General features: G+C 40.8%; 1 protein-coding gene across 19 annotated transcripts; it reads right to left on the bottom strand.

Annotated features, from left to right (window-relative positions):
* Window positions 1–22,513: 22,513 nt before the first annotated feature.
* CCDC28A (coiled-coil domain containing 28A) lies at window positions 22,514–88,609 on the bottom strand. 19 transcript variants are annotated; one of them, XR_013623533.1, is made up of 7 exons: window positions 88,532–88,595; window positions 87,059–87,252; window positions 72,893–73,173; window positions 57,449–57,603; window positions 34,342–34,553; window positions 32,682–32,704; window positions 28,873–28,898 (listed from the first exon to the last, which is right to left on the bottom strand). XR_013623533.1 is itself a non-coding variant. In XM_078778514.1 (7 exons), exons 2-7 carry the CDS (start codon window positions 87,205–87,207, stop codon window positions 31,594–31,596), a joined length of 720 nt encoding a protein of 239 aa, XP_078634640.1. In that variant the 5' UTR covers window positions 87,208–87,252; window positions 88,532–88,595; the 3' UTR covers window positions 30,970–31,593. The 19 variants fall into 19 exon arrangements, 15 of the variants coding, with proteins under 15 accessions (XP_067972702.1, XP_067972709.1, XP_078634643.1 ...); XM_078778514.1 differs by lacking the exon at window positions 28,873–28,898 and adding an exon at window positions 30,970–31,658 and having other exon boundaries at window positions 34,507–34,553; XR_010984466.2 differs by lacking the exon at window positions 34,342–34,553 and having other exon boundaries at window positions 22,514–28,898; window positions 32,682–32,796; window positions 88,550–88,609.
* Window positions 88,610–144,179: the final 55,570 nt, after the last annotated feature.

Consider the following 144,179-nt stretch of genomic DNA (forward strand, 5'->3'; position numbering starts at 1 on the left):
CTTAACAATGTCTGTGACACAATTCAATACAACTTTTATCCCAAAAACTCATTTTTATCTCAAATTTAAGGCATTTGTTTGAAAAAAAAATGAAAATTTTGCTTTTTAATCATAGGATAATCATTAATCAGAGCTATAGTCAAATTAAATGTACTTTAAATTAACTTTTGTCATTGATTAAGCTTTTTTGTCTCAAATTTAAGGTCTGACATTGAACATTGATAACAAAATAAAAAACCTAGTCCCAATTGTAATCAATGGAGGCCAATGACTTCTTAGTCACAACCTCAGTGGATGTTGCCAGTCCATGCAGCTTCTCCCTGACGCCCTTCACAACCCTGTATAGAGCCTGGAGCTGCACCTCAGATTTGGGGGCCTTGTTAGTGTTCAAATCTGTGGCGAGTCCAAGTGTCCGCTCTGCTGCGTCATTGACAACTGGGAGTTTGGCCACAACTTCCTTGCCATGACGATAGCTGTCTGAGGTGGGCCACTGTGCAACGGGGAGCTTGACAAAACTGGAGTCAATACCCAAGAGTTCAAACATGCTCCAAGAGTCGGAACCAACAAAGTCTTTGAGGGCTTTACTCCCCAATTGCTGTGAGGCTGGCATCTCCTGTATCATGTTATGTGCAGTCCCATGGTACCTGAGCATAGCCCTTCTCATAGTCTGCTTGTCAGATGACGTTCTGTCCGAGAAGAGTGCCAAAGAGACCAATCTCTCTGAGAGGTACCACAAATGGTTTTGTAGCTTCTCTCGGGCCACAGTCACAAAGGACAGAAATTTGGCAGGCCACTTTGTTGGATTCTTTGCGATACTGGCCTCAGCCTTGAGGAGGTTCTTCATCAGGTACATGTCGTTAGATGGTGCATCTGCAGCACTGGTACATGTCAACCACGCTTTAGTGTAGAAGACTGACATGAATGCAGCGAGACTGGTTATGTCTTCCAGCTCTTCGGGTGTGTAGATATCTCCCAGCTGCCAACGGAAGAGTGCCACCTTTATAGTGTATAAAGTCTTGCTCATCCAACGGGCGTGGTGGAATGCCCCAGGAGCTTTGATAGTGATGGTCCTCATACCATCAGGGACAGTCCCTCCAAGAAACAGCAGTGTGAGGTGTGCCAGCTCCAGGTAGTCGTGTCGAAGAGTCTCCTTTGTGCTATTGTCCATCCACGTCTGAAGGAAGGTGATGGTGGCATGTACATGGCCAGCCAGCTCTCTCTGTTGAGCAGACACCTCGACCAATGTGTAGTTGCCCTGGTCCAATTCACTCCAAGTGTTGAGCAGTCGCTTGAACAGCTGTTCATTAGGTCCTGTGGTGGGGCCATACACTATTGAGCAAGACGCCCCTCCAACCAATTTGTGGATGTGGTGCCGACACGCCAGTTCCAGAAGACTCCTGCCAAACTCAGTCTCCAGTCTTACTACGACTCCACTCTTGACCCCAGAGTTCACTGCCGTTGTATCGAAGACAAGAGCGCCTATCCTTGATGTGTGCAAGGGCGCCTTGAACGCCCTGATGAATGGTTACAGTAACAACCGAAAGCAGGCATTAAAATTAATGATTGTAAGCTGCTTTTGTTAACTTTTTTTTATTGAAATGAAGATGGCCAAATTTAAACAACGTTATAACAGTTGTAAAAACTGGACAATACAAGGTTGTAAAAGACAATTTAAAGTAAATTTAATCTGATTAATGGTTATCCTATGATTAAAAAGCAAAATTTCCAATTTTTTTCCATAAATATGCTTGAAATTTCAGACAAAAATCAGTTTTTTTGGATAAAAGTGGTATTGAATTGTGTCACAGACATTGTTAAGCTATCCAATCATCCTTGGCTTTCAATTCTGCATCTTTTGGTACCAGAATCAACTCTGGGGGTCAAACACAGCTTGAGAAATCGTCAATTTAGGCATTTTTTGAGTCGTCTGTAACTGTTGCTATGGTAACGGGCTGTCTGACCGTAAAACGTCAATATTTTTGAATTTTTTTTTCATGATTTTGTTCCTGATACTCACTCACAACTTTTAGGTAAATTACATTGAATTAGGAAAATCACCTCCGATTTGGCCCAGCCTAATGCCCAATGAGGAGGAGGTTACCGGTACTCCACGAATTAACATTCCCAACGAGGAAGAGGTTACCGTAATCCACAAACTAACATTCCCAACGATGGGTTTACCGGTACTCCACAAATTAACATTCCCAACGAGGAGGAGGTTACCGGTATTCCACAACCTAACATTCCCAACGAGGAGGAGGTTACCGGTACTACTCAAAATTAGCTTTACCAATGAGGGGGAGGTTACCGTTACTCCACAAATTAACATTCCCAATGAGGAGGAGGTTACCGTTACTCCACAAACTAACATTCCCAACGAGGAGGAGGTTACCGTTACTAGTCAAAATTAACATTCCCAATGAGGGGGAGGTTACCATTACTCCATAAACTAACATTCCCAACGAGGAGGAGATTACAGTTACTCCATAAACTAACATTCCCAACGAGGAGGAGGTTACTGTTACTCCACAAATTAACATTTCCAATGAGGAGGAGGTTACCGTTACTCAAATTAACATTCCCAATGAGGAGGAGGTCACCGTTACTCCACAAACTAACATTCCCAATGAGGAGGAAGTTACCGGTACTCCACAAACGAACATTCCCAACGAGGAGGAGGTTACCGGTACTACTCAAATTGACATTCCCAATGAGGAGGAGGTTACCATTACTCAAATTACCATTCCCGATGAGGAAGAGGTTACCGGTACTCCACAAACTAACATTCCCAATGAGGAGGAGGTTAGCGTGACTCCACAAATTAACATTCCCAACGAGGAGGAGGTTACCGTTACTCAAATTAACATTCCCAATGAGGAGGAGGTACCCGGTACTCCATAAACTAACATTCCCAATGAGGAGGACGTTACCGTTACTTCACAAATTAACATTCCCAATGAGGAGGTTACCGGTACTACACAAACTAACATTCCCAACGAGGAGGTTACCGGTACTACACAAACTAACATTCCCAACGAGGAGGTTACCGGTTCTCCACAAATTAACATTCCCAACGAGGAGGAGGTTACCGGTACTCCACAAACTAATATTCCCAATGAGGAGGAGGTTAACGTTACTCCACAAACTAACATTCCCAACGAGGAGGTTAATGGTACTCCACAAATTAACATTCCCAACGAGGAGGAGGTTACCGGTACTCCACAAACTAACATTCCCAATGAGGAGGTTAACATTACTCCACAAATTAACATTCCCAACGAGGAGGAGGTTACTGGTACTCCACAAACTAACATTCCCTACGAAGAGGAGGTTACCGGTATGACTCAAAATTAACATTCCCAACGAGGAGGAGGTTACCAGCACTACTCAAAATTAACATTCCCAATGTGGAGGAGGTTACCAGTACTACTCAAAACTAACATTCCCAACGAAGAGGAGGTTACCGGTACTACTCAAAACGAACATTCCCAATGAGGAGGTTTCCGGTACTACTCAAAACTAACATTCCCAACGAGGAGGAGCTTACCGGTACTACTCAAAATTAACATTCCCAATGAGGAGGAGGTTACCGGTACTACTCAAAATTAACATTCCCAATGAGGAGGTTACCAGTACAACTCAAAACTAACATTCCCAACAAAGAGGAGGTTACCGGTACTACTCAAAACGAACATTCCCAATGAGGAGGAGGTTACCGGTACTACTCAAAACTAACATCGCCAACGAGGAGGAGCTTACCGGTACTACTCAAAATTAACATTCCCAATGAGGAGGAGGTTACCGGTACTACTCGAAATTAACATTCCCAATGAGGAGGAAGTTACCGGTACTACTCAAATTAACATTCCCAATGAGGAGGAGGTAACCGTTTCTCCACAAACTAACATTCCCAACGAGGAGGAGCTTACCGGTACTACTCAAAATTAACATTTCCAACGAGGAGGTTACCGTTACTCCACAAACTAACATTCCAATGAGGAGGTTACCGTTACTCCACAAACTAACATTCCAAACGAGGAGGTTACTGGTACTCCACAAACTAACATTCCCAATGAGAAGGAGGTTACCAGTATTACTCAAAATTAATATTCCCAATGAGGGGGAGGTTACCGTTACTCCACAAATTAATATTCACAAAGAGGGAGGAGGTTACCGTTACTCCACAAACTAACATTCCCAACGAGGAGGTTACCAGTACTCCACAAACTAACATTCCCAACGAGGTTACCGGTACTCCACAAATTAACATTCCCAATGAGGAGGAGGTTACCGTTACTCTACAAACTAACATGCCCAATGAGGAGGAGGTTACCGGTACTCAAATTAACATTCCCAACGAGGAGGAGGTTACCAGTACTCAAATTAACATTCCCAATGAGGAGGGGGTTACCGTTACTCAAATTAACATTCCCAATGAGGAGGAGGTTACCGGTACTCCACAAACTAACATTCCCAATGAGGAGGAGGTTATAGTTACTCCACAAATTAACATTCTCAATGAGGAGGAGGTTACCGTTACTCCCCAAACTAACATCCCCAACGAGGAGGAGGTTGCCGCTACTCCACAAACTAACATTCCCAACGAGGAGGTTGCTGCTACTCCACAAATTAACATTCCCAACGAGGTGAGGTTACCGTTACTCCACAAACTAACATCCCCAACGAGGAGGTTACCTGTACTCCACGAATTAACATTCCCAACGAGGAGGAGGTTACCAGTGCTCCACAAACTAACATTCCCAACGAGGAGGTGGTTACCGTTACTCCACAAATTAACATTCCCAACGAGGAGGTTACCGGTGCTCCACAAACTAACATTCCCAACGAGGAGGAGGTGCCCGGTACTCCACAAACTAACATTCCCAACGAGGAGGAGGTTACCGTTACTCCACAAACTAACATCCCCAACGAGGAGGAGATTACCGGTGCTCCAGAAACTAACATTCCCAACGAGGAGGAGCTTACCGTTACTCCACAAACTAACATTCCCAATGAGGAGGTAACCGTTACTCCACAAATTAACATCCCCAACGAGGAGGAGGTTGCCGCTACTCCACAAATTAACATTCCCAACGAGGAGGTTACTGTAGTGGAAATGGTTGGGGAGACTCAAGACTCCAATGACCGGACACAGGTTTTACAAATATTCATGACTTTATTAACTGGTTGTTCACTTTCATTCCAATACCAAATAACTACCGTTTAACTCAATAGACCAGGTTAACTCTATTCGCATGGTCCTTCTTGTTCGGCCGATGTTCCTCCGCCATTCCCGTCGGGCAGAGGTTCTGAGTATGAGTCCTCTCTCTCAGCGCTGTTCATAGGGTTCCGTTCCGTTCCGTAGGTCAGAGCTTCTGGTCACAAGTCTCTTGACTCATCGTTTGCTCTGGTTTTTATTGGTCTTGTCGCGCTAATCCTTTCTCCGCTAATGCCCCGAGGTCATGCATGCACCGAGTCCTGGCATCAGCTCGCTCCCCTCCTGCTGCGAGTTCCGTTTACCAAACGATAGGGGGGTGCTCCAGCCTGGGGCTGTGACCAGGTGGACAAGAGATTACCATGTTCGTGCACATTCTTGGCATCCATTTACGAAATCGTTACCAGTCTTTAATCAATGAGTTACCAGTGCCAATCAATAAGTTACACTGAGTTACACTTCCACAATTCCCTCATCTTTTTGTTTTTGTTTATATTAACCATTAATCTAAACATCAATATAAGTAAACAGTCAATCACTACAAGTAAACATCATTACAAGTATAAGTAAATAATCAATCACTGCAAGTAAACATCATTACAAGTATAAGTAAATAATCAATCACTGCAAGTAAACATCATTACAAGTATAAGTAAATAATCAATCACTGCAAGTAAACATCATTACAAGTATAAGTAAATAATCATAACTTTGGTAATCAAATTCCCTTAGGCATACACCGTCATCCTGCAAGAATCACAAAACATTTCGTTGGTCATTGACTCCTTCCATATTGTTCAATCTATTGCATTTGCATCACAAATATATTTTCAAAACAACACTTCACCATCACCAAGATACAACAATTTCACTTCATTTTCAAGTTTTGTAAGGCATCTGCACCATCTGGCAAAAAACGTTTGCCTCCACACAAATGTTGACTTTGTTTGAAAGGAAGGACTGATCACTTGTGTTTGAATCCAGGTATGAAACATTTTCTCCTAATGTCTTCATAGCTCCTGCACTACTTCGTGTAGGATTTCGCTGTTGTGGTAACATTGCGGAGTCATAGACTGACCCTGCTCTCCTTGTAGCATTCTTGCCACTTTTTGCTGTAAACCATTGTAATTCCTGAACAAGGCCTTCACCCAGTTGTAGTCGACTTGCCTCCTCCCTCATTGTGAGTGGGCAGCAAGTATTGGTGTGACGTTGATTGGCCAGCAAGATGTGGAACAGGGATGCCGGATGCATCCACAATGATGTTGGGACCATGGTGTTCAGGTCATCCATGGTCCATACCAGGAGTGGCCCGCAGAATCGCGCACAGCTGTTGTGCAAAGGCACAGCCATTGGTTTGCAGCTCCATGCTGGCTCCCCGGAAGTTGGTGAAGTAATAACATATGTCCCCGCATTTCACAGAGGTTGCGGGTAAAATGTCGTTGTCCTGCAACTTCTGATGTGATGAATGTTCGAAGCCTTCGAACAAGAGTAAGTGATCGCCTTTCTTTCATATGTTGCAGTGTGATCCAGGCAAATGGTCACATAAATTTCCTTGGTGAAGGTAAGCATTCATCTCCAAGTTACACGGGAGAATGTCTTCATCATTCTTTGAGAAAGAGGGTGTATGCCATGATTAACTTCATTTTTTAGTCACAAATTTTCTTTCTCGAACTTCTTCCCAATTCCGTTAGCACTCCCTTCAAAATGTGATCTCGTCTTATCCTTATGCTCAGTCACATCTGAATCTGCTTTCCGCACACACTGAATCAAATAGGGTACATCTTACCATGAAATCAGCATAATCATGTATATCTTCCGACAGTTTCACATTCAACAATTTGTTGTTTTTCCTTAACACATTCAAAAAGTTATATTCATTTATATGCATCACACAAATAATATTCAATCAGGTATGTATTTCACTACTAAACTAAGAATAGCATCCACAATTGCTTTCAGGTTAATATAGTTCAAAAATTAACTCATGCAGGTATTTTAGCACTACTCTAAGAAAATAAATTGTATATGATTACAATCACAAACGGGAATATCTAATTCCCAACAACAATTTTCCCAAACCAACAAATTAAGCATAATGTATTATTACCATAATTCCTCTCCACTTTTCTTTTTCCTTTTTTTTCTAACAGTGTGTCACTCGTGGTGATATGAGTTCACTGATATTGTACTTGACACAACTCATAACATTGTTGTTATGCCATTATCTTAATTCTACTGTATTCATTTGCAACATCACTTGATTTAATCTTTTAATCTCAGTATTTATGCCGCCATAAAAGTCTTCCTTTTCTGGTTCCACATTTCTTTCCTCATTTGTCACTTCATGCGTTATCATCGTGTTGTTGGTTACCTTATTCAAATACACCGTCACTAAGGCTTTCAAGCAAGCCACCACTAAAACAATTGCCAATATAACTACTAAACCAACAAACAAGTCTGCTACTCCTTGTATATATTCATACCTATGACATAATTATATGTTGATGACATTCAACATTATATACCAAACTAACAAGCTTCCTAAAAGGTAAATAAAGAAAATCCCTTAATATGTAACATAAATCAGATTATTTGTCTTACCCTGATCCCCCTATCTCCCGGGGTTGAACTCAATCCCCTGATCATGAGTGTAGTTGTGATACATTTTTCACTCATGTTGTATTAATATCAGTAGGTAATTGTATGTCATGTAGGCAAATAAATGTCACTATCCCAAGTAGGAATATCACATGTTGAAAATGTAATGTTTATCAATGCAAGGGGTGTTAAAATGTAATTCAAATGAATGTATATCACGACTATCATTTATCCGCCACTGAATGTTCTGTTGGGCTGCTAGGTGCAGCCTCATTTTCTGTGGGATCGTCCACCTTAGCCCCATGTGCTTGCTTGCAATGAGAGGCATGAATCCAACTTTCTATTTTGGGTCCATATTCGTTTCTATTCTTATCAATCTCCTATGGTTTATCATTTCGTTCCAAGATACCGCAACCAAAGGTTTTAACCAAAGCTCTACCAAACTATTTCCAATTTGAACAAAAATGCCAGTGAAACAATGATTCGAAGAATTAACTTCAAGGGGTTAATAAATTTATTCTATAGCCAGATCTAATTTTCCCATCCAATAGTTTGCCTTGCCACATGTCATATTATAACACTTTAATAAACCTTCGAAAAATGTTTCCCATCTCAACAAATTTCCTTTTTTCAAATAGCCATGTGTAACTTACGTATTTAACTACAATTTCCTCTCAATTTGTTTGGCCTAACTGGCCGCAAAAGTGGCTGCCAGCATGCAGTACCGTTTTTTATCTACCAAGCAAGTGTTCGTCCACACAAGACCTCTACCAAAATGTTGTTTGTAAAAACAAATCTGGGATTTCTGATTACATGGATGCACTCTCAGGACATTTTCAGGCTGCTGTTAACAATCCACTATGATAAATTAATTCCTTTACCCACAATCAAATAATTAGTACAAATTGAGGATATTATCCCTATCACATTCTTTTATAGATTCATTATGTTGGATCTAATTTTTTTCCCAATAATTTTCCACTGCTGTAAGGAAGAACAATAGCTCTCATAAGTCTTAGTAATATCGTACTTAATTTGCCCAGCATCGAATAATTTATTTACTATCCTTTCTCATCTGTTAACCAGTGACTTTGTTTGAACTCCAGAACTGAAAACTCACAATAGATCAAACCAGCAAAATTTTCTTTACTATTTTCCCATATCATCTATGCCTAAACCACATCCATACATACACCACAATTTATATGCTGATAAAATTCAAGTTTATATATATAAAAATCCGTGAGCAGAGTACTCTGGGAAGTCAGTGTAAGCCCTCTCCTAAATTTGGCTAATTTTGTACTCCCACATTTTTTTAATGAAGCTCATATCCATAAATAGCTTTGATTCTCATATAAATTCGATCACAATGGAATCCCAAGATTACTCCCAATTTTTACTATTAATGAATAGCTGTTCATAACTCAGCAAATCAAATCTTTATTCTCCATCTCCCTTGACAAAAGTGATAATTTTTTATAATCAAATTATATTTCTATTATTTTTTATTTATTTTACGAATTCTCTCGATATGCGATCCCATCCCCATGGAACTATCTATTTTCCTTCAGACAAGGCACACTGTCGGTGTCAACAATCTTGTAAGATTGATACACAAAAACAAAAACAACAAACACAAACATTGATACACAAAACACACACACACGCATGCATTATGCATATTTGTTTGCGTTGGAACCATTATTTACAGATCAGGTTGGGTGTCAGTTTTATTTCATTTTCATAAAATTTGTCCTTCAATTTTATAAATGCGAATACGCAAATGGACCAAAAAGTTTTTTGTTTTTTTTAGAAAACCCCTATGATGTCACATTGAAATTACCCTTTCAGTTCCCACCATAATTTATCCAAATTTGACTACACACCCATTTGCATGTCAGTCGACCACTGACCTACCTATCAATCATGCGGAACACTAGTCCGAAATTCCCACCTGATCATCATGTGACTCTTGTCACTTGGTTTCAAAAATATGCAAAGCAATTGTTCCAACTTTGTAAATTTAAAATTGTGTGCCCAACATAAAAGATCCAATTTCGGCATTTGATCAATTAATTACTAATTTGCTTACAAGCAAAAGAAAAAATGAATAATTCTTGCTCCGAAAACTTTTCAGACCCAAGAATCATCGACAGTTATTCATGTTTGTCCAGTAATCTAATTTGTTGAGGCCAATCGTCATTTGGGATTTGTCGCAATGAAGGCCTAATCATTGTCTGAGGTATCGGTCAGCACTGGTACCCTTGATCTTGGTTTACCCTATTAACTTGTCTTCCTTTTGGTATACGGACATCCTCTTTTCCAATGTCCCATCCGTCCACACTTGAAACACCGGTTTCTGTCGTTGCCTGGTCTGTGCACCTGTGCACCTGTGCACTTGTATTGCTGGGCTGCATCTCTACATCCCTGAGTTGCCACTGCAATCTCTCGTTATCTCCTGAAACACGAAAAAATTCTCTGTACCGTCCTTTTTGGGGAGACAACTGGAAATCAGATGGGACAACTGTCACTTTCATTCCTAATTTCGAGGGCAGTTGTGCATTTGTCTCCTCCACTGTATCCTGTATCCTTTTTATTTTAAGTTCTAGATCCGTTATCCGTTCTTGCTGTTCCCGTTGTCTGGATTCACCATCCCAAAGATGGAATGCAAGCCAGTCTACCGTTAGATTCTGTCTCTTCCTGGCTTTCAATCTTTGTTCCAATCTTTCCAATCGACTTCGCTCAAATGTACCATCTCTTGGAAACTCATCATGTCCCTTTGTCCACAAATACCAATTCTCGACCTGCCTTATAGCTTCGGCACCATAACGGTCGTACATATGATGTGTACAAGTACCTTTTTGTGGAATCTCTGGTTGTCCTTGTGTGTTCTTGCAGGCTCCATTTCCCATTCTGCCTTTTATCAAAGTAGCGTTGGATGTGTTGTAGTTTGTTCCTCTAAAGCTTCACTCGTACCTCCAGGAAGGATCTCTCCACCTGTTCAAACGGTGATTTCCAGAGAATCTCCCTCACCTGTGGCTTTTGCACAATCCAATCTCACAGATCAGTATTTGCAGATGAGCCAGAGGGTCAGTATGAAATGGGTGAATCCTCAGGTGTCCGCTCTGTTGACGGGGAAATCACACAATGGTAACCGCACATATATATCTGTATATAAACTCACCACCTTGCTCAATTTTCCAAGGTTGTCTTCACATTGATAATATCTCACAAAGATATCCAAGCTTCTTTCTTGAGACCGCATTTTCATCAATCAAACAATCAATATATTCAATTCAATTTATTCAGTTCAATTTATTCAGTTAAATTTATTCAATTAAATTCAATCAATTAGATTCAATCAATTAGATTCAATCAATCAACAATTCAATCAATTATTCAATTTCAATTAATTCATCAATATTCATCAATAAATCAAATTAATCATTTTGGATGACTCCTTGCATAAGCCCTTTCCCCAATGATGTCAGGACAGGTCCATCCATTGACTGAGATCGAATCTCATCGGTCGTCACCTCTGGTTCGTACCTCATGTCAATTGATGAATCACCGTCCTGTCCTAGGGTCATATCTGACATATTTCCCCATTTTGCCTGGTCTCCACAAATTTTCTTTGCAACCACTAAAGGCAACTCATCCTTCATTCGTGAGACAGCCAAAATGGATGGCAGATATATATATTGTAACGATTTTGAGAAGTGTGTAACGAATTTGAGAAGTGTAACGGTTTTTGAGAAGTGTAACAATTTTGGAGGAAGTGTAATGAATGTGAAAACGTTACAGTGAAAACGTTACAATGTGAACGTTACAAACGTACGGCACCACCCTGTAATGTAAATAATGGTCGCAGTCAGCGTCCTAGTTAATTGCATGAAATATACACGCAGGTCACGATATATCTTTTAAATAGTGTATTTCCTTATTCCATGTAGGCTAAGTATGTGTTTTCCCACTAGATTGACTTTGCATTGTATCAAACAAAATAAGCGTAGGCCCTTCCAATTTCCCCAAAACCTCCCTTCCAATTGCCTTCCGCATTTTGGCCGGTTTTCTTCAAACCACCATTGGCCACGAGGTAAGGTTGGGGAAGAAAGGCGTGTCTCCACCTCGTCGTAAGAGGGAAGGAGTGAACCAGCCCTAACAGCCAATCAACACCGCGGTGAGTGACCCGGTAGGCGTGCCCTCGGAGTCGGCGGCTTGATTTCGCTCGAGGTGATAAAAGCGACTGCAAGGGACTGCTTTACGAGATGACTGGAGATGACCCTGAAAGAGGAGCAACGAGGCTGCACCAAAGAGAGGCGGTGAGATGCGAAACGCTCCAAGCCAAAGAGGAGAGGTACTCGGCAAGGAGACCAGCTTTGGAGAGACGCGCTGAAAGGAGGGAGACGGCCCCGCCCCAAGAAGGGGAGCAGGTGTGCCGAACCAGCGCGGGACGTCTACCGCGGTGGATACACGACGGAGGGTTTCCCGCCAAAACCGCGAGGGATTGCGAACTGCGCGCTCCCGACCAAGCGATCGATCTCAAGCCTACCTGCCTGCAATTATCCCCTGTGTAAGTGTGAACGTCCTGTCCTGTTCGTTTGTCTTGGGGCTAAGTAAAAATGAATAGTGTAAGTTAACCATTCGCTGTGTTACTGCTTCTTCCATCCATTGCTGTGTGTGTATAATAAATCTGTTCTTCCTCCGTATTCTTCTTCTTCTTTTTCCTTCTCTTTCGGTCGCTTTAGAGATTTCCCGATTGAATATCTGTGGGGCGATCTGGTCAACGTCGGGTGGAATCGGGTTTTAATCGGGGAGTAACTGTTCGGACGCGGTTAAATACACCACCGCTCGGTCAATATAACATCTAAAAGCCGCGTCTAACAATATATTAAAGTTCATTGGGAAAAATATCTCATCATTTTTTTTTTTTTAATAGTACCCAAATCTCTTGGCAATATAAATTTCGTAAAACTCCTGAAATAAGACTGTAAAATTCCTTCAATCATGCTAAATTTTGAAACTCCATCGCTTGTAACACCCACTTTATCCCATAGGGCTTGAAAGTTCTTTCCCAAGTTCATGCAATCATTCTGCATTTGAACCCTATGATATCATTCATAATAATCATCATGATTTTATAGTCATGGTCCTATCATAATCATCTGTTTAAAACGAACATTTCCTTTATCACCACAGCTATGTGGTATAATCAACACTAGAATGAACATATGTCACCCACAGGGTGAACCGTATCTTGCCATTTGACCTTGACCTTAATAATTTCGTATGGTGAATAGTATGTCTTCATGACCAACGCACATGAAATATTGAAAGATTTTGATGAGAACTGAGGAAATAATTTTTTCATGAAAATTCCGTTTTTTCGTCATGACGTCATCAAATGACGTCAAAGCGTCAAACTGTTTACAGATCTGGGAAGCACTCATCAAGGGCATTCATATGAGGTATTACTCGATATGGTACCTACGATTTCAAAATTTGACCTTGGGGTCAATAATTTTCGACCTCCAGCGCTAACCATGAAGGTCAAGGCCGATCGCCACCAAAAACTAATCAGCTGAGCGCCGGACCATATACTAGATTCCCATGAAGTTTGGAGACGATCCGATCAAAGTTACTCAAAAAATTAGTGTTTCGTCGACCTCCATGATTGGCCGCAAAGTGACCTTGACCTTTGACCTTGACCTTCATAATTTTGTGTGCTAAAGGGTATCTCTAAAAGACTCTGATATGCGAACTTACAAGAGTTTCCAAAGGGAACTGTGCTCTACAGAGTGACCTAAACAATGCGAACTAAAGCAATACAATATACATGAAAAGTGCAGTTTTTTCGTCATAACGCCGTCAAATGACGTCACATTGTCAAACTAGTTATATGTTTGGAAAGCACTCAACAAGGGCTTCAATTTGAGGTACTACTCGATATGGTAACTGAAACTTGAAAATTTTACCTTTTGGTCAAAATTGAATGACCTTCAAAATGACCTTGAAGGTCAAGGCCGATCGACACCAAAAACTAATCAACTGAGCGCCATACCACACCCTATATACCCACCAAGTTTGGAGATCATAAGATCAAAGTTACTCAAAAAATAAGGGTTTCGTAATTTGACCTTGGGGTCAATAATTTTCGACCTCCAGCGCTAACCATGAAGGTCAAGGCCGATCGCCACCAAAAACTAATCAGCTGAGCGCCGGACCATATACTAGATTCCCATGAAGTTTGGAGACGATCCGATCAAAGTTACTCAAAAAATAAGGGTTTCGTTGACCTCCATGATTGACCGCAAAGTGACCTTGACCTTTGACCTTGACCTTCAAAATTTTGTGTGCTGAAGGGTATCTCTATAGGACTCTGATATGCGAAGTTACAGGAGTTTCCAATAATAACTGTGGTCTACAGAGTGATCTAAACGTGAAAAAAAAATGATTAACCACAAACAAAAAAACAAAAAAACAAAAAAACAAACAAACAAACATACAAGCTGACTGATACATCTTGCAAAAACTTCGTTTTGGCAAGATAATAAAACTGTACATAGCAACAGGCTACCTCATGGCCACTTAGTATACCTATTGACAATAAGTCATAACAATATCGAATAATCATTGAACAATTCAAAAATCGCTTCCACTGCTCCAGCCGCAGCATTCGTCATTTTGTCTGCTCATCCGCATGACCAAAACGAAATAAAGGGAGCTCAACCATTACACAGCGCTTTTAATGGCGCATGCCATAGGACCTCAACGCAATTTCGACTCGGCCAGAAAACGAGCAAATTTTGCAGGATGTTAACTGGAATTAGTCGTGAAAATATATCCAAAATACACAAAAAATACACACCCACAAAAATAAACAACAAACCCAAACAAACCCAAGGTCGACCCTCTTACACAGTAAATTACATCATTTCAGCATCATATTGATTGCTGAAATATTCCAGGGTTTATACACACCTTAAAAGAGGTATGCGTGGTGTTGCCCCCTCCCACGTTTATTCCAGGGTTTATACACACCTTAAAAGAGGTATGCGTGGTGTTGCCCCCTCCCACTTTTAATTCCTCATTAAATTCCTCATTAAATTACTTATTAAATTACTTATTAAATTACTCATTAAATTACTCATTAAATTACTCATTAAATTACTTATTAAATTACTCATTAAGTTACTCATTAACTTAACTTACATAGTTTCAGCATTGTATTGATTGCTGAAATATTCCAGGGTTTATACACACCTTAAAAGAGGTATGCGTGGTGTTGCCCCCTCCCACGTTTATTCCAGGGTTTATACACACCTTAAAAGAGGTATGCGTGGTGTTGCCCCCTCCCACTTTTAATTACTCATTACATCGTTTCCATTAAAAAACATCACTTCTACTGCTCCAGCCGCAGCATTTGTCACTTTGTTTGCTCATCCGCATGACCAAAACGAAATAAAGGGAGCTCAACCATTACACAGCGCTTTTAATGGCGCATGCCATAGAAACTCAACGCAATTTCGACTCGGCCAGCAAACGAGCAAATTTTGCAGGATGTTAACTGGAATTAGTCGTGAAAATATATCCAAAATACACAAGAAATACACACCCACACAAATAAACAACATTTATTCCGTTCAACAGAACAAACATTTCCTCTATCATGACATGCATGTCTTCAAAATTATATGACCAAGAGAAAAAGTAAAACTAATTAACACTGCGGGCAGTGATGATCCGGGGACCATACCGCTCCATCCTGATTGGACGAGTGCGTGCTAAAGTCGTTAACAACGACAGTCCAGATCCGATTGTTCAAAATTTCAACTCAATCGATCGAAAAAATGAACGCAGGGATGCATTTTAAAGGTGCAGTGGCACTAACTGAGTTGCCACGAATATGGCCACGAAATTGCCAATATGGCCATCACAAAATATTTTCCTTAATCAATTGGCTCATAGCATAACCAATCTGCAAGTATTTCATCCGAAGATGTATTTCTGAGGACTTTTAATTAAATAAGTCATTTATAAATCAACGAGTTAATTTATTAAATGATTAATCAATAAATCAAAATTTTCCTTGACAGCCACATCACTTGGTCAGTGTCATGTCCAAATATCAGCTTCCTTACTCAAAAGGTGCCTGAGTTAATGTAATGTAATTACTGTAATAAGATTACTGCAATTACTGTAATGATTACTGTAATTACTGTAATTACCGGAACTGTAATTACTGTAATTACCTCAGGTAATTACTGTAATGTAATTACTGTAATTTAATAAGAAATGTAATTAATTAAATAAGTACTTCTATAATCGCTCATAATTAAATAACTCGTGAATTCTTATCCGGTTTATTTAACATTTGAGTGTCCCCAAAACGTTGGAGCAAAACGTTGCAACAACGAAAGTGAAACGTTGTAGCGACGTTGTGGAAACGTCAGCAAAACACAACATTTGAATGTTCCCAAAACGTTGGAGCAAAACGTTGCAACAACGAAAGTGAAACGTTGTAGCGACGTTGTGGAAACGTTAGCAAAACCCAACATTTGAATGTTCCCAAAACGTTGCAACAACAAATGATCACAAGTAATTATCACATTGCAATGACCTCTTAACATTCCTAAACCAATAAGCTAGTCTGGCGATGCCAAATACCCCACACCCCTGTCATCCCAGAAGTCACTGTTTGCCACAACCATTATTTGGAAGTCTTTTGCTGTCAAAACTCAATTTCTCTGCTGTCAAAGGCCCAAAACCCGGCCTCTGTGACTTCTCCGCCAATTGTCACTTTCTCTTGACAAAAACAAACATCTTCTATATTTATCCCATTAAAATCCCATTAAAATCCCATTAAAATCCCATATCTTGTCACCCTTTGCATTGTTGAAAGCAATTAATTCCATAACTCAATATTACCTCAATTTATATATACTAGGGCATTGCCCGTACTATATCTATATCTAAAATTATATCCCCCCCCTCTATTTACATGAAATGGTTTGGTCCAAAGCGAACGGCTTGCGAGTACGGTGACAATCCCCCCCCTCTATTTACATGCAATGGTTTGGTCCAAAGCGAACGGCTTCCGGAGTTTGGTAAAGAAATCGCCATCGCGTGCACAAACGCGCAGGAAAGCGAATGAATCGCAAATTCGGTTTTATTAGTTTTAAAACATAGTTTAACGCCAACATAGTTTGCAAACGTGAAATAAATGAATACGCTGTCAAATGTGCCATCCGAGGCAGAGTGTGTCCTCCACGTTCGGCACACGCGATCGTTCGCTGCTCTCTGATTGGTTGAATCGTTTTTTGGACATAGCTCGGTAAGTAATTGTCCGATTAATATGAAACCTTGAAAAGGCACATCCTCGGGTCCCCAGCAATATACCTGGCAAGTTAAAAGTATATCGGACCCGTGGTTGTCGAGAAACAGCGGTCACAGACAAACAAACGTACAGACGTACAAACGTACAGACGTACAGAGATTACTGGAATTATAGATAGATAAAAATCCGATCCCATTAAAATCCCATATCTTGTCACCCTTTGCATTGTTGAAAGCAATTAATTCCATAACTCAATATTACCTCAATATATATATATAAAAATCCGATCCCATTAAAATCCCATATCTTGTCACCCTTTGCATTGTTGAAAGCAATTGATTCCATAACTCAATATTACCTCAATATATATATATAAAAATCCGATCCCATTAAAATCCCATTAAAATCCCATATCTTGTCACCCTTTGCATTGTTGAAAGCAATTAATTCCATAACTCAATATTACCTCAATATATATATATAAAAATCCGATCCCATTAAAATCCCATATCTTGTCACCCTTTGCATTGTTGAAAGCAATTAATTCCATAACTCAATATTACCTCAATTTATATATATAAAAATCCGATCCCATTAAAATCCCATTAAAATCCCATATCTTGTCACCCTTTGCATTGTTGAAAGCAATTAATTCCATAACTCAATATTACCTCAATATATATATATAAAAATCCGATCCCATTAAAATCCCATATCTTGTCACCCTTTGCATTGTTGAAAGCAATTAATTCCATAACTTAATATTACCTCAATATATATATATAAAAATCCGATCCCATTAAAATCCCATTAAAATCCCATATCTTGTCACCCTTTGCATTGTTGAAAGCAATTAATTCCATAACTCAATATTACCTCAATATATATATATAAAAATCCGATCCCATTAAAATCCCATATCTTGTCACCCTTTGCATTGTTGAAAGCAATTAATTCCATAACTCAATATTACCTCAATTTATATATATATAAATCCGATCCCATTAAAATCCCATATCTTGTCACCCTTTGCATTGTTGAAAGCAATTAATTCCATAACTCAATATTACCTCAATATATATATATATAAAAATCCGATCCCATTAAAATCCCATATCTTGTCACCCTTTGCATTGTTGAAAGCAATTAATTCCATAACTCAATATTACCTCAATTTATATATATAAAAATCCGATCCCATTAAAATCCCATATCTTGTCACCCTTTGCATTGTTGAAAGCAATTAATTCCATAACTCAATATTACCTCAATATATATATATAAAAATCCGATCCCATTAAAATCCCATTAAAATCCCATATCTTGTCACCCTTTGCATTGTTGAAAGCAATTAATTCCATAACTCAATATTACCTCAATATATATATATATAATCCGATCCCATTAAAATCCCATATCTTGTCACCCTTTGCATTGTTGAAAGCAATTAATTCCATAACTCAATATTACCTCAATATATATATATAAAAATCCGATCCCATTAAAATCCCATTACAATCCCATATCTTGCTGCCTTAATCGCACACCCTGAGCGGGCAGCTCAGGGGTACGTTTACAAGTGCTAAGCAAATGTGCGTGTGCAAACAGGTGTACGCGCCCTAGTGTACGAATGTACGTGCCCTACAGACCTCGGAAAACAGATCGCCCCCATGGTGCACTTCATGGGTCGGTCCGTTCGCCGTGCTCCGTAGGGTTTTTTAATTATCATGTCAGAACTGGCACATTTTACTTAGACAGCGCAAAAATACATATTTTACAAAAATTGTTACACTCCTCGGATAATCGTTACGTACGCCTCCTTGCCAACACACGGTCCCAACTGCAGGCAAGCCTACAGACGCGCGTTTCTCAGTGACGCGTGTCAGACGAACTGGCGCATTTATTTACACAGCGAAAAAACCCGTATTTACAGATCGCTAGAGAAAAAAAAAACGAATAATAGATAAAACCGTTTGTCAATGTTCCATCCTTGGATTACCTATGGACAATCACAAGTCCCACACACCAAATCCTACCATCTTCAGAATTCATATTTCATAATGGACAGATCCCCAAGACGCCATGCTTACCTTGGCGACGTCCACTCGAAATCCCAGCGGTGCCTCCAGATTGTAGTGGAAATGGTTGGGGAGACTCACGACTCCAATGACCGGACACAGGTTTTACAAATATTCATGACTTTATTAACTGGTTGTTCACTTTCATTCCAATACCAAATAACTACCGTTTAACTCAATAGACCAGGTTAACTCTATTTGCATGGTCCTTCTTGTTCGGCCGATGTTCCTCCGCCATTCCCGTCGGGCAGAGGTTCTGAGTATGAGTCCTCTCTCTCAGCGCTGTTCATAGGGTTCCGTTCCGTTCCGTAGGTCAGAGCTTCTGGTCACAAGTCTCTTGACTCATCGTTTGCTCTGGTTTTTATTGGTCTTGTCGCGCTAATCCTTTCTCCGCTAATGCCCCGAGGTCATGCATGCACCGAGTCCTGGCATCAGCTCGCTCCCCTCCTGCTGCGAGTTCCGTTTACCAAACGATAGGGGGGTGCTCCAGCCTGGGGCTGTGACCAGGTGGACAAGAGATTACCATGTTCGTGCACATTCTTGGCATCCATTTACGAAATCGTTACCAGTCTTTAATCAATGAGTTACCAGTGCCAATCAATAAGTTACACTGAGTTACACTTCCACATTACCGTTACTCCACAAACTAACATTCCCAATGAGGAGGAGGTTACCGTTACTCCACAAACTAACATTGCCAATGAGGAGGAGGTTACCGTTACTCCACAAACTAACATTCCCAACGAGGAGGGAAACGTTAATCCACGGCTTATTGTTTCCAATGAGGAGGAGGTTACCGTTACTCCACAAACTAACATTCCCAATGAGGAGGAGGTTACCGTTACTCCACAAACTAACATTCCCAATGAGGAGGAGGTTACCGTTACTCCACAAACTAACATTCCCAATGAGGAGGTTACCGTTACTCCACAAACTAACATTCCCAATGAGGAGGAGGGAAACGTTAATCCACAAACTAACATTCCCAATGAGGAGGAGGTTACCGTTACTCCACAAACTAACATTCCCAATGAGGAGGTTACCGTTACTCCACAAACTAACATTCCCAACGAGGAGGGAAACGTTAATCCACGGCTTATTGTTTCCAATGAGGAGGAGGTTACCGTTACTCCACAAACTAACATTCCCAATGAGGAGGAGGTTACCGTTACTCCACAAACTAACATTCCCAATGAGGAGGAGGTTACCGTTACTCCACAAACTAACATTCCCAATGAGGAGGTTACCGTTACTCCACAAACTAACATTCCCAATGAGGAGGAGGGAAACGTTAATCCACGGCTTATTGTTCCCAATGAGGGTGAAACCAGCAGCTCAATCGCCAATATTTGGCCCCATACAAAAGCACCACCTCATCACCCCATCACCCAATCGCCAATATTTGGCCCCATACAAAAGCACCACCTCATCACCCCATCACCAATATTTGGCCCCATACAAAAGCACCACCTCATCACCCCATCACCAATATTTGGCCCCATACAAAAGCACCATCTCATCACCCCATCCCTCATCTATCTCATCACCCCATCCCTGATCCCTGTCTCGGCTGGAGAAGTGATGACTGATGAGGGAGGGAGGTTTTTTTTGTTTGTTTTTTACCCAAAGCCAAATATCACCCGGTGTTGTTTGCTGGCGCGTTGACGGTCAAGGTCGAATACATAACATTAATTAACATAAAAACCAGTCGCCCGCGGAACTACGTAACTTCCGGTTAGCGCACCCTTCGCGACAACAGTCACGTGATTAGATACGTTTAAAACAAACCACAAAAGGGCACGTGTTACAGCTTACTTCCGGTAGTCTCGCCCTCACCTATTGGAGAAAAAAATGAAAACTATCGATCCGATGACTTCCGGAGCGCGAAAGAAATCGAAAAAGACCGAAAAAACGATTGAAAAAAAAAAAAGTCGGAATTCTACCAAAAGTGATGCGCGTGAGGGTGATGAGATAATATTTTTTTGGGGCCTTGTTCCTCCTTGGCGAAGCGTTGCTATGGATACTGAGTCTAAATTGGTGACGAGTAAACGAAGAGCACCTGATGAGTCGTTAACACCAGGTGCTGTTAAAAAGGGTGTGCTCGATGTGCAGACCTTCGGTGCAGAAACTCTTCAGGATACTCCTGAAATCTCAGTGCAAAACGTGGACCAAATAAATGCAACGGAACACCTGGAGAAGTGTAACGGGAATCAAATTGTACAAGGTGCTTCCTTTACCCGCACGGACGAGGGTGAGGAGGTAAATATGGCTGATAGCGAGTCGGTGAATGATACATCATCGATCCGACCACATGAAGGTGATCAAACTATGGTCCAACATCATTATGCGCTTTTAACAAATGAGGGTGAAATCACAAATCCACAGGAGTGTGGAAACAAAGATTTGACTCCATTTGAGGAAAGTCGTAGTCAGTCTGCCGATGTTTCCCAAACCGAACACTCTGGGGACCCCCAGACGCTGCCATGCTTGTTCATAAAACAGGAATGGCTGAGGGTATTGGAAACAAAGATTTGACTCCATTTGAGGAGTCATAGTCAGTCTGCCGATGTTTCCCAAACCGAACACTCTGGGGACCCCCAGACCCTGGCAGACATGTTCATAAAACAGGAATGGCTGAGGGTATTGGAAACAAAGATTTGACTCCATTTGAGGAAAGTCGTAGTCAGTCTGCCGATGTTTGCCAAACCGAACACTCTGGGGACCCCCCAGACCCTGGCAGACTTGTTCATAAAACAGGAATGGCTGAGGGTATTGGAAACAAAGATTTGACTCCATTTGAGGAAAGTCATAGTCAGGCTGCCGATGTTTCCCAAACCGAACACTCTGGGGACCCCCAGACCCTGGCAGACTTGTTCATAAAACAGGAATGGCTGAGGGTATTGACCCAGACCCCTTTGGGGCAATGTCTGACTTATCGGAATCAGACGAGGAGGTGGATGTGACGGTTGTAGCACAATCAATGGTAGATCAGCCCCAAGTCCCTCCTCATCTTGTTCTCTCGTTTCTCAATAAAACGAACAGACAACGGAATGTTGTCATTTTTGATCATTTCCCCGACTTGGCTTCCTTTATTGAGGCTGCAAAACTGGTCCTAAAAAAATCTGAGGAACTAAACCAAACAAAATCACAGTTTCATCGACTAAAGAAAATAACAAAGGCAAAGTTTGAGTTTTCTCAGCGTGTCAAAATTCATTAACAAATGTGAAAACACTCACTCTGGCAACTCTTAATATAAATGGTGGTGGGGCGAATAACATCCGCCAGATCCAAGTAAATAGTTTATTCAAACAGAAACAAGTTGATGCGATCTTACTGCAGGAAACTCATATCATTGAGAAGGTTGAACATGACTGGAGCAGCATTTTAAAGGTAAATGCTTCTTCAGTAACATGTCGTCTGTATCTGCTGGAGTTGGGTTCTTGTTAAAACCAGGACTTGTACCTGACTCTTGCCTCTTTCAGGGGTGATAAAGGGCCGGTTTGCTTCCCTGGAACTAGTGATCAATAACCTAAAATTTATTGTTTTTAACGTAGATGCACCAAGTGAAAGTACTGACCGTAAAACTTTCTTTACTGGAGTGGTAAACCAATTAAAATTGTTTAACCTCAATCAGTGCATATGCATGGGGGGTGATTTTAATTGCACGTTTGAGCCCAAATTGGACAGGAACTCACCAGAACCACATCCCGAAGCCCATGGTGACCTCTCCCATTTCCTTTCCGTCGTGGGTTTTCTTGATGTATGGCGCTTAAAAACCACCTTTAGAGGCGCTTGATACACCCAAATGACCAATAGTACACATGGTGTCGATGTTCCAATGGTCAAGTGTCCTTAGCGAGGCTTGACAGATGGTACATCACCCCACGTTATAGGAATATGATAACCTTCTCAAATATTGTCCCGTCTATCTTCTCCGACCACCACATGGTCACTATGGGCCTATCCTTTCCTCAGTTTAAGCATACAAGTGCCTATTGGAAATTTAACACTAGGGGTTTGGATGATGCCTTTTTTAAGGAAGCCTTTCGCAATCTATGGATAGCAGTACTTGAAAAAAAGCCCCGTTTTGCTTCCATTAACCTGTGGTGGGACAATATGAAAACCCATATAAGGCTGTTTTGTCAACAGTTTAATTCATACGTCACTCATGAAAGCCGAGTCACATTGGCTCGGTTAGAAACTGAAATTCTAAAACTGGAGAACAAACTGGCGAAACAAGAGAATGAAGCAAACGATAAGTTACTCCTTGAAAGAATGACCCAACTTAGAGAACTATTGCAGGAGAAAACTGCAGGATTATTAGTTAGATTAAGAATAAAAAATATTAAAGTATCAGATCGCCCTAGTTTTTCACCTCGAATCCGAAACGAAGCCAGCTCGGCTTATCCTATCAGTTACCGTATGGACCCCAGTGAAAATGAAATTGCAAATTCTGATGGGGTTAAAAATACCATTAGAAAGTACTATTCAGAACTGTTTGCAAAAAGAGATGTTTGTGAGGACAAGACGAAACTCTTTACCTCCCATCAACCCATCCCTGACTGAGACTCAACGGCTGGAGCTGGATGTGCCGTTAACCCTTCCTGAATTAGAAGGTGCTCTGGTTGAAATGGAATCTGGAAAACCTCCAGGAATTGATGGCCTACCAGCTGAGTTTTACTTGGAATTTTGGGACCTTTTAGGTCCAGAACTCTTAAATGTAATCCAGGAATCCCTGCGAACTGGTGCAATGCCATTAAGTCCAAGGAGAGCAGTGGTGAGTCTCCTCCCAAAGTCAGGAGATCTCCGGTAGATGGAGAATTGCAGACCAGTTTCGGTATTGTGCACCGACCACAAACTGTTTCCAAAAGCGATGGCAAATCGTCTGAAGAAAGTCATTGGTGACCTGGTCCTACCCGATCAGACTTTCTGCATCCCCAGTCAATCCATTTATGACATTTTTTTAGTTCGGGATTTAATGGGCACTCACCACGATCAAAATGATTTTGGAATAATGTTTCTAGACCTTCAAAAAGCCTTTGACAGTATTGATCATGTTTTTCTGTGGCGTGTTCTGGAAACATGTGGCTGTGGGTTAATTTCAGAGCCTTCATATCTCTATTGTACACTGACATCTCTAGTGTAACTAAGGTAAACAATGAACTCGTTTCCCCCATACAGGTTCAGAGAGGGGTACGGCTGGGTTGCCCAGTCTCAGGATTGCTTTTGCATTCGCAATGGAACCATTACTTTGTACGCTCAGGGAGAATATCTTTGGCCTGACGTGTTTCCCAAGGAGTCCACCATTGACTATATCAGCGTATGCAGATGATGTGTGCATCATAATCAGAAACAACCAAGATATTGATGCTCTTGTTAAAGCCTTGAGAACCTTTGCTAGAACCTCTGACTGGAAGAGACTTTTATGAGCTGGAAGAGACTACTCCCTGCAGGGCCCCCCCACTGAACCTGTATGGGAATCGATGTATTGTAAACAAATCGCCAAAAGAAGAGGGGATCTCCAGTGGCGCATTGCCCACTGGATCATCCCATGCAATGCATATGTGAGGAATTTTGCCCTAATATCTGCATGCTGCCCCTTTTTCTCTGTAAATGAGTATGTATTTCATTTTTTCATTGGCTGTGAAAGACTTTTTGCATTATTTAACTGGTTGAACTTCGTGTCACACAAAATGAATTTCAGATTTACTTTTGGGTTCAAAATGAAATGTACACAAAACAAAAAATATGAACTGTTGTGTTTTTTGTAGCAACAGCAAAACCTGCTACATACTTGTCGAGAAAGGAGAAGCGTAACGGTAAAACGCTTCACCAATGCAACGTCATGACGTTTTTCACTGCACTTGTTTCTGCAAGGGTAAAACTTGAATTTAATTTTTCCAAGACCATGGCTGAACTTGATGTGTTTGTGGAAAAATGGTGTTTGGAAAATGTGTGTGAAGTTCACCAAAATTAGTTGGTAATATATTTTTCTGACATAATCAAGTCTTTATATATTTTCGTAGTACAGGTATTGCTTTAATTTATGTTTTTGTAAATATGAACTGATTGTTATACTCTCATTGTTTCCTCACTTTCATATTCTCACCTGTGTTGTTGGGATTTTTGTTTTGTAAATTGTACATACACACTTTCATAATTTTGTAATGAAAGGACCTGAAAAGTCTGTCTTTCTGTCTCTGTCTCTCTCTCTCACCCCTTCCCTGCCCCCTCCCCCACCTCCTCTCTCTGCCTTCAGAAAGTATTCACTCCCTTTAACTTTTTCACATTTTGTTGTTACAGCCTGAATTTAAAATGGATTCAATCGAGATTTTTGTCGCTGATCTACACATAATACCCCATAATGTCAAAGTGGAATTTTTTGAAAAACTAAACTTTTACAAATTAATTAAAAATGAACCACATAAATATTGTTATGTCGGTAGGGTAGAGCAATATCTAGTCAGGTAGATCTGAATAGGTAACATGCTTCGTCTGTCACGATAGGGAATCTACCTTGTAATACGTTCTATATTAGTCCGGTTTGTCGGGTTAAGATGTATACCTGTGAACATACCAGGATGTTCGAGTGTTAGATAGTGTAGGGATTAAAATAAACCCCTGTGTGTCACATCTGGTAATCAAACCTTTGTCCCTTATGGCAATACATACCCATATAGACACTTAGACAGGCCCTTAGTACAACATTAAATAATTCCCTTCCCTGACAAGGACTTCGGAAGAGAACATGCTGAACTTTCCAGGCCAGTTCGGGGCACCGCCGCATAGGCCGCAGCCAGCTACACCTCCGGCAGGCCTAGCCAGATCGAGTAGCATGAGCTATGACCACGCCACAGGGAACGTGTGATGCGGTGGAGGGCAATGATTGGGTGGCGCGCCAAGATTGACATCACCGGGGAGGTTAAAAAAGGGACGCGCTGGACATTTCAGCAGTTCGCTCGAGATCGAGTGCTAGTTTTTGGGGTCTTGCACATCGAGTTCTCTCTTGCGCAGCACGTCCCTCTGGCCCTCTTGCACATCCAGTTCTCTCTTGCGCAGCACGTTCCTCTCGCCCTCTTGCACATCGGGTTCTCTCTTGCGCAGCACGTCCCTCTGGCCATCTTACACGTCCAACTCTCTGGCTCGAGTTCTAGCTTTTGGGTTCTTCGCTGCCTCTTGCGCACGTCCCTCCCTGGCTGTCTTATGCTCTCTGCGCTTTTCTTCTTGGTATTGAGAGGTCCTGGTGATCTTGGCTCGCAATCTGCGTGGTGCTTGGAGCGGTGCTTTTGGTGCTTAGAGTGGTGCACGGACCTCATGGGCGGTCGACGAGGAGCCTGGAGTGGGCGTTGGCTCGGGCCTTCGTGGTGCTGGAGCGAGGGACCTCGTGGGTGCAGCGGAGCTTGGAGACGCAAGACGACAGGACAGATAAGGACGCACCACCTTCACAATTACATAACGAACGTTTTTCTTTTGGTAATTCATTCCTGTGTCCTGTTGTTGAGTCTGGTGTGTGGGATCCCAATTTCGGCCCATTATTTGACTACCTACGGACAGTACCTTGTACTTCCTGGTAGAGTTTCTGCTCTGACATGCACTGTCCACTGTGTGACCTTATATAGAAAGGTGTGTTTCTTTGTAAATCAGGTCCAATCAATTGAATTGGACACAGGTGGACTCCAATCAATTTGTAGAGATATCTCATGGATGATCAAAGGAAATTGGATGCACCTGAGCTCAATTTGGAGTGTCATAGCAAAAGTGTTGAATACTTTTTAAATCAAGATATTTCAGCTTTTCATTTTTAATTATTTTGTAAACGTTTCTTTTTTTTAAAGAATTCTACTTTGACATTATGGGTATTTATTATGTGTGGATCAGTGACAAAAATCTCAATTGAATCCATTTTAAATTCAGGTTGAAGCAACAAAATGTGAAAAAGTCAAGGGATGTGAATACTTTCTTAAGGTCGTGTATGAGTCGCAACAATGTGTGTAGTAGGGAAATGTAAGTTTTAGAATAAAATGTCGGCAGGGAGCGAACGTGAGTGAGCAACAGTGAGCAACAGCGAGTGTTTGTCGAGTGATTGGTCCTAGAACCAACATTTCCCAACTACTCACGAAGTTGAAAACAAACTCAATCACCATGTTCATCGCAAGCATGTGCTCAGCAAGTGCAAGGGGGGACCCTGAGGTTGGACACACAGCACTCCCACATTTGGATGGATACCAGGAAGGCTGGGGTTATGGTGGGGTTAGGGATGGAGTAGGTTAGACATAAATGAATGGTTCAATTAGGTTGGTGCCTTAAGCTTTGGATCCTGCAAATTGTGCGACATTTTAAAAAAAATCCACATTTATGCTTTTCTTTAAATTATGTGTATTTATTATATAGTAATGAAGAAAGTGCAAATGGAGGTTAATGCTGGTTGTCATGTGCTTCAGTTGGGATGACAGGATATCTTAAAATTGTGTCGATCTTATTCCCAACCACCAGTCATCCTGGTGCTTTGCAGGCATGGTGTTGCATCAAGGAGTATGCAGTCCGTCAGATGGCACGTTAAGGTGGGAGGGATCCGTATACTAGAATTAGCTGGTGGATGTTAAAGATCCCCATGGTGTCTTTCCATCGCCACCACCCTAAATAAATTACAAGTTGCTGGACTAACTTACAGGGGGCACTGCATCAGCAGCACATCCACAATCCCAGAAATGATGCAACCAAACAGCTACATACTGCACACGAATAAATGAGTGGATGTGGTCAGCATGTGGGCAAGCACAAGTTCACAGCACAATCATTACAAAACGATTGCAGTTTCCACTCGAAGGCCCCAAAGAATGTGAGTTTTAAACAACAATTAAATACAAGCACCGACTAACGTTCGATTAAGGGATGCAGCGCGGCCTGGTCAGGCCTAAGGATGTGTTACACTTTCGTGTTTGGCTGGGGATGCAGCGTGGCCTAGTCAGGCCTAAGGATGTGTTACACTTTCGTGTTTGGCTGGAGATGCAGCATGGCCTAGTCAGGCCTAAGGATGTGTTACACTTTCATGTTTGGCTGGAGATGCAGCATGGCCTAGTCAGGCCTAAGGATGTGTTACACTTTCGTGTTTGGCTGGGGATGCAGCACGGCCTGGTCAGGCCTAAGGATGTGTAACACTTTCGTGTTTGGCTGGAGATGCAGCACGGCCTGGTTAGGCCGAAGGATGTTACACTTTCGTGTTTGGCTGGGGATGCAGCGTGGCCTAGTCAGGCCTAAGGATGTGTTACACTTTCGTGTTTGGCTGGGGATGCAGCGTGGCCTGGTCTAATTTCCTTTTCCTGGATTTCCTTGTATTGTATACCGTAGTTCTACTTTCCCTCGAGTCTATAGTGATGAAATGGTGTTAGCTTTGCTGTGCAACGTGTGGTGCAAACTGGTCTGTTCTTTCAACTCCACTTCCACGACTCAATAAGTAGTCACAAAATTATTACCCAGCCTGTGCACCACTCATGTAACGTTGATGATATTAATCCATTTCAACAACAAAAATCAGCACAACAGACTAATACTGCCAAGAAAGAGAAACGGACGTTGACGTCACAATGATGTAGTATCAGCTCGATTTCCCCTTGGTCATTGTTTATCTGCTTGAGGAAAGGTCTGTCCATCTGAGATATGCAGCTTCTGTCTGGTGAGGTGCAAGGTTAAGAAATTATGATTCATTGTCAACAACAAAATAAGCGATTCACAACCACAGTCGAAAGGCATATGCAGTGCCCTTAGAAAGTCTACACCCCCTTTCAATTTTTCACCTTTTGTTACCTTTTACCCTGGAATTAAATTCCATTAAATCAGACTTTTTCCACCTTTATTTACACATCTTAACCCACAACTTCCACGTGAGAAACAAATTCTATAAACTTCAGAAAATTAATTAAAAATACAAAACTAGAATATATTGGTTGGATAAGTGTCAACCCCGCCTTATAATAGCAATTGTAAATTAGCTCAGGTGTAACCAATGACATTCAAAATCATACACCAAGTTAAATGGCCTCCACCTGTGTTAAATTGTAGCGATTCTGATTATTTCAGAATAAAATCAGCTCTTCCTGTAGGTTTCCTCTGCTGGGGAGTGCATTTCACAACAAAGACTCAACCATGAGCACCAAGGATCTTTCAAAAGATCTCCAGGATAAAGTTGTGGAAAGGCACAGATCAGGGGATGGGTATAAAAATATTTCAAAGGCTTTGAATATCGCTGGGAGCACAGTCAAGATAATCATTAAGTGTTGGATGGTGCATGGTACCACCAAGACCCTGCCTAGATCAGGCCGCCCTCCAAACTGGATGACCAAGCAAGGAGACCGATCACAGAGACCATCAAGAGGCCAATGGCAACTTTGAAAGAGCTACAGGCATTTATGGCAAAGACTGGTCACTGTGTGCATGTGACAACAATATCCCAACCACACCACAAGTCTGGCCTGTATGGTAGGGTGGCAAGAGAAACATTACTCAAAAAATCCCACCTTGAGTCCCGTTTGAGGTATGAAAAAAAACCACTGCGGAGATTCTGAAGCCATGTGGCAAAAAGTTTTATGGTCTGACAAAACCAAGATGGAACTTTTTGGCCTAAATGCAAAACGTTACATTTGGCGCAAACCCACCACAGCACATCACCCAAAGAATACCATCCCTACTGTGAAGCATGGTGATGGCAGCATCATGTTATGGGGATGGTTCTCATCAGCAGGGACTGGGGCACTTGTCAGGATAGAAGTGAAAAGGGATGGAGCAAAATACAGAAAAATGGTAGAGGGAAAACTTGCTGCCCTTTGCAAGAAAGCTCAAATTGGGACGGAAGTTCACCTTTCAGCATTGCAACGACCCGAAGTACACAGCCAAAGCTACACTGGGGTGGTTAAGGAACAAAAAGATAAATGTTCTTGAGTGTCCCAGTCAGAGCCCCGACCTAAATCCAATCGGGAATCTGCGGCATGACTTGAAGATTGCTGTCAATCAACGCTCCCCACGCAACTTGACTGAGCTTGAACAGTTTTGTGCAGAAGAATAGGCTAATATTGCCCAATCAAGGTGTGCATAGTTGGTAGAGACCTATCCCATCACACTCACAGCTGTAATTGCTGTCAAATGTGCTTCCACCAGGTATTAACTTTGTGGGGTGGACACTTATCCAACCAAGATATTCTAGTTTTGGATTTTTAAATAATTTTCTGAAATTTGTAGAATTTGTTTTTCACTTGGAAGTTGTGGGTTTCGATGTGTAAATAAAGGTGGGAAAAAAATCAGATTTCATGCATTATATTTCCAGGTTACAAAGTAACAAAAGGTGGAAATTTTGAAAGGGGTGCAGACTTTCTATAGACATGTCCGCTGTGCCGAACAGTGTCAGCGGCCTCTATTCAAAATTGCCTCAAACTTTGTGGACTTGTTCAACGATAACAAAATGTACATCCGACTCCGATTATTGTTTCAAATGCCTTCATCTGATGTTCACATGTTTATGATGGACCTTTAAATAACGGGCTATCTGCATTAAACCCTTACATATTAAAAGTGGTAAAAATGTAACCCCTCCTCCCAAATCCTATGTACATCCCTCGTCCCCTTTACTCCATCCCTTCTCACAACCCCGTTTCATATGAAAAATGTAAACTTTTTTTTGCTCCACAAGAGCAAGGTTAAACTGACATTGAGGAAGCGGGACAACAATTGTGCACTGCCGGTAAGGATATCTTCTTGTTCTTCTTCTTTCTCTTCCGTATACAACAAGGCTGCGGGATAGCATCAATGGCTGATGGCACGGCTTGGCATCAATGGCTGATGGCACGGCTTGGCATCAATGGCTGATGGCACGGCTTGGCATCAATGGCTGATGACACGGCTTGGCATCAATGGCTGATGGCACGGCTTGTGATCAATGGCTGATGGCACGGCTTGGCATCAATGGCCGAAGGCACGGCTTGGCATCAATGGCCGATGGCACGGCTTGGCATCAATGGCTGATGGCACGGCTTGGCATCAATGGCCGATGGCACGGCTTGGGATCAATGGCCGATGGCACGGCTTGGCATCAATGGCCGATGGCACGGCTTGGGATCAATGGCCGATGGCACGGCTTGGCATCAATGGCCGATGGCACGGCTTGGCATCAATGGCCGATGGCACGGCTTGGCATCAATGGCCGATGGCACGGCTTGGGATCAATGGCTGATGGCACGGCTTGGCATCAATGGCCGATGGCACGGCTTGGGATCAATGGCTGATGGCACGGCTTGGCATCAATGGCTGATGGCACGGCTTGGCATCAATGGCTGATGGCATGGCTTGGCATCAATGGCTGATGGCATGGCTTGGCATCAATGGCTGATGGCACGGCTTGGCATCAATGGCTCCGACGGCTGTGCTGCTGATGCAATGCCATCTGCAGGTTCGGGCAGCAATTTGTAATTTGGTCAGGGTGCCAGCGATGGCTTGCCTTCTCTTCCCGAAGGACACCGTGGGATCTTTAATGTCCACCAAATAATGCTGGCAGATGGGATGCCCAGTTTAACATCCATCCGTCTATCCGAAGGACGGCAAACTTATTGAATCACCTTGCCTGTGAAACACTGGATTTACAGGTTGTAGTTGGGTCGAGATTCAAAGCCAGGCTACACAGTTTGAAGGTGAGTGTGCATACCTCTAGGCCATGCTGCCTGCCTGGCAAGGGGATAACTGAACAAGAAGAGAGCAGTGGGTGGAAGGGAGGTAAAGCCCTACCTGAATACCTGGAGGGAAATATGGGAGAGCATGTCCTCTGTTTTACTGTTCTATAGACAGGAGAAGCGAGGCATGAAGGAGTTGAGGTGTGCACACAGGTTGGAATTTGGAAGTTTAACCAGGACAGGGCTACTCTAAGGACATTCTGGAGTTGCTGGAGAGGGTCCGAGGACAGAGCAGTAGGAGATAGACTGGACGAGAGGCAGCAAAAAGAAAAACAGACTCCTGACCACTGATATTGAAGGTTCTAATCAAAGCACTTAATTATTTGAAGTCGTATTGATGAGAAGGATAAATAATAAGTGAAGGAATAATAAGCACAATGACATGGGAAATATTTCCATGTAAAATTAAATTATTTTTTCACTTTTTAAGATCGCAGAAGAGGGAGAAATACAAGATAAGAAAACCGTGAGAGGATGGCACCCAGGATAAAAAATAGATTGTGTGAGACCTGAGGCCTGGACAGACACAAGCACAAGTTTAACACGCCAGACTCGAGTATACACGGATAAGACATGGGGATGGATACAATATAGATGGACAACAAAGGGATGAAACAACAAGGGTAAATAGCACAGAGCCGGTGTTATATCATAGCCGATGGTGAAGTTTTCACGATGCACATAAAAACCACGTCCACGCCAAAGCAACTGAGCCACCACACATTCCATTTCAAGGATACATGGAGGAGCTGAGATCTTCAAGCTGTCGAGAAATGGGGAAAGGGTGAGAGGAGGAAGATTGAAGTATCGTTGAAATTATACACCACAGAATCCAGTGTAAATTGCACAATGCAACTGTAAATGGTCGACACACGAGGCAGGTATCAACCTTTATTACACTATACTGTAAATGGTTGACACACAAGGCAGGTGGACATACACATACAATCCATCCATTTTACCTTCCAGCTTGTGTGCTCACTAAGTCAGTGTTATCAGCGATAGTCCTCAATGCCTGGTTTCCGGTTGGTTTTTAATTAGTGTGGTTAATGGCCGATTTCTTACTCGGTCTGTAGTGCGGTGTCATAAGGAACACAGGAAAAGCTTAGAGGCAATTACATACGGAGGATTCATTACCCATAATCCCTCGCTAATTAACAAACCCCACCCCTCTCATGGAAACGAAGATACAAGCCCTTCCACGACATATGGGCCACACAAATTTCCTAATTATACATCGAGGTTTCTTCCTCTTCATGACAGTCGGAGCACACTAATCAATACACTCTACCTGGCTCGAAGGTAATCATTGTCTACCCCTTACAAACGTAACATTCACCTCCCCCCCCCCCCCCCCCCCCCCCAAGGAACCGTAGCTCCCGCAAGGTCATTGCAGGCGTTACCGTTCCAGTCTTAACACTTCCCGACTCACACTTAATTAGCCTATTAAATAAATCAGGAGGGCTGTAGGAAGCGAGCCGTAGCTACTTACCTATTCTCCTTAATGTTCTACGCCCTTAAACAACAATTCACATTTCAAATATTTACAAAACTTGAAGTCCTTGCTCATAACTCCTGGGGCAGGAAGAGAATGTCAACACACAAAAAAACTAACAACCACAAAACTTAACCAAAAATTCAAAATTCAAAAACGTTTGTACAACCCCAGTCTACAGACCACGTCCCCGGTGGATGCCACAATACCCAACGTTCCCTGCGGAGCCATCCCAATGCGCCCCAAATTTCCGTGGGCCCTGTCCTGGTGTTACAAGTGAGTGCCATGGCTCGGTGGATTTCTCCCCCAATCACTCCCACAAATCCCATAACCAGCCTGGTGTTGGCTTAGCGGTTAGGGTGCCGGCTTGGGATCCTAGGATCCTGGGTTCGAATCCCGGTTGATTGCTGAATTAACGCCAGGGGGGTTGACTCAGCCTGTCATCCTTCCGAGGTCGGCAAATTGAGTACCAGCTTGCTGGGATGAATGATCACGGTGTGTACCCCGATTTAGAATAGGTAAACCGTATCCCTGCGCATCCTAAGAGCATGACCAAGGGTTGGCGTCGAAGGGCATCCGGCCATAAAAACATTGCCTCAAACAGGGAACCATGATTGTCATGGGGCCCGCAAGGCTAACCCCTGCTCTAGTGGGGAAAATGGCCTTAAAACGATCATTCATTCATTCATTCATTCACACACATTTCAGTAATCATCAAAGCATGTATTTCACCTCCCCTGCCGGAACATGGCATAGATGTCATTACACATGTGTACGTTTCTACCAGGCAGCGGGGAGGTACCGTACAAGCAAGATGGTGGGGGTGCTTCAGGCTGTGCTGCCCGCAGTCCAAAAACAAGTTGCCCGACTTACGACTTCTTCACACCCCCCCCCCCCCCCCCCACCCCCGCTTTAACCCTTGGCCCCATGGCAGCCAAACAGCTCCTTAAGCTTTCGTCCCACCGGGGAGGTCTCCACACCAGGCTCCGTCGCCTCAGGCTTTCACAGAGCCTTCACGGGTCGCCGAGGTTCCCAATTTCCAGACACCACTGGCTGCCAGGGGCAATTACCGCAGAGGGGGGCCGCAGTCATCGCTCCTCCAGAGCTTGATCCGTACCTGCGGACACACACACCTTCCCCACCCACAAAATCCACGAAAACATTTCCTCCCCCGCTGCCATTCAATTCTCAACCATATATTTCCAAAGAAGATGTCACCAAAAAGATGTTTCCAAAAAGATTCTGCCATGGATTGCTTTCAAGTGAAATCCCCAATTCACATTTTAACCATTTCCAAACACATTAATCACCACTCATTCACAGTTCATTTCCATCCTTTCGACCACACAAAAACACAACACCTCCACACTTAAACAAACACCACCCACAGGACACTGTGTGGCACACATTCCAATCCCCTCACCAGCCGTGCCATCAGTCTCACCCGCCCCCTACTCCAAATTACATGTCCCCAATTTCTCAAACAAGTCCTGAAGCCTGGAATAGTACACCTCAAAGCACTAACCTCGCCTCGATGTGCAGGTACTTGCAGGTTGGTCGGGTCCAATAGTGCCATCCACCACAAAATCCCAAATTTATCCCATTGGGCCGATCAAACTCTTCCAAATTTCCCCTCAATCCCACTGTACTGGCAAGTATGTGGATCCGCCTCCAACGGTGATCTTTACTACACTACTACATTTGACTACGACAGCTCCGCACCTCTACCGTGCAAGGGTCATCGGGACAAGCTAAGCAGTCGAAACGCCAACATGGCCCATGTGTCCATAAGGGTGCGAATCACCATCCATCCTTTGCCCCCCCCCCCCCCCCCTGCGAGGAACATGGCTGCACTAGCCCCAGCTGGCCAATGTGGTGAGCTCCTGCTGCCAACACAACCATTCCCACAATACCTCGGACCTGGGGGGAACGGTCGCAGTGAGTGGCATCTTCATCACATCCCCTGCACCGCCCACATCCCCCAGTCCACACAACTGCAGCCCCCAGTGCCCACCCACACTTGACCATGCCAAGATCTAGTAGACAACCATGCTCCCCCAGGAGACTCATCCCAGAAGACATGGTCCACACACCTCGGACACCCATAGCACCACGTTGACCTCCCGACTACCCAACTACTTAGCCACAACCCTGCATCCCAAATATCGGCGCAGTCGCCCCCATAACCAGTTGAAGGCTGTGTCCTGCTAACCAATCAATTGTTATCCCAGCCTCCAACACTTTGGTCTAACACGCCTGGATCAATAATGGTGCCACTGCCGTCAGTGTCCACCATGGCATCACAAAATTCACCCTTAAATTTACATCTAACCCTCAGATTACTCATGCCAATTATTTGTCACAACTCACGAATCTCACCAAAGAAGGGTGCTTTTCTATACACATGCCAGCCGAGCATGGCCCATATGCTCGGCTCGTTACACATTCCCGATTAATCAATCCCATGGCTCTCTTCCCAAGCCGAGAGTCCACAAATCATAACGGAACATTTGTGGAAGATCACTCTCACACCATCATGTTCCACAGATGCCCAAATGGTTGTCTCATGGCCATAACATACCTGTCCATGCGGATCGACCCACGTCCATAGACCAGCACAGCATGGCAGGTCATCACATGATGGCTGCCCCCAGAATCCCAGGGAGAGGCTGTCTGGCCGCTTGCCCGGGCGGTAACCACATCAGGCTTATGTTGGCCGTCCGTGGTGCCACCACCAAAGCACGACCTACAACACCTCCCCCTAGTGGTCCTCATAATACGCCATCCTAGGTACCTGTGAGAAATCACCTCGGACCCCCTGGAGGTCTTAACCCCCACCAGGGTCCAGTGACCCTGCTGGCCCGAAACACCCGCTCGGCCCCGATGGACAAGGGACGCCACACTCCACCAGACCCCCCTTGGGGCCCAGGTCATACCATGACACCCATGGCCGGACCCCACATCCAAATCTCACCAGCACAGCCCCCCCAGCTGGCTGGCATACCCAAATTTCGAAAGGGGCACATTTTCCCCCGAGGCCATCTTCAATGACCTCTCCTGGTCTAAATTCCGCAGCCCGGGGACCAATTCCCTCCAAGGCTGCTCCAAATCAATTTCCCATTTCAATTTACATTTAATTTTGAAACTTCCGCCCTCGCGTGTCCAACCGCAGCTGCAGGTTACAACCACTTTTTCCAGATTTTTGGCCTCTCCTTGCAGCTGTTCCAAATTTACTATGGGGATTGCCTTTTCCAAGGCTCTGCTCCCCAACTCCCCCCTGTCCGAATCCAGCTTGGGGCCAAAACACTCCCCCCCCCCGCCCCCTCCCCCCTCCAGCTGGGTATCCAGTTTTGGAGCCTCTTGTACCCAACTATGGTTTGTGGTGAGGGTCCCCTCGGTTACTTTAACCTCATCAACGGGCCGACTCACCTCATCCTCCAGACCCTGTTGGACCTGAGCAACCTCTTCCTCGATGGTATTGTCACAGGTGTCCAGCCACTCCGGTCCAAATTCATTCACATTATCATCATCTATCAATTGCGGCCCCAACAGGTCTTCATTTATACACACCCGGTCCGGTTCCATGACACGGACCTCCAATATCTTTACCCCCTGTTGCTCCGCACCACTGCCCTGGTGCTGCAAAAATTCAAATTCTGCCCCCTGTTGGTGCATTGTGACATCCACTCGGCCCCGATAGCCCTCCAGGTCTTCATTCATCAAACATTCCCTATTTAAATTTGAGCTTCCCCTATTTACATTTGAACATTCCCCACTTACCTCCAAACATTCCGTAATCAAATTTTCCCCCTCCTGTGCCCAAAGCACATCAGCTTGGGTCTCACACTCTTCCACTGTCACTGTTAATTCCCCCCATTTAGATTCAAATTCTGCCACCCTCGGCTTCCCCTGTGCCCCATTTGCGTCATTCTTTTGTTCTTCCTTCAATTCATTCGTTTGTTCTCTATGGGCACTCATTCCATCCTTGTTTCCCCTCATCCCTCCATTCCATTTGATTCCACTTCCGGTTTCTCGATCGAGTTGGCGACTTTTGTTCTCTCCGGGCATCAAAAGTCAAGTTATTTTTCCATTCGTGTGTTTGTCAAATTTCCACTCGTTATTTTATCGTCTATGCGTTATTGTTTGTTTCTAGTTCGTTTTGGTTTGAATTTCCTGTAACTCGTAATAAATTAATCGTTTTCTGTTTGCTCCGCGTGCTCGGCCTTGCAGCCTGAGGCTTCCCCCGTCGAAGTTTGTTCGTCGAACAAAGTTCGTTCGTCGAACAGAAAAACTACTTACTACATTATATGATAAAGGGAATTATGTTTTACACTCAAAGGAATTCAAGACAATATTGTTGCGGATATGGGATTTGGCCTCCATATCCGCTTGTAAATATTCCCCTATTTCCCCAATACTCCCCAACTATCCCCAATCCCCCATTCCCTAGTCCCTAGTCCCATTGTCTGTAAACAACACTCTGTAGAACCGACCTTCCCTTTTTCCCCCATTAAATGTCGTGCCCAGGTCCACCGCATCTCACGTAGACAACTTTCGGACATCTTGCTAGTTATTCTTAGTCTATGTCAGTTAAGGACTCGTTTCCATTAATTCTGACTCTTCGTTGCACCAGAATGTGATTGTATGGCACCAGTAGTGAGTTTAGGACCTCCCCATACCTCCTCCCATCTTCCTCATGAAACAACAACAACAACAACAACAACAACAACAACAACAACAACTACAGCGCGCGGGGAGTGTGCGTCCTCACTCCGGCTTGGTTAGCCGCCATTGCCCAGGTGCTCCGGCGGGGTTACCACGAAGGGGCTGACTGTCGGCCCCTTGTCAAGGGCGGAGCCCGGTAACCCCCAGCACCCAATAAGAAGCGGCGGGCCGATTCCATCTGGGGCGGAGCTAACGAGCCGAGGGCGTGTCACTCCCCGCCAGATATACGCAGCCACTTACCGGACGTGACGTCAGATGCGCCCCGAGCTTGAAGTGGAGAGAACCAGTCGCCAGCTCCGAGCGCTGAGAGACCTCCCGCATCTCTGGACCGGACCGGGTCGAATCTGCCCCTGAGCCAAGGTGCACCTTGAGCCTCGACTACCTGCCCTTCCTTGCCATCAATCCCGGTGTGAGTCAGTCTTGTCCCGTTTATCTGTCGTCTGTCGGGGTTACTATAAGACCGTATTTAAGTGCCTACCTTCCTATGCTGTCTCTCTCGTCCTTGTAATCTAACGTTCCGAAATATTATAACCTCCTCCGGAGGTCTTGAGAACTGTACCCCTGGTGTCGTGTCATTTTAACCCAGCCGTTGTGTCCTTTCCTCAATTGATTTAGCGTAGCGCGACTCGGCCAACGTTCGAGTATAATCGGGTAAACTGTGCAGACGCGGTCATACCAAACCGCTCGGTAAACCAACATCCACAACCGCGTCTGTAACAATATTTATCTGCTGGTTTGAGAGTAAAGAATATTCATAGAAATTTTTTTTGTTTTTTGTATACTGAATCGAGGCTCGTGAAAGCTAACATTTACTTCACATACAAATCAACCAGACAGACAAAATATATAAAAAGAGGGAGCGGAAGACAAGATGGGGAGAGAAGGGGAAGCACACAAACAACATTTGAGAGCAGGGAGATGTGTGGAAGGGAGAGGGCTTGGGGGGAGGAGGCGTGGGAAGGGGGGGGAGGGAGAAGTATAAAACACAAGGACACCAAGGACTTCCAGGACAGAAGTTGGTATTTCAAAAAAGTGGAATTGGGGTGAAATTAGCAGGGGTAGAAAAGATCAAGGTTTTGGATGGGGGAAGATAAGAGATGGTGGTGTCATTGGTTAAAGACCTATATTGATTTCAATACAAAAAGGAGAATGGAAAGAAAAACAGAGTTTGAGAAGGACTTTTATAAATTAATGAATAATGCTGTATTTGGAAAGACTATGGAAAATGTTAGGAATAGACAAAACACAAGACTTGCTACATCTTGGAAACAAGCAACAAAATTAATTAATAAACCAAGTTTTCAAAGAGCAGAGGTGTTTTCAGAGAACTTTTGTGCTATTCACATGATTAAAGAGAGTATTGAAATGGATAAACCTATTTATATAGGAACATCAATTCTGGACTTGTCAAAATGATTAATGGATGACTACTTTTACAACAACTTAAAGAAGAAATATGTGAATAATATTAATCTACTTTATATGGATATAGTTTTATTTTGAAAATCAACACAGAAAATATTTATAAAGATATGTCTCAAATTATTGATACATTTGATACAAGCAATTATAAATCAGATAATAAACTATTCTCTACAAAAAAGAAAAAGGTTATTGGAAAGTTTAGAGATGAATTTGGTGGAAAGATAATGAGTGAATTTGTGGGATTGAGAGCAAAGGCTTATGCACATAAATATATTGATAATAATATTGCAAAGTGATAAAAAGTTAAAGGGGGTAAAGAAAAATATAACCAAAGAAACAATAAACTTTGAACATTATTACAACCGTTTAACCTTTAAGAAAGAAGAGTATAGAAAAATGAATACAATAAGAAGTTATAAACATCAACTATATACAGAGGAGGTAAATAACAAGGCATTGGGGGCTTTTGATGATGAGGTTTATTTTAGACAATGGAATTGATAGCGTCCCTATTGCATAAAAGTAATGATATAATAATATAAGTGTTAAGATATTTAAAAGATAAGTATAAGTGTTAAGATATACATTATGAATGAATGAATGAATGAATGGGGGGTTTAAGTTAAGATATACATTATAATGAATAAAAAAGGGAATGGGGAGTTTAACGAGCTACAGTCACCTTTTTTAGTGGTATATAAATGGTAGAACCAAGCAATAACCACACCAAAGAGTGGAGAAAATCACAGCCTTGGTATTTAAATGGAAAGCATAACGAATGTGAAAAATGTCAAATAAGTCTCGTTGAAGAAATAACAGGGGTAAAAGTAGATAAAACAAATAAGCGGATACATTTAAATACAAATAAGTTAGAGGGTGTAAAGAAAATAAACGTCCTTGAATGGACAGAAAACTGATGGTTATCAAAAGTTCAATGGATAAATAATTTTCTACAATCTCAAAATGATATGTGGCTCAGAAGGTGCTCAGACAAGAGCAATAAGAGAAGTTTATCATTTCATCTCTGCCCAACAAAGATACTTGAACCAAGTTCAAACATACTATTTATCAATATTCGATGGTGATGAGTTCAATAAGAAAATTAAGTTATTCCCTAAACAATAACATAGTCAGATATTCGTTGGCTCTCTATATGAGTTCGAAAAAAATATGGGAGAAAATGGAGTGGTATGGGTGTTTTAGAACCAACAAAGGGCTTGGAGGAAGTGGGATAAATAGGAGGATTTTTTGGGGGTATGGGTGTTTTGGAAATAGTGGGTGTGGTTCATCAAAAAGTGGGTGTGGTTTGTAATAGTTGGTCCATTGATTAAATATTTGATAATAGGTTTAGTTGAAAGTGGAAGAAATAGATGAATTTTTTAGGGTTTGATCAATGGAATAATGGAAAAAGTGGGCGTGGCTTGTGAGTAAATATTTGTGGGTATGCTCAGGGAAGAAGGAGAAAGAGACAGGTTTTTTTTGTTTTTTGGTGGGTGGTCCATAAGTTCCTTTGCACTTTCCCCATTCACTTATTACATGTAAAATTGGGTGTGTTTTAGAACCCCCATTTCCCTACTACGAAGGATCTCCAATGGTCGAAGGGGTCTCAGCAGTCAAAAGGGTCGTAAAGTATATTCCAACAGTACGTAATTAATAGACATCTAATCCCATGGCTTCCTGGTTTTACGGACTGTGTTTTTCGGTTTTATATCATTATATATATACATATATATATAGATATATACATATATATATATATATATATATATATATATATATATATATATATATATATATATATATATATATATATATATATATATATATATATATATATATATATATATATATATATATATATATATATATATATATATATATGAGGTGTGTTCAAAAAGTATCCGACCTTTGTTCATAAAAAATACTCGTATCCAGATACAACAAACTTATACTAATGTCCTTCAAAGTAGTCCCCTCGGGCTGCCACACACTTCTCCCAACGGTTCTGCCACTGTCGGAAGCAGCGCTGGAACGCCTCTTTTGGGATGGCGCGCAGCTGGTCCGTCGCATTCCGCATGATGTCTTCTCTGGACTGAAATCTGGTCCCTTTCAGGGGCATTTTCAGCTTGGAGAAAAGCCAGAAGTCACACGGAGCCATGTCATCATGTCACACGGCACAACCATCACTAGGGAGTATTACCAAGAGGTTCTGCGTCGCCTTCGTGACGCTGTGCGACGCAAACGGCCGGACCTGTGGGCAGCGGGCAATTGGCAGCTCCATCACGATAACGCACCCGCCCATTCTTCACATTTGATAGAGTTTCTTGGCCAAACACAACACACCTGTGCTTCGTCAGGCTCCCTACTATCCCGACATGGCTCCCTACTCTCCTGGACGGACCAGTTGGTTGTTGGTCTGGTACATACATCGGGTGGTTGCATTTGTAGTGCCTAATGGAGTCTCACTGATTGCCGTTTACCAAGCTGTTGAACGACAGGCTGAGTCTATATACTGGGTGTCGATTTAACGACATGACAGGGACTTGGATCAGGAAAGGGGAAATATATTGTTCATTGAAACTGAAATTGTGTACGTAATTAGTGGACAGAAAAGATTGTTGGTACCCTCTTGTTGGTATTGCTGGTCACCGGTCCGGGTGTGTGCCCAGGTGTATTGTGGGTTGTCATAGCTTGCCGATGGTGGGGTTGTGCACCAGGAAGAGGAGGTGCTGCATGGTGGAGCGCGCCTCTCAGGAGTGCAGGAAACCTTCCAAAAAGTTGAGAGACTCAACAGTATAAGGGGGGACTGGGAAGCGTGAGTTTCAGAAGGGAGTAGTCGGCTTAGATGATGCAGTGTGTGTGGCCACGATGGCGTGAAGCTTTCATGTGTGTGAAGAGTATGTCTGGAGAGGAGGTCAGTCAGGTAGGATGGGGCCAGGTTATGGAGGGCTTAGTAGGTCAAGAGGAGGATTTTGTACTGGATTCTCTGGGGAATGGGGAGCCAGTGAAGCTTATAAAGGACGGGGGTGATGTGGTCACCGGTCCAGGAATGGGTGAGTAGACGGGCAGCGGAGTTCTGACCGTATTAGATTATTGAGGTTTGGTGATTATTGGTGATTATTGAGGGTGAACAAGAGAGGCGGTTGCAGTAGTCCAGACGGGAGATGATGAAGGCGTGGATGAGGGTTTCTGCAACCATGGAGGAGAGGGATGGACGGAGACGGGTGATGTTTTTCAGGACGGAGACGGGCGATGTTTTTCAGGTGAAAGAAGGCCGTCTTTGTGATCTGTTTAGAGTATTTGTCGAAGGAAAGGGTTTGGTCAAAGATGATGCCAAGATTCCGGATGTGTGGAGGTGGATACTGGGAAACCGTCGATGTTGAGGGCAAAGTTATGGGTGGATTTGGTGGGCGTTTTGGGCCAATGAGGATTATTTCAGATTTATCATAGTTAAGTTTGAGGAAGTTGATTTGTAGCCAGGATTTTATTTCAGTGATGCAGTTTGTCAGGATAGAGCGGGTTGTGGTGATTGAGCTGTTGTAAATGTTGTCAATTTGAGGAGGATGAGAATGTTGAGGTTGCCGGCATCAGAGGAGAGAAGGTCATTGGTGATTTTGAGGAGAGCAGTTTCAGTGCTGTGGTTGAGGCGGAATTCGGATTGGAATGTTTCATACAGGTTATTGGCAGAGAGGTGATGTTTGAGTTGAGTGGCTACAGCGCGTTCCAAAACTTTGACAGAAAGGGTAGGTTGGAGATGGGTCTGAAATTATTTAGGGTGTTAGGGTTGAGTCTAGGTTTTTTTCCAGAATGGGGGTGAAGTTTCACGAGTTTTTGGGGAAATCGGTATGGGTAGCTGGATTACATTATTTTGAATAAGTTATTAGTGATATGAGTAATTACGTAAGTAATTATGAGTTATTATGAGTAATTAGTATTAGTAAGTATGAGTATTAGTTATGAGTAAGTGATTATTTTAGTAAGTTACATGTTTCGTTTTGTGGATCTGGGGACAAGCTAGTTTGATGGGACCCTGGGGTCTTCTGTGTGTCTATGTGTTTGTCTGTCTGTTACACTGGACTCTGGGATGTGTTTTCATGAGACGAATTTCAGAATTGATGAAAATTCAGTGAATATGGTGGACAACGTGAAGTGGCTGGTGCGAAGGAAGTGGTTGGGAAAGTTGGACCCCCCCCCTTCACGAATACCGGTAGGGTAGCTTAAAGGTAGGTAGAGGGAATAGGTAAATTGTGGTGGATATTGGCACCTGTGGTGCATGTGGTAGAATGGTGTTTGGATGGGTGCATTAGTAACGTGTGTGCACACCAACATAAAGGAGTAAAACAGGACACCTGCACTCAAACAGTGAGAATCTATTTTGAGTGAGTCACAGTGGGTGAGAAAAATTGACCAGACGGTAAGACATATGAGAACTATTGTATTATTTTTATTTTTTATTTTTCTATTTTTATTATTCTATTTTTATTTTCAATATTTATTTCCACTATTTTTTGCCACGTCGCAGACACTGGTCATAGAGTGCCCTCTGCTGTTGTTGTTGTTCTTGTTCTTCTTCTTCTTGTTCTTGCAGAGAAGACAAAACCTCAAAGCTCCACCCATTCTGGGAACCATAGCTCCACCCATTCTGGGAGAGGCTTCATATAAACAAATATCCACCATTTTATAAACTCGCATAGCTTTGAGGCCTGTTGTGTAGGCCCGTGGTGTCTTCCTCTCTCACACAGTTTTATTTCAAATCAAATTCGATATATCATTTCATTTTTCACAGTCGCTAACATGGTTTTAGACTCGGTTGAAAAAACCCGGGAAGAAAATCCGATGAAAGTTGCCCTTTATAGAACGAAATGAATTCTCAAAGGCCTGTAACTTCAAGTCCATCGAGATATAATTTTTTTAAATCGCGGCATGGTCAGTCATACACCGCCCGAAATAACAGACGGGAAAATGCCGAGATATATAAAAAATTCGTCCATTTGATGACAATCGTCACGATGAAATATTTAATTTATACGTCGTCACAATAATGTGGAGAGAGGAGCATAGCTTCGTTCACGTGTCGCCACACACGGGAAATTGCCGAGATATATATTTTTTAAATCGTGGCATGGTCAGTCATACACCGCCTGAAATAACAGACGGGAAAATGCCAAGATATATTAAAAATTCGTCGCCACACACGGGAAATTGCCGAGATATATTTTCACTTTGCACAAAAATAACATCAAGTAATCGAATCAATAGGAATGTCCTGTGCCTATAACATCGACGTTATAGGCACAGCTGCATCTAGGCATTGTGTAACATCGACGTGGCTTTTGTTTTAATTAAAACTTTTTGTACTTATTTTCAATAAATAGACCAGGTTATTTTTATTATTTGTTTATTTGCGACAATAAATAAATAACAGGGGGAGGTTAATGGTGGTTTGTTGGGGTTTGTTGGCGGTAAAACTTGGTTGAAAGGGATATTGGGATTTATATTGGGATTACAATTTATATGAGATTTATATTGGGATTTATATTGGGATATTGGGATTTATATTGGGATATTGGGATCCATTGTAGACATGCCTTTGTAGACATTGTAGACATGCCATGGACAGCCATTGGGCCAGAGGCTGAAATAACCTTGGAGGGAATTCTTATAGGGAATTTGGAAAATGCAACGTTTCCTCACATCCGCAGGTTCGGTGATAAAAAATGGCGCATTGATAAGAGGGCTACTCCAAAGCATTTTGCTTCCCCACGCTATTGCGGTGATTAAATGTCACGGTCACCAAAGGGCGGACACTGACGTTGCTCGGGCAATGCAAGGGCGGACGAGGATGGGATTAGCTGCCAACCAAAGGATAGGACGCAACATGCTATAGCACACGACGAAGTGTTGGACACGGTTGCCCATATGTGCACAATGGTTATGCAGAGGGCACCCTCAAAATTGTGATTTGTGGTGTACTAATCAAGGCTTTAGCCCTTGCGTGTGTGAGAAAATGTTTCACAGGATGGACAATGCAGAAGGCACCAGGAAAAGCCATGCTGGTGACCGTCAAGCTGACCATGGATCCAAATGAACCTCCGGCTGTCTGCGTGACTGCGGACTGCGGATCCTGGAACGACGACCCGAACGAGCCACTGGGCAGGGATGAGGAGATCTCCGCTCCGAAGATTGTTCCTCTCCGAAGATTGTTCTTCCGTGGTTGATTTGCCTGAGAAAGATTTTACTGCCAACATTGATTTTACCGATAATGATTTTGATTACACTGCAAAATTGGATTTGGATTCGGATGTGAACCTGATTTGGTCCTCACGGACCCCGCCTAATGATTCTTGTGCTACTTATGTCTCACGAGCTCACAGCAGTTCAACCATTACTGACTCGACTCTGGATGTCGACCCAACTCCGGACCCGACTGCAACACTGGGTCTGGTTGTCAAGGGATCTGACACCGATGATACTCTGGATTCCGACTCTGTATGTTCGTCCAAGGACGACGACTTCGACTTGAACAACTTCGACTTTAACTCAAAGGAAGTTTCTCTCCCTCCTTTGGATCGTAATGTTTTGTTTTATGGCAAGAAACCTATGCCGTCAGATGCTGATGATGATATGTATTCCCCAGAACATCAGCACCTACAAGGTCTTATGGACATGAACATCAATTGAGCGCCGAAGATCTGCAAGTATTGCGCCTGGGGGTGCTTGGGCGAGCTCCAGCTAGGGGGGAGTCCTGGTTGCACCTTCGTGGGCAAAGGGTGAGCCGGGAGATCCTCTCGGGTGTGGACCCCGGGCCGAACCAGACGTCCTCGTTGTGGATTCGACGCGCCATTGGATGATCATGCCTCTATGGCCAACTCACATCACACACACACACACACACACACACACACACACACACACACACACACACACACACACACACACACACACACACACACACACACACACACACACACACACACACACACACACACACACGGTCCTTCTGGGTGCGATGCGGGGTGCTTTGGGTACGGGGCATGCCCACTTGGGCCGCATTCGCGTGGTATTTTTCATTTACTGTCTTCCTACTTTGATAGAATAAAGGCCTTTGATTGGCTCGTAGGTAACGTTGTATCTTAGATCCAAAAGGGCGGTATGTGGGGCTTCAGACCCCCCCCCCCCCCCTTTGTGTTCTATTATTGTTTGATCAATTACCAAAATATAACCAATTTGTATGTGTTGCCCTGCAACTTTATCCATTATATTTCCTGTTAAAGAGTTAAGTTACTGTGCTGGCATGTTCTCTTACTGACAAAATATTCCTTTGAAACTTGCTATATCCTTATAAGGAGTTATATATTTTTATAAAGCCAGGCCCTGATGGCATAATCCTTCACTCTGTGAAGACCAACCGTATCTTTCCAGTCTCCCTTAAGACTGTGTTAGATCACTTTCATGTTTGGCATTTTTACGACTACCCACCCTCGCTGAACTCTCCCCAAAAAAACAGGATTCTGGAAAGTCGTCAACATGTTGTTTGACCCATGAGTGACCTTGGGCGAACCGAGGAGACCACTCTGTCTTTCTCTTTAGAGCTAAAACCACACCCCAATATTCCCTTTATAAAGTGAAAGCTTGACCGAATTATTTCAGAGCATCTTGTTGGAACGTTGGCCCATGTGAGCTTCAATTTCAACATTTTGCTTTCCACAAGCTTGTGTTTGACGAATTCAATAAATATATCAGTTGTTCCTTCTCAGTGTTGAGTCCTAAGTCTTCGATCCATCATACATATATATATATATATATACATACATATATATACATACATATATATACATACATATATATACATACATACATATATATACATACATACATACATATACATACATACATATACATACATATATATACATACATATATATACATACATATATATACATACGTATACATATATATACATACATATATATATATACGTATACATATATATACATACATATATATATATACGTATACATATATATATATATACATACATATATAGATATATATATATATATTGTTACGGAACCCAACGTCGGCCTCTTTTCCCCTTATCGAGGGGGGATTAATCCCCTCGTCTATGACTGACCGACGTGGTCCCGGGGGTATGACGTCATGCCCGGTCGGCGCTGGGTAGGGTATTAGGCCCAACCATCCTATGACCTAAATACCAGCGCCTCTCGGTATGCGAGGAAATACTCCCGCTCACGGCCGCAGCGTAATAGATTGGTTACGCCGAGCGAAGCGAACTGCGGCGTGAGCCGTTATTCGAAGGGGCTAAACCCGATTCCTATGCGTCGGCCGAATCGCGCCACGTATACTCAATTTGGAAACCTCTAAAGCGACCGAATGTGAAGAAGAAGACAAAGTAGGAAGAACAGGGATTTATTATTATTTACACACAACTAAAGGAAGAAAAGCAATCAAAGTAATATACAAGGAAATGGAAGAATCAGAAGGACACAGAGCAATTTCTAGCTTATCTATGCAGTCTTACTTAAACCCAGGGACAAGACACACAAAACAAACTCACGTACACGAATGGGGAATTTCAGAGTGGATTGGCTGGAGGGAGAGGAAGGTAGGACCACAAGGCTGGAAGGTTTGGCAGGGCGCACAGCAAGGAGGTCCTTTCCGGGCTGGGAGCGAGCAGGGCGGCGGCGGCACACGTATCTCGTCCTTCCTCGACACGCCTCGGGCTCTTTTGTCATCTGCTGCGGTCCTCTCCTCCCTCAAAATCGTCTGACACGTCTCTCTCCCTCAATCCCCTGGTGCGCGATTTTCACACGCATATATCATACCTCAAGCGCGGGTGTGACACGCCCTCATCCGTTTCGGTACCGCCCTCCCCCGTGCTCTGTTTCGTGACCTTATATGGCAATGCCACGGGCTTGTCTCCTTATTTGGGCATGGAGCCGAACGGCGCGCCCCTCGTGGCGAGCCACGGGCTTGTCTCCTTATTTGGGCATGGGGCCGAACAGCCCCGCCCTTCCTGTCCAAACAGAGCACGGAGCACATATTCATTATAGCAGCGAACGCCGCTTCCAAAGCCAGGCCAGTTGAGGGGCGCGCACACCACGCTTGTTAAGTTGCGTTACCCAGAGAGGGAGATTTCGGCTGGGAAAGGTAATTATTGAAAGGGAGCTATCCTTATTTGATTCGGTGCAACACAATGAATTAGTGGACCACAGAGCCTTATACTGACATTTACTAAGGACATAACGACTGAGGGGAAACTTATGATTGGCTACGTGTGTGCGATGGCCTAACTAAGGATGACCTTTGACCTTTACAATTGGAGGTATTTACAAGGAATATTTACAGCAAATTACACACAGTTCCCAAATCCTCAACAATATATATAATTATATACATACATATATATATACACATTATATACACATACACATATATATATATATATTATATACACATACATATACACATATATATATATATTATATACACATACATATACACATATATATATATATATTATATACACATACACATATATATATATATATATATTATATACACATACATATACACATATATATATATTATATACACATACATATACACAGACATATATATTATATACACATACATATACACATACATATATATATATATATATATATATATACACATACATATATATATATATATATATATACACACATACATACAGTGAAACCTTGACTTACGAGTTTAATTCGTTCTGTGACCGAGCTCGTAACTCAATTTGCTCGTTTCTCAAATTAAATTTCCCCATTAAAATGCATTGAAATGCTATTAATCCGTGCCAGCCCCCCAAAAACCACACCAATTTTTTTTTCAATATACAGTATATATAAAAATATCTCGCGCTTTATATTTCACCTGTATGCAGCATACAAGTTGGCAGGATGGCCTGGACTGGAGGTACGCACACTTGACTCTAAACTGTCCAGCCTGGGTTTGAATCCCGACCCAGCTATAACCTGTCATGGGTGAATCACAGGCAGGGTGATTCATCAATGTGTGTACCGCTAAACTGGGCGCCCCGTTTGCATCCCATTAGTTGTTGGATGTTAAGGATCTCACCGTGTCTTCCACAAAGAGAAGGCGAGCTATCACCGGCACTCTGAACAAGTGGTGGCCTGGCATGCTCTTCTCCTCTGCCGTTATATACGTCCTCCTCGGCATCTTTTTCCAGAAGAGCCCTGTCTCGTCACAGTTGAAGATTTGCTGGGGGATGTATCGTTCGGCTTCTATCAGTTCGGCAAAAGTTATAATAAAATCTTCAGCTGCCTTCACATCCGAGCTTGCTGCCTCACCATGCCTGACGACGGAGTGAATGCCGGTCCTCTTCTTAAAATTATCAAACCATCCCCGACTGGCTTTGAATGACTTCCGATGCCTCGTCCGTTGATGTTCCCGCCGTCTGCTGCACCAAATCCCCGTAAATGTCTCGTGCCTTCTCACACATGATGCTCTCGGTCACGGTATCTCCTGCGAGCTGCTTCTCCGTCAACCACACAAACAACAACTTCTCCATCTCTTCATGGACAGAGGTCCGGAGCTTTGAAATAATCATAACGCCCTTGGCTGGCGTTATAGCCTTTATCGACTCCTTCTGCTTCAAAATCGTACATATCGTAGAAGTACTACGATCGTACTGCCTCGCCAAGTCGACAACACGCACACCTCGCTCATGTTTTTCGACGATTGCGTGTTTTATATCCAAGCACATCATCCTCTTCTTCTTCTCAGTACTGCCCTTGGCACTCAATTTCTTAGGACCCATGGTTAAAACTAAGAAATTTTCCAAAATAACCAAAATGCGAAAACAAAGCAGCAGCGATATACGGCAGAGATGCTTGCACGGCAAGATAACCACGTGACCGGAACCCACCTGGTGGCGGGTGGCGTAAGCTCGTAACTCAGATCTCGGCTCGCATCTCAAAGCAAAAAACCGCCCGAGCGACGGCTCGTATCTCGGAAAACTCGTAAGTTGGTGCACTCGTAAGTCAAGGTTTCACTGTATATATATATATATACAGTGGAACCTCGACTTACGAGTGCCCCAACTTACGAGTTTTTCGAGATACGAGCCGTCACTCTGGCAGTTTATTGCTTTGAGATGCGAGCCGAGATCCGAGTTACGAGCTTTCGCCACCCGGTCACGTGGTTATCTTGCCGTTCAAGTACAGTATCTCTGTCGTATAGTGCTAATGATATATAACGCCGCCGATAATGATATGATAATTTATGATAATCTATGCAGCACGACGTGGTCCTCACGTCACACAAGGCGCCTTTGCCGGCGCAAAACGGCTCTCTCAGGGTCAAACTCGGTATCGTTTTGAGCGCACGGTTCAGACCTTCAAGAAAAGGTTTATTTTGTAAAAATCGAGCCACGCGTTCAAAAGATATGACCGGTTTTGTTCGCCGGCACGTCGGCGCTCGAATCGAATCGAGTTAAAACGAACACTGCCGTTGTCGGGTCCGTCTGAGACAACCACCGGGCCTAGAACGCTGGGACCGGTCTCGTTGGATAGGCCTGGATCAGATCTCGAAACGCTGGAAGCTGCACCTCTCTGTGATAATCTTGTGGACCATGACAAGAGATCGTGCGACACGTGGTTATCATGCCGTGCAAGTACAGTATCTCTGCCGTCAACTTGTTCAGAGTGCCGGCGATAGCTCGCCTTCTCTTTGTGGAAAACACGGTGAGATCCTTAACATCCAACAACTAATGGGACGCAAACGGGGCGCCCAGTTTAGCGGTACACACATTGATGAATCACCCTGCCTGTGATTCACCCATGACAGGTTATAGCTGGGTCGGGATTCAAACCCAGGCTGGACAGTTTAGACTTTAGAGTCAAGTGTGCGTACCTCCAGTCCAGGCCATCCTGCCAACTTGTATGCTGCATACAGGTGAAATATAAAGCGCGAGATATTTTTATATATACTGTATATTAAAAAAAAAATTGGTGTGGTTTTTGTCGGGCTGGAACGGATTAATAGCATTTCAATGCATTTCAATGGGGAAATTTGATTTGAGATACGAGCAATTTGAGTTACGAGCTCGGTCACGGAACGGATTAAACTCGTAAGTCAAGGTTCCACTGTATATATATATATATATATATATATATATATATATATATATATATATATATATATATATATATATATATAGGGCTTGAGATCCCCCTCCCCCTTTTGTGCTTGTTACTGTTTGACCAATTACCAAGTATAACCAATTATATGTTTTGTTTTGATTGATTTCTGTATCCTTTTAATACTTTATTCTTTTCATATCCTTTGGAAACTTGTTACATCCTTATAAGGAATTGTATGCTTTATGAAGCCTAGCCCTGTGATGGCATAATCCTTTACTCTGTGGAAAACCACCTGTTCCCCTCTCCATGGCCTTGGTTGCAACTGTTATCTTTCTAGCCTCTCAGAGAGGCTTCGTCAATTTCCTTCATGCTGGCACATTTATGACTGTCCACTCCCTCTGTACTTTCCCAATCAAAGACTTATGTTACATTACTTTGTCTGTTATGCCTTTTTAAAGGATCATATACCTTGTGTGACTTAATGCCTTGTAATGGCATGTTCTCTTTTACAATCGAAATCCAGCTTGTGTCCCCATACTGTGGTCCCAGCTGTAAGCTGCTACACTCCTCCAAAGTTCTCAATATTCTCCTTGTTGACAGCTTTATGGCTGTCCACTCCTTATCTCCCTTCAAGCCTCAATGATTGTCCCTTCAAGCTTCAATGATTATGTTGTCATGCTGCCTCATACTACTGGCCATAGACTTATTAGGGCATAACCCTTGCCTGGCCTCGAACTTCCTTAACTAACTGAATAAACAGGAAGGGACTATTGTGGGCCACATGTTCACCCCTTGTCTCCTATCCTGATGTTAAACCACACCTCTATATTTCATATATATAATGAAGCCCTGATCGAACCTTTTTAGAGCATTCAGTTGGAAAGTTGATCTGTGAGTCTTCTTCTTCGACTTTTGCTTTCCACAGCCTGTGTATTGACGAATCCAATAAATACATCAGTTGTTCCTCGTCTCAGTCTCAAGTCCTAAGTCTTCAACCCGTCATATATACGTATACATATATATATACATATACATATATATATATATATATACATATACATATATATACATACATATATATATACATACATATACAGACTTGGCATTTAATATGGAATATATATTTTTTCTTGACTTGGGTTTACTTTCTGAACCCGGTATATCAATCTGGTGAGTTTCTTTTACACTTTGGTGATTTATTTGTTAAAAGAACCATGTCACTGATTGTCTGTCGCAGCAAGAAGTCAACAACAGGATTATATCACAGGTGGCGTGGCAAAATGTACGGACAGGTGCATTTGATGATTGGCTTCACAGTCGGGTATACAAGGGTTGTTGCGTTCTGTATTAGTGGAAAACAACTGCTGCACGTCTCCAAAGGTTATTGCCGCTTCCTCTGGAGATGGTCCGTCAACTCGACAATACTGTTTGTCATGGAGTGGTGGCTTTACGAAATTACGGCATGAAACAGCGTGCTATTGCTCAGCAGTATGGCATCACTCAAGGTCAGGTGTCAAAGATCCTGAGACGAAATGCTCAGAGGGGTGTCCCTACTCCAATACCGAGGCCAGGACGTCCCCGCAGAACCACAAAGAGGGATGATCGCCAGCTGCACCGGTTCGTCCGCAATGGCCATACCAAGTCAGATAATCGGCTTAGGGCTGAGTGGCAGCAACTGACAAATGTGCCTGTATCCAGAAGGCTAGTCAACCAACGACTGGTTCAAGCAGGCTATCGTGCCAGGCGTCCCCTGAGAAAGCCACGCCTGACCAGAGAACACCGCCAGCGTCGATTGCAGTGGGCCAGAGAGCACCGTCAATGGCAGCCAGGACACTGGAATCACGTGATCTTCAGTGACGAGTCTAGATTTCTGGTCTATCGTCAAGATGGCCGCTTCCGAGTGCGCAGACAAGTGCATGAAGCCTACAACAAAGATTGTATAGTGCCAAGAGTCCAAGCTGGAGGTGGTGGGGTGACCGTTTGGGCTGCTTTTCATGCAGGTGGCAAAACTGACCTGGTTGTTCTGAATGGAAACCTGAACCAGTTCAAGTATAGGGCCATTCTGGAAGAAACATTGCTTCCATTTGCTTTTGCAGCCTTTCGAGGAAACTTTGTCTTCCAAGATGACAATGCACGGCCTCATCGTGCTCGCATGATCCAACACTTTCTTGCTGACCGTGGTGTAGAGCATATGGAGTGGCCTGCCATGTCCCCGGATATGAATCCGATAGAGAACTTATGGGCAGAATTAACGTGTCAAATCGACCACTTGGACCAGCAGCCGAACTCCGTGCGTGAATTGCAGCAGGCTATTGTCACTGCATGGCAAGCGATTCCTGTCCAAACCTTGGCAAATCTCGTGAACAGCATGCCTCAACGTGTACGTGCTCTCCTGAATGCTCGTGGGGGTTACACGAAGTACTGAACTGTAATTTTACTGTCTGTAATCCCAGTCGTAATTTAACTTTTGTTTTTGTTAAAAAAAAAAATTGGCTAATGTGCAAAATAAAGAGATACTTCTGGAAAACGTACAGAAGTTTAACACAGTACTGTCCCTGAATTGAGTTCGATATCAGTTAACATCACTTTCAAGGATCAATTTATTTGTTTCGAAATGTCAAATGTGGTTTTTGTTTCTTTTAAAGGTCACATTAACAAAATCTAGAGTAATTTCAACATAATTCCAATGAACTTTTGGTTCTAGAACATCTCGAAAAGTAAGTTCACCCCCACAAAAAAAATATTCCATATTAAATGCCAAGTCTGTATATATATATAGATACATACATATACATATATATATATATATACATACATACATACATATATACATACATACATACATACATACATACATATATATATATATATATATATATATATATATATATATATATATATATATATATATATATATATATATATATATATATATATACAGTGAAACCTTGACTTACGAGTGCACCAACTTACGAGTTTTCCGAGATACGAGCCGTCGCTCGGGCGTTTTTTTTGCTTTGAGATGCGAGCCGAGATCTGAGTTACGAGCTTACGCCACCCGCCACTAGGTGGCCCAACGAGCGTTCCGGTCACGTGGTTATCTTGCCGTGCAAGCATCTCTGCCGTATATCGCTGTTGCTTTGTTTTCGCATGTTGGTTATTTTGGAACATTTCTTAGTTTTAACCATGGGTCCTAAGAAATTGAGAGCCAAGGGCAGTACTGAGGAGAAGAAGAAGAGGATGATGTGCTTGGATATAAAACACGCAATCGTCGAAAAACATGAGCGAGGTGTGCGTGTTGTCGACTTGGCGAGGCAGTACGATCGTAGCAGTACGATCGAAACATTTTGAAAGGGAGGAAGAAACAAACCTCGTTGGACAGGTTTTTATTGAAACGCCCTGCAAGTGAAAGCGAGGAAAGTGTGGTGAAAAAGGCAAAAGTCATCTCCTCCACCTCCGCCAGCATCTTCGTCTGATCTTCAAGGTAAATACACTTAATAAAACCAGTTTATTTCTTTACATTGTGGCGGACACGGAAGCTCACTGGCGTGGTGACATCATTCCGCGCACCAAGTGGGCGGCGGCCACGCCGAGAGGTAGGCGTGGCCTCGGGATATACACCGGGCGCGCAGCCCGGAGCGCGCCAGTGTTACAGTGAGCTCTTGAATAAAGACTCTTACAAATTACCGCGTTGTCCGCTTCCTCCTTATTTACAAGCAGCGCGCGTAACGCCGCTTATTATGTACAGTATATACGAGGTCGTGCTTGTTTATACATTATTTGTTATTTATAAAGTACATTTTTCTTATTTAAAAACACGTAACAAAAAAAATTGGTGTGGTTTTTTGGGGGCTGGAACGGATTAATAGCATTTCAATGCATTTTAATGGGGAAATTTAATTTGAGAAACGAGCAAATTGAGTTACGAGCTCGGTCACAGAACGAATTAAACTCGTAAGTCAAGGTTTCACTGTATATATATATTGTTATGAATTTTGGGGTAGGGAAATATCTAGATTTAGGTAGATCTGCATAGGTAGGTGTCCGGCTGTCATGATAGGGAACCTCACCTGGAATAAGTTCTGTATAGGCAGCTTGTTCGGATTAAGGTGTGTCTTCGTTCCCCATTACGAGGAATGGGCATGATAAATAGTTATAGGGAATAAGGATAAGACTCCATTGTATGTCGTTCCCTCTGTGATCATACCTATGTCCCGTATGGCAACGCACTATGACACATTAGATTGGCCCATTAGTGCACCACATTAATTAATTCCCCCCTCCGCCACAAGACGATAAGACTGACCGGAGAGACCAACAGGCAACGGCCGCGCAGTACGCCAACATGGCGATGGAACATCGTGCAAGGCAGGCTGAGAACCACGCCCAGGAGAACTCGTGGTTGGCCAGGGGAGGGGCAAGCAACAAGCAGGGCACCGATTGGCAGAGTAGGGGAGGACGTGCGATGGGTCAGACGAAGGGCAAAAAGCGCTCAGCCAATGAGGACACCAACGTGGCGAGAAGATTCGAGAAGTCGAGGGGCACCACACTGGTTGGGGGAGAGGAGGGCTGACGTCACGTGACGGCGAGTAAAACCTCTCGCTCGCCGGCATTTTCCCCTCTTCCTTTAGCCTTCTTGATCTCGACTGTCCGATTGAGCGCTCCCCTCTGTCCTTCTCCTGTTGGCTTCCTTCCTGTTTGGACCTCCCTTCTGCCCTTGCTTTTCGTTCCTGTTTTGGAGTTTTGCTTCGAAAGACGTTGGAGCGCCGACGATTCTCTTCCCCGGCGTTCACATGCAAACGGCGAGCGTACGAGCTGCAGCTGCCGGGAGAACATTACACGCTCGTTTGCTTGGTGTGAGAGGCTTGGTGAACGGGGAAGCCGGCGTCGGACGACGGTGCTCAAGCCCGACAATTCCTGATGGACGCTACACACCACAGATAAGCCAGCGCAAACACGACGATTCTTTTATCTACTTATTTCCCTTGTCTTGTATGTGAAGTGAGGTGTGCGGGATCCGGATTTAGGATATTTAGTTACCGGCGCATTCTTTTCCTGTCCCGATATTTATTAAATAAACCCTTGTATTATTTTCCCAACCAACTTTAATTCCGTTTCGTGTGAGCTTAATAATTTGCAGGGAGAAGACATCGTCGGGGCCGAAAAGGTAAGAGCGGCATCCTCCCCCAATCCCTCGGCTCATGTATCGATCCGCCATCGAATTGGAAATGCCTCCAAGTAAGCTCAAATCCATCCGTGGTGACGCTCGGTCTTAACTGAGCAAACCACATGACAATATATATGTATAATACAAGTCCAACAACACAAGTCAAGTCCCCGACTCTGCAACCTCTAATTGGAGCGCTGAACACTGTACAGTCTCCTCCAACTGAGAGTATTGGGGGGGGGGGGGGGGAGGGGAGAGGGGGGTTGATGATGTCAACAGAGTCTGTAGCTCCAGTAAATCAAATGTTGGTAAGTAACAAGTGTTGGAGCCGATTTTGTGGGAATCAAAACATAGGCATAAGGAAGAAACACCTAAATTGCAACATGTAGTATGTAGATTAACTTAAGGGACACAAACATCAACAAGGAAGAAATGCAAGACGTATGATTAATAGAGAAGATGGGAAGAATGTCATGGTTGTTGTGACGGATGTCGCACGATGATGACACTCACTCGCTTGCTCGATAACTTACATGCGAAAGGAGGTTTTCCAGATTCTGGTTGGCAGCATTGCGACGCTGTTCCTCTTCCAGTCCTTCCGTTTGTCCATCCAAGTCAAAGTGCAAATGTGCAAGTCGCTCCTGCATCTCACGTACTCGCTCCATAGACTCAAATGAGCACTCACTCCCTGGAAAACAAACAGACAAGAAATATGTCATGCATAGCACGATACTTGCGAAATCCCTAAAATAAGTTGTTGGCCTATGATGACCTCAAAAATAGTTGGTGGTTGAATTCAGTGACCAGATATGCAAATCCTCTTCAAATTTCAAGTTGATCAGATGAAAATTGAGGATTTTAGAAAACTGGTGATGAACCTGCTGAGACCACTGGTGATGAACCCGATGAGACCACTGGTGATGAATCTGCTGAGACCACTGGTGGTGAACCTGCTGAGACCACTGGTGGTGAACCTGCTGAGACCACTGCTGATGAACCCGCTGAGACCACTGGTGATGAACCTGCTCGTGATGAACCTGCTGAGACCACTGGTGATGAACCTGCTGAGACCACTGGTGATGAACCTGCTGTCACTTTGGAAAATGTTAATCCTGAACACGATGATGCTGAATCCTTGTCAGCAGAAAATAGCAAAACTGGCCCAGTTACTGCTCTCAGTCCATCACCTGGTGAAGCTGAAATCGCAGAAATCAATGTTTTACAAGAGACTCCCATTGTGCTAGATACCGCCACACCATCGGAGGTGGATAACACTGTTGCAGTCGAAGGAAGCAACATCGCTGCATCTGCTGATGCTGGTTCTGTTTCACCAAATTTACAGATTGTTGCTGTTATTCCACAAATCAATGTTCCCACGGTGGGAGAGCACACAGATGTTATAACTAGTGCAGATCCGTGTGTCGATATTGATGACAGTATCGATATGCAGGACTATACAAGCTTGTGTGACTCGGAAATTAAAACTGACTGATGAATCTGACCTGGAGGAAGCAAAGACCCAGGTGGAGGCAGTGGAGATGCTTACCATTCGAGGTCCTACTTCCCCTGAACAAATAAGACTTTTCTTGCAAAATACGTACAGGAAACGCAATTTAAACCTAACGGAATACTTTCCAGATTTACCGCCCTTCCTCGAGTGTGCTCAGGCTATTGTACGCAAGCCTGACTCATTCAACTTGTCAGACACATTTTTTTTTTTTTTTTTTTTGGATACTGAATCGAGGCTCGTGAAAGAGCTAACATTTACTTCACAAACAAATCAACCAGACAAACAAAATATATAAAAATAGGGAGCGGAAAAACAAGATGGGGAGAGAAGGGGAAGCACACAAACACAACATTTGAGAGCAGGGAGATGTGTGGAAGGGAGAGGGCTTGGGGGGGGGGGGGGGGGGAGGGAGAAGTATAAAACACAAGGACACCAAGGACTTCCAGGACAGAAGTTGGTATTTCAAAAAAGTGGAATTGGGGTGAAATTAGCGGGGGTAGAAAAGATCAAGGTTTTGGATGGGGGAAGATAAGAGATGGTGGTGAACAGCTGTTTTAAAGACCTGGAGGGTGGAGTGGAATTGAAGAGAGTGAGGGAGTTTGTTCCAGAGGCGGGAGAAAAGAGGAATGAAGGAGTTAGGCTATGAGCCAGACCCCCCAAATTGACCGGTCGGTACCATACAGATGGAGTAAGGCTCATTGTGATTTTTAGCAAGATATATGTCCCTAGATATGAAAAAAAAGTGATAGCAGTGTATAACTCTCGGCCATCTCTGTGTTATCACCCGAAATATTATTATACGCCTGCTTTGCTTCGCCAAAAAATGTGATATTTGCTAAAATTGGAATAAATATGTTTTTAAGGACCACAGAGTGCCGAGATCGAGATCGAGATCGTATTTGTTCGAGAGATCATGATAAACCTAGAGTGTGGAGCAAGTTTGCATGCATTGTGAAATATAATGTAGCTGATGTTACAAACCTACTTTAGGATACTAGCTAATACCAAAAATTACACTGAGATACCAAAAGTAGTAGACGAATAAACCTAAAATGTTCAAAAGCTATGTTTCGTTCCAAAATATCAAAATTAGGGGGTATGGTTGAACATATTTTGAACTTTGCCAAAATATGTGCCCCAAACAACCACCATATTACAAAGTAATGATATATTCCAATGCAGTGGTTCCTTGCGAAGATTTTGAGGGGTCAAATGTTACTCTGGGAGTTTTCATTTTTGAAATATTGACAAAAATGTACAATGTGAATTCTGAACTCGAAGCGATTTCGACCACTTTTTCACTAAATTTAACACATTTTTTGTCATTATATAAATATTTTGATAAATAACCCCCACAAATGTTCTATATTTCTATTACTATATTAGTTGGCATCCAGTATGCAAATTATTGGCACTCTGTGGTCCTTAAAAACACATTTATTCCAATTTTACCAAATATCACATTTTTTGGCGAAGCGAAGCAGGCGTATAATAATATTTCGGGTGATAACACAAAGATGGCCGAGAGTTATACACTGCTATCACTTTTTTTTCATATCTAGGGACATATATCTTGCTAAAAATCACAATGAGCCTTACTCCATCTGTATGGTACCGACCAACCCCCTTGGCTCATAGCCTAAGTGAAGGTGAGCAGAGAGTCTTGATTTTGGCAGTTTGACCATAAGAGGGTTGCAGGAAGATCTTGTGCGACCTGTAGGAATATTTGTGGGACAGAGCCCAGAGAGAGCTGGGGGGGCAAGGCCAGAGATTGTCACCGTTTAAAAAAAAAAAGATCGCCAAGGCGAAAAAGACTGGGTTAGCAACTCCCTTTTGATGATGTAGCTTTTTGAAGCTTTTATTTTCCTCATGGTAAGTTTCAAGATTGGAACAGTAAATGTCAATGGTGGTGGAAGTTCACTCCGCCAGATCCAGACCAAGCAGCTGATAGACGCCAACGGTCTCGACATAGCTTTGTTGCAGGAGACCCATGCCGTCAGATCTGTTCAGGCCCAGTGGCGACTTCATTATGGATAAGGAGTGTTTCTTTAGTAACAGCGCCTCGTCTAAGACAGGAATCATGTTCGTCTTAGGAAAACATTTCCAACCGCCCTCCCTTCAATTTACGAATACTAGCAACGGTACCCGTCCTACGGGTGGGGCTTCAATTGTGAAGCCGAAATGAAAAGGCAAAATATCAGAAATTTAAGGCAGAAATTTTTTATTTTAAACGATTCATATCACACGTAAATCATCAAAATCAAAACAGTATCTTTAGAATTTCAATAAAAGCCACATCACTGTTCATATCGGTAAATATTATTCCATCGTGTTTCAAATCGTGATATCAACTGTACGCTTTTCTTTAGGGAAAAGATTTGAATGATTTTGTACCTCTTCTTCAGCTTAGAACTTCAGGATAGACGACATTGCTGATAAAAGTTCCTTTTCTCGAATTGCACGAATATGTGAATTGTGATTGTGTTTCATTGTGATGTTTGTGCGGCGACGGGCGGTGTTTACAAAGGGCAGGGACTTAATCAACGCGAGCTGATGACTCGCGCTTACTGGGAATTCCTCGTTCGTGGGACACTGTCTCAAGCCCCAGTCCCCATCACGGATGTGGCTCAGCGGTTTACCCGAGCCTGATGGCGAAGGGCAAGGTACACACTGGCCCGTCCAGTGTAGCGCGCATGCGGCCCCGGACATCGAAGGGCATGAAATGTTCATTAAACATTAATCGTTCATTAAAGGATTACGAAACGAAAAACATTACGAAATTACGGATTGCACAAATATGTGAATTGCGATTGTGTTTCATTGTGATGTTTGTGCGGCGACGGGCAGTGTGTACAAAGGGCAGGGACTTAATCAACGCGAGCTGATGACTCGCACTTAATGGGAATTCCTCGTTCGTGGGACACTGTCTCAAGCCCCAGGCGCCATCACGGATGGGGCTCAGCGGTTTACCCGAGCATGACGGCGAAGGGCAAGGTACACGCTGGCCCGTCCAGTGTAGCGCGCGTGCGGCCCCGGACATCGAAGGGCATTAAACATTAAATGTTCATTAAAGGGTTACGAAACGAAAAACATTACGAAATTACGTTCACACAGTCACGTCAAACACTACCGTGAACACATACATCGTCACAACATCGTCACAATGAGAACATCGTCACAATGAACGTTATGCGGGAGTCCAAACCTGAGAATGCTGGAGACCAAAGCTGAAATTGCGAAAACTAAATAGCCTATTTTACTCCCAAGGGTCCCAGGATTACCCACCCAAAATATCTTTGCGATCAGTTCAGCAGTTTTTACGGTACCTTCGAACAGACAGACGGACATTTGGTGAATTATAGTAAGATCATTGAAGGCCATCTTGCCTCTGTGACCTATATCAATCAGGTCAAGTTTACAATCCTTAATGTGTACACTCCAAGCAAAAATGGTGAGCGGTTCTCCTTCTTCGCTGAACTGAGAAAGTTCCTCCAAACACTGGATTTGCAGACTTGTCTAATTATTGGTGGCGACTTTAGCTGTACTGTTAATGCCTCATGTGACCGAAACCCCAACCATGTACCGCAAAACCTTTTGCAAACATCATTGCGAAATATAATCTCCATGATGTCTGGCACTTGCAGCACCCTTTGAGTACCAGTTCACTGGTAATTCCCTGCTTGTCGTAAAAGGCGACAAAAAGGGTTGGCGGCAGGAAGGGCATCCGGCCGTAAAACATTGCTTCAAAAAAGGGGACCGAAAAACAACAACAACCACGGTCCCCGAAAAAGGCCAACCCCCGCTTGCGGGGCAAAATGGCCTCTAAAGGTGTTTTGTTTTTGTTTTTTTTAATTGCGAAATATAATCTCCATGATGTCTGGCACTTGCAGCACCCTTCTGAACAATCCTACACATGGTGTCGTTGTTCCAACAATCACATCTCACTTGCGAGGCTTGATCGCATTTATGTAAATTCTCACATATTACATGGCGTTTGCAAATCTGATATCGTGCCTTCCAGGCTCTCCGATCACTCCCTAGCTCGAGCATTCGTTCAACTCTCTAAACCGTGTCCAGGGAGTTCTCACTGGAAATTCAGCAATAGTTTAATAGAAGACTTCAATTTCATTCAGGCTTTTGAATCTTTCTGGACAGATCTCTTGGAACGGAAGTTAAGCTGTTCTGTTAACCCACTGGTGTAGTGGGATTTAGTAAAGGCCCAAATCAAAGGTTTCTGCCAACAATATCAGGACTTCTCAAAAAAGGCTGATTATGAAGTGGAAAAATTATTGAAATCGGAGATTTTACATCTCCAGAGGGTCACAGGACATAATAATAATGTGCAAAGAGCCTTAACTGAGAAACAGTCTTTATTGAAAGAAATAACTGAGAGGAATGCATGTGGTGCCTTAGTTCGGATGAGGGTGCAGCACCTTAACGAGGCAGACATACCAACTAAGTATTTATTTTCTTTAGAGAAACACCTTCCGAACAAACAGCTCTCTCAATTGCGAATGGCAGACTCATCCATTACTTTCAACCAATCAGCGATCAAACTTTTCACAAAGGAATATTTCTCTAAAATATATTCGATGGAGCAAATAAATCCTGTCAGTGTCGCCTCTATCTCTGTAGGCCTGCCAGTGTTGTGTGAAGGTGGACGTTCCCACCTGGAGGGGCCCATTACCTTGGACGAAATTGGCACCGCTCTGCACAGCCTTGCTGTTGGGAAAGCGCCTGGATTTGACGGACTTACAACTGAATTTTATAAGAAATTTTGGCATCTATTGGGTCCTGAACTCAACACCTTGAACGCAAGCTGCCAGCTTGGAGAGCTCCCTCAGAGTTGCGGACGGGCTATTCTCACCCTCATTCCAAAGAAAGGAGACTTGCTCTATATTCAAAACTGGCGCCCAATCTCTGTTATGCACAGACTATAAGTTATTCTCGAAAGCCCTGGCATCGCGACTTACTCCTCATCTCTCCTCATCGTTGAAAGAAGACCAATGCTATTGTGTACCCAAACGCTCCATCTATGACATCTCCCTTGTAAGGGACGTGATTGAACTGTGCAAAGAACACCCCACAGATTTGGGACTTCTCCTGATCAGAAGGCCTTTGATCGCGTTGATCATCGGTACCTCTTCAAAGTGCTCGAACGGTTTGGACTTTGTTCGACCTTCATTTCTTATATTAAGATGCTGTACAACAATATTTCTAGTGTGCTTAAGATGAACAATGAACTTGTTACACCCTTGCCTGTTAACAGGGGAATTCGACAAGGTTGCCCCCTCTCTGGCTTGCTCTATCCTCTCTCCATCAAACCCTTACTGGTTTATTTGCGTGCTGGACTAACCGGGGTTGGGTTTTCTCATCTTGAACGACCCTTCAAGGTGCTGGCATATGCTGATGATGTGTGTGTGCCTTTGTGCGGAACCTCAATGACATTAACGTTGTCCGTTATTGTCTATCCGTGTTTGGAAAGGCTTCTTCAACCAAAGTGAATTGGGACAAAAAGAGCTCCTTTTGGCTTGGTCCGTCATGTCACTTGGCACCAAGACTTCCTGCTCCTCTCTCATGGGCCAATGATCGCGTGAAATACCTTGGAGTGTTCTTGGGTAATGATGCCACAGTAGCAAAGAATTGGGCTGGTATGTTGGATTTTGTTGAAGGAAAACTGCAAAAATGGAAAGGTCTGATCACACAACTGTCTTATCGTGGAAGGGTCTTGGTGATCAACAGTTTGGTGGTCTCTACCCTATAGCACAGGTTCTTTGTGCTGCACCCTCCAGTAATGTTGCTTCAACAACTCCAGAAGTGCTTTGTGTCCTTCTTCTGGGATGGAAAGCACTGGTTGCGACCTGAGGTCCTCAGTTTGCCACTGACCGATGGAGGCCAAGGCCTGGTTGACAAAGAGCCGGTTAATGGCCTTTCGACTTTCGGTTGTTCTTTGCATGCTGTAAACGCACCCCTTTCCACCATGGGTTAACGTTGTTCATTGCCTTTTGCAGCAGGCGGGGAGACTAGGCTATGACCACGCTCTATTCTTGATGGATCTATCCCATCTTGATATGTCTCCCCTCTCTAGTTTCTATCAGAGTGTACTAAATGCATGGCGAGCCCTAACGACAACAAGAGCTACGCATTCGTACACAAAGCAAATGTTCCTGGGAGAGCCTTTGTTTTACAATTCCCATTTTTACGATATGCCTGCTGATAGGTGTCTCGTTCAACACTTTGTCGCGAAGAACGTAAAATCGGTCGCTGATCTTTTAAGCCCAAATGGCAGTTGGATTGGAGCTGATGCACTGGCAAGCCTGGTTGGCGTGCGATCCTCCAGAGTTGTGGCACGAATGTTACGTAGTGTGCTTCGTACCTAAGCACAGCTTGCACCTAATTGGGAGTGAGGCCAAGCAGATAATGAACACGGTGCTTCTCCTTCTACCTTTCCTGTACTCATTTGCAAGTTTTCTCTTGCTAACTCTCCTCCCTGTACCCCTTTAGCATAGGCTTCAATGGGTTTCCGAAACAAAAAGACCTCTATTCGGGTTGGGTAAGATTTCTTTTACAAGGGCAAATGACACAGCGGAGGGTTCGATGGAGAGACCGCTTTCCTTGTTCCCTCCATATTTTCCTAATTGGAAAGGTTTCTATCATCCTCCTGTACCGCCATGACATGACGACCTCCAATGGAGACTTGCACACTGGATCCTTCCTTCTAACCACTTGCTGCACCACTTTTCAAATCTCCTGGCAGATGAATGTCCTTTTTGTAAAAGGTCTGAAAATCTCTTCCATATCTATGTTGAATGTCAACGGTTGACTCCTTTATTTATTTTTCTTCAAAATTGTTTTGTTAGGATTGGTTTGGTGTTCAACACTTGTGTTTTCATTTATGGCTTGGACATTTAACATAAAAATTCGAATGATGTGTTAGCTAATTTCCTGCTTGCTCAGGCAAAAATGGCAGTATATATATCAAGAAAAAGGAAAGTCGATGTCTCGGAGCTAATGAGGAAAATGCCTTGTTCTTGTTTAAAAATCTTGACGAGCCATGTAAAGTTGGACTTTGCTTTCTTCTCAGTAACAGGAAGGCTGCCACAGTTTAAAGCCAAATGGTGCGTGAAAGAAGTTATTTGTAAAATCCTCGAGGAACGTTTGTTTTGTGAAAGTATTTGCACATAATTCACTGTATTAACCTTTTGTTTTCTGTTTTTCTCCTTGAAATGAGAATGTGACCCCTATTTGGGGGTTTTCTTTTCTATTTTTATAATAAAAAGATACAAAAGTCTCTTTGTATGTATCTGTCTGTCTGTCTGTCTCTGTCTCGTTATAACAGAAGATTGATTTGTTTAATATTTGCTCTAATATGTAGTTTTAAGTGTTTCGGTGTTAATCTTTCATACCTGTATTGAGTGGTCGAGTATATCGTGCCGCAATATGTTGCGGCCTTGTTGTTGTTCTTCAAGCTTCCTACCTGGAGGCTTTGTTTTCTCTCAGCAGTCGAATGTGGTCCTGCTACTCTCGTTCTCTCAGTTTTTTCCCAGTCTTTTCACCCCATACGTCCTTGTTTAAAATCTTAACAAAAAAAACAAAAACATTTCCTTCTTTGTTCTTTTCGTTCGTTCGTTCTTCGACCACGTGTTTCACCCCCATTTCACTGTTCACGTGACTCATGGTTCTCCCTCGAAGCCCTCTCCCCGTTGTTTTTTTTTGTGAATATTAGATTGTTCTTCACAGTTCTGTTTAAATATGTTTAAAGTTTTCCCTGCAGTTTTTCTTTTTTTTTTGTATACTGAATCGAGGCTCGTGAAAGAGCTAACATTTATTTCACAAACAAATCAACCAGACAAACAAAATATATAAAACGAGGGAGCGGAAGACAAGATGGGGAGAGAAGGGGAAGCACACAAACATAACATTTGAGAGCAGGAAGATGTGTGGGAGGGAGAGGGCTTGGGGGGAGGAGGCGTGGGAGGGGGGGGGGGGGGGAGAAGTATAAAACACAAGTACACCAAGGACTTCCAGGACAGAAGTTGGTATTTCAAAAAAGTGGATTTGGGGTGAAATTAGCAGGGGTAGAAAAGATCAAGGTTTTGGATGGGGGAAGATAAGAGATGGTGGTGAACAGCTGTTTTAAAGACCTGGAGGGTGGAGAGGGATTGAAGAGAGTGAGGGAGTTTGTTCCAGAGGTGGGAGAAAAGAGGAATGAAGGAGTGAAGGTGAGCAGAGAGTCTTGATTTTGGCAGTTTAACCATAAGAGGGTTGCAGGTAGATCTTGTGCGACCTGTAGGAATATTTGGGTGACAGAGCCCAGAGAGAGCTGAGGGGGGCAAGGCCAGAGAGGAGTCGGTAGAAGACGGAAAGACCACCCACCTGCCTGCGGTGAGTGAATGAAAGGCCCTTGGAGTTAGCTTCATCGCGGGAGATTCCAATGATTCTGAATGCTTTGGTTTCAACAGCGTGAAGACGAGCTAGGTGAGAGGCAGGAGCACCAGCCCAGAGGGGAGAGCAGTATTCCATTGAGCTGCGGATGAAAGCCTTGTATGTGGTGAGGAGCTCAGGTGTGCCAAGGAAGGACTTCGAACGACGGAGGATGCCCAGTCGGCGACTGGCTTTGGAGGCCAGATTTGAAACGTGGTTTTCCCAGGAAAGATCATGGCAGATAGCGAGACCCAAAAGCTTGAGTGACAGAACTTCTTGGAGAGGATTATTCAGAAAGTGGATGGGAGGGTTGTCCAGTCGGTCTTTTCGGAGAGACATCGTAAGAGTGCGAGATTTGTCAGGATTGAAAGACATGTTCCACTTGTTTGCCCAGTCTGTGATTTTGTCCAGGTCTGCAGAGAGTGAGGAGGCTGCAGACTGCCGATCTGAGGGATGAGGAATGGAGCGACAGAGAGTAGAGTCATCAGCAAGGAGATAGAGAGGATTTTCAAGAGAGTCAGAGAGATCATTGATGAAGACCAGAAAAAGCACAGGGCCCAGAACACTACCTTGGGGAACTCCAGCCTGAACAGGAAGAGGAGATGAGAGAAACCCATTCAGGGCCACACGTTGACTACGACTAGAGAGGAAGTCCGCCAGCCATGCGTGGAGATTTCCATGGATACCAAAGGAGGAGAGTTTGGTGAGCAGAGCAGGGTGCCAGACCGTATCGAAGGCACGTGATATGTCAAGGGAGACAGCTCTAATTTCCTGTTTGGCATTGAGGACCTCCATCCATTGTTGAGAAAGCAGAAGCAGCATGTCCAGAGTAGAGTGACCAGGTCTGAGTTTTATTCAGTGGTATGTTACAAAACGCTGTTTTTCTTCCTATTTAAAAGGCTCTTTTCAATTTCCTCTCCAACTCATTCCATTTCAAAAAAATATTCAATCTCTTATAATTCTAAATCACTACATGCTCTAAATTCACATTCAATCCACCCCTCCTCCATCGTTCTTAAAAGGATCGCCAACTTGAAAATCACAATAAACCCAAATTGTTATAAATGTTCGTCTTTCATTAATCATCCACTTTCTAAACTCCCCCCTTGCCCCTCCCCTCCAAATCTCCCCCCTTGCCCCTCACCTCCTAAACTCCCCCCTAACCCCTCCCCTTCAAAACTCCCCCCCCAACCCCTCCACTTCAAAACTCCCCCCCCCAACCCCTCCCCTTCAAATCTCCCCCCCTACCATCCCTCTCCAATTCTCCCCCCTCCCATCCCCTTCTCAAAGCTGCCTCCTCCCGACTTCATCTCCCTTCTATCTCATACCTCCACCTCCCCCAACCTTCTACTTTCCTCTGCCAACCCTCAAAGAACCCCTCACTGTGCCTCATCCCATCACCATCAAACCTTTCGTCCTCATCCTTCCCTTTCTTGAAACTCTTCTGTAATATCTAACATGCTATTAACTGCTCTTCCTACCTCCCCTGCCCATCCTTCATCTGCCCCTACCCCACCCCTCCCATCCCCTCTCCTGCACCCGATGCTCCCCCTCCCTCCTCATTAACGATATGGACCTCAAACATCCGGGGCCTTCGCTCAAACCTGATTGATCTCTCCATTCAGGTTGCTTCTGACAATCCAGACTTGATCTGCTTAACAGAAACTTTCCTCCTTCAAGATGTCTCCGATTCCTTAATATCTCTTCCTGGTTACTCCCTCCTCCGGTATGATAGACCTGAGCCTCGTCCTGGTGGTGGGGTTGCTATCTTTATCAAAAACTCTTCCTCACTCTCCTTGCACTGCCCTCTCTCCACCCCACCCCCAGGAGTACCTCTGGCTACGGCTTCCTCTCCGCTCCCACCTTTTGTTTATAAGTGTTCTGTACCGTCCTCCAAACAGTGATGACTCCATTTCCATTTTGCTGTCTGACAACATGGACCAACTTCTATCAACTCATTTCAACTCTCTCTTCCTCATATGTGGCGACTTCAACTGTGATCATGCCAGTTGGCTGGGTGTGGGTTCATCTCTCACCAGCCAAGACACCTCAGCAAAGGACTTCTGCGACTCACTGGGACTCACTGGGACTCACACAATCTGTCAATTTCCCGACCCGGATCTCAGTCAACGGAGCATCTTCTCTTCTGGACTTGGTTATGACAAACTTCCCTGCAAATGTCTGCTGCTCTTATTCTGCTCCAATCGGTTCTTCTGATTATGTGCTTGTTAAAGTGGACATCTCTCTGGCCATTCTCAGAGAGCCTCCTCAGTGTCGACGAGTCTGGCATTTCACTCAGGCCGACTGGCACGGTCTGCAAGCAGCCATCAATCATCTGGACTGGTCTCCCATCTCCACTGCCTCTGACATCAATTCTTCCTGGGATTTCTTCCAAAGCAAACTGCTCTCTCATGCACAGGTTTATCCCATCTCGTCTTCAGTCGTCTTACCCTTCCTCCCGTCCATGGTACACTTAATAATCTTGTGGTGAGGCAGTTGCCCTGAAACAACTTGCCTTTTCCTCTTGGAAGGAAAATCCAACTGAAGGTAATCTCAGTTCCTTCAACCAAGTTCAGAACAAGTGTGTGTCCCCCTCAAGAGTGCCAGGAAGCACCATCTCTCCACACTCAAGAATCAACTCTCAAACCTGTCTCCTTCCTCCAAATACTGGTGGCATCTGGTCAAATCCGTTTCTGGTGTTTGTTCCCCCTCCATCCCCTCCCTCACCTCAAATGGCCACACAGTTGACACCACATGTGACAAGGCCGAATGCCTAAACTCTGTGTTTGCCTCAAAATCTTGTGTCCCAAACCCATCTCTCTCTGTTCCCACCTTACCCAGTCGAACCCAACTGCTCCTGGACTCTGTGTCCTCTCCTGACAAGGTGGAGAAGTTTTTATCAAATCTCAACTCTGATACTACAACTGGACCAGACAGCATCAGCCCACGGGTCCTAAAATCCTGCTCTTCCGCTCCATCTCACCCTCTCTCTGTTCTTTTCACCCTCTCTTTTGCTCAAGGTCATCTGCCAGCATCTTGGAAATCAGCAAACATTACCGCTTTACACAAAAAAGGTGCAAACACAGATCCTTGCAACTGCACACCAATCAGCCTGCTCCCAATTTATTAGCAAAGTCATGGAATCAATCATTGCTTCGGATATCAAATCCTTCCTCTTCTCCAATGGCTTGATCTCCGATCATCAATTTGGATTCAGACCAGGTCATTCGACTCTGGACATGTTGCTTCTGCTGTCTCAACAATGGATGGAGGTCCTCAATGTCAAACAGGAAATCAGAGCTGTCTCCCTCGACATATCACGTGCCTTCGAAACGGTCTGGCACCCAGCTCTGCTCACCAAACTCTCCTCCTATGGTATCCATGGAAATCTCCAAGCTTGGCTTGCGGACTTCCTCTCTAGTCGTAGTCAATGTGTGGCCCTGAATGGATTTCTCTCATCGCCCCTTCCTGTTCTGGCTGGAGTTCCCCAAGGTAGTGTTCTGGGCCCTGTGCTTTTTCTCGTCTTCATCAATGATCTCTCCGACTCTCTGGAAAATCCTCTATCTATTTGCTGATGACTCCACTCTCTGCCGCTCCATTCCTCATCACTCAGATCGGCAGTCTGAAGCCTCCTCACTCTCTGCAGATCTGGACAAAATCACAGACCGATCAAACATGGGGAACATGTCTTTCAATCCTGACAAATCTCACACTCTTACGATGTCTCTCCGAAAAGACCGACTGGAAAACCTCCCATCTACTTTCTCAACAATCCTCTCCAAGAAGTTCTGTCGCTCAAGCTTCTGGGTCTCACTATCTGCCATGATCTTTCTTGGGAAAACCACATTTCCAAGCTGGCCTCCAAAGCCAGTCCCCGACTGGGCATCCTCCTCGTGCGAAGTCCTTCCTTGGCACACCTGAGCTCCTCACCACATACAAGGCTTTCACCCGCAGCTCAATGGAATACTGTTCCCCCCTCTGGGCTGGTGCACCTGCCTCACACCTAGCTCAGCTTCACACTGTTGAAGCCAAAGCTTTCAGAATCATTGGAATCTCCTGCGATGAAGCTAACTCCGAGGGCCTTTCACTCACTCACCGCAGGCAGGTTGGTGGTCTTTCTGTCTTCTACCGACTCTTCTCTGGCCTTGCTCCCCCAGCTCTCTCTGTGCTCTGTCCCCCAAATATTCCTACAGGTCACACAAGATCTGCCAGCAACCCTCTTATGGTTAAACTGCCAAAATCTAGGCTCTCTGCTCACCTTCACTCTTTCATTCCTCTTTTCTCCCGCCTCTGGAACAAACTCCCCCACTCCCTTCAATCCCACTCCTCCCTCCAGGTCTTTAAAACAGTTGTTCACCACCATCTCTTATCTTCCCCCATCCAAAACCTTGATCTTTTCTACCCCCGCTAATTCACCCCAGATACACTTTTTCGAAATTCCAACTTCTTTCCTGGAAGTCTTTGCAGTGTCCCTATGTTTTATACCTCTCCCACCTCCCCCCAAGCCCTCTCCCTCCCACAGTTCTCTCGATGTCCCTGCTCTCAAATGTTGTGTTTGTGTCCTTCCCTCTCTCTCCCAATCTTGTCAACTGCTCCCCTTATTTTGTGTCGTTTTGACTTTTTGTGTGATAAATGTTCGCTCTTTCACGAGCCTCGATCTTGTATCCAAAAAGAAAAAAGAAAAAAAAATGAGGTTCAAGTTTTATTAGGGTGACCCAAAATGTGCCCTGGGAACACATCCCCCCCATTATAACACAATGTCGTAGGGAATATCTCATCTGTTTATCTCCGTTGTGCTTAATGTCTTTTTTTTTCTTTTTTTTGTGTACAGAGTCGAGGCTCGTGAAAGAGCTAACATTTATCAAGCAAACAAATCAAACAAACAAGCAAACAAAGTATATAAAAAGGGGGGCGGTCGACAAGATGGGGAGAGAAGGGGAGGAAGCACACAAACAACATTTGAGAGCAGGGACAATGGGAGATGTGTGGGAGGGAGAGGGCCTGGGGGGAGGCAGGATAGGTATAAAACGCAAGGACACCAAGGACTTCCAGGAAAGAAGTCAAAAGTCACCTCAAAAAAGTGGATTTGGGGTGAAATTAGCAGGGGTAGAAAAGATCAAGGTTTTGGATTGGGGAAGATAAGAGATGGTGGTGAACAGCCGTTTTAAAGACCTGGAGGGAGGAGTGGGATTGAAGAGAGAGAGGGAGTTTGCTCCAGAGGTGGGAGAAAAGAGGAATGAAGGAGTGAAGGTGAGCAGAGAGTCTTGATTTTGGCAGTTTAACCATAAGAGGGTTGCAGGCAGATCTTGTGCGACCTGTAGGAATATTTGGGGGACAGAGCCCAGAGAGAGCTGGGGGAGCAAGGCCGGAGAGGAGTCGGTAGAAGACAGAAAGACCACCAACCTGCCTGCGGTGTGTAAGTGAAAGGTCATCGGAGATAGCGTCATCGCGGGAGATTCCAATGATTCTGAACGCTTTGGTTTCAACAGCGTGAAGCCGAGCTAGGTGTGAGGCAGGAGCACCAGCCCAGAGGGGAAACATCAACAACATTCTGGGAACGCATCAACATTCTGGGAACACATCAACAACACAACAACAACATGCATTTTAAGGCCATTTTCCCTGCTAGAGCAGGGGTTAGTCTTGCGGTTGGCCTTGCGAATGAACACATCAACAACGTCAAGTGGAAACTTGTGTGTTTAAATTAACAATTACGTAATTAATTTCAGAAAATATCACACTTTGCAAAAAAAATTCATTAATGCAATTCAATGCTTTAAGCCAAAGATAAGTCAATTCTGAGCACAAGTCGAGGCCCGGACTTCCAGGGGGAAAGTATCAACTTGTACACAGAAAAATAAACGCAGTAATAAATAAAAGGTTCGAACAAAGAGCAGACAAAAATAAATGCAAGTACTTGCATTCAAAATTATGCAATCACATATACATGTGTCCACGAACACACAAAAGCTTGGATAACAAAACAGAGAAAGGCTTTCAAAAATGTTACCAAGGGCTAGCATCAGTAACATTGTGGCCTCACCAAATGCCTGCAGCTTGCCAGAATGGAAATCACCGAGAAGGCCGAGAAGACCCTGCTCCATCTCTCGGACTTCACCAATATCGGTCAGGAACGTATGATGGAGAGTTCCCCCGGTTCCTGCACTCTCTCCGAGTTCCGTCCTGGTCCCAGTCTCAGCACCGGTTCCGATCCCGTTAGAAGTTCCGGTCAGATTCCTCATACCAGTCCGTAATCCATTTACAGCTGCGGTACCGGCTCTTGATCCGGTTCCGGCTCCAGTCCCAGATTGTGTTTTTGCTTTTCTACCAATGAACAAGAAAAGAAAAAAAGTTTTATCCCTTCTATTATGTTAAGTAAGTGATTAATAGTATGGTTAATAATCAATAGGAACAAGTGTTTGTGATAAGCCGAAGAGTGAATGGATTCGGATCGATTCGTTAGGGCACACAACGTCGGCTTTCTTCAGCGAGAACAGTGCAGCCTGGAACAACACAGAAGCATAGCTAAGTCTGTCGCTTAATACAGCAAGCATAATACTAATAATAATACTACATACGTACGGTAAGCATAACAATCCTACAATAATTATTAACCAAGACCATGACGATTATTAGTCCTTCCGTAATCATCATCCATCCACATGGGCCCGCGCAGCATCCATCTTGAATATCGCAATTCACTACGGGTAATCGCAAGACCCGGATACATACAGGGGCTGCAAAAGTAGGTATACAGTAAGGATTATACCAGTATTAGCAGTATTATAATAGTGGTGCTAGGATTCATTTAATACTAGAATTCATTTAATTCATTAAAATCATTATTACCATTTTTAATATTTTTATTTTCCTAATTTTTTCTATAATACATCTATTCTTTGCAGGTGAAGTGGAAATTTAACGATGGCTGGTAATTCAACGGACGAGGAGCGCAAATGGATTTTGAAACAGTACTGGAAGACTGTTCAATATACTGAGGTGGGAAATACTGAGGGGAGAGGCGGGTCAGAGAGAGGAGGAGAGGTGGGAAAGATCGAGGGGGAGAGGCAGGGCAGATTGAGGGGGAGAGGCGGGGCAGATTGAGGGGGAGAGGCGGGGCAGATTGAGGGGGAGAGGCGGGGCAGATTGAGGGGGAGAGGCAGGGCAGATTGAGGGGGAGAGGCAGGGCAGATTGAGGAGGAGAGGCGGGTCAGAGAGAGGAGAGGCGGGTCAGAGAGAGGAGGAGAGGCGGGAAAGATTGAGGGGAGAGGCAGGGCAGAGAGGAGGAGAGGTGGGAAAGATTGAGGGGGAGAGGCAGGGCAGATTGAGGAGGAGAGGCAGGGCAGATTGAGGGGGAGAGGCAGGGCAGATTGAGGGGGAGAGGCAGGGCAGATTGAGGGGGAGAGGCAGGGCAGATTGAGGGGGAGAGGCAGGGCAGATTGAGGGGGAGAGGCAGGGCAGATTGAGGGGGAGAGGCAGGGCAGATTGAGGGGGAGAGGCAGGGCAGATTGAGGGGGAGAGGCAGGGCAGATTGAGGGGAAGAGGCAGGGCAGATTGAGGAGGAGAGGCAGGGCAGATTGAGGAGGAGAGGCAGGGCAGATTGAGGAGGAGAGGCAGGGCAGATTGAGGAGGAGAGGCAGGGCAGATTGAGGAGGAGAGGCAGGGCAGATTGAGGAGGAGAGGCAGGGCAGATTGAGGAGAGGCGGGTCAGAGAGAGAGGAGGAGAGGCAGGGCAGATTGAGGGGGAGAGGCAGGGCAGATTGAGGGGGAGAGGCAGGGCAGATTGAGGGGGAGAGGCAGGGCAGATTGAGGGGGAGAGGCAGGGCAGATTGAGGGGGAGAGGCAGGGCAGATTGAGGGGGAGAGGCAGGGCAGATTGAGGGGGAGAGGCAGGGCAGATTGAGGGGGAGAGGCAGGGCAGATTGAGGGGGAGAGGCAGGGCAGATTGAGGGGGAGAGGCAGGGCAGATTGAGGAGGAGAGGCAGGGCAGATTGAGGAGGAGAGGCAGGGCAGATTGAGGAGGAGAGGCAGGGCAGATTAAGGAGGAGAGGCGGGTCAGAGAGAGGAGGAGAGGCAGGGCAGATTGAGGAGGAGAGGCGGGTCAGAGAGAGGAGGAGAGGTGGGAAAGATTGAGGGGGAGAGGCAGGGCAGATTGAGGAGGAGAGGCAGGGAAGATTGAGGAGGAGAGGCAGGGCAGATCGAGGAAGAGAGGTGGGTCAGAGAGAGGAGGAGAGGTAGGAAAGATTGAGGGGGAGAGGCAGGGCAGATTGAGGAGGAGAGGCAGGGAAGATTGAGGGGGAGATTGAGGGCAGATGCTGATAAAGACCTTTGTGCCAGAGTGTGCATGGGTGTCCACACTCGACTAGTGGAGTGTGTGAATGCCGGGGGCAAAGAGTTTGAACATTTGAGGGATTAATATGTTTATTATTGATATGTTATTATTGATATGCTTGTATAATCAATAAAATACGTTTTGTGCGCACGGTTTGTTTTTCATTACTGTATACCTACTTTTGCAGCCCCCTGTATAACCTATGATGCTGATGTTGTTGTTGTTGTTGTTGTTGTTGTTGTTGTTTAACTATGGGGGAGGATTTGGAATGACAATCTATAACGGTGTTCAAGAGAACACTGCTGTGCAGGTGAGCCTTCAAATGAGAGTGTTGGCGGAGACAGCCCCCATTAATAAATTTGAGAATGTCTTTTCAACAATTAAAATATATCGAGATAGAGATAGAATAGAAGAGATTACATCTAGGGCAAGGCAACAAGTGGCAAAAGAGATTTGAGTGAGGGGAGCTAAGTGTTCGCTTGAAGGTGAAGACAGAGATGGCAGGGATTTGGCCGAGATGTCACAAGAGGAAGTTTTGGCTGTGCAAGGAGACGGGGGACCAAACCCCGAAATAGAGCCGGACCAAAGGCGACAAAGAAAGAGTGTAGCAAAAGGAAAGAATGACGGTATCCCCCTGAAATAGGGGCAAGTAGGGTCAATCTCTGACTCTCTTGAAAATCCTCTCTATCTCTTTGCTGATGACTCCACTCTCTGCCGCTCCATTCCTCTTCCCTCAGATCGGCAGTCTGCAGCCTCCTCACTCTCTGAAGACTTGGACAAAATCACAGACTGGTCAAACAAGTGGAACATGTCTTTCAATCCTGACAAATCTCACACTCTTACTATGTCTCTCCGAAAAGATCGACTGGACAACCCTCCCATCTACTTTCTCAACAATCCTCTCCAAGAAGTTCTGTCGCTCAAGCTTTTGGGTCTCACTATCTGCCATGATCTTTCTTGGGAAAACCACATTTCCAAGCTGGCCTCCAAAGCCAGTCGCCGACTGGGAATCCTCCGTCGTGCGAAGTCCTTCCTCGGCACACCTGAGCTCCTCACCACATACAAGGCTTTCATCCGCAGCTCAATGGAATACTGTTCTCCCCTATGGGCCGGTGCTCCTGCCTCACACCTAGCTCGGCTTCACGCTGTTGAAACCAAAGCTTTCAGAATTATTGGAATCTCCGCGATGAAGCTATCTCTGAGGGCCTTTCACTCACTCACCGCAGGCAGGTAGGTGGTCTTTCTGTCTTCTACCGACTCCTCTCCGGCCTTGCACCCCCAGCTCTCTCTGTGCTCTGTCCCCCAAATATTCCTACAGGTCGCACAAGATCTGCCAGCAACCCTCTGATGGTTAAACTGCCGAAATCTCGGCTCTCTGCTCACCTTCACTCTTTCATTCCTCTTTTCTCCCGCCTCTGGAACAAACTCCCTCACTCCCTTCAATCCCACTCCTCCCTCCAGGTCTTTAAAACAGCTGTTCACCACCATCTCTTATCTTCCCCCATCCAAAACCTTGATCTTTTCTACCCCCACTAATTCACCCCAGATCCACCTTGTTTGAAATTCCAACTTCTTTCCTGGAAGTCCTGGCAGTGTCCATATGTTTTATACCTCTCCCACCACCCCCTTCCCATGCCCCCCCTCCCCAAAGCCCTCGCCCTCTCTCAGATCTCTCGATGTCTCCATGTCTCCATGTCTCCATGTCTCCATGTCTCCATGTCTCTCGGTCCCTGCTCTTAAATGTTGTGTTTGTGTCCTTCCCCCTCTCTCCCCATCTTGTCTACCGCTCCCGATGTTATATGTTTTATGTGTCGGTTTGTCTTTTTGTGTGATTAATGTTCGCTCTTTCACGAGCCTCGATCTTGTATACAAAAAAAAAAAAAAAAAAGACCGGTTCAGAAACAACGACCAGGTGACTCAGGCACAAATGAAGGGGAAAAGAATGGAAAAGGCAGATGGTGATGGACAGAAAGACAAGGGAGAGCAGCAGAATGAGGGAGAGGAGGATGGTGAAGATGATGAAGAGCAGCATAGACTGGAAGAAGAGTTAGCTAATAAAATACAAGAGATGCAATTGATAAAACTCAGAAAAAGACCAAAACTTTATCGCATAGAAAACAATAAACAGACAAAAATCTTAGTGAGATGAACAAACCATTCAATTAGAAAATAGGTTCAAAATCATCCACCTTGAAGGAAATCAATGTCGTCTGTTTCACAGCAGCACTATTCATTCAAGAAAAAGTAACGGGCAAACAACACCAGAAGAAGAAAAAACCAGGCCCCACAAATAGAAACCAAATTTCACCTTGGAGACAGAGTTTAGAGACACAAAGAGAGCAACTGCGGAAGGAAGTAGGACAAATACAACAGTTTAGGAAAGGAAACAGATGCCCAAAACTAAAAAAAAAGAAAGAGAATCCAAAGAATAAAAAACAAGCACAAAATCGAAGACAAAGACCTTGAGTGCTTGGGTGCTGAAAACAAACTCAAAATAGAAATGATAGTAAGGAAGATTTTTTTAAAAACACGATGAAGAAGGAAACAGGAGAAAACAAAACCACATGTTTCAAAGAAACCCAAACAGATTTTACCGTGAATTGGGGAAACCAAAACAGAATGTGTCAACTCCCCCTGAAAAAGAAACTGGAAAAATCCTGGAAAGGAATTTTTGAATATCGAAAAGAACATAACAAGGAAGCAGAATGGATCCCAAACTTGGAAAAGAAGAAGGAAGCAACATCTCAAAGAAATGCCACCATTGATTGATGAATCTAAAATTTGAAAACAACTTCAAAAAATGCTAAACATCCAAAGCCCAGGCCCAAAGGGAATTCCAAATTTCTGGCTAAAACAACTCGATTGCTCTTCACTTTCACTACGCCAGGATATTTAAAGAACTGATCCAAGAGGAAAAGGCAGTGGATGAGTGGCTCGTAGAAGGGAACATCTTTCTCATCCCAAAATCGGAGGAAACCCAACTTCCCCACACATACCGGCCAATAACATGTCGACCAACCACATACAAACTGCTGACAGGAATCATCACATAAATGATGGACCATCATCTAACACAGCAAGGAGGTTTAGAGGTAGAACAAAAGTGATGTAAGAGGTTGTTATGGAACAATTGACCACCTACTACTGAACAAGGACAAACTTGAAAATTACAAAATGTGAAGAACTAAATTGTCCACCACCTGGACAGACGATAAGAAAGCTTTTGACAGTGTCCCACATTCGTGGATGATAAAATACATACAAATATACAAAATCAATCCCCAAATAATCAAACTTATTAAGAAAGCAATGGAGCTCTGGAATACCACATGGATATTACAGCACTCAGAAGGGAATATCGAAATACCACATGTGAAGATACAGCATGGATTCTTCCAGGAACATAGTCTTTCTCCCCCTTTTGTTTTATCTGGTTCTGGACCCACTAAGTAACCTCATCAATGAACGAGGACACGGATACACCCGAGAACCAATAGAAGAACATGCAAAGAAATAGGAAAGGCGACACATCTACTATACATGGATGATTTAAAGCTCTTCTCGCCAAATGATGACAAATTGACAGAACAACTAAAACTAGTACAACGGTTTTCTGAAGATATTCAAATAGAATTCGGACTAGACAAGTGTGCCAAGTGCACATTTGTACAAGGAAAACCAACAAAAACAGACAACATAAAAATTCACCTTGAAACAACAACACAGCAGTTAGAAAATGAAGCATCATACAAATACCTCGAGGAGAAGAAGGCAACTAAATATGTCACAAACAAATGTGCAAAACAATCACCAAAGAATACCTACAAAGAACAAAGCTGATTCTGAAAACATACCTCACCCCAAGAAACAAAATCAAAGCCATAAACCAGCTCGCAGTACCAGTGTTCCAATATAGCTGCAGAATTAATAAACTGGGCCCAATCAGAAATCAACAAGTTAGACATCAAAACAAGAAAACTCCTTACAATCCACAAATGTTTTACAAAAACCAGTGCATCCCGAGAATGTACCTGCCGAGACGAGAGAGGAAGCGGCCTGATGTAACTCAACCAGGTGCACAGAGCGACAACTGTAGGACCAGCTGAGTATGGGAAATGCTCAACAGACTATCGGATGCAATTTGTAAACAAGAGCAATCAGATATTGCAGACCATCGCCAGGACGTGTTTATGAGGTGTATTTTGTGGGTGAGAAACAGAGAGAGAAACAGAGAGAGAAACAGAGAGAGAAACAGAGAGAGAAACAGAGAGAGAAACTGACAGAGAAACTGACAGAGAAACTGAGAGAGAAACTGACAGAGAAACTGACAGAGAAACAGAGAGAGAAACAGAGAGAGAAACAGAGAGAGAAACAGAGAGAGAAACTGAGAGAGAAACAGAGAGAGAAACTGACAGAGAAACAGAGAGAGAAACAGAGAGAGAAACAGAGAGAGAAACTGACAGAGAAACAGAGAGAGAAACTGACAGAGAAACTGACAGAGAAACTGACAGAGAAACTGACAGAGAAACTGACAGAGAAACTGACAGAGAAACTGACAGAGAAACTGACAGAGAAACTGACAGAGAAACTGACAGAGAAACTGACAGAGAAACTGACAGAGAAACTGACAGAGAAACTGACAGAGAAACTGACAGAGAAACTGACAGAGAAACTGACAGAGAAACTGACAGAGAAACTGACAGAGAAACTGACAGAGAAACTGACAGAGAAACTGACAGAGAAACTGACAGAGAAACTGACAGAGAAACTGACAGAGAAACTGACAGAGAAACTGACAGAGAAACTGACAGAGAAACTGACAGAGAAACTGACAGAGAAACTGACAGAGAAACTGACAGAGAAACTGACAGAGAAACTGACAGAGAAACTGACAGAGAAACTGACAGAGAAACTGACAGAGAAACTGACAGAGAAACTGACAGAGAAACTGACAGAGAAACTGACAGAGAAACTGACAGAGAAACTGACAGAGAAACTGACAGAGAAACTGACAGAGAAACTGACAGAGAAACTGACAGAGAAACTGACAGAGAAACTGACAGAGAAACTGACAGAGAAACTGACAGAGAAACTGACAGAGAAACTGACAGAGAAACTGACAGAGAAACTGACAGAGAAACTGACAGAGAAACTGACAGAGAAACTGACAGAGAAACTGACAGAGAAACTGACAGAGAAACTGACAGAGAAACTGACAGAGAAACTGACAGAGAAACTGACAGAGAAACTGACAGAGAAACTGACAGAGAAACTGACAGAGAAACTGACAGAGAAACTGACAGAGAAACTGACAGAGAAACTGACAGAGAAACTGACAGAGAAACTGACAGAGAAACTGACAGAGAAACTGACAGAGAAACTGACAGAGAAACTGACAGAGAAACTGACAGAGAAACTGACAGAGAAACTGACAGAGAAACTGACAGAGAAACTGACAGAGAAACTGACAGAGAAACTGACAGAGAAACTGACAGAGAAACTGACAGAGAAACTGACAGAGAAACTGACAGAGAAACTGACAGAGAAACTGACAGAGAAACTGACAGAGAAACTGACAGAGAAACTGACAGAGAAACTGACAGAGAAACTGACAGAGAAACTGACAGAGAAACTGACAGAGAAACTGACAGAGAAACTGACAGAGAAACTGACAGAGAAACTGACAGAGAAACTGACAGAGAAACTGACAGAGAAACTGACAGAGAAACTGACAGAGAAACTGACAGAGAAACTGACAGAGAAACTGACAGAGAAACTGACAGAGAAACTGACAGAGAAACTGACAGAGAAACTGACAGAGAAACTGACAGAGAAACTGACAGAGAAACTGACAGAGAAACTGACAGAGAAACTGACAGAGAAACTGACAGAGAAACTGACAGAGAAACTGACAGAGAAACTGACAGAGAAACTGACAGAGAAACTGACAGAGAAACTGACAGAGAAACTGACAGAGAAACTGACAGAGAAACTGACAGAGAAACTGACAGAGAAACTGACAGAGAAACTGACAGAGAAACTGACAGAGAAACTGACAGAGAAACTGACAGAGAAACTGACAGAGAAACTGACAGAGAAACTGACAGAGAAACTGACAGAGAAACTGACAGAGAAACTGACAGAGAAACTGACAGAGAAACTGACAGAGAAACTGACAGAGAAACTGACAGAGAAACTGACAGAGAAACTGACAGAGAAACTGACAGAGAAACTGACAGAGAAACTGACAGAGAAACTGACAGAGAAACTGACAGAGAAACTGACAGAGAAACTGACAGAGAAACTGACAGAGAAACTGACAGAGAAACTGACAGAGAAACTGACAGAGAAACTGACAGAGAAACTGACAGAGAAACTGACAGAGAAACTGACAGAGAAACTGACAGAGAAACTGACAGAGAAACTGACAGAGAAACTGACAGAGAAACTGACAGAGAAACTGACAGAGAAACTGACAGAGAAACTGACAGAGAAACTGACAGAGAAACTGACAGAGAAACTGACAGAGAAACTGACAGAGAAACTGACAGAGAAACTGACAGAGAAACTGACAGAGAAACTGACAGAGAAACTGACAGAGAAACTGACAGAGAAACTGACAGAGAAACTGACAGAGAAACTGACAGAGAAACTGACAGAGAAACTGACAGAGAAACTGACAGAGAAACTGACAGAGAAACTGACAGAGAAACTGACAGAGAAACTGACAGAGAAACTGACAGAGAAACTGACAGAGAAACTGACAGAGAAACTGACAGAGAAACTGACAGAGAAACTGACAGAGAAACTGACAGAGAAACTGACAGAGAAACTGACAGAGAAACTGACAGAGAAACTGACAGAGAAACTGACAGAGAAACTGACAGAGAAACTGACAGAGAAACTGACAGAGAAACTGACAGAGAAACTGACAGAGAAACTGACAGAGAAACTGACAGAGAAACTGACAGAGAAACTGACAGAGAAACTGACAGAGAAACTGACAGAGAAACTGACAGAGAAACTGACAGAGAAACTGACAGAGAAACTGACAGAGAAACTGACAGAGAAACTGACAGAGAAACTGACAGAGAAACTGACAGAGAAACTGACAGAGAAACTGACAGAGAAACTGACAGAGAAACTGACAGAGAAACTGACAGAGAAACTGACAGAGAAACTGACAGAGAAACTGACAGAGAAACTGACAGAGAAACTGACAGAGAAACTGACAGAGAAACTGACAGAGAAACTGACAGAGAAACTGACAGAGAAACTGACAGAGAAACTGACAGAGAAACTGACAGAGAAACTGACAGAGAAACTGACAGAGAAACTGACAGAGAAACTGACAGAGAAACTGACAGAGAAACTGACAGAGAAACTGACAGAGAAACTGACAGAGAAACTGACAGAGAAACTGACAGAGAAACTGACAGAGAAACTGACAGAGAAACTGACAGAGAAACTGACAGAGAAACTGACAGAGAAACTGACAGAGAAACTGACAGAGAAACTGACAGAGAAACTGACAGAGAAACTGACAGAGAAACTGACAGAGAAACTGACAGAGAAACTGACAGAGAAACTGACAGAGAAACTGACAGAGAAACTGACAGAGAAACTGACAGAGAAACTGACAGAGAAACTGACAGAGAAACTGACAGAGAAACTGACAGAGAAACTGACAGAGAAACTGACAGAGAAACTGACAGAGAAACTGACAGAGAAACTGACAGAGAAACTGACAGAGAAACTGACAGAGAAACTGACAGAGAAACTGACAGAGAAACTGACAGAGAAACTGACAGAGAAACTGACAGAGAAACTGACAGAGAAACTGACAGAGAAACTGACAGAGAAACTGACAGAGAAACTGACAGAGAAACTGACAGAGAAACTGACAGAGAAACTGACAGAGAAACTGACAGAGAAACTGACAGAGAAACTGACAGAGAAACTGACAGAGAAACTGACAGAGAAACTGACAGAGAAACTGACAGAGAAACTGACAGAGAAACTGACAGAGAAACTGACAGAGAAACTGACAGAGAAACTGACAGAGAAACTGACAGAGAAACTGACAGAGAAACTGACAGAGAAACTGACAGAGAAACTGACAGAGAAACTGACAGAGAAACTGACAGAGAAACTGACAGAGAAACTGACAGAGAAACTGACAGAGAAACTGACAGAGAAACTGACAGAGAAACTGACAGAGAAACTGACAGAGAAACTGACAGAGAAACTGACAGAGAAACTGACAGAGAAACTGACAGAGAAACTGACAGAGAAACTGACAGAGAAACTGACAGAGAAACTGACAGAGAAACTGACAGAGAAACTGACAGAGAAACTGACAGAGAAACTGACAGAGAAACTGACAGAGAAACTGACAGAGAAACTGACAGAGAAACTGACAGAGAAACTGACAGAGAAACTGACAGAGAAACTGACAGAGAAACTGACAGAGAAACTGACAGAGAAACTGACAGAGAAACTGACAGAGAAACTGACAGAGAAACTGACAGAGAAACTGACAGAGAAACTGACAGAGAAACTGACAGAGAAACTGACAGAGAAACTGACAGAGAAACTGACAGAGAAACTGACAGAGAAACTGACAGAGAAACTGACAGAGAAACTGACAGAGAAACTGACAGAGAAACTGACAGAGAAACTGACAGAGAAACTGACAGAGAAACTGACAGAGAAACTGACAGAGAAACTGACAGAGAAACTGACAGAGAAACTGACAGAGAAACTGACAGAGAAACTGACAGAGAAACTGACAGAGAAACTGACAGAGAAACTGACAGAGAAACTGACAGAGAAACTGACAGAGAAACTGACAGAGAAACTGACAGAGAAACTGACAGAGAAACTGACAGAGAAACTGACAGAGAAACTGACAGAGAAACTGACAGAGAAACTGACAGAGAAACTGACAGAGAAACTGACAGAGAAACTGACAGAGAAACTGACAGAGAAACTGACAGAGAAACTGACAGAGAAACTGACAGAGAAACTGACAGAGAAACTGACAGAGAAACTGACAGAGAAACTGACAGAGAAACTGACAGAGAAACTGACAGAGAAACTGACAGAGAAACTGACAGAGAAACTGACAGAGAAACTGACAGAGAAACTGACAGAGAAACTGACAGAGAAACTGACAGAGAAACTGACAGAGAAACTGACAGAGAAACTGACAGACAGAGAAACAGACAGACAGAGAAACAGACAGACAGAGAAACAGACAGACAGAGAAACAGACAGACAGAGAAACAGACAGACAGAGAAACAGACAGACAGAGAAACAGACAGACAGAGAAACAGACAGACAGAGAAACAGACAGACAGAGAAACAGACAGACAGAGAAACAGACAGACAGAGAAACAGACAGACAGAGAAACAGACAGACAGAGAAACAGACAGACAGAGAAACAGACAGACAGAGAAACAGACAGACAGAGAAACAGACAGACAGAGAAACAGACAGAGAAACAGACAGACAGAGAAACAGACAGACAGAGAAACAGACAGACAGAGAAACAGACAGACAGAGAAACAGACAGACAGAGAAACAGACAGACAGAGAAACAGACAGACAGAGAAACAGACAGACAGAGAAACAGACAGACAGAGAAACAGACAGACAGAGAAACAGACAGACAGAGAAACAGACAGACAGAGAAACAGACAGACAGAGAAACAGACAGACAGAGAAACACAGACAGAAACATAGACAGACAGAAACATAGACAGACAGACACAGACAGAGACACACACAGAGACAGAGAGAGACACACACAGAGACAGAGAGAGACACACACACAGAGACAGAGTGACTGTTTCTTTCATTTATTACCTCCACCACCAAAGGTGGATGGAGGTTATGTTTTCATCCCTGTCTGTCTTGTCTGTTTGTTTGTTTGTTTGTTTCTTTGCCTGTTTGTGAACGAAACATAAAATATAATAAAGGGAGCACAGACAGAGGACAGGAGTACAAAAGTACAAGACAAGGAGTACAAAAGGGAGAGAGAGAGGGAAGCACAACAAGCAGAACAACAACAGTCGAGAACAGGGACATTGGGAGATCTGTGGAAGGGAGAGGACTGGGGGGGGTGCGGGGGGGAGGGGGAGGGGGAGGGGTACACGGTATAAAGCAAGTGAACACAACGAGGAATTTCAGGAATTAAGTATTTGGGGTGTATTAACAGGGATAGAAAAGATCAAGGTTTTGGATTGGGGAAGATAAGAGATGGTGGTGAACAGCTGTTTTAAAGATCTGGAGGGAGGAGTGGGATTGAAGAGAGTGAGGGAGTTTGTTCCATAGGTGGGAGAAAGGGGGAATGAAAGATTGAAGGTGAGCAGAGAGCCAAGATTTTGGTAGTTTAACCATAAGAGGGTTGCTGGCAGATCTTGTGTGACCTTTTTGGAATATTTGGGGACAGAGCACAGGGAGAGCTGGGGGAGCAAGGCCGGAGAGGAGTCGGTAGAAGACAGAAAGACCACCAACCTGTCTGCGGTGAGTAAGTGCAAGACCCTCGGAGCTAGCTTCATCGCAGGAGATGCCAATGATTCTGAAAGCTTTGGTTTCACCAGCGTGAAGCCGAGCTAGGTGTGAGGCAGGTGCACCAGCCCAGAGGGGAGAACAGTATTCCATTGAGCTGTGGATGAAAGCCTTGTATGTGGTGAGGAAGCTTGGAGTCCTGCTCTCCCCTCTGGGCTGGCTCCCCTGCCTCACACCTTACTCAGCTTGGAGTGCTGCTCTTCCCACTGGGCTGACCACCTGCCTCACACCTTACTCAGCTTGGAGTGCTGCTCTCGCTCCCCTGCCGCACACCTTACTCAGCTTGGAAAGCTGCTCTCGCTTCTGGGCTGGCTCTCCTGCCTCACACCTTACTCAGCTTGGAGTGCTGCTCTCCCCTCTGGGCTGACCACCTGCCTCACACCTTACTCAGCCTGGTGCTGTGCAAATCAAGGCTTTCCAGATTATTGGAATCTCTCATGATGAAGCTGAGTCTATGGCCTATCACTTTGCCGTCGCCGACAGGTCGCTGGTTTCTGTCTTCTTCCGCCTCATTACAGGTCTTGCACCTTCTGTCCTCTCCGTGCTCTGTCCTCCCCAGGTATCTGCAGAACACACACGGTGCACCAGCAACCTAGTAAAATCCAACTTCCAACCACCCGCAACCTCTCAGAGTGAAACTACACAAATCCAGATCCACAGCTCACCTCCACTCATTTATTTCTCTTTTTTCCTGCCTGTGGAACCACCCTCAACACTCTTGAATCTCATTCTTCCCTCCAGGTCTTCAAGTCAGCTGTTCAGCACCATCTCAAGTCACCCCCATCCAATACCACAATCTTTCCTGCACCTGTTAAACTGTCACCCCACACCTCACAACTTGGCTTACGTGCATCCATATTGTTTATCGCTTGCTTTCTCCCCTACGACTCATCGTAAGCTGCATCCCCAGGTTGTCCATCTCCGCTGACTTTGTCCCACTGCCCTGCTGTTGACGTTTCCCCTTTCTCCGACAGTTCCCTTTGTTATGTTGTGTCCTTGTTCAGTCTATGACCAAACTTTTCCAAAAACCGAGACCTTGTATATAAAAATAAATAAATAAAGAAGCATTACCACGTATAGAAACACCGTTAATGAAACGTATTGTTCATGAAAGCAAACATCTGGGAAAAAATTGTGGGAAGGAATTCAATTCGAGTGTGGAGGAATAAACAGGGAAATGTATGGGTAACGTGGTGGAGGAGACAGAGGACAGGGTTCTTTTTACATTTCTGCTTATGTAATATGTAAATGGATCCTTATCAATTCATCCTGTCATGGGCTGCTTTCGTTTCTCAACTCACGGATGACTCTTGACTTTGTGTTTGGGAGACGTGGGCAATGGCGGTGGCTGTGGCAGGCCCCCACCAAGGTTAGGTGGGGAAACGACAGGTTTCCCAGACTGGGATGCACGATGTCCACCTGCTTGCTGTTTATTTTTACTTTCTTCCATGTTAATTCATCGATTCAGCAATACCTGAAAATAAAATTCCTCTGGCTATACCAGAAGGAATAATTGCAAAGGTAAGGACATTTCATATTTCCATCAAGTATCCGATAAATAAGCAAAATATTTATCAACATATGCAGGGAGCATCACGTTTATTTGGGAGAATGACAATTTGTTCTGGAGCTTCGTAAAACCATTTAACCAGACGGACTCATTACCTGCCTCTATTGAAGGAATTGTACAATATGGTACCTGGATGAAACTTAGTTACTCATCAAGTTTGCAGAGGCAAGATTCAGCTGGACAAAGCACCACTGCACACTATTTCTCTGGAACAAACTCATGACTTAACACCCCCGACATCCCTTCCCACGATCCAAGCAGTCAACAGTTTGATGACAGATACATTGTCCGAAATATATCCAAGCATCTCCATACTAATAATGACTAATGGAGCAGAGCAGGGCCGTGCCCGACGGAGGGAGCAGAGCAGGGCCGTGCCGACGGAGGGAGCAGAGCAGGGCCGTGCCCGACGGAGGGAGCAGAGCAGGGCCGTGCCCGACGGAGGGAGCAGAGCAGGGCCGTGCCCGACGGAGGGAGCAGAGCAGGGCCGTGCCCGACGGAGGGAGCAGAGCAGGGCCGTGCCCGACGGAGGGAGCAGAGCAGGGCCGTGCCCGACGGAGGGAGCAGAGCAGGGCCGTGCCCGACGGAGGGAGCAGAGCAGGGCCGTGCCCGACGGAGGGAGCAGAGCAGGACCGTGCCGACGGAGGGAGCTGAGCAGGGCCGTGCCGACGGAGGGGGCTGAGCAGGGCCGTGCCGACGGAGGGGGCTGAGCAGGGCCGTGCCCGACGGAGGGAGCAGAGCAGGGCCGTGCCCGACGGAGGGAGCAGAGCAGGGCCGTGCCCGACGGAGGGAGCAGAGCAGGGCCGTGCCCGACGGAGGGAGCAGAGCAGGGCCGTGCCCGACGGAGGGAGCAGAGCAGGGCCGTGCCCGACGGAGGGAGCAGAGCAGGGCCGTGCCCGACGGAGGGAGCAGAGCAGGGCCGTGCCCGACGGAGGGAGCAGAGCAGGGCCGTGCCCGACGGAGGGAGCAGAGAAGGGCCGTGCCCGACGGAGGGAGCAGAGCAGGGCCGTGCCGACGGAGGGAGGGAGCAGAGCAGGGCCGTGCCGACGGAGGGAGCAGAGCAGGACCGTGCCCGACGGAGGGTGCACAGAGAGAGAAACAAATCTGACAGCACAGAAAGAGACAGAGATCGCACAGCACAGACACAGACAGAGAGATTTAAAATTCTTTTACGAATTTCTCATCATTACTTGAACTCTTTAACCGAATCGTAACACGGAACCTCTAATCCTGATGAACTTCCGATTGCAATCGTGGTCCACTCTCATGACGCACTTCCGCTATTTATTTAAATCTTTATCTTTAGTAAATATAGCCCAAACATTGCTATTAAGTCATTACACTCATGTTATCCACTCAAACTATAAATAATTCGCTCGTATCAGAAAATGCAATGCACGGGTTAGCGAAGATCACACTCCACAGGTAAATCAACATAAACACCAACGCCATCTGCACCGCCACATAACAAAGGTAAACAGTGACGTCATGACGTTAAACAGTATCGCGAAGATCACGCACCACAGGTAAATAAACATAAACACCGTATTAAACCGTTCTGTACGTAGTGTTGTCCGCATTAAAATATTTTGTACGTTGTTGTCCATATTAAACCGTTCTGTACGTTGTTGTCCGCATTAAAATATTTTGTACGTTATTGGCCATATTAAACCGTTATGTACGTTGTTGTCCATATTAAACCGTTCTGTACGTTGTTGTCCATATTAAACCGTTCTGTACGTTGTTGTCCATATTAAACCGTTCTGTACGTTGTTGTCCATATTAAACTGTTCTGTACGTTGTTGTCCATATTAAACTGTTATGTACGTTGTTGTCCATATTAAACCGTTCTGTACGTTGTTGTCCATATTAAACCGTTCTGTACGTTGTTGTCCATATTAAACCGTTCTGTACGTTGTTGTCCATATTAAACCGTTCTGTACGTTGTGTCCATATTAAACCATTCTGCACGATGTTGTCCATATTAAACCGTTCTGTACGTTGTTGTCCATATTAAACCGTTCTGTACGTTGTTGTCCATATTAAACCGTTCTGTACGTTGTTGTCCATATTAAACCATTCTGCACGATGTTGTCCATATTAAACCGTTCTGTACGTTGTTGTCCATATTAAACCATTCTGCACGATGTTGTCCATATTAAACCGTTCTGTACGTTGTTGTCCATATTAAACCGTTATGTACGTTGTTGTCCATATTAAACCGTTCTGTACGTTGTTGTCCATATTAAACCGTTCTGTACGTTGTTGTCCATATTAAACCATTCTGCACGATGTTGTCCATATTAAACCGTTCTGTACGTTGTTGTCCATATTAAACCGTTCTGTACGTTGTTGTCCATATTAAACCGTTCTGCACGTTGTTGTCCATATTAAACCGTTATGTACGTTGTTGTCAATATTAAACCGTTATGTACGTTGTTGTAAATATTAAACCGTTCTGTACGTTCTTGTCCATATTAAACCGTTCTGTACGTTGTTGTCCATATTAAACCATTCTGTACGTTGTTGTCCATATTAAACCATTCTGCACGATGTTGTCCATATTAAACCGTTCTGTACGTTGTTGTCCATATTAAACCGTTCTGTACGTTGTTGTCCATATTAAACCGTTATGTACGACTGTACGTTGTTGTCACTATTAAACCGTTCTGTACGTTGTGTCCATATTAAACCGTTCTGCACATTGTTGTCCATATTAAACCATTCTGCACGTTGTGTCCATATTAAACCATTCTGCAAGTTGTGTCCATATTAAACCGTTCTGTACGTTGTGTCCATATTAAACCATTCTGTATGTTGTTGTCAATATTAAACCGTTCTGTACGTTGTTGTCCATATTAAACCATTCTGAACGTTGTGTCCATATTAAACCATTCTGCACGTTGTTGTCCATATTAAACCGTTCTGTAAGTTGTGTCCATATTAAACCGTTCTGCACGTTGTTGTCCATATTAAACCGTTCTGCACGTTGTTGTCAATATTAAACCGTTATGTACGTTGTGTCCATATTAAACCGTTCTGTACGTTGTTGTCCATATTAAACCATTATGCACGTTGTTGTCCATATTAAACCGTTCTGTATGTTGTTGTCCATATTAAACCGTTCTGTACGTTGTGTCCATATTAAACCGTTCTGTATGTTGTGTCCATATTAAACCGTTCTGTACGTTGTGTCCATATTAAACCGTTCTGTACGTTGTGTCCATATTAAACCGTTCTGCACGTTGTTGTCCATATTAAACCGTTCTGTACGTTGTGTCCATATTAAACCGTTCTGCACATTGTTGTCCATATTAAACCGTTCTGCACATTGTTGTCAATATTAAACCGTTATGTACGTTGTGTCCATATTAAACCGTTCTGTACGTTGTTGTCCATATTAAACCGTTCTGCACGTTGTTGTCCATATTAAACCGTTCTGCACGTTGTTGTCAATATTAAACCGTTATGTACGTTGTGTCCATATTAAACCGTTCTGTACGTTGTTGTCCATATTAAACCGTTCTGTACGTTGTTGTCCATATTAAACCATTATGCACATTGTGTCCATATTAAACCGTTCTGTACGTTGTTGTCAATATTAAACCGTTCTGTACGTTGTGGCCATATTAAACCGTTCTGTACGTTGTGTCCATATTAAACCGTTCTGTACGTTGTGTCCATAATAAACCGTTCTGTACGTTGTGTCCATATTAAACCGTTCTGTACGTTGTTGTCAATATTAAACCGTTCTGCACGTTGTTGTCCATATTAAACCGTTCTGCACGTTGTTGTCCATATTAAACCGTTCTGCACGTTGTTGTCAATATTAAACCGTTCTGTACGTTGTGTCCATATTAAACCGTTCTGTACATTGTTGTCAATATTAAACCGTTCTGTACATTGTTGTCAATATTAAACCGTTCTGTACGTTGTTGTCCATATTAAACCGTTCTGTACGTTGTTGTCCATATTAAACCATTCTGCATGTTGTTGTCAATATTAAACCGTTCTGTACGTTGTGTCTATATTAAACCGTTCTGTACGTTGTGTCCATATTAAACCGTTCTGTACATTGTGTCCATATTAAACCGTTCTGTACGTTGTGTCCATATTAAACCGTTCTGTACGTTGTGTCCATATTAAACCGTTCTGTACGTTGTGTCCATATTAAACCATTCTGTACGTTGTGTCCATATTAAACCGTTCTGTACGTTGTGTCCATATTAAACCGTTCTGCACGTTGTTGTCCATATTAAACCGTTCTGTACGTTGTGTCCATATTAAACCGTTCTGCACGTTGTTGTCCATATTAAACCATTCTGCACGTTGTTGTCAATATTAAACCGTTATGTACGTTGTGTCCATATTAAACCATTCTGTACGTTGTTGTCCATATTAAACCGTTCTGTACGTTGTTGTCCATATTAAACCGTTATGCACGTTGTTGTCAATACTAAACCGTTCTGTACGTTGTGTCCATATTAAACAGTTCTGTACGTTGTGTCCATATTAAACCGTTCTGTACGTTGTGTCCATATTAAACCGTTCTGTACGCTGTGTCCATATTAAACCGTTCTGTACTTTGTGTCCATATTAAACCGTTCTGTACGTTGTGTCCATATTAAACCGTTCCGCACGTTGTTGTCCATATTAAACCGTTCTGCACGTTGTTGTCAATATTAAACCGTTATGTACGTTGTGTCCATATTAAACCGTTCTGTACGTTGTTGTCCATATTAAACCATTATGCACGTTGTTGTCAATATTAAACCGTTCTGTACGTTGTGTCCATATTAAACAGTTCTGTACGTTGTGTCCATATTAAACCGTTCTGTATGTTGTGTCCATATTAAACCGTTCTGTACGCTGTGTCCATATTAAACCGTTCTGTACGTTGTGTCCATATTAAACCGTTCTGTACGTTGTGTCCATATTAAACCGTTCTGCACGTTGTTGTCCATATTAAACCGTTCTGCACGTTGTTGTCAATATTAAACCGTTATGTACGTTGTGTCCATATTAAACCGTTCTGTACGTTGTTGTCCATATTAAACCGTTCTGTACGTTGTTGTCCATATTAAACCATTATGCACGTTGTTGTCAATATTAAACCATTATGTACGTTGTGTCCATATTAAACCGTTCTGTACGTTGTTGTCCATATTAAACCGTTCTGTACGTTGTTGTCCATATTAAACCATTATGCACGTTGTTGTCAATATTAAACCGTTCTCTACGTTGTGTCCATATTAAACAGTTCTGTACGTTGTGTCCATATTAAACCGTTCTGTACGTTGTGTCCATATTAAACCGTTCTGTACGCTGTGTCCATTTTAAACCGTTCTGTACGTTGTGTCCATATTAAACCGTTCTGTACGTTGTGTCCATATTAGACCGTTCTGTACGTTGTGTCCATATTAAACCGTTCTGTACGTTGTGTCCATATTAAACCGTTCTGTACGTTGTTGTCAATATTATACCGTTCTGCACGTTGTTGTCCATATTAAACCGTTCTGCACGTTGTTGTCAATATTAAACCGTTATGTACGTTGTGTCCATATTAAACCGTTCTGTACATTGTTGTCAATATTAAACCGTTCTGTACGTTGTTGTCCATATTAAACCGTTCTGTACGTTGTTGTCCATATTAAACCATTCTGCACGTTGTTGTCAATATTAAACCGTTCTGTATGTTGTGTCCATATTAAACCGTTCTGTACGTTGTGTCCATGTTAAACCGTTCTGTACATTGTGTCCATATTAATCCGTTCTGTACGTTGTGTCCATATTAAACCGTTCTGTACGTTGTGTCCATATTAAACCATTCTGTACGTTGTGTCCATATTAAACCGTTCGGTACGTTGTGTCCATATTAAACCGTTCTGTACGTTGTGTCCATATTAAACCGTTCTGTACGTTGTTGTCCATGTTAAACCGTTCTGTACGTTGTTGTCCATATTAAACCGTTCTGTACGTTGTTGTCCATATTAAACCATTCTGCACGATGTTGTCCATATTACACCGTTCTGTACGTTGTTGTCCATATTAAACCGTACTGTACGTTGTTGTCCATATTAAACCATTCTGTACGTTGTTGTCCATGTTAAACTGTTCTGTACGTTGTTGTCCATATTAAACCGTTCTGTACGCTGTTGTCCATATTAAACCGTTCTGTACGTTGTTGTCCACATTAAACCATTCTGCACGATGTTGTCCATATGAAACCGTTCTGTACGTTGTTATCCATATTAAACCATTCTGCACGTTGTTGTCCATATTAAACCGTTCTGTACGTTGTGTCCATATTAAACCGTTCTGTACGTTGTTGTCCATGTTAAACCGTTATGTACGTTGTTGTCCATATTAAACCGTTCTGTACGTTGTGTCCATATTAAACCGTTATGTACGTTGTTGTCCATGTTAAACCGTTCTGTACGTTGTTGTCGATATTAAACCGTTCTGTACGCTGTTGTCAATATTAAACCGTTCTGTACGTTGTTGTCCATATTAAACCATTCTGCACGATGTTGTCCATATTAAACCGTTCTGTACGTTGTTGTCCATATTAAACCATTCTGCACGTTGTTGTCCATATTAAACCGTTCTGTACGTGGTTGTCCATATTAAACCATTCTGCACGTTGTTGTCCATATTAAACCGTTCTGTATCTTGTGTCCATATTAAACCGTTCTGTACGTTGTTGTCCATGTTAAACCGTTCTGTACGTTGTTGTCCATATTAAACCGTTCTGTACATTGTTGTCCATATTAAACCATTCTGCACGATGTTGTCCATATTAAACCATTCTGCACGTTGTTGTCCATATTAAACCATTCTGCACGTTGTTGTCCGTATTAAACCATTCTGTTTGTTATGTCCGTATTTAACCATTCTGTACGTTGTGTCCATATTAAACCATTCCTGACGATGTTGTCCTTATTAAACCGTTCTGTACATTGTGTCCATATTCCACCGTTCTGTACGTTGTTGTCCATGTTAAAGCGTTCTGTACGTTGTTGTCCATATTGAACCGTTCTGTACGTTGTTGTCCATATTAAACCGTTCTGTATGCTGTTGTCCATATAAAACCGTTCTGTACGTTGTTGTCCATGTTAAACCGTTCTGTACGTTGTTGTCCATATTAAACCGTTCTGTACATTGTTGTCCATGTTAAACCGTTCTGTACGTTGTTGTCCATATTAAACTGTTCTGTACGTTGTTGTACATATTAAACCATTCTGCACGATGTTGTCCATATTAAACCGTTCTGCACGTTGTTGACCATATTAAACCATTCTGTACGTTGTTGTCCATATTAAACCATTGTGGTTGTTATGTCCGTATTCAACCATTCTGTACATTGTTGTCCGTGTTAAACCATTCTGTTTGTTATGTCCGTATTCAATTTTTCTGTTCGTTGTGTCCGAATTAAACCATTCTGTTTGTTGTCAGTATTAAACCAATCTGTTTGTTGTCCGTATTTAACCGTTCTGCACGTTGTTGTCCGGAATAAACCATTCTGTTTGTTGTCCGTATTAAACCATTCTGTTTGTTATGTCCATATTAATTTTTTCTTGTTCGTTGTGTCCGTATTAAACCATTCTGTTTGTTGTCCGTATTAAACCGTTCTGTACGTTGTTGTCCGGATTAAACCATTCTGTTTGTTGTCCGTATTAAACCATTCTGTTTGTTATGTCCGTATTAAATTTTTCTTGTTCGTTGTGTCCATATTAAACCATTCTGTTTGTTGTCCGTATTAAACCATTCTGTTTGTTATGTCCGTATTAAACTTTTCTTGTTCGTTGTGTCCGTATTAATCCATTCTGTTTGTTGTCCGTATTAAACCATTCTGTTTGTTATGTCCGTATTAATTTTTTCTTTTTCGTTGTGTCCGTATTAAACCATTCTGTTTATGTCCGTATTAAACCATTCTGTTTGTTGTTTTCCGTATTAAACCATTCCGTTTATGTCCGTATTAAACCGCTCTGTTTGTTATGTCCGTATTAAACCGTTCTGTTTGTTGTCCGTATTAAACCATTCTGTTTGTTATGTCCGTATTAAACCGTTCTGTTTGTTATGTCTGTATTAAGCCATTCTGTTTGTTGTCCGTATTAAACCATTCTGTTTGTTATGTCCGTATTAAACCATTCTGTTTGTTATGTCCGTATTAAACCATTCTGTTTGTTATGTCCGTATTAAACCGTTCTGTTTGTTGTCCGTATTAAACCATTCTGTTTGTTGTCCGTATTAAACCATTCTGTTTGTTATGTCCGTATTAAACCGTTCTGTTTGTTATGTCCGTATTAAACCGTTCTGTTTGTTATGTCCATATTAAACCGTTCTGTTTATGTCCGTATTAAACCGTTCTGTTTGTTATGTCCGTATTAAACCGTTCTGTTTGTTATGTCCGTATTAAACCGTTCTGTTTGTTATGTCCGTATTAAACCGTTCTGTTTGTTATGTCCGTATTAAACCGTTCTGTTTGTTATGTCCATATTAAACCATTCTGCATGTTGTTGTCAATATTAAACCATTCTGCATGTTGTTGTCCATATTAAACCGTTCTGTACGTTGTTGTCCATATTAAACCATTCTGCACGATGTTGTCCATATTAAACCGTTCTGTACGTTGTTGTCCATATTAAACCATTCTGCACGTTGTTGTCCATATTAAACCATTCTGCACGATGTTGTCCATATTAAACCGTTCTGTACGTTGTTGTCCATATTAAACCATTCTGCACGTTGTTGTCCATATGAAACCGTTCTGTTTGTTATGTCCGTATTAAACCATTCTGTTTGTTGTCAGTATTAAACCATTCTGTTTGTTGTCCGTATTTAACCGTTCTGTACGTTGTTGTCTGGATTAAACCATTCTGTTTGTTGTCCGTATTAAACCATTCTGTTTGTTATGTCCGTATTAAATTTTTCTTGTTCGTTGTGTCCGTATTAAACCATTCTGTTTGTTGTCCGTATTAAACTGTTCTGTACGTTGTTGTCCAGATTAAACCATTCTGTTTGTTGTCCGTATTAAACCATTCTGTTTGTTATGTCCGTATTAAATTTTTCTTGTTCGTTGTGTCCGTATTAAACCATTCTGTTTATGTCCGTATTAAACCATTCTGTTTGTTGTTTTCTGTATTAAACCATTCTGTTTATGTCCGTATTAAACCGTTCTGTTTGTTATGTCCATATTAAACCGTTCTGTTTGTTGTCCATATTAAACCATTCTGTTTGTTATGTCCGTATTAAACCGTTCTGTTTGTTATGTCCGTATTAAACCATTCTGTTTGTTATGTCCGTATTAAACCATTCTGTTTGTTATGTCCGTATTAAACCATTCTGTTTGTTATGTCCATATTAAACCGTTCTGTTTGTTGTCCGTATTAAACCGTTCTGTTTGTTGTCCGTATTAAACCATTCTGTTTGTTGTCCGTATTAAACCATTCTGTTTGTTATGTCCGTATTAAACCGTTCTGTTTGTTATGTCCGTATTAAACCGTTCTGTTTGTTATGTCCGTATTAAACCGTTCTGTTTATGTCCGTATTAAACCGTTCTGTTTGTTATGTCCATATTAAACCGTTCTGTTTGTTATGTCCGTATTAAACCATTCTGTTTGTTATGTCCGTATTAAACCGTTCTGTTTGTTATGTCCGATTAAACCGTTCTGTTTGTTATGTCCGTATTAAACCGTTCTGTTTGTTATGTCCGTATTAAACCGTTCTGTTTATGTCCGTATTAAACCGTTCTGTTTGTTATGTCCGTATTAAACCATTCTGTTTGTTATGTCCGTATTAAACCATTCTGTTTGTTATGTCCGTATTAAACCGTTCTGTTTGTTATGTCCGTATTAAACCGTTCTGTTTGTTATGTCCGTATTAAACCATTCTGTTTGTTATGTCCGGAATTAAAGCATTCTGTTTGTTATGTCCATATTAAACCGTTCTGTTTGTTATGTCCGTATTAAACCTTTCTGTTTGTTATGTCTGTATTAAACCGTTCTGTTTGTTATGTCCGTATTAAACCGTTCTGTTTATGTCCGTATTAAACCGTTCTGTTTGTTATGTCCATATTAAACCGTTCTGTACGTTGTTGTCAATATTAAACCGTTCTGTACGTTGTTATCCATATTAAACCGTTCTGTACGTTGTTGTCCATATTAAACCATTCTGCACGTTGTTGTCATTATTAAACTGTTCTGTACGTTGTGTCCATATTAAACAGTTCTGTACGTTGTGTCCATATTAAACCGTTCTGTACGTTGTGTCCATATTAAACCGTTCTGTACGCTGTGTCCATATTAAACCGTTCTGTACGTTGTGTCCATATTAAACCGTTCTGTACGTTGTGTCCATATTAAACCGTTCTGTACATTGTGTCCATATTAAACCGTTCTGTACGTTGTGTCCATATTAAACCGTTCTGTACGTTGTTGTCAATATTAAACCGTTCTGCACCTTGTTGTCAATATTAAACCGTTCTGTACGTTGTGTCCATATTAAACCGTTCTGTACATTGTTGTCAATATTAAACTGTTCTGTACGTTGTTGTCCATATTAAACCGTTCTGTACGTTGTTGTCCATATTAAACCATTCTGCACGTTGTTGTCAATATTAAACCATTCTGTACATTGTGTCCATATTAAACCGTTCTGTACGTTGTGTCCATATTAAATCGTTCTGTACGTTGTGTCCATATTAAACCGTTCTGTACGTTGTGTCCATATTAAACCGTTCTGTATGTTGTGTCCATATTAAACCGTTCTGTACGTTGTGTCCATATTAAACCGTTCGGTACATTGTGTCCATATTAAACTGTTCTGTACGTTGTGTCCATATTAAACCGTTCTGTACGTTGTTGTCCATGTTAAACCGTTCTGTACGTTGTTGTCCATGTTAAACCGTTCTGTACATTGTTGTCCATATTAAACCGTTCTGTACGTTGTTGTCCATATTAAACCATTCTGCACGATGTTGTCCATATTAAACCGTTCTGTACGTTGTTGTCCATATTAAACCTTTCTGTACGTTGTTGTCCATATTAAACCTTTCTGTACGTTGTTGTCCATATTAAACCGTTCTGTACGTTGTTGTCCATATTAAACCGTTCTGCACATTGTTGTCCATATTAAACCGTTCTGTACGTTGTTGTCCATATTAAACCATTCTGTACGTTGTTGTCCATATTAAACCATTCTGCACGTTGTTGTCAATATTAAACCGTTCTGTACGTTGTTGTTCATGTTAAACCGTTCTGTACGTTGTTGTCCATATTAAATCGTTCTGTACGTTGTGTCCATATTAAACCGTTCTGTACGTTGTTGTCCATGTTAAACCGTTCTGTACGTTGTTGTCCATATTAAACCGTTCTGTACGTTGTGTCCATATTAAACAGTTCTGTACGTTGTTGTCCATGTTAAAATGTTCTGTATGTTGTTGTCCATATTAAACCGTTCTGTACGTTGTTGTCCATATTAAACCGTTCTGTACGTTGTTGTCCATATTAAACCATTCTGCACGATGTTGTCCATATTAAACCGTTCTGTACGTTGTTGTCCATATTAAACCATTCTGCACGTTGTTGTCCATATTAAACCGTTCTGTACGTTGTGTCTTTATTAATCCGTTCTGTACGTTGTTGTCCATGTTAAACCGTTCTGTACGTTGTTGTCCATATTAAACCGTTCTGTACGTTGTGTCCATATTAAACCGTTCTGTACGTTGTTGTCCATGTTAAACCGTTCTGTACGTTGTTGTCGATATTAAACCGTTCTGTACGCTGTTGTCAATATTAAACCGTTCTGTACGTTGTTGTCCATATTAAACCATTCTGCACGATGTTGTCCATATTAAACCATTCTGTACGTTGTTGTCCATATTAAACCATTCTGCACGTTGTTGTCCATATTAAACCGTTCTGTACGTTGTTGTCCATATTAAACCATTCTGCACGTTGTTGTCCATATTAAACCGTTCTGTATCTTGTGTCCATATTAAACCGTTCTGTACGTTGTTGTCCATGTTAAACCGTTCTGTACGTTGTTGTCCATATTAAACCGTTCTGTACGTTGTTGTCCATATTAAACCATTCTGCACGATGTTGTCCATATTAAACCATTCTGCATGTTGTTGTCCATATTAAACCATTCTGCACGTTGTTGTCCGTATTAAACCATTCTGTTTGTTATGTCCGTATTTAACCATTCTGTACGTTGTGTCCATATTAAACCATTCCTGACGATGTTGTCCTTATTAAACCGTTCTGTACGTTGTGTCCATATTCCACCGTTCTGTACGTTGTTGTCCATGTTAAACCGTTCTGTACGTTGTTGTCCATATTAAACCGTTCTGTACGTTGTTGTCCATATTAAACCGTTCTGTACGCTGTTGTCCATATTAAACCGTTCTGTACGTTGTTGTCCATGTTAAACCGTTCTGTACGTTGTTGTCCATATTAAACCGTTCTGTACGTTGTTGTCCATGTTAAACCGTTCTGTACGTTGTTGTCCATATTAAACCGTTCGGTACGTTGTTGTACATATTAAACCATTCTGCACGATGTTGTCAATATTAAACCGTTCTGCACGTTGTTGACCATATTAAACCGTTCTGTACGTTGTTGTCCATATTAAACCATTGTGTTTGTTATGTCCGTATTTAACCATTCTGTACATTGTTGTCCGTGTTAAACCATTCTGTTTGTTATGTCCGTATTCAATTTTTCTGTTCGTTGTGTCCGTATTAAACCATTCTTTTTGTTGTCAGTATTAAACCAATCTGTTTGTTGTCCGTATTAAACCGTTCTGTACATTGTTGTCCGGATAAAACCATTCTGTTTGTTGTCCGTATTAAACCATTCTGTTTGTTATGTCCATATTAAATTTTTCTTGTTCGTTGTGTCCGTATTAAACCATTATGTTTGTTGTCCATACTAAACCGTTCTGTACGTGGTTGTCCGGATTAAACCATTCTGTTTGTTGTCCGTATTAAACCATTCTGTTTGTTATGTCCGTATTAAATTTTTCTTGTTCGTTGTGTCCGTATTAAACCATTCTGTTTGTTGTCCGTATTAAACCATTCTGTTTGTTATGTCCGTGTTAAATTTTTCTTGTTCGTTGTGTCCGTATTAATCCATTCTGTTTGTTGTCCGTATTAAACCATTCTGTTTGTTATGTCCGTATTAAATTTTTCTTGTTCCTTGTGTCCGTATTAAACCGTTCTGTTTGTTATGTCCGTATTAAACCATTCTGTTTGTTGTCAGTATTAAACCATTCTGTTTGTTGTCCGTATTTAACCGTTCTGTACGTTGTTGTCCGGATTAAACCATTCTGTTTGTTGTCCGTATTAAACCATTCTGTTTGTTATGTCCGTATTAAATTTTTCTTGTTAGTTGTGTCCGTATTAAACCATTCTGTTTGTTGTCCGTATTAAACCGTTCTGTATGTTGTTGTCCAGATTAAACCATTCTGTTTGTTGTCCGTATTAAACCATTCTGTTTGTTATGTCCGTATTAAATTTTTCTTGTTCGTTGTGTCCGTATTAAACCATTCTGTTTGTTGTCCGTATTAAACCATTCTGTTTGTTATGTCCGTATTAAATTTTTCTTGTTCGTTGTGTCCGTATTAAACCATTCTGTTTGTTGTCCGTATTAAACCATTCTGCTTGTTATGTCCGTATTAAATTTTTCTTGTTCGTTATGTCCGTATTAAACCATTCTGTTTGTTGTTTTCCATATTAAACCATTCTGTTTGTTGTCCGTATTAAACCATTGTGTTTGTTGTCCGTATTTAACCGTTCTGTACCTTGTTGTCCGTATTAAACCATTCTGTTTGTTGTCCGTATTAAACCATTTTGTTTGTTATGTCCGTATTAAATTTTTCTTGTTCCTTGTGTCCGTATTAAACCATTCTGTTTATGTCCGTATTAAACCATTCTGTTTGTTGTTTTCCGTATTAAACCATTCTGTTTATGTCCGTATTAAACCATTCTGTTTGTTATGTCCGTATTAAACCGTTCTGTTTGTTGTACGTATTAAACCATTCTGTTTGTTATGTCCGTATTAAACCGTTCTGTTTGTTATGTCCATATTAAACCATTCTGTTTGTTGTCCGTATTAAACCATTCTGTTTGTTATGTCCGTATTAAACCATTCTGTTTGTTATGTCCGTATTAAACCATTCTGTTTGTTATGTCCGTATTAAACCGTTCTGTTTGTTGTCCGTATTAAACCATTCTGTTTGTTGTCCGTATTAAACCATTCTGTTTGTTATGTCCGTATTAAACCGTTCTGTACGTTGTGTCCATATTAAATCGTTCTGTACGTTGTGTCCATATTAAACCGTTCTGTACGTTGTGTCCATATTAAACCGTTCTGTATGTTGTGTCCATATTAAACCGTTCTGTACGTTGTGTCCATATTAAACCGTTCGGTACATTGTGTCCATATTAAACTGTTCTGTACGTTGTGTCCATATTAAACCGTTCTGTACGTTGTTGTCCATGTTAAACCGTTCTGTACGTTGTTGTCCATGTTAAACCGTTCTGTACATTGTTGTCCATATTAAACCGTTCTGTACGTTGTTGTCCATATTAAACCATTCTGCATGATGTTGTCCATATTAAACCGTTCTGTACGTTGTTGTCCATATTAAACCTTTCTGTACGTTGTTGTCCATATTAAACCTTTCTGTACGTTGTTGTCCATATTAAACCGTTCTGTACGTTGTTGTCCATATTAAACCGTTCTGCACATTGTTATCCATATTAAACCGTTCTGTACGTTGTTGTCCATTTTAAACCATTCTGTACGTTGTTGTCCATGTTAAACCGTTCTGTACGTTGTTGTCGATATTAAACCGTTCTGTACGCTGTTGTCAATATTAAACCGTTCTGCACATTGTTATCCATATTAAACCATTCTGTACGTTGTTGTCAATATTAAACCGTTCTGCACGTTGTTGACCATATTAAACCGTTCTGTACGTTGTTGTCCATATTAAACCATTGTGTTTGTTATGTCCGTATTTAACCATTCTGTACATTGTTGTCCGTGTTAAACCATTCTGTTTGTTATGTCCGTATTCAATTTTTCTGTTCGTTGTGTCCGTATTAAACCATTCTTTTTGTTGTCAGTATTAAACCAATCTGTTTGTTGTCCGTATTTAACCGTTCTGTACATTGTTGTCCGGATTAAACCATTCTGTTTGTTGTCCGTATTAAACCATTCTGTTTGTTATGTCCATATTAAATTTTTCTTGTTCGTTGTGTCCGTATTAAACCATTATGTTTGTTGTCCATATTAAACCGTTCTGTACGTGGTTGTCCGGATTAAACCATTCTGTTTGTTGTCCGTATTAAACCATTCTGTTTGTTATGTCCGTATTAAATTTTTCTTGTTCGTTGTGTCCGTATTAAACCATTCTGTTTGTTGTCCGTATTAAACCATTCTGTTTGTTATGTCCGTATTAAATTTTTCTTGTTCGTTGTGTCCGTATTAATCCATTCTGTTTGTTGTCCGTATTAAACCATTCTGTTTGTTATGTCCGTATTAAATTTTTCTTGTTCCTTGTGTCCGTATTAAACCGTTCTGTGTGTTATGTCCGTATTAAACCATTCTGTTTGTTGTCAGTATTAAACCATTCTGTTTGTTGTCCGTATTTAACCGTTCTGTACGTTGTTGTCCGGATTAAACCATTCTGTTTGTTGTCCGTATTAAACCATTCTGTTTGTTATGTCCGTATTAAATTTTTCTTGTTAGTTGTGTCCGTATTAAACCATTCTGTTTGTTGTCCGTATTAAACCGTTCTGTATGTTGTTGTCCAGATTAAACCATTCTGTTTGTTGTCCGTATTAAACCATTCTGTTTGTTATGTCCGTATTAAATTTTTCTTGTTCGTTGTGTCCGTATTAAACCATTCTGTTTGTTGTCCGTATTAAACCATTCTGTTTGTTATGTCCGTATTAAATTTTTCTTGTTCGTTGTGTCCGTATTAAACCATTCTGTTTGTTGTCTGTATTAAACCATTCTGTTTGTTATGTCCGTATTAAATTTTTCTTGTTCGTTATGTCCGTATTAAACCATTCTGTTTGTTGTTTTCCATATTAAACCATTCTGTTTGTTGTCCGTATTAAACCATTGTGTTTGTTGTCCGTATTTAACCGTTCTGTGCCTTGTTGTCCGTATTAAACCATTCTGTTTGTTGTCCGTATTAAACCATTTTGTTTGTTATGTCCGTATTAAATTTTTCTTGTTCCTTGTGTCCGTATTAAACCATTCTGTTTATGTCCGTATTAAACCATTCTGTTTGTTATGTCCGTATTAAACCGTTCTGTTTGTTATGTCCATATTAAACCATTCTGTTTGTTGTCCGTATTAAACCATTCTGTTTGTTATGTCCGTATTAAACCATTCTGTTTGTTATGTCCGTATTAAACCATTCTGTTTGTTATGTCCGTATTAAACCGTTCTGTTTGTTGTCCGTATTAAACCATTCTGTTTGTTGTCCGTATTAAACCATTCTGTTTGTTATGTCCGTATTAAACCGTTCTGTTTATGTCCGTATTAAACCGTTCTGTTTGTTATGTCCGTATTAAACCATTCTGTTTGTTATGTCCGTATTAAACCATTCTGTTTGTTATGTCCGTATTAAACCGTTCTGTTTGTTATGTCCGTATTAAACCGTTCTGTTTGTTATGTCCGTATTAAACCGTTCTGTTTGTTATGTCCGTATTAAACCGTTCTGTTTATGTCCGTATTAAACCGTTCTGTTTGTTATGTCCGTATTAAACCGTTCTGTTTGTTATGTCCGTAGTAAACCGTTCTGTTTATGTCCGTATTAAACCGTTCTGTTTGTTATGTCCGTATTAAACCATTCTGTTTGTTATGTCCGTATTAAACCATTCTGTTTGTTATGTCCGTATTAACCCGTTCTGTTTGTTATGTCCGTATTAAACCGTTCTGTTTGTTATGTCCGTATTAAACCATTCTGTTTGTTATGTCCGGAATTAAACCATTCTGTTTGTTATGTCCGTATTAAACCGTTCTGTTTGTTATGTCCGTATTAAACCGTTCTGTTTGTTATGTCCGTATTAAACCGTTCTGTTTGTTATGTCCGTATTAAACCATTCTGTTTGTTATGTCCGTATTAAACCGTTCTGTTTATGTCTGTATTAAACCGTTCTGTTTGTTATGTCCGTATTAAACCGTTCTGTGCGTTGTTGTCAATATTAAACCGTTCTGTACGTTGTTGTCCATATTAAACCGTTCTGTACGTTGTTGTCCATATTAAACCATTCTGCACGTTGCTGTCAATATTAAACCGTTCTGTACGTTGTGTCCATATTAAACAGTTCTGTACGTTGTGTCCATATTAAACCGTTCTGTACGTTGTGTCCATATTAAACCGTTCTGTATGCTGTGTCCATATTAAACCGTTCTGTACGTTGTGTCCATATTAAACCGTTCTGTACATTGTGTCCATATTAAACCGTTCTGTACGTTGTGTCCATTTTAAACCGTTCTGTACGTTGTGTCCATATTAAACCGTTCTGTACGTTGTTGTCAATATTAAACCGTTCTGCACGTTGTTGTCCATATTAAACCGTTCTGCACGTTGTTGTCAATATTAAACCGTTCTGTACGTTGTGTCCATATCAAACCGTTCTGTACATTGTTCTCAATATTAAACCGTTCTGTACGTTGTTGTCCATATTAAACCGTTCTGTACGTTGTTGTCCATATTAAACCATTCTGCACGTTGTTGTCAATATTAAACCGTTCTGTACGTTGTGTCCATATTAAACCGTTCTGTACGTTGTGTCCATATTAAACCGTTCTGTACGTTGTGTCCATATTAAACCGTTCTGTACGTTGTGTCCATATTAAACCGTTCTGTACGTTGTTGTCCATATTAAACCATTCTGCACGTTGTTGTCCATATTAAACCGTTCTGTATCTTGTGTCCATATTAAACCGTACTGTACGTTGTTGTCCATGTTAAACCGTTCTGTACGTTGTTGTCCATATTAAACCGTTCTGTACATTGTAGTCCATATTAAACCATTCTGCATGATGTTGTCCATATTAAACCATTCTGCACGTTGTTGTCCATATTAAACCATTCTGCACGTTGTTGTCCGTATTAAACCATTCTGTTTGTTATGTCCGTATTTAACCATTCTGTACGTTGTGTCCATATTAAACCATTCCTGATGATGTTGTCCTTATTAAACCGTTCTGTACGTTGTGTCCATATTCCACCGTTCTGTACGTTGTTGTCCATGTTAAACCGTTCTGTATGTTGTTGTCCATATTAAACCGTTCTGTACGTTGTTGTCCATATTAAACCGTTCTGTACGCTGTTGTCCATATTAAACCGTTCTGTACGTTGTTGTCCATGTTAAACCGTTCTGTACGTTGTTGTCCATATTAAACCGTTCTGTACGTTGTTGTCCATGTTAAACCGTTCTGTACGTTGTTGTCCATATTAAACCGTTCTGTATGTTGTTGTACATATTAAACCATTCTGCACGATGTTGTCCATATTAAACCGTTCTGCACGTTGTTGACCATATTAAACCGTTCTGTACGTTGTTGTCCATATTAAACCATTGTGTTTGTTATGTCCGTATTTAACCATTCTGTACATTGTTGTCCGTGTTAAACCATTCTGTTTGATATGTCCGTATTCAATTTTTCTGTTCGTTGTGTCCGTATTAAACCATTCTGTTTGTTGTCAGTATTAAACCAATCTGTTTGTTGTCCGTATTTTAGCGTTCTGTACGTTGTTGTCCGGATTAAACCATTCTGTTTGTTGTCCATATTAAACCATTCTGTTTGTTATGTCCATATTAAATTTTTCTTGTTCGTTGTGTCCATATTAAACCATTCTGTTTGTTGTCCATATTAAACCGTTCTGTACGTGGTTGTCCGGATTAAACCATTCTGTTTGTTGTCCATATTAAACCATTCTGTTTGTTATGTCCGTATTAAATATTTCTTGTTCGTTGTGTCCGTATTAATCCATTCTGTTTGTTGTCCGTATTAAACCATTCTGTTTGTTATGTCCGTATTAAATTTTTCTTGTTCGTTGTGTCCGTATTAAACCGTTCTGTTTGTTATGTCCGTATTAAACCATTCTGTTTGTTGTCAGTATTAAACCATTCTGTTTGTTGTCCGTATTTAACCGTTCTGTACGTTGTTGTCCGGATTAAACCATTCTGTTTGTTGTCCGTATTAAACCATTCTGTTTGTTATGTCCGTATTAAATTTTTGTTGTTCGTTGTGTCCGTATTAAACCATTCTGTTTGTTGTCCGTATTAAACCGTTCTGTACGTTGTTGTCCAGATTAAACCATTCCGTTTGTTGTCCGTATTAAACCATTCTGTTTGTTATGTCCGTATTAAATTTTTCTTGTTCGTTGTGTCCGTATTAAACCATTCTGTTTGTTGTCCGTATTAAACCATTCTGTTTGTTATGTCCGTATTAAATTTTTCTTGTTCGTTGTGTCCGTATTAAACCATTCTGTTTGTTGTCCGTATTAAACCATTCTGTTTGTTATGTCCGTATTAAATTTTTCTTGTTCGTTATGTCCGTATTAAACCATTCTGTTTGTTGTTTTCCATATTAAACCATTCTGTTTGTTGTCCATATTAAACCGTTCTGTACATTGTTGTCCATATTAAACCATTCTGCACGATGTTGTCCATATTAAACCATTCTGCATGTTGTTGTCCATATTAAACCATTCTGCACGTTGTTGTCCGTATTAAACCATTCTGTTTGTTATGTCCGTATTTAACCATTCTGTACGTTGTGTCCATATTAAACCATTCCTGACGATGTTGTCCTTATTAAACCGTTCTGTACGTTGTGTCCATATTCCACCGTTCTGTACGTTGTTGTCCATGTTAAACCGTTCTGTACGTTGTTGTCCATATTAAACCGTTCTGTACGTTGTTGTCCATATTAAACCGTTCTGTATGCTGTTGTCCATATTAAACCGTTCTGTACGTTGTTGTCCATGTTAAACCGTTCTGTACGTTGTTGTCCATATTAAACCGTTCTGTACGTTGTTGTCCATGTTAAACCGTTCTGTACGTTGTTGTCCATATTAAACCGTTCTGTACGTTGTTGTACATATTAAACCATTCTGCACGATGTTGTCAATATTAAACCGTTCTGCACGTTGTTGACCATATTAAACCGTTCTGTACGTTGTTGTCCATATTAAACCATTGTGTTTGTTATGTCCGTATTTAACCATTCTGTACATTGTTGTCCGTGTTAAACCATTCTGTTTGTTATGTCCGTATTCAATTTTTCTGTTCGTTGTGTCCGTATTAAACCATTCTTTTTGTTGTCAGTATTAAACCAATCTGTTTGTTGTCCGTATTTAACCGTTCTGTACATTGTTGTCCGGATTAAACCATTCTGTTTGTTGTCCGTATTAAACCATTCTGTTTGTTATGTCCATATTAAATTTTTCTTGTTCGTTGTGTCCGTATTAAACCATTATGTTTGTTGTCCATATTAAACCGTTCTGTACGTGGTTGTCCGGATTAAACCATTCTGTTTGTTGTCCGTATTAAACCATTCTGTTTGTTATGTCCGTATTAAATTTTTCTTGTTCGTTGTGTCCGTATTAAACCATTCTGTTTGTTGTCCGTATTAAACCATTCTGTTTGTTATGTCCGTATTAAATTTTTCTTGTTCGTTGTGTCCGTATTAATCCATTCTGTTTGTTGTCCGTATTAAACCATTCTGTTTGTTATGTCCGTATTAAATTTTTCTTGTTCCTTGTGTCCGTATTAAACCGTTCTGTGTGTTATGTCCGTATTAAACCATTCTGTTTGTTGTCAGTATTAAACCATTCTGTTTGTTGTCCGTATTTAACCGTTCTGTACGTTGTTGTCCGGATTAAACCATTCTGTTTGTTGTCCGTATTAAACCATTCTGTTTGTTATGTCCGTATTAAATTTTTCTTGTTAGTTGTGTCCGTATTAAACCATTCTGTTTGTTGTCCGTATTAAACCGTTCTGTATGTTGTTGTCCAGATTAAACCATTCTGTTTGTTGTCCGTATTAAACCATTCTGTTTGTTATGTCCGTATTAAATTTTTCTTGTTCGTTGTGTCCGTATTAAACCATTCTGTTTGTTGTCCGTATTAAACCATTCTGTTTGTTATGTCCGTATTAAATTTTTCTTGTTCGTTGTGTCCGTATTAAACCATTCTGTTTGTTGTCCGTATTAAACCATTCTGTTTGTTATGTCCGTATTAAATTTTTCTTGTTCGTTATGTCCGTATTAAACCATTCTGTTTGTTGTTTTCCATATTAAACCATTCTGTTTGTTGTCCGTATTAAACCATTGTGTTTGTTGTCCGTATTTAACCGTTCTGTGCCTTGTTGTCCGTATTAAACCATTCTGTTTGTTGTCCGTATTAAACCATTTTGTTTGTTATGTCCGTATTAAATTTTTCTTGTTCCTTGTGTCCGTATTAAACCATTCTGTTTATGTCCGTATTAAACCATTCTGTTTGTTATGTCCGTATTAAACCGTTCTGTTTGTTATGTCCATATTAAACCATTCTGTTTGTTTTCCGTATTAAACCATTCTGTTTGTTATGTCCGTATTAAACCATTCTGTTTGTTATGTCCGTATTAAACCATTCTGTTTGTTATGTCCGTATTAAACCGTTCTGTTTGTTGTCCGTATTAAACCATTCTGTTTGTTGTCCGTATTAAACCATTCTGTTTGTTATGTCCGTATTAAACCGTTCTGTTTATGTCCGTATTAAACCGTTCTGTTTGTTATGTCCGTATTAAACCATTCTGTTTGTTATGTCCGTATTAAACCATTCTGTTTGTTATGTCCGTATTAAACCGTTCTGTTTGTTATGTCCGTATTAAACCGTTCTGTTTGTTATGTCCGTATTAAACCGTTCTGTTTGTTATGTCCGTATTAAACCGTTCTGTTTATGTCCGTATTAAACCGTTCTGTTTGTTATGTCCGTATTAAACCGTTCTGTTTGTTATGTCCGTAGTAAACCGTTCTGTTTATGTCCGTATTAAACCGTTCTGTTTGTTATGTCCGTATTAAACCATTCTGTTTGTTATGTCCGTATTAAACCATTCTGTTTGTTATGTCCGTATTAACCCGTTCTGTTTGTTATGTCCGTATTAAACCGTTCTGTTTGTTATGTCCGTATTAAACCATTCTGTTTGTTATGTCCGGAATTAAACCATTCTGTTTGTTATGTCCGTATTAAACCGTTCTGTTTGTTATGTCCGTATTAAACCGTTCTGTTTGTTATGTCCGTATTAAACCGTTCTGTTTGTTATGTCCGTATTAAACCGTTCTGTTTGTTATGTCCGTATTAAACCATTCTGTTTGTTATGTCCGTATTAAACCGTTCTGTTTATGTCTGTATTAAACCGTTCTGTTTGTTATGTCCGTATTAAACCGTTCTGTGCGTTGTTGTCAATATTAAACCGTTCTGTACGTTGTTGTCCATATTAAACCGTTCTGTACGTTGTTGTCCATATTAAACCATTCTGCACGTTGCTGTCAATATTAAACCGTTCTGTACGTTGTGTCCATATTAAACAGTTCTGTACGTTGTGTCCATATTAAACCGTTCTGTACGTTGTGTCCATATTAAACCGTTCTGTATGCTGTGTCCATATTAAACCGTTCTGTACGTTGTGTCCATATTAAACCGTTCTGTACATTGTGTCCATATTAAACCGTTCTGTACGTTGTGTCCATTTTAAACCGTTCTGTACGTTGTGTCCATATTAAACCGTTCTGTACGTTGTTGTCAATATTAAACCGTTCTGCACGTTGTTGTCCATATTAAACCGTTCTGCACGTTGTTGTCAATATTAAACCGTTCTGTACGTTGTGTCCATATCAAACCGTTCTGTACATTGTTCTCAATATTAAACCGTTCTGTACGTTGTTGTCCATATTAAACCGTTCTGTACGTTGTTGTCCATATTAAACCATTCTGCACGTTGTTGTCAATATTAAACCGTTCTGTACGTTGTGTCCATATTAAACCGTTCTGTACGTTGTGTCCATATTAAACCGTTCTGTACGTTGTGTCCATATTAAACCGTTCTGTACGTTGTGTCCATATTAAACCGTTCTGTACGTTGTTGTCCATATTAAACCATTCTGCACGTTGTTGTCCATATTAAACCGTTCTGTATCTTGTGTCCATATTAAACCGTTCTGTACGTTGTTGTCCATGTTAAACCGTTCTGTACGTTGTTGTCCATATTAAACCGTTCTGTACATTGTAGTCCATATTAAACCATTCTGCATGATGTTGTCCATATTAAACCATTCTGCACGTTGTTGTCCATATTAAACCATTCTGCACGTTGTTGTCCGTATTAAACCATTCTGTTTGTTATGTCCGTATTTAACCATTCTGTACGTTGTGTCCATATTAAACCATTCCTGACGATGTTGTCCTTATTAAACCGTTCTGTACGTTGTGTCCATATTCCACCGTTCTGTACGTTGTTGTCCATGTTAAACCGTTCTGTATGTTGTTGTCCATATTAAACCGTTCTGTACGTTGTTGTCCATATTAAACCGTTCTGTACGCTGTTGTCCATATTAAACCGTTCTGTACGTTGTTGTCCATGTTAAACCGTTCTGTACGTTGTTGTCCATATTAAACCGTTCTGTACGTTGTTGTCCATGTTAAACCGTTCTGTACGTTGTTGTCCATATTAAACCGTTCTGTATGTTGTTGTACATATTAAACCATTCTGCACGATGTTGTCCATATTAAACCGTTCTGCACGTTGTTGACCATATTAAACCGTTCTGTACGTTGTTGTCCATATTAAACCATTGTGTTTGTTATGTCCGTATTTAACCATTCTGTACATTGTTGTCCGTGTTAAACCATTCTGTTTGATATGTCCGTATTCAATTTTTCTGTTCGTTGTGTCCGTATTAAACCATTCTGTTTGTTGTCAGTATTAAACCAATCTGTTTGTTGTCCATATTTTAGCGTTCTGTACGTTGTTGTCCGGATTAAACCATTCTGTTTGTTGTCCATATTAAACCATTCTGTTTGTTATGTCCATATTAAATTTTTCTTGTTCGTTGTGTCCATATTAAACCATTCTGTTTGTTGTCCATATTAAACCGTTCTGTACGTGGTTGTCCGGATTAAACCATTCTGTTTGTTGTCCATATTAAACCATTCTGTTTGTTATGTCCGTATTAAATTTTTCTTGTTCGTTGTGTCCGTATTAATCCATTCTGTTTGTTGTCCGTATTAAACCATTCTGTTTGTTATGTCCGTATTAAATTTTTCTTGTTCGTTGTGTCCGTATTAAACCGTTCTGTTTGTTATGTCCGTATTAAACCATTCTGTTTGTTGTCAGTATTAAACCATTCTGTTTGTTGTCCGTATTTAACCGTTCTGTACGTTGTTGTCCGGATTAAACCATTCTGTTTGTTGTCCGTATTAAACCATTCTGTTTGTTATGTCCGTATTAAATTTTTGTTGTTCGTTGTGTCCGTATTAAACCATTCTGTTTGTTGTCCGTATTAAACCGTTCTGTACGTTGTTGTCCAGATTAAACCATTCCGTTTGTTGTCCGTATTAAACCATTCTGTTTGTTATGTCCGTATTAAATTTTTCTTGTTCGTTGTGTCCGTATTAAACCATTCTGTTTGTTGTCCGTATTAAACCATTCTGTTTGTTATGTCCGTATTAAATTTTTCTTGTTCGTTGTGTCCGTATTAAACCATTCTGTTTGTTGTCCGTATTAAACCATTCTGTTTGTTATGTCCGTATTAAATTTTTCTTGTTCGTTATGTCCGTATTAAACCATTCTGTTTGTTGTTTTCCATATTAAACCATTCTGTTTGTTGTCCGTATTAAACCATTCTGTTTGTTGTCCGTATTTAACCGTTCTGTACCTTGTTGTCCGTATTAAACCATTCTGTTTGTTGTCCGTATTAAACCATTCTGTTTGTTATGTCCGTATTAAATTTTTCTTGTTCCTTGTGTCCGTATTAAACCATTCTGTTTATGACCGTATTAAACCATTCTGTTTGTTGTTTTCTGTATTAAACCATTCTGTTTATGTCCGTATTAAACCGTTCTGTTTGTTATGTCCGTATTAAACCATTCTGTTTGTTGTCCGTATTAAACCATTCTGTATGTTATGTCCGTATTAAACCGTTCTGTTTCTTATGTCCATATTAAACCATTCTGTTTGTTGTCCGTATTAAACCATTCTGTTTGTTATGTCCGTATTAAACCATTCTGTTTGTTATGTCCGTATTAAACCATTCTGTTTGTTATGTCCATATTAAACCGTTCTGTTTGTTGTCCGTATTAAACCATTCTGTTTGTTGTCCGTATTAAACCATTCTGTTTGTTATGTCCGTATTAAACCGTTCTGTTTGTTATGTCCGTATTAAACCGTTCTGTTTGTTATGTCCGTATTAAACCGTTCTGTTTATGTCTGTATTAAACCGTTCTGTTTGTTATGTCCGTATTAAACCGTTCTGTTTGTTATGTCCGTATTAAACCATTCTGTTTGTTATGTCCATATTAAACCGTTCTGTTTGTTATGTCCGTATTAAACCGTTCTGTTTGTTATGTCCGTATTAAACCGTTCTGTTTGTTATGTCCAGATTAAACCGTTCTATTTATGTCCGTATTAAACCGTTCTGTTTGTTATGTCCGTATTAAACCGTTCTGTTTGTTATGTCCGTATTAAACCGTTCTGTTTATGTCCGTATTAAACCGTTCTGTTTGTTATGTCCGTATTAAACCATTCTGTTTGTTATGTCCGTATTAAACCATTCTGTTTGTTATGTCCGTATTAAACCGTTCTGTTTGTTATGTCCGTATTAAACCATTCTGTTTGTTATGTCCGTATTAAACCGTTCTGTTTGTTATGTCCGTATTAAACCATTCTGTTTGTTATGTCCGGAATTAAACCATTCTGTTTGTTATGTCCATATTAAACCGTTCTGTTTGTTATGTCCGTATTAAACCGTTCTGTTTGTTATGTCCGTATTAAACCGTTCTGTTTGTTATGTCCGTATTAAACCGTTCTGTTTATGTCCGTATTAAACCGTTCTGTTTGTTATGTCCGTATTAAACCGTTCTGTATGTTGTTGTCAATATTAAACTGTTCTGCACGTTGTTGTCCATATTAAACCATTCTGTACATTGTTGTCCGTGTTAAACCATTCTGTTTGATATGTCCGTATTCAATTTTTCTGTTCGTTGTGTCCGTATTAAACCATTCTGTTTGTTGTCAGTATTAAACCAATCTGTTTGTTGTCCGTATTTTAGCGTTCTGTACGTTGTTGTCCGGATTAAACCATTCTGTTTGTTGTCCATATTAAACCATTCTGTTTGTTATGTCCATATTAAATTTTTCTTGTTCGTTGTGTCCATATTAAACCATTCTGTTTGTTGTCCATATTAAACCGTTCTGTACGTGGTTGTCCGGATTAAACCATTCTGTTTGTTGTCCATATTAAACCATTCTGTTTGTTATGTCCGTATTAAATTTTTCTTGTTCGTTGTGTCCGTATTAATCCATTCTGTTTGTTGTCCGTATTAAACCATTCTGTTTGTTATGTCCGTATTAAATTTTTCTTGTTCGTTGTGTCCGTATTAAACCGTTCTGTTTGTTATGTCCGTATTAAACCATTCTGTTTGTTGTCAGTATTAAACCATTCTGTTTGTTGTCCGTATTTAACCGTTCTGTACGTTGTTGTCCGGATTAAACCATTCTGTTTGTTGTCCGTATTAAACCATTCTGTTTGTTATGTCCGTATTAAATTTTTGTTGTTCGTTGTGTCCGTATTAAACCATTCTGTTTGTTGTCCGTATTAAACCGTTCTGTACGTTGTTGTCCAGATTAAACCATTCCGTTTGTTGTCCGTATTAAACCATTCTGTTTGTTATGTCCGTATTAAATTTTTCTTGTTCGTTGTGTCCGTATTAAACCATTCTGTTTGTTGTCCGTATTAAACCATTCTGTTTGTTATGTCCGTATTAAATTTTTCTTGTTCGTTGTGTCCGTATTAAACCATTCTGTTTGTTGTCCGTATTAAACCATTCTGTTTGTTATGTCCGTATTAAATTTTTCTTGTTCGTTATGTCCGTATTAAACCATTCTGTTTGTTGTTTTCCATATTAAACCATTCTGTTTGTTGTCCATATTAAACCGTTCTGTACATTGTTGTCCATATTAAACCATTCTGCACGATGTTGTCCATATTAAACCATTCTGCATGTTGTTGTCCATATTAAACCATTCTGCACGTTGTTGTCCGTATTAAACCATTCTGTTTGTTATGTCCGTATTTAACCATTCTGTACGTTGTGTCCATATTAAACCATTCCTGACGATGTTGTCCTTATTAAACCGTTCTGTACGTTGTGTCCATATTCCACCGTTCTGTACGTTGTTGTCCATGTTAAACCGTTCTGTACGTTGTTGTCCATATTAAACCGTTCTGTACGTTGTTGGCCATATTAAACCGTTCTGTATGCTGTTGTCCATATTAAACCGTTCTGTACGTTGTTGTCCATGTTAAACCGTTCTGTACGTTGTTGTCCATATTAAACCGTTCTGTACGTTGTTGTCCATGTTAAACCGTTCTGTACGTTGTTGTCCATATTAAACCGTTCTGTACGTTGTTGTACATATTAAACCATTCTGCACGATGTTGTCAATATTAAACCGTTCTGCACGTTGTTGACCATATTAAACCGTTCTGTACGTTGTTGTCCATATTAAACCATTGTGTTTGTTATGTCCGTATTTAACCATTCTGTACATTGTTGTCCGTGTTAAACCATTCTGTTTGTTATGTCCGTATTCAATTTTTCTGTTCGTTGTGTCCGTATTAAACCATTCTTTTTGTTGTCAGTATTAAACCAATCTGTTTGTTGTCCGTATTTAACCGTTCTGTACATTGTTGTCCGGATTAAACCATTCTGTTTGTTGTCCGTATTAAACCATTCTGTTTGTTATGTCCATATTAAATTTTTCTTGTTCGTTGTGTCCGTATTAAACCATTATGTTTGTTGTCCATATTAAACCGTTCTGTACGTGGTTGTCCGGATTAAACCATTCTGTTTGTTGTCCGTATTAAACCATTCTGTTTGTTATGTCCGTATTAAATTTTTCTTGTTCGTTGTGTCCGTATTAAACCATTCTGTTTGTTGTCCGTATTAAACCATTCTGTTTGTTATGTCCGTATTAAATTTTTCTTGTTCGTTGTGTCCGTATTAATCCATTCTGTTTGTTGTCCGTATTAAACCATTCTGTTTGTTATGTCCGTATTAAATTTTTCTTGTTCCTTGTGTCCGTATTAAACCGTTCTGTGTGTTATGTCCGTATTAAACCATTCTGTTTGTTGTCAGTATTAAACCATTCTGTTTGTTGTCCGTATTTAACCGTTCTGTACGTTGTTGTCCGGATTAAACCATTCTGTTTGTTGTCCGTATTAAACCATTCTGTTTGTTATGTCCGTATTAAATTTTTCTTGTTAGTTGTGTCCGTATTAAACCATTCTGTTTGTTGTCCGTATTAAACCGTTCTGTATGTTGTTGTCCAGATTAAACCATTCTGTTTGTTGTCCGTATTAAACCATTCTGTTTGTTATGTCCGTATTAAATTTTTCTTGTTCGTTGTGTCCGTATTAAACCATTCTGTTTGTTGTCCGTATTAAACCATTCTGTTTGTTATGTCCGTATTAAATTTTTCTTGTTCGTTGTGTCCGTATTAAACCATTCTGTTTGTTGTCCGTATTAAACCATTCTGTTTGTTATGTCCGTATTAAATTTTTCTTGTTCGTTATGTCCGTATTAAACCATTCTGTTTGTTGTTTTCCATATTAAACCATTCTGTTTGTTGTCCGTATTAAACCATTGTGTTTGTTGTCCGTATTTAACCGTTCTGTGCCTTGTTGTCCGTATTAAACCATTCTGTTTGTTGTCCGTATTAAACCATTTTGTTTGTTATGTCCGTATTAAATTTTTCTTGTTCCTTGTGTCCGTATTAAACCATTCTGTTTATGTCCGTATTAAACCATTCTGTTTGTTATGTCCGTATTAAACCGTTCTGTTTGTTATGTCCATATTAAACCATTCTGTTTGTTGTCCGTATTAAACCATTCTGTTTGTTATGTCCGTATTAAACCATTCTGTTTGTTATGTCCGTATTAAACCATTCTGTTTGTTATGTCCGTATTAAACCGTTCTGTTTGTTGTCCGTATTAAACCATTCTGTTTGTTGTCCGTATTAAACCATTCTGTTTGTTATGTCCGTATTAAACCGTTCTGTTTATGTCCGTATTAAACCGTTCTGTTTGTTATGTCCGTATTAAACCATTCTGTTTGTTATGTCCGTATTAAACCATTCTGTTTGTTATGTCCGTATTAAACCGTTCTGTTTGTTATGTCCGTATTAAACCGTTCTGTTTGTTATGTCCGTATTAAACCGTTCTGTTTGTTATGTCCGTATTAAACCGTTCTGTTTATGTCCGTATTAAACCGTTCTGTTTGTTATGTCCGTATTAAACCGTTCTGTTTGTTATGTCCGTAGTAAACCGTTCTGTTTATGTCCGTATTAAACCGTTCTGTTTGTTATGTCCGTATTAAACCATTCTGTTTGTTATGTCCGTATTAAACCATTCTGTTTGTTATGTCCGTATTAACCCGTTCTGTTTGTTATGTCCGTATTAAACCGTTCTGTTTGTTATGTCCGTATTAAACCGTTCTGTTTGTTATGTCCGTATTAAACCATTCTGTTTGTTATGTCCGTATTAACCCGTTCTGTTTGTTATGTCCGTATTAAACCGTTCTGTTTGTTATGTCCGTATTAAACCATTCTGTTTGTTATGTCCGGAATTAAACCATTCTGTTTGTTATGTCCGTATTAAACCGTTCTGTTTGTTATGTCCGTATTAAACCGTTCTGTTTGTTATGTCCGTATTAAACCGTTCTGTTTGTTATGTCCGTATTAAACCGTTCTGTTTGTTATGTCCGTATTAAACCATTCTGTTTGTTATGTCCGTATTAAACCGTTCTGTTTATGTCTGTATTAAACCGTTCTGTTTGTTATGTCCGTATTAAACCGTTCTGTGCGTTGTTGTCAATATTAAACCGTTCTGTACGTTGTTGTCCATATTAAACCGTTCTGTACGTTGTTGTCCATATTAAACCATTCTGCACGTTGCTGTCAATATTAAACCGTTCTGTACGTTGTGTCCATATTAAACAGTTCTGTACGTTGTGTCCATATTAAACCGTTCTGTACGTTGTGTCCATATTAAACCGTTCTGTATGCTGTGTCCATATTAAACAGTTCTGTACGTTGTGTCCATATTAAACCGTTCTGTACGTTGTGTCCATATTAAACAGTTCTGTACGTTGTGTCCATATTAAACCGTTCTGCACGTTGTTGTCCATATTAAACCGTTCTGCACATTGTTGTCAATATTAAACCATTCTGTACGTTGTGTCCATATCAAACCGTTCTGTACATTGTTGTCAATATTAAACCGTTCTGTACGTTGTTGTCCATATTAAACCGTTCTGTACGTTGTTGTCCATATTAAACCATTCTGCACGTTGTTGTCAATATTAAACCGTTCTGTACGTTGTGTCCATATTAAACCGTTCTGTACGTTGTGTCCATATTAAACCGTTCTGTATGTTGTGTCCATATTAAACCGTTCTGTACGTTGTGTCCATATTGAACCGTTCTGTACGTTGTGTCCATATTAAACCGTTCTGTACATTGTGTCCATATTAAACCGTTCGGTACGTTGTGTCCATATTAAACTGTTCTGTACGTTGTGTCCATATTAAACCGTTCTGTACGTTGTTGTCCATGTTAAACCGTTCTGTGCGTTGTTGTCCATGTTAAACTGTTCTGTACGTTGTTGTCCATATTAAACCGTTCTGTATGTTGTTGTCCATATTAAACCATTCTGCACAATGTTGTCCATATTAAACCGATCTGTACGTTGTTGTCCATATTAAACCTTTCTGTACGTTGTTGTCCATATTAAACCATTCTGCATGATGTTGTCCATATTAAACCATTCTGTACGTTGTTGTCCATATTAAACCATTCTGCACGTTGTTGTCCATATTAAACCGTTCTGTACGTTGTTGTCCATATTAAACCATTCTGCACGTTGTTGTCCATGTTAAACCGTTCTGTACGTTGTTGTTCATATTAAACCGTTCTGTACCTTGTTGTCCATATTAAATCGTTCTGTACGTTGTGTCCATATTAAACCGTTCTGTACGTTGTTGTCCATGTTAAACCGTTCTGTACGTTGTTGTCCATATTAAACCGTTCTGTACGTTGTGTCCATATTAAACAGTTCTGTACGTTGTTGTCCATGTTAAACCATTCTGTATGTTGTTGTCCATATTAAACCCTTCTGTACGCTGTTGTCCATATTAAACCGTTCTGTACGTTGTTGTCCATATTAAACCATTCTGCATGATGTTGTCCATATTAAACCGTTCTGTACGTTGTTGTCCATATTAAACCATTCTGCACGTTGTTGTCCATATTAAACCGTTCTGTACATCGTGTCCATATTAAACCGTTCTGTACGTTGTTGTCCATGTTAAACCGTTCTGTACGTTGTTGTCCATATTAAACCGTTCTGTACGTTGTGTCCATATTAAACCGTTCTGTACGTTGTTGTCCATGTTAAACCGTTCTGTACGTTGTTGTTGATATTAAACCGTTCTGTACGATGTTGTCAATATTAAACCGTTCTGTACGTTGTTGTCCATATTAAACCATTCTTCACGATGTTGTCCATATTAAACCATTCTGTACGTTGTTGTCCATATTAAACCATTCTGCACGTTGTTGTCCATATTAAACCGTTCTGTACGTTGTTGTCCATATTAAACCATTCTGCACGTTGTTGTCCATATTAAACCGTTCTGTATCTTGTGTCCATATTAAACCGTTCTGTACGTTGTTGTCCATGTTAAACCGTTCTGTACGTTGTTGTCCATATTAAACCGTTCTGTACATTGTTGTCCATATTAAACCATTCTGCACGATGTTGTCCATATTAAACCATTCTGCACGTTGTTGTCCATATTAAACCATTCTGCACGTTGTTGTCCGTATTAAACCATTCTGTTTGTTATGTCCGTATTTAACCATTCTGTACGTTGTGTCCATATTAAACCATTCCTGACGATGTTGTCCTTATTAAACCGTTCTGTAAGTTGTGTCCATATTCCACCGTTCTGTACGTTGTTGTCCAAGTTAAACCGTTCTGTACGTTGTTGTCCATATTAAACCATTCTATACGTTGTTGTCCATATTAAACCGTTCTGTACGCTGTTGTCCATATTAAACCGTTCTGTACGTTGTTGTCCATGTTAAACCGTTCTGTACGTTGTTGTCCATATTAAACCGTTCTGTACGTTGTTGTCCATGTTAAACCGTTCTCTACGTTGTTGTCCATATTAAACCGTTCTGTACGTTGTTGTACATATTAAACCATTCTGCACGATGTTGTCCATATTAAACCGTTCTGCACGTTGTTGACCATATTAAACCGTTCTGTACGTTGTTGTCCGTATTAAACCATTGTGTTTGTTATGTCCGTATTTAACCATTCTGTACATTGTTGTCCGTGTTAAACCATTATGTTTGTTATGTCCGTATTCAATTTTTCTGTTCGTTGTGTCCGTATTAAACCATTCTGTTTGTTGTCAGTATTAAACCAATCTGTCTGTTGTCCTTATTTAACCGTTCTGTACGTTGTTGTCCGGATTAAACCATTCTGTTTGTTGTCCGTATTAAACCATTCTGTTTGTCATGTCCATATTAAATTTTTCTTGTTCGTTGTGTCCGTATTAAACCATTCTGTTTGTTGTCCGTATTAAACCGTTCTGTATGTTGTTGTCCGGATTAAACCATTCTGTTTGTTGTCCGTATTAAACCATTCTGTTTGTTATGTCCGTATTAAATTTTTCTTGTTCGTTGTGTCCGTATTAATCCATTCTGTTTGTTGTCCGTATTAAACCATTCTGTTTGTTATGTCCGTATTAAATTTTTCTTGTTCGTTGTGTCCATATTAAACCGTTCTGTTTGTTATGTCCGTATTAAACCATTCTGTTTGTTGTCAGTATTAAACCATTCTGTTTGTTGTCTGTATTTAACCATTCTGTACGTTGTTGTCCGGAATAAACCATTCTATTTGTTGTCCGTATTAAACCATTCTGTTTGTTATGTCCGTATTAAATTTTTCTTGTTCGTTGTGTCCGTATTAAACCATTCTGTTTGTTGTCCGTATTAAACCGTTCTGTACGTTGTTGTCCAGATTAAACCATTCTGTTTGTTGTCCGTATTAAACCATTCTGTTTGTTAAGTCCGTATTAAATTTTTCTTGTTCGTTGTGTCCATATTAAACCATTCTGTTTGTTGTCCGTATTAAACCATTCTGTTTGTTATGTCCGTATTAAATTTTTCTTGTTTGTTGTGTCCGTATTAAACCATTCTGTTTGTTGTCCGTATTAAACCATTCTGTTTGTTATGTCCGTATTAAATTTTTCTTGTTCGTTATGTCCGTATTAAACCATTCTGTTTGTTGTTTTCCATATTAAACCATTCTGTTTGTTGTCCGTATTAAACCATTCTGTTTGTTGTCCGTATTTAACCGTTCTGTACGTTGTTGTCCGTATTAAACCATTCTGTTTGTTGTCCGTATTAAACCATTCTGTTTGTTATGTCCGTATTAAATTTTTCTTGTTCGTTGTGTCCGTATTAAACCATTCTGTTTATGTCCATATTAAACCATTCTGTTTGTTGTTTTCCGTATTAAACCATTCTGTTTATGTCCGTATTAAACCGTTCTGTTTGTTATGTCCGTATTAAACCGTTCTGTTTGTTGTCCGTATTAAACCATTCTGTTTGTTATGTCCGTATTAAACCGTTCTGTTTGTTATGTCCATATTAAACCATTCTGTTTGTTGTCCGTATTAAACCATTCTGTTTGTTATGTCCGTATTAAACCGTTCTGTTTGTTATGTCCGTATTAAACCGTTCTGTTTGTTATGTCCGTATTAAACCGTTCTGTTTATGTCCGTATTAAACCGTTCTGTTTGTTATGTCCGTATTAAACCGTTCTGTACGTTGTTGTCCATATTAAACCGTACTGTACGTTGTTGTCCATATTAAACCATTCTGCACGTTGTTGTCAATATTAAACCATTCTGTACGTTGTGTCCATATTAAACCGTTCTGTATGTTGTGTCCATATTAAACCGTTCTGTACGCTGTGTCCATATTAAACCGTTCTGTACGTTGTGTCCATATTAAACCGTTCTGTACGTTGTGTCCATATTAAACCGTTCTGTACGTTGTGTCCATTTTAAACCGTTCTGTACGTTGTGTCCATATTAAACCGTTCTGTACGTTGTTGTCAATATTAAACCGTTCTGCACGTTGTTGTCCATATTAAACCGTTCTGCACGTTGTTGTCAATATTAAACCGTTCTGTACGTTGTGTCCATATTAAACCGTTCTGTACATTGTTGTCAATATTAAACCGTTCTGTACGTTGTTGTCCATATTAAACCGTTCTGTACGTTGTTGTCCATATTAAACCATTCTGCACATTGTTGTCAATATTAAACCGTTCTGTACGTTGTGTCCATATTAAACCGTTCTGTACGTTGTGTCCATATTAAACCGTTCTGTACGTTGTGTCCATATTAAACCGTTCTGTACATTGTGTCCATATTAAACCGTTCTGTACGTTGTGTCCATATTAAACCGTTCGGTACGTTGTGTCCATATTAAACCGTTCTGTACGTTGTGTCCATATTAAACCGTTCTGTACGTTGTTGTCCATGTTAAACCGTTCTGTACGTTGTTGTCCATGTTAAACCGTTCTGTACGTTGTTGTCCATATTAAACCCTTCTGTACGTTGTTGTCCATATTAAACCATTCTGCACGATGTTGTCCATATTAAAGTGTTCTGTACGTTGTTGTCCATATTAAACCTTTCTGTACGTTGTTGTCCATATTAAACCATTCTGCACGATGTTGTCCATATTAAACCGTTCTGTACGTTGTTGTCCATATTAAACCATTCTGCACGTTGTTGTCCATATTAAACCGTTCTGTACGTTGTTGTCCATATTAAACCATTCTGCACGTTGTTGTCAATATTAAACCGTTCTGTACGTTGTGTCCATATCAAACCGTTCTGTACATTGTTGTCAATATTAAACCGTTCTGTACGTTGTTGTCCATATTAAACCGTTCTGTACGTTGTTGTCCATATTAAACCATTCTGCACGTTGTTGTCAATATTAAACCGTTCTGTACGTTGTGTCCATATTAAACCGTTCTGTACGTTGTGTCCATATTAAACCGTTCTGTATGTTGTGTCCATATTAAACCATTCTGTACGTTGTGTCCATATTGAACCGTTCTGTACGTTGTGTCCATATTAAACCGTTCTGTACATTGTGTCCATATTAAACCGTTCGGTACGTTGTGTCCATATTAAACCGTTCTGTATGTTGTTGTCCATATTAAACCATTCTGCACAATGTTGTCCATATTAAACCGATCTGTACGTTGTTGTCCATATTAAACCTTTCTGTACGTTGTTGTCCATATTAAACCATTCTGCATGATGTTGTCCATATTAAACCATTCTGTACGTTGTTGTCCATATTAAACCATTCTGCACGTTGTTGTCCATATTAAACCGTTCTGTACGTTGTTGTCCATATTAAACCATTCTGCACGTTGTTGTCCATGTTAAACCGTTCTGTACGTTGTTGTTCATATTAAACCGTTCTGTACCTTGTTGTCCATATTAAATCGTTCTGTACGTTGTGTCCATATTAAACCGTTCTGTACGTTGTTGTCCATGTTAAACCGTTCTGTACGTTGTTGTCCATATTAAACCGTTCTGTACGTTGTGTCCATATTAAACAGTTCTGTACGTTGTTGTCCATGTTAAACCATTCTGTATGTTGTTGTCCATATTAAACCCTTCTGTACGCTGTTGTCCATATTAAACCGTTCTGTACGTTGTTGTCCATATTAAACCATTCTGCATGATGTTGTCCATATTAAACCGTTCTGTACGTTGTTGTCCATATTAAACCATTCTGCACGTTGTTGTCCATATTAAACCGTTCTGTACATCGTGTCCATATTAAACCGTTCTGTACGTTGTTGTCCATGTTAAACCGTTCTGTACGTTGTTGTCCATATTAAACCGTTCTGTACGTTGTGTCCATATTAAACCGTTCTGTACGTTGTTGTCCATGTTAAACCGTTCTGTACGTTGTTGTTGATATTAAACCGTTCTGTACGATGTTGTCAATATTAAACCGTTCTGTACGTTGTTGTCCATATTAAACCATTCTTCACGATGTTGTCCATATTAAACCATTCTGTACGTTGTTGTCCATATTAAACCATTCTGCACGTTGTTGTCCATATTAAACCGTTCTGTACGTTGTTGTCCATATTAAACCATTCTGCACGTTGTTGTCCATATTAAACCGTTCTGTATCTTGTGTCCATATTAAACCGTTCTGTACGTTGTTGTCCATGTTAAACCGTTCTGTACGTTGTTGTCCATATTAAACCGTTCTGTACATTGTTGTCCATATTAAACCATTCTGCACGATGTTGTCCATATTAAACCATTCTGCACGTTGTTGTCCATATTAAACCATTCTGCACGTTGTTGTCCGTATTAAACCATTCTGTTTGTTATGTCCGTATTTAACCATTCTGTACGTTGTGTCCATATTAAACCATTCCTGACGATGTTGTCCTTATTAAACCGTTCTGTAAGTTGTGTCCATATTCCACCGTTCTGTACGTTGTTGTCCAAGTTAAACCGTTCTGTACGTTGTTGTCCATATTAAACCATTCTATACGTTGTTGTCCATATTAAACCGTTCTGTACGCTGTTGTCCATATTAAACCGTTCTGTACGTTGTTGTCCATGTTAAACCGTTCTGTACGTTGTTGTCCATATTAAACCGTTCTGTACGTTGTTGTCCATGTTAAACCGTTCTCTACGTTGTTGTCCATATTAAACCGTTCTGTACGTTGTTGTACATATTAAACCATTCTGCACGATGTTGTCCATATTAAACCGTTCTGCACGTTGTTGACCATATTAAACCGTTCTGTACGTTGTTGTCCGTATTAAACCATTGTGTTTGTTATGTCCGTATTTAACCATTCTGTACATTGTTGTCCGTGTTAAACCATTATGTTTGTTATGTCCGTATTCAATTTTTCTGTTCGTTGTGTCCGTATTAAACCATTCTGTTTGTTGTCAGTATTAAACCAATCTGTCTGTTGTCCTTATTTAACCGTTCTGTACGTTGTTGTCCGGATTAAACCATTCTGTTTGTTGTCCATATTAAACCATTCTGTTTGTCATGTCCATATTAAATTTTTCTTGTTCGTTGTGTCCGTATTAAACCATTCTGTTTGTTGTCCGTATTAAACCGTTCTGTATGTTGTTGTCCGGATTAAACCATTCTGTTTGTTGTCCGTATTAAACCATTCTGTTTGTTATGTCCGTATTAAATTTTTCTTGTTCGTTGTGTCCGTATTAATCCATTCTGTTTGTTGTCCGTATTAAACCATTCTGTTTGTTATGTCCGTATTAAATTTTTCTTGTTCGTTGTGTCCATATTAAACCGTTCTGTTTGTTATGTCCGTATTAAACCATTCTGTTTGTTGTCAGTATTAAACCATTCTGTTTGTTGTCTGTATTTAACCATTCTGTACGTTGTTGTCCGGATTAAACCATTCTATTTGTTGTCCGTATTAAACCATTCTGTTTGTTATGTCCGTATTAAATTTTTCTTGTTCGTTGTGTCCGTATTAAACCATTCTGTTTGTTGTCCGTATTAAACCGTTCTGTACGTTGTTGTCCAGATTAAACCATTCTGTTTGTTGTCCGTATTAAACCATTCTGTTTGTTAAGTCCGTATTAAATTTTTCTTGTTCGTTGTGTCCATATTAAACCATTCTGTTTGTTGTCCGTATTAAACCATTCTGTTTGTTATGTCCGTATTAAATTTTTCTTGTTTGTTGTGTCCGTATTAAACCATTCTGTTTGTTGTCCGTATTAAACCATTCTGTTTGTTATGTCCGTATTAAATTTTTCTTGTTCGTTATGTCCGTATTAAACCATTCTGTTTGTTGTTTTCCATATTAAACCATTCTGTTTGTTGTCCGTATTAAACCATTCTGTTTGTTGTCCGTATTTAACCGTTCTGTACGTTGTTGTCCGTATTAAACCATTCTGTTTGTTGTCCGTATTAAACCATTCTGTTTGTTATGTCCGTATTAAATTTTTCTTGTTCGTTGTGTCCGTATTAAACCATTCTGTTTATGTCCATATTAAACCATTCTGTTTGTTGTTTTCCGTATTAAACCATTCTGTTTATGTCCGTATTAAACCGTTCTGTTTGTTATGTCCGTATTAAACCGTTCTGTTTGTTGTCCGTATTAAACCATTCTGTTTGTTATGTCCGTATTAAACCGTTCTGTTTGTTATGTCCATATTAAACCATTCTGTTTGTTGTCCGTATTAAACCATTCTGTTTGTTATGTCCGTATTAAACCGTTCTGTTTGTTATGTCCGTATTAAACCGTTCTGTTTGTTATGTCCGTATTAAACCGTTCTGTTTATGTCCGTATTAAACCGTTCTGTTTGTTATGTCCGTATTAAACCGTTCTGTACGTTGTTGTCCATATTAAACCGTACTGTACGTTGTTGTCCATATTAAACCATTCTGCACGTTGTTGTCAATATTAAACCATTCTGTACGTTGTGTCCATATTAAACCGTTCTGTATGTTGTGTCCATATTAAACCGTTCTGTACGCTGTGTCCATATTAAACCGTTCTGTACGTTGTGTCCATATTAAACCGTTCTGTACGTTGTGTCCATATTAAACCGTTCTGTACGTTGTGTCCATTTTAAACCGTTCTGTACGTTGTGTCCATATTAAACCGTTCTGTACGTTGTTGTCAATATTAAACCGTTCTGCACGTTGTTGTCCATATTAAACCGTTCTGCACGTTGTTGTCAATATTAAACCGTTCTGTACGTTGTGTCCATATTAAACCGTTCTGTACATTGTTGTCAATATTAAACCGTTCTGTACGTTGTTGTCCATATTAAACCGTTCTGTACGTTGTTGTCCATATTAAACCATTCTGCACATTGTTGTCAATATTAAACCGTTCTGTACGTTGTGTCCATATTAAACCGTTCTGTACGTTGTGTCCATATTAAACCGTTCTGTACGTTGTGTCCATATTAAACCGTTCTGTACATTGTGTCCATATTAAACCGTTCTGTACGTTGTGTCCATATTAAACCGTTCGGTACGTTGTGTCCATATTAAACCGTTCTGTACGTTGTGTCCATATTAAACCGTTCTGTACGTTGTTGTCCATGTTAAACCGTTCTGTACGTTGTTGTCCATGTTAAACCGTTCTGTACGTTGTTGTCCATATTAAACCCTTCTGTACGTTGTTGTCCATATTAAACCATTCTGCACGATGTTGTCCATATTAAAGTGTTCTGTACGTTGTTGTCCATATTAAACCTTTCTGTACGTTGTTGTCCATATTAAACCATTCTGCACGATGTTGTCCATATTAAACCGTTCTGTACGTTGTTGTCCATATTAAACCATTCTGCACGTTGTTGTCCATATTAAACCGTTCTGTACGTTGTTGTCCATATTAAACCATTCTGCACGTTGTTGTCAATATTAAACCGTTCTGTACGTTGTTGTTCATATTAAACCATTCTGTACGTTGTTGTCCATATTAAATCGTTCTGTACGTTGTGTCCATATTAAACCGTTCTGTACGTTGTTGTCCATGTTAAACCGTTCTGTACGTTGTGTCCATATTAAACCGTTCTGTACGTTGTTGTCCATGTTAAACCGTTCTGTACGTTGTTGTCCATGTTAAACCATTCTGTACGGTGTTGTCCATATTAAAGCGTTCTGTACGCTGTTGTCCATATTAAACCGTTCTGTACGTTGTGTCCATATTAAACCATTCTGCACGATGTTGTCCATATTAAACCATTCTGCACGTTGTTGTCCATATTAAACCATTCTGCACGTTGTTGTCCGTATTAAACCATTCTGTTTGTTATGTCCGTATTTAACCATTCTGTACGTTGTGTCCATATTAAACCATTCCTGACGATGTTGTCCTTATTAAACCGTTCTGTACGTTGTGTCCATATTCCACCGTTCTGTACGTTGTTGTCCATGTTAAACCGTTCTGTACATTGTTGTCCATATTAAACCGTTCTGTACGTTGTTGTCCATATTAAACCGTTCTGTACGCTGTTGTCCATATTAAACCGTTCTGTACGTTGTTGTCCATGTTAAACCGTTCTGTACGTTGTTGTCCATATTAAACCGTTCTGTACGTTGTTGTCCATGTTAAACCGTTCTGTACGTTGTTGTCCATATTAAACCGTTCTGTACGTTGTTGTCCATGTTAAACCGTTCTGTACGTTGTTGTCCATATTAAACCGTTCTGTATGTTGTTGTACATATTAAACCATTCTGCACGATGTTGTCCATATTAAACCGTTCTGCACGTTGTTGACCATATTAAACCGTTCTGTACGTTGTTGTCCATATTAAACCATTGTGTTTGTTATGTCCGTATTTAACCATTCTGTACATTGTTGTCCGTGTTAAACCATTCTGTTTGTTATGTCCATATTCAATTTTTCTGTTCGTTGTGTCCGTATTAAACCATTCTGTTTGTTGTCAGTATTAAACCAATCTGTTTGTTGTCTGTATTTAACCGTTCTGTACGTTGTTGTCCGGATTAAACCATTCTGTTTGTTGTCCGTATTAAACCATTCTGTTTGTTATGTCCATATTAAATTTTTCTTGTTTGTTGTGTCCGTATTAAACCATTCTGTTTGTTGTCCGTATTAAACCGTTCTGTACGTTGTTGTCCGGATTAAACCATTCTGTTTGTTGTCCGTATTAAACCATTCTGTTTGTTATGTCCGTATTAAATTTTTCTTGTTCGTTGTGTCCGTATTAAACCATTCTGTTTGTTGTCCGTATTAAACCATTCTGTTTGTTATGTCCGTATTAAATTTTTCTTGTTCGTTGTGTCCATATTAATCCATTCTGTTTGTTGTCCGTATTAAACCATTCTGTTTGTTATGTCCGTATTAAATTTTTCTTGTTCGTTGTGTCCGTATTAAACCGTTCTGTTTGTTATGTCCGTATTAAACCATTCTGTTTGTTATGTCCGAATTAAATTTTTCTTGTTCGTTATGTCCGTATTAAACCATTCTGTTTGTTGTTTTCCATATTAAACCATTCTGTTTGTTGTCCGTATTAAACCATTCTGTTTGTTGTCCGTATTTAACCGTTCTGTACGTTGTTGTCCGGATTAAACCATTCTGTTTGTTGTCCGTATTAAACCATTCTGTTTGTTATGTCCGTATTAAATTTTTCTTGTTCGTTGTGTCCGTATTAAACCATTCTGTTTGTTGTCCGTATTAAACCGTTCTGTACGTTGTTGTCCAGATTAAACCATTCTGTTTGTTGTCCGTATTAAACCATTCTGTTTGTTATGTCCATATTAAATTTTTCTTGTTCGTTGTGTCCGTATTAAACCATTCTGTTTGTTGTCCGTATTAAACCATTCTGTTTGTTATGCCCGTATTAAATTTTTCTTGTTCGTTGTGTCCGTATTAAACCATTCTGTTTATGTCCGTATTAAACCATTCTGTTTGTTATGTCCGTATTAAACCGTTCTGTTTGTTGTACGTATTAAACCATTCTGTTTGTTATGTCCGTATTAAACCGTTCTGTTTGTTATGTCCATATTAAACCATTCTGTTTGTTGTCCGTATTAAACCATTCTGTTTGTTATGTCCGTATTAAACCATTCTGTTTGTTATGTCCGTATTAAACCATTCTGTTTGTTATGTCCGTATTAAACCGTTCTGTTTGTTGTCCATATTAAACCATTCTGTTTGTTGTCCGTATTAAACCATTCTGTTTGTTATGTCCGTATTAAACCGTTCTGTTTGTTATGTCCGTATTAAACCGTTCTGTTTGTTATGTCCGTATTAAACCGTTCTGTTTATGTCCGTATTAAACCGTTCTGTTTGTTATGTCCGTATTAAACCATTCTGTTTGTTATGTCCGTATTAAACCATTCTGTTTGTTATGTCCGTATTAAACCGTTCTGTTTGTTATGTCCGTATTAAACCGTTCTGTTTGTTATGTCCGTATTAAACCGTTCTGTTTGTTATGTCCGTATTAAACCGTTCTGTTTATGTCCGTATTAAACCGTTCTGTTTGTTATGTCCGTATTAAACCGTTCTGTTTGTTATGTCCGTAGTAAACCGTTATGTTTATGTCCGTATTAAACCGTTCTGTTTGTTATGTCCGTATTAAACCATTCTGTTTGTTATGTCCGTATTAAACCATTCTGTTTGTTATGTCCGTATTAACCCGTTCTGTTTGTTATGTCCGTATTAAACCGTTCTGTTTGTTATGTCCGTATTAAACCGTTCTGTTTGTTATGTCCGTATTAAACCGTTCTGTTTGTTATGTCCGTATTAAACCGTTCTGTTTGTTATGTCCGTATTAAACCGTTCTGTTTGTTATGTCCGTATTAAACCGTTCTGTTTATGTCCGTATTAAACCGTTCTGTTTGTTATGTCCGTATTAAACCGTTCTGTGCGTTGTTGTCAATATTAAACCGTTCTGTACGTTGTTGTCCATATTAAACCGTTCTGTACGTTGTTGTCCATATTAAACCATTCTGCACGTTGTTGTCAATATTAAACCGTTCTGTACGTTGTGTCCATATTAAACAGTTCTGTACGTTGTGTCCATATTAAACCGTTCTGTACGTTGTGTCCATATTAAACCGTTCTGTACGTTGTGTCCATATTAAACCTTTCTGTACGTTGTTGTCAATATTAAACCGTTCTGCACGTTGTTGTCCATATTAAACCGTTCTGCACGTTGTTGTCAATATTAAACCGTTCTGTACGTTGTGTCCATATCAAACCGTTCTGTACATTGTTGTCAATATTAAACCGTTCTGTACGTTGTTGTCCATATTAAACCATTCTGTACGTTGTTGTCCATATTAAACCATTCTGCACGTTGTTGTCAATATTAAACCGTTCTGTACGTTGTGTCCATATTAAACCGTTCTGTACGTTGTGTCCATATTAAACCGTTCTGTACGTTGTGTCCATATTAAACCGTTCTGTACGTTGTGTCCATTTTAAACCGTTCTGTACGTTGTGTCCATATTAAACCTTTCTGCACGTTGTTGTCAATATTAAACCGTTCTGCACGTTGTTGTCCATATTAAACCGTTCTGCACGTTGTTGTCAATATTAAACCGTTCTGTACGTTGTGTCCATATCAAACCGTTCTGTACATTGTTGTCAATATTAAACCGTTCTGTACGTTGTTGTCCATATTAAACCGTTCTGTACGTTGTTGTCCATATTAAACCATTCTGCACGTTGTTGTCAATATTAAACCGTTCTGTACGTTGTGTCCATATTAAACCGTTCTGTACGTTGTGTCCATATTAAACCGTTCTGTACGTTGTGTCCATATTAAACCGTTCTGTACGTTGTGTCCATATTAAACCGTTCTGTACGTTGTTGTCCATATTAAACCATTCTGCACGTTGTTGTCCATATTAAACCGTTCTGTATCTTGTGTCCATATTAAACCGTTCTGTACGTTGTTGTCCATGTTAAACCGTTCTGTACGTTGTTGTCCATATTAAACCGTTCTGTACATTGTAGTCCATATTAAACCATTCTGCATGATGTTGTCCATATTAAACCATTCTGCACGTTGTTGTCCATATTAAACCATTCTGCACGTTGTTGTCCGTATTAAACCATTCTGTTTGTTATGTCCGTATTTAACCATTCTGTACGTTGTGTCCATATTAAACCATTCCTGACGATGTTGTCCTTATTAAACCGTTCTGTACGTTGTGTCCATATTCCACCGTTCTGTACGTTGTTGTCCATGTTAAACCGTTCTGTACGTTGTTGTCCATATTAAACCATTCTGTACGTTGTTGTCCATATTAAACCGTTCTGTACGCTGTTGTCCATATTAAACCGTTCTGTACGTTGTTGTCCATGTTAAACCGTTCTGTACGTTGTTGTCCATATTAAACCGTTCTGTACGTTGTTGTCCATGTTAAACCGTTCTGTACGTTGTTGTCCATATTAAACCGTTCTGTATGTTGTTGTACATATTAAACCATTCTGCACGATGTTGTCCATATTAAACCGTTCTGCACGTTGTTGACCATATTAAACCGTTCTGTACGTTGTTGTCCATATTAAACCATTGTGTTTGTTATGTCCGTATTTAACCATTCTGTACATTGTTGTCCGTGTTAAACCATTCTGTTTGTTATGTCCGTATTCAATTTTTCTGTTCGTTGTGTCCGTATTAAACCATTCTGTTTGTTGTCAGTATTAAACCAATCTGTTTGTTGTCCGTATTTTAGCGTTCTGTACGTTGTTGTCCGGATTAAACCATTCTGTTTGTTGTCCGTATTAAACCATTCTGTTTGTTATGTCCATATTAAATTTTTCTTGTTCGTTGTGTCCGTATTAAACCATTCTGTTTGTTGTCCATATTAAACCGTTCTGTACGTGGTTGTCCGGATTAAACCATTCTGTTTGTTGTCCGTATTAAACCATTCTGTTTGTTATGTCCGTATAAAAATTTTCTTGTTTGTTGTGTCCGTATTAATCCATTCTGTTTGTTGTCCGTATTAAACCATTCTGTTTGTTATGTCCGTATTAAATTTTTCTTGTTCGTTGTGTCCGTATTAAACCGTTCTGTTTATTTTGTCCGTATTAAACCATTCTGTTTGTTGTCAGTATTAAACCATTCTGTTTGTTGTCCGTATTTAACCGTTCTGTACGTTGTTGTCCGGATTAAACCATTCTGTTTGTTGTCCGTATTAAACCATTCTGTTTGTTATGTCCGTATTAAATTTTTCTTGTTCGTTGTGTCCGTATTAAACCATTCTGTTTGTTGTCCGTATTAAACCATTCTGTACGTTGTTGTCCAGATTAAACCATTCTGTTTGTTGTCCGTATTAAACCATTCTGTTTGTTATGTCCGTATTAAATTTTTCTTGTTCGTTGTGTCCGTATTAAACCATTCTGTTTGTTGTCCGTATTAAACCATTCTGTTTGTTATGTCCGTATTAAATTTTTCTTGTTCGTTGTGTCCGTATTAAACCATTCTGTTTGTTGTCCGTATTAAACCATTCTGTTTGTTATGTCCGTATTAAATTTTTCTGTTTGTTGTCCGTATTTAACCGTTCTGTACCTTGTTGTCCGTATTAAACCATTCTGTTTGTTGTCCGTATTAAACCATTCTGTTTGTTATGTCCGTATTAAATTTTTCTTGTTCCTTGTGTCCGTATTAAACCATTCTGTTTATGTCCGTATTAAACCATTCTGTTTGTTGTTTTCTGTATTAAACCATTCTGTTTATGTCCGTATTAAACCGTTCTGTTTGTTATGTCCGTATTAAACCATTGTTTGTTGTCCGTATTAAACCATTCTGTATGTTATGTCCGTATTAAACCGTTCTGTTTGTTATGTCCATATTAAACCATTCTGTTTGTTGTCCGTATTAAACCATTCTGTTTGTTATGTCCGTATTAAACCATTCTGTTTGTTATGTCCGTATTAAACCATTCTGTTTGTTATGTCCATATTAATCCGTTCTGTTTGTTGTCCGTATTAAACCATTCTCTTTGTTGTCCGTATTAAACCATTCTGTTTGTTATGTCCGTATTAAACCGTTCTGTTTGTTATGTCCGTATTAAACCGTTCTGTTTGTTATGTCCGTATTAAACCGTTCTGTTTATGTCTGTATTAAACCGTTCTGTTTGTTATGTCCGTATTAAACCGTTCTGTTTGTTATGTCCGTATTAAACCATTCTGTTTGTTATGTCCGTATTAAACCGTTCTGTTTGTTATGTCCGTATTAAACCGTTCTGTTTGTTATGTCCGTATTAAACCGTTCTGTTTGTTATGTCCATATTAAACCGTTCTATTTATGTCCGTATTAAACCGTTCTGTTTGTTATGTCCGTATTAAACCGTTCTGTTTGTTATGTCCGTATTAAACCGTTCTGTTTATGTCCGTATTAAACCGTTCTGTTTGTTATGTCCGTATTAAACCGTTCTGTTTGTTATGTCCGTATTAAACCATTCTGTTTGTTATGTCCGTATTAAACCATTCTGTTTGTTATGTCCGTATTAAACCGTTCTGTTTGTTATGTCCGTATTAAACCGTTCTGTTTGTTATGTCCGTATTAAACCGTTCTGTTTGTTATGTCCGTATTAAACCATTCTGTTTGTTATGTCCGGAATTAAACCATTCTGTTTGTTATGTCCATATTAAACCGTTCTGTTTGTTATGTCCGTATTAAAACGTTCTGTTTGTTATGTCCGTATTAAACCGTTCTGTTTGTTATGTCCGTATTAAACCATTCTGTTTATGTCCGTATTAAACCGTTCTGTTTGTTATGTCCGTATTAAACCGTTCTGTACGTTGTTGTCAATATTAAACTGTTCTGCACGTTGTTGTCCATATTAAACCGTTCTGTACGTTGTTGTCCATATTAAACCATTCTGCACGTTGTTGTCAATATTAAACCGTTCTGTACGTTGTGTCCATATTAAACAGTTCTGTACGTTGTGTCCATATTAAACCGTTCTGTACGTTGTGTCCATATTAAACCGTTCTGTACGCTGTGTCCATATTAAAACGTTCTGTACGTTGTGTCCATATTAAACCGTTCTGTACGTTGTGTCCATATTAAACCGTTCTGTACGTTGTGTCCATTTTAAACCGTTCTGTACGTTGTGTCCATATTAAGCCGTTCTGTACGTTGTTGTCAATATTAAACCGTTCTGCACGTTGTTGTCCATATTAAACCGTTCTGCACATTGTTGTCAATATTAAACCGTTCTGTACGTTGTGTCCATATCAAACCGTTCTGTACATTGTTGTCAATATTAAACCGTTCTGTACGTTGTTGTCCATATTAAACCGTTCTGTACGTTGTTGTCCATATTAAACCATTCTGCACGTTGTTGTCAATATTAAACCGTTCTGTACGTTGTGTCCATATTAAACCGTTCTGTACGTTGTGTCCATATTAAACCGTTCTGTATGTTGTGTCCATATTAAACCGTTCTGTACGTTGTGTCCATATTAAACCGTTCTGTACGTTGTGTCCATATTAAACCGTTCTGTACATTGTGTCCATATTAAACCGTTCGGTACGTTGTGTCCATATTAAACCGTTCTGTACGTTGTGTCCATATTAAACCGTTCTGTACGTTGTTGTCCATGTTAAACCATTCTGTACGTTGTTGTCCATGTTAAACTGTTCTGTACGTTGTTGTCCATATTAAACCGTTCTGTACGTTGTTGTCCATATTAAACCATTCTGCACGATGTTGTCCATATTAAACCGATCTGTACGTTGTTGTCCATATTAAACCTTTCTGTACGTTGTTGTCCATATTAAACCATTCTGCATGATGTTGTCCATATTAAACCATTCTGTACGTTGTTGTCCATATTAAACCGTTCTGCACGTTGTTGTCCATATTAAACCGTTCTGTACGTTGTTGTCCATATTAAACCATTCTGCACGTTGTTGTCAATATTAAACCGTTCTGTACGTTGTTGTTCATATTAAACCGTTCTGTACGTTGTTGTCCATATTAAATCGTTCTGTACGTTGTGTCCATATTAAACCGTTCTGTACGTTGTTGTCCATGTTAAACCGTTCTGTACGTTGTTGTCCATATTAAACCGTTCTGTACGTTGTGTCCATATTAAACAGTTCTGTACGTTGTTGTCCATGTTAAACCATTCTGTATGTTGTTGTCCATATTAAACCCTTCTGTACGCTGTTGTCCATATTAAACCGTTCTGTATGTTGTTGCCCATATTAAACCATTCTGCATGATGTTGTCCATATTAAACCGTTCTGTACATTGTTGTCCATATTAAACCATTCTGCACGTTGTTGTCCATATTAAACCGTTCTGTACGTTGTGTCCATATTAAACCGTTCTGTACGTTGTTGTCCATGTTAAACCGTTCTGTACGTTGTTGTCCATATTAAACCGTTCTGTACGTTGTGTCCATATTAAACCGTTCTGTACGTTGTTGTCCATGTTAAACCGTTCTGTACGTTGTTGTTGATATTAAACCGTTCTGTACGCTGTTGTCAATATTAAACCGTTCTGTACGTTGTTGTCCATATTAAACCATTCTTCACGATGTTGTCCATATTAAACCATTCTGTACGTTGTTGTCCATATTAAACCATTCTGCACGTTGTTGTCCATATTAAACCGTTCTGTAAGTTGTTGTCCATATTAAACCATTCTGCACGTTGTTGTCCATATTAAACCGTTCTGTATCTTGTGTCCATATTAAACCGTTCTGTACGTTGTTGTCCATGTTAAACCGTTCTGTACGTTGTTGTCCATATTAAACCGTTCTGTACATTGTTGTCCATATCAAACCATTCTGCACGATGTTGTCCATATTAAACCATTCTGCACGTTGTTGTCCATATTAAACCATTCTGCACGTTGTTGTCCGTATTAAACCATTCTGTTTGTTATGTCCGTATTTAACCATTCTGTACGTTGTGTCCATATTAAACCATTCCTGACGATGTTGTCCTTATTAAACCGTTCTGTACGTTGTGTCCATATTCCACCGTTCTGTACGTTGTTGTCCAAGTTAAACCGTTCTGTACGTTATTGTCCATATTAAACCATTCTATACGTTGTTGTCCATATTAAACCGTTCTGTACGCTGTTGTCCATATTAAACCGTTCTGTACGTTGTTGTCCATGTTAAACCGTTCTGTACGTTGTTGTCCATATCAAACCGTTCTGTACGTTGTTGTCCATGTTAAACCGTTCTGTACGTTGTTGTCCATATTAAACCGTTCTGTACGTTGTTGTACATATTAAACCATTCTGCACGATGTTGTCCATATTAAACCGTTCTGCACGTTGTTGACCATATTAAACCGTTCTGTACGTTGTTGTCTGTATTAAACCATTGTGTTTGTTATGTCCGTATTTAACCATTCTGTACATTGTTGTCCGTGTTAAACCATTATGTTTGTTATGTCCGTATTCAATTTTTCTGTTCGTTGTGTCCGTATTAAACCATTCTGTTTGTTGTCAGTATTAAACCAATCTGTTTGTTGTCCGTATTTAACCGTTCTGTACGTTGTTGTCCAGATTAAACCATTCTGTTTGTTGTCCGTATTAAACCATTCTGTTTGTCATGTCCATATTAAATTTTTCTTCTTCGTTGTGTCCGTATTAAACCATTCTGTTTGTTGTCCGTATTAAACCGTTCTGTACGTTGTTGTCCGGATTAAACCATTCTGTTTGTTGTCCGTATTAAACCATTCTGTTTGTTATGTCCGTATTAAATTTTTCTTGTTCATTGTGTCCGTATTAAACCATTCTGTTTGTTGTCCGTATTAAACCATTCTGTTTGTTATGTCCATATTAAATTTTTCTTGTTCGTTGTGTCCGTATTAATCCATTCTGTTTGTTGTCCGTATTAAACCATTCTGTTTGTTATGTCCGTATTAAATTTTTCTTGTTCGTTGTGTCCATATTAAACCGTTCTGTTTGTTATGTCCGTATTAAACCATTCTGTTTGTTGTCAGTATTAAACCATTCTGTTTGTTGTCCGTATTTAACCGTTCTGTACGTTGTTGTCCGGATTAAACCATTCTATTTGTTGTCCGTATTAAACCATTCTGTTTGTTATGTCCGTATTAAATTTTTCTTGTTCGTTGTGTCCGTATTAAACCATTCTGTTTGTTGTCCGTATTAAACCGTTCTGTACGTTGTTGTCCAGATTAAACCATTCTGTTTGTTGTCCGTATTAAACCATTCTGTTTGTTATGTCCGTATTAAATTTTTCTTGTTCGATGTGTCCATATTAAACCATTCTGTTTGTTGTCCGTATTAAACCATTCTGTTTGTTATGTCCGTATTAAATTTTTCTTGTTTGTTGTGTCCGTATTAAACCATTCTGTTTGTTGTCCGTATTAAACCATTCTGTTTGTTATGTCCGTATTAAATTTTTCTTGTTCGTTATGTCCGTATTAAACCATTCTGTTTGTTGTTTTCCATATTAAACCATTCTGTTTGTTGTCCGTATTAAACCATTCTGTTTGTTGTCCGTATTTAACCGTTCTGTACGTTGTTGTCCGTATTAAACCATTCTGTTTGTTGTCCGTATTAAACCATTCTGTTTGTTATGTCCGTATTAAATTTTTCTTGTTCGTTGTGTCCGTATTAAACCATTCTGTTTATGTCCATATTAAACCATTCTGTTTGTTGTTTTCCGTATTAAACCATTCTGTTTATGTCCGTATTAAACCGTTCTGTTTGTTATGTCCGTATTAAACCGTTCTGTTTGTTGTCCGTATTAAACCATTCTGTTTGTTATGTCCGTATTAAACCGTTCTGTTTGTTATGTCCGTATTAAACCATTCTGTTTGTTGTCCGTATTAAACCATTCTGTTTGTTATGTCCGTATTAAACCGTTCTGTTTGTTATGTCCGTATTAAACCGTTCTGTTTGTTATGTCCGTATTAAACCGTTCTGTTTATGTCCGTATTAAACCGTTCTGTTTGATATGTCCGTATTAAACCGTTCTGTACGTTGTTGTCAATATTAAACCGTTCTGTACGTTGTTGTCCATATTAAACCGTACTGTACGTTGTTGTCCATATTAAACCATTCTGCACTTTGTTGTCAATATTAAACCATTCTGTACGTTGTGTCCATATTAAACCGTTCTGTATGTTGTGTCCATATTAAACCGTTCTGTACGCTGTGTCCATATTAAACCGTTCTGTACGTTGTGTCCATATTAAACCGTTCTGTACGTTGTGTCCATATTAAACCGTTCTGTACGTTGTGTCCATTTTAAACCGTTCTGTACGTTGTGTCCATATTAAACCGTTCTGTACATTGTTGTCAATATTAAACCGTTCTGCACGTTGTTGTCCATATTAAACCGTTCTGCACGTTGTTGTCAATATTAAACCGTTCTGTACGTTGTGTCCATATTAAACCGTTCTGTACATTGTTGTCAATATTAAACCGTTCTGTACGTTGTTGTCCATATTAAACCGTTCTGTACGTTGTTGTCCATATTAAACCATTCTGCACATTGTCGTCAATATTAAACCGTTCTGTACATTGTGTCCATATTAAACCGTTCTGTACGTTGTGTCCATATTAAACCGTTCTGTACGTTGTGTCCATATTAAACCGTTCTGTACGTTGTGTCCATATTAAACCGTTCTGTACGTTGTGTCCATATTAAACCGTTCTGTACGTTGTGTCCATATTAAACCGTTCTGTACGTTGTGTCCATATTAAACCGTTCGGTACGTTGTGTCCATATTAAACCGTTCTGTACGTTGTGTCCATATTAAACCGTTCTGTACGTTGTTGTCCATGTTAAACCGTTCTGTACGTTGTTGTCCATGTTAAACCGTTCTGTACGTTGTTGTCCATGTTAAACCGTTCTGTACGTTGTTGTCCATATTAAACCGTTCTGTACGTTGTTGTCCATATTAAACCATTCTGCTCGATGTTGTCCATATTAAACTGTTCTGTACGTTGTTGTCCATATTAAACCTTTCTGTACGTTGTTGTTCATATTAAACCATTCTGCACGATGTTGTCCATATTAAACCGTTCTGTACGTTGTTGTCCATATTAAACCATTCTGCACGTTGTTGTCCATATTAAACCGTTCTGTACGTTGTTGTCCATATTAAACCATTCTGCACGTTGTTGTCAATATTAAACCGTTCTGTACGTTGTTGTTCATATTAAACCATTCTGTACGTTGTTGTCCATATTAAATCGTTCTGTACGTTGTGTCCATATTAAACCGTTCTGTACGTTGTTGTCCATGTTAAACCGTTCTGTACGTTGTGTTCATATTAAACCGTTCTGTACGTTGTTGTCCATGTTAAACCGTTCTGTACGTTGTTGTCCATGATAAACCATTCTGTACGTTGTTGTCCATATTAAATCGTTCTGTACACTGTTGTCCATATTAAACCGTTCTGTACGCTGTTGTCCATATTAAACCGTTCTGTACGTTGTGTCCATATTAAACCATTCTGCACGATGTTGTCCATATTAAACCATTCTGCACGTTGTTGTCCATATTAAACCATTCTGCACGTTGTTGTCCGTATTAAACCATTCTGTTTGTTATGTCCGTATTTAACCATTCTGTACGTTGTGTCCATATTAAACCATTCCTGACGATGTTGTCCTTATTAAACCGTTCTGTACGTTGTGTCCATATTCCACCGTTCTGTACGTTGTTGTCCATGTTAAACCGTTCTGTACGTTGTTGTCCATATTAAACCATTCTGTACGTTGTTGTCCATATTAAACCGTTCTGTACGCTGTTGTCCATATTAAACCGTTCTGTACGTTGTTGTCCATGTTAAACCGTTCTGTACATTGTTGTCCATATTAAACCGTTCTGTACGTTGTTGTCCATGTTAAACCGTTCTGTACGTTGTTGTCCATATTAAACCGTTCTGTATGTTGTTGTACATATTAAACCATTCTGCACGATGTTGTCCATATTAAACCGTTCTGCACGTTGTTGACCATATTAAACCGTTCTGTACGTTGTTGTCCGTATTAAACCATTGTGTTTGTTATGTCCGTATTTAACCATTCTGTACATTGTTGTCCGTGTTAAACCATTCCGTTTGTTATGTCCGTATTCAATTTTTCTGTTCGTTGTGTCCGTGTTAAACCATTCTGTTTGTTGTCAGTATTAAACCAATCTGTTTGTTGTCCGTATTTAACCGTTCTGTACGTTGTTGTCCGGATTAAACCATTCTGTTTGTTGTCCGTATTAAACCATTCTGTTTGTTATGTCCATATTAAATTTTTCTTGTTCGTTGTGTCCGTATTAAACCATTCTGTTTGTTGTCCGTATTAAACCGTTCTGTACGTTGTTGTCCGGATTAAACCATTCTGTTTGTTGTCCGTATTAAACCATTCTGTTTGTTATGTCCGTATTAAATTTTTCTTGTTCGTTGTGTCCGTATTAAACCATTCTGTTTGTTGTCCGTATTAAACCATTCTGTTTGTTATGTCCGTATTAAATTTTTCTTGTTCGTTGTGTCCGTATTAATCCATTCTGTTTGTTGTCCGTATTAAACCATTCTGTTTGTTATGTCCGTATTAAATTTTTCTTGTTCGTTGTGTCCGTATTAAGCCGTTCTGTTTGTTATGTCCGTATTAAACCATTCTGTTTGTTATGTCCGAATTAAATTTTTCTTGTTCGTTATGTCCGTATTAAACCATTCTGTTTGTTGTTTTCCATATTAAACCATTCTGTTTGTTGTCCGTATTAAACCATTCTGTTTGTTGTCCGTATTTAACCGTTCTGTACGTTGCTGTCCGGATTAAACCATTCTGTTTGTTGTCCATATTAAACCATTCTGTTTGTTATGTCCGTATTAAATTTTTCTTGTTCGTTGTGTCCGTATTAAACCATTCTGTTTGTTGTCCGTATTAAACCGTTCTGTACGTTGTTGTCCAGATTAAACCATTCTGTTTGTTGTCCGTATTAAACCATTCTGTTTGTTATGTCCATATTAAATTTTTCTTGTTCGTTGTGTCCGTATTAAACCATTCTGTTTGTTGTCCGTATTAAACCATTCTGTTTGTTATGTCCGTATTAAATTTTTCTTGTTCGTTGTGTCCGTATTAAACCATTCTGTTTGTTGTCCGTATTAAACCATTCTGTTTGTTATGTCCGAATTAAATTTTTCTTGTTCGTTATGTCCGTATTAAACCATTCTGTTTGTTGTTTTCCATATTAAACCATTCTGTTTGTTGTCCGTATTAAACCATTCTGTTTGTTGTCCGTATTTAACCGTTCTGTACGTTGTTGTCCGTATTAAACCATTCTGTTTGTTGTCCGTATTAAACCATTCTGTTTGTTATGTCCGTATTAAATTTTTCTTGTTCATTGTGTCCGTGTTAAACCATTCTGTTTATGTCCGTATTAAACCATTCTGTTTGTTGTTTTCCGTATTAAACCATTCTGTTTATGTCCGTATTAAACCTTTCTGTTTGTTATGTCCGTATTAAACCGTTCTGTTTGTTGTCCGTATTAAACCATTCTGTTTGTTATGTCCGTATTAAACCGTTCTGTTTGTTATGTCCGTATTAAACCATTCTGTTTGTTGTCCGTATTAAACCATTCTGTTTGTTATGTCCGTATTAAACCATTCTGTTTGTTATGTCCGTATTAAACCATTCTGTTTGCTATGTCCGTATTAAACCGTTCTGTTTGTTGTCCGTATTAACCCATTCTGTGTGTTGTCCGTATTAAACCATTCTGTTTGTTATGTCCGTATTAAACCGTTCTGTTTGTTATGTCCGTATTAAACCGTTCTGTTTGTTATGTCCGTATTAAACCGTTCTGTTTATGTCCGTATTAAACCGTTCTGTTTGTTATGTCCGTATTAAACCGTTCTGTTTGTTATGTCCATATTAAACCATTCTGTTTGTTATGTCCGTATTAAACCGTTCTGTTTGTTGTCCGTATTTAACCGTTCTGTACGTTGTTGTCCAGATTAAACCATTCTGTTTGTTGTCCGTATTAAACCATTCTGTTTGTTATGTCCATATTAAATTTTTCTTGTTCGTTGTGTCCGTATTAAACCATTCTGTTTGTTGTCCGTATTAAACCATTCTGTTTGTTATGTCCGTATTAAATTTTTCTTGTTCGTTGTGTCCGTATTAAACCATTCTGTTTGTTGTCCGTATTAAACCATTCTGTTTGTTATGTCCGAATTAAATTTTTCTTGTTCGTTATGTCCGTATTAAACCATTCTGTTTGTTGTTTTCCATATTAAACCATTCTGTTTGTTGTCCGTATTAAACCATTCTGTTTGTTGTCCGTATTTAACCGTTCTGTACGTTGTTGTCCGTATTAAACCATTCTGTTTGTTGTCCGTATTAAACCATTCTGTTTGTTATGTCCGTATTAAATTTTTCTTGTTCGTTGTGTCCGTGTTAAACCATTCTGTTTATGTCCGTATTAAACCATTCTGTTTGTTGTTTTCCGTATTAAACCATTCTGTTTATGTCCGTATTAAACCTTTCTGTTTGTTATGTCCGTATTAAACCGTTCTGTTTGTTGTCCGTATTAAACCATTCTGTTTGTTATGTCCGTATTAAACCGTTCTGTTTGTTATGTCCGTATTAAACCATTCTGTTTGTTGTCCGTATTAAACCATTCTGTTTGTTATGTCCGTATTAAACCATTCTGTTTGTTATGTCCGTATTAAACCATTCTGTTTGCTATGTCCGTATTAAACCGTTCTGTTTGTTGTCCGTATTAACCCATTCTGTGTGTTGTCCGTATTAAACCATTCTGTTTGTTATGTCCGTATTAAACCGTTCTGTTTGTTATGTCCGTATTAAACCGTTCTGTTTGTTATGTCCGTATTAAACCGTTCTGTTTATGTCCGTATTAAACCGTTCTGTTTGTTATGTCCGTATTAAACCGTTCTGTTTGTTATGTCCGTATTAAACCATTCTGTTTGTTATGTCCGTATTAAACCGTTCTGTTTGTTATGTCCGTATTAAACCGTTCTGTTTGTTATGTCCGTATTAAACCATTCTGTTTATGTCCGTATTAAACCGTTCTGTTTGTTATGTCCGTATTAAACCGTTCTGTTTGTTATGTCCGTATTAAACCGTTCTGTTTATGTCCGTATTAAACCGTTCTGTTTGTTATGTCCGTATTAAACCGTTCTGTTTGTTATGTCCGTATTAAACCGTTCTGTTTGTTATGTCCGTATTAAACCATTCTGTTTGTTATGTCCGGAATTAAACCATTCTGTTTGTTATGTCCGTATTAAACCGTTCTGTTTGTTATATCCGTATTAAACCGTTCTGTTTGTTATGTCCGTATAAAACCGTTCTGTTTGTTATGTCCGTATTAAACCGTTCTGTTTGTTATGTCCGTATTAAACCGTTCTGTTTGTTATGTCCGTATTAAACCGTTCTGTTTGTTATGTCCGTATTAAACCGTTCTGTTTGTTATGTCCGTATTAAACCGTTCTGTTTGTTTTGTCCGTATTAAACCGTTCTGTTTGTTATGTCCGTATTAAACCGTTCTGTTTGTTATGTCCGTATTAAACCGTTCTGTTTGTTATGTCCGTATTAAACCATTCTGTTTGTTATGTCCGTATTAAACCATTCTGTTTGTTATGTCCGTATTAAACCGTTCTGTTTATGTCCGTATTAAACCGTTCTGTTTATGTCCGTATTAAACCGTTCTGTTTGTTATGTCCGTATTAAACCATTCTGTTTGTTATGTCCGTATTAAACCGTTCTGTTTGTTATGTCCGTATTAAACCGTTCTGTTTGTTATGTCCGTATTAAACCGTTCTGTTTGTTATGTCCGTATTAAACCATTCTGTTTGTTATGTCCGTATTAAACCATTCTGTTTGTTATGTCCGTATTAAACCGTTCTGTTTGTTATGTCCGTATTAAACCGTTCTGTTTGTTATGTCCGTATTAAACCGTTCTGTTTGTTATGTCCGTAT

The sequence above is a fragment of the Myxine glutinosa genome, chromosome 5 (genome assembly GCF_964187855.1).
Source record: "Myxine glutinosa chromosome 5, kmMyxGlut1.1, whole genome shotgun sequence".
Taxonomy (NCBI): Eukaryota; Metazoa; Chordata; class Myxini; order Myxiniformes; family Myxinidae; genus Myxine; species Myxine glutinosa.

What these genes read in the sequence shown, in the direction of transcription:
- CCDC28A (XM_068116601.2), bottom strand. Translation starts at nt 87,207, where the DNA reads ATGGAAGAAAGTAAAAATAAACAGCAAGCAGGTGGACATCGTGCATCC. An exon ending in TGGCAAGCTGCAGGCATTTG is followed by an intron (nt 57,604 to 72,892) that starts GTGAGGCCACAA and finishes TTTGTTTTCCAG; the next exon opens with GGAGTGAGTGCTCATTTGAG. An exon ending in GAAGATCTCAGCTCCTCCAT is followed by an intron (nt 28,895 to 32,681) that starts GTATCCTTGAAA and finishes CTCACCAGACAG; the next exon opens with AAGCTGCATATCTCAGATGG.